Genomic DNA, 124,056 nt, shown 5'->3' with positions numbered 1-124,056 from the left:
GAGAGTTCTAGGCCAGCCGGAGCTGTATAGTGAGACCTTGTCTCAGAACAACAAAATAGATCTCTGGGTAGAAAACCTTCAATTTCAGCGACGTTTTACATGTCTTTGATTATCTTTAAGATGACCTCTTTTAACATTGGTGCTCTGGAACAGTGATGGGGCAATTAAAAGGGCTGTAATAGTGTTGTTTTTTCCCCCCATGCCCTCTTGGTTTAATTTTGCTTAAATTTGTCCACTGAGAATATATATCTATATTTACTACACCTAGTAATTAAAAATCATGCAAATTACTAATATTTGAGGGGCAAACAAATGTTTTTATTTTCCCTTTACTGGGTTCCTTATTTGGGAATTAGGGACCATGTACATATATGATTGTTGCCAGGTCTCTGGTTCAGATCTATACGGAGTGGATGATGAATTCATTGTTGTCCATAGCTTAACTTAATAACTGACAGGACTTGGAAAGATTTTATTGTATTAATAGAAACAACAAGAGCTTAAATGATATCTTTCCTTCCTACCTTTGTGATAGGAGTTGGTGTCTGGGGACAGCAACATATAAAACATGATTTCTCGTCTTGTAGTAGTAGCAATATTTAGATGATGTCATGACCTCAGTGTCATCCCCAGAGCAGCTGGAACATTTTATCTCTTTAAGAGCAGTCTGTATGTAGCACACTGACACATAAGAGATTGCTTTTCTTTTCTTTTTAGTGGCTTGGGAGTAGAAGGCATACAATTGATCAATCCCTTAGAATTTCATTGAAAATCATAGGTGCTACCTTAAATGATCATCCAAACACATACGTGTAAAAATAAAGAACAAAAGGCCATGAATTTGAATTTGAAAGGCCATGAATGAGGTGTCTGGGAGGAATTGGAAGGAGGGAAAATTGAGATTATTATATTTTAATTAACTAAAAGATACATTGTAGTTGCTGTTGGGAAGATGTTTTCGACATCAGTCTCTTGAAGGGGGGTGTGACTGACAAGCCTGAGCATCCAGTGAGGGTCACAGGGCAAGGCTGCTTTCTGTCCTTGCCATCTCTGACTTCTTTCAGACAGGTGGCTGTAAGTGGACTAAAGCTGTGTCAGGGAGCCTGAAAGTGAACAACAACAATATTTAGTATTTCCTGTGGTGTCGCTTTGGCTTCCTACAGACTGACAGCACTTGGAACTTGAAGTGAATTGAGGGAGTATGAAATAGTAAATGGGAGAAATGTGAAATAAATCCTTGAAAATTTTTTTCTGTAGGAGAATATTAGTAGTAAAAGTATTGAACTATCTTTTAAAATGAAAAATGTTCTTAGGACATTCAAGTTATTTTTCAAAATCCCATTTTTTTGGAAAATTTTAAAAGCACAGACAAAATCATTAATATGTAATTAGTGCCTTTAAGTTCAAATTTGTTTGAGATTTTTGTTCCATATATAGATACCCCTTTTTATAGTATATATTTTAATATTTTCCGTTTTGATACTTGAAGCAAAAGTTTATGTTCTGGCTGAAGATTGTTCATTAAAAATGACTTAATCGGGGCTGGAGGGAAGGCTGACAACTTGAGTTTGATCCCTCGACCTCATGGGCTGGAAGGAAAGAACTGACTCTTAGGAGTTATCTTCTGTACACACGCACAGGCCAAGTGCAGGCTTTCTCACACAGACTAACTAAAGGAATGCCTAAAAGATGAGTTAATGTTTTGATTAAATGACACACTACTAAGGATGAAAATGCAAATACTATGAAAGTTCTAAGTGAAAATTCTCCCTCTGTTCCAGCCACCTGGTTTTCATCCTTCTGGTAACAAAGAATCCTGTGTTGCCTTGTAAGCATTATATTTACATACATAATATACCACCTACTTAAAAAAATACAAGTTATATCAGTCTGTGTTTTTACTTTGAAGTGTATCTTGGAGAATGTTTTAGAGAAGCCTGTTTTTTTTTTGTTATTTGTTTGTTTGTTTGTTTGTTTTAAAAACCTTATGTTGGGAGGCAGGAGCAACCTACTCAGCCGTTGAGGTTAAGAGTGCTTACTGTGCCCAGCAGTAGTGGTGCTCACTTTTAATCCCAGCGCTCAGGAGGCAGAGACAGGCAGATCTCTGTGAGTTCCAGGCCAGCCTGGGCTGTAGAACAAGTTCTGGGACAGCCAGGGTTACACAAAGAAACCCTGTCTCGAAAAAACAAATGAAAAAGAATGCTTACTGCTCTTGCAGAGGACTCTGGTTTGGTTCCCAGCACCCACATGGTGGCTCACAACCATCCTTAACTCCATTTCCAGGGAATTCAAAGTCCTCTTGAGACCTCTGTGGGCATCAGGCTAGCACATACATACATATTTGAAGGCAAAACCCTCATACACACAATAAAAATAAATCTTTAAAATAAATAACCTTATTATATTGACTTGCTATCATTTATTAAAACAATACCATATTCCTAGTGTTATGCAAAATGGTGTGTGTTTGTGTGTGTGTGTGTGTGTGTGTGTGTGTATATATAACTATAATAACACTGCAATGGATAACCTTACATACAAGCCAGAATGTCTCTGGAATGTATTTCTGGAATTTGCTAGGTCAATAATTATGTACCTTTGAAACTTTGGTAGGTATCATGTAGTTTGTCCTTGATGGAATTTCAAACAGTGAGTTCCTGTTTCTTCATATCTTCACCATCATTATAATTAAGCTTTCTGATGTAACAGGTGAGAAATGGTGACAGTATAAGTTTATATTTCTCCTAATAGGAATGAAATTTAGTATTTATGTTTAAGAGATACACATTTTCTTTTTCTATGAGATAGCTTTTTCAATGTTTTGGGTTTTTTTTTTTTTTGACATTTTTTTCCCCCTTGAGGCTTAGTCCTACTAATTTGTAGGATCAAATCTATAGATTAGGGAAATTAACTTAAAAAATGAATTGCTGCCAACTGGCAGTGGTGCTTGCCTTTAATCCCAGCACTCGGGAGGCAGAGCAAGCTAGGGACAGGCACCCAAACTACACAGAGAAACCCTGTCTCAAAAAAAAAAAAAAAAAAAGAATTGCTGCAATTGTGTTTTTTCCCTAACTTATCATTATTGCCTTTTAGCTTGCTTGTGGTTTTCTCCAGGCATTTAAAAAAGAGATGCATCAGTCTAGATTTTTGTGTCATATAAAAGTCATTTTTTTCTCTTAGGTCTTAAACCCTTTCTTGTACATGTCAGTCTTTGACATCTTGGGAATTTCTGGCTGCGTAGAGTGTGAGATATGGGTTCAACTGTTTTTGTTGTTGGTTTTTAAACAGCCACTTGTCCAGCTGAGAAACTTGACTGGTGTCATTCTTGGATCCTGTGCATCACGTGGATCACATTTCTGTTTGCCTAGTCCAGAGATCACAGGGCAGATGCCTGCAGAGGCTCGGCAGGTTACATAAAAGGGGAAGAGCGCCAGATCGGGAGGATAGCCAAGGAAATGGGTGGCACACTTTTGTGAAGAGGACGGCCTCTCCGCTGCCTGTTTATTGTTTGCGCAGATGAGTCGGCCACGGTGTTGCCAGATCTTTGTGGAAAGATGCTGGAGGTAGACTAAAAAAAACACGTAAGCTATTGACTTTAAAATGCTAACAGCAGTCTAAATTTTTTAATACTGGCTTGGCTAAGGAAAACGCATCTACAGGCCAGATTTGGCCTGGAGGAACCTTCCAATATCCTTTGCCAAGAATAAAACTTCCCACCAATGACTTTCCTATGAGAAAATATAATCGCAGTCTGATAATTTGACAGCCTCATGTTTTATAGCTGGGGTCTGGGAACTGTAGGGAAAATTAAGGACTCTCTATAAAAGAGAGTGTATTTAGTACATGGGAATGTGGACATGGCCATTTACTAGAAGACCTTTAAAGAACTTTATTATTATTGGGCGTGTGTGTGTGTGTTTGTGTGTTTGTGTGCCTGCGTGCATGCTTGTAAGAGAGGGGGGCATGCAGGCCACATTTCAGATGTATAGAGATCAGAGAACAACCTTGTGGACTTGGTTTTTTCCTTTTAATGTGGGTTCCAGGGGTGGAACTCAGGTTAGCAGCTATGTGCAACCAGTGCGTTTACCTGACAGCCCCAGAGGACATTTTTGACATAATGATACTTAGATTAAAAACAACAACAACAAAACTCTTGTATTCCGAGTCTGCCCTTCTCTGTGGAGACAAAATGGTGTATGCAATGCTCAGCTACTGATTCTGGAACTGAAATTATGGCACAAGGTATCTTCTACAGTCTGTTCTTCCGTTCCCTTCCTCGCTGCTGCTGGTGGCTGGGTGCATGACTCTTTCCAGCCTGTTGGGAGCAATTTGTTCAGCAACTTCAGTGGGATGAAATTTGGGCTCAAGAAAAAGTTTCCAGAGTTCACGACTCTTCAACTCGGAAAAGCTTAGGGTCACAGGACTTCTTTTGGTGCTAATTAGTACGGCTGTATCCCAGGATCTAGGCTCTGTAAAACCTAAAGTGGAAAGGATTTGAAGGATGTGATCAACAGAAGAACTACATATGAAAGTTTTATGAAGATACCTCTTTTGACACACTTAGGGGAAACGCCTCAAACTGAAGTCATCTGGCCCCCAAGTTCCACGAACCCACAACGTGATTTTACGAATCAGCTCCTATCTCCTAAATATATAAAGCAGCCATGTAGAGCACAGATTAAATCAAATGTCCTTCTCTCTCTCCCCACATCCGTGTACTGCAGTCCCGGCTCGAGCGAGGCTCGCCCGGAGCCGCACCGAATCAGGACTGTCTGCAAGAACTCAGAACGCCGCGGACCGAGTGGGTCTGCAACAGCCCCGACCCCTCCCGGCGCACATTCCCGGGAGAGACCCACTACCCTCCCGGGCCCCCCGGGGCCCCGCACCCGGCGCCTCGGCCCGCTCAGCGGCGCGCATGCTCCGTGCTGGCCTTCTCCCTCCACTCGGGAGTGCGAGCGCCGGGCCGTGGGGCCGGGCCGAGCCGAGCCGAGCCGCGGCTGCTGGGACCCGGGGCTCGGCGGCGGCAGCGGCGGCGGCAGCGGCGGCGGCGGCGGCGGTCAGCGCTGTGCACGCCGGACACGCGCGCCCGCTCGGCCCCGAGGGCCCTCTCTGGAGGTGATTCGGGCGGGCCCGGGCGAGCGGCGGCGGCGGCGGCGCGGAGGGCGGGGGAGGCGATGAGGACACTGCGGGCCGCCGCTGTCCGCCCGCCGCGGCCGTAGCGGGGAGTTCGGGGCGGGGGCGAGGCCGGCGGCGGCGGGGCTCCGGGCTGCGCACCCAGACAAAGGAGGAGGAGCCGCCCGACGAGCGGGGCGGGCGCCGCGGGGAGAAGGAGGACGCCTCGGGCCGCCGCGCTTCCTCGGGGCCTCGGTGGACGGGCCCGCCCGCCCGGCCGCTCGCCCGGCCGCCCCCCTCCCCCCCACCTCCCCGCCCCCGAGCGCTCGCCCGGCCGTAGCGGCGGCCCGGGCTGGAGGCGGCGGCCCCGGGCCAGGCGAGGCGAGGCGAGGCGGCCCGCGCGCCCCGCGCGCCTGTCAGGCCACCGGCCCGGCCTCCGATGCGGAGGCGCTGCGGCCGGGGACCATGCAGCAGGCGCCGCAGCCCTACGAGTTCTTCAGCGACGAAAACAGCCCGAAATGGCGGGGACTGTTGGTCCCGGCCCTGCGGAAGGTCAGTGCTGGGGCCGAGGGAGGTGCCGCGGGCCCGGGTGCCCGGGTGGCGGGGTGGGCCGGGCCGGGCGCTCGCACAACTTGTAACGGGGAAGCACGGGTCGAGCCCGCATCGGGTCCCCCACACCCTCCCGGGCGAGCTTGCCCTGGCCGGGCGCCGGTGGCTCCTCATTGCCTGTTGCATCCCGAAGGACGTTTTTCTCAACTTTTTTTTTTTTTTTGGCCTGGTCCCGGAAGGAAGGTTTTGTTATGATCATAAAACTGGATTTCATGTTACAGTCATTTCGTCAGGCAACTTCCGCCGTTGACCAATTTGTTGTCCTCAGGCTGGATTCGGGCAAGACAAAAGTCCCGCTGGTCTCTTTTTTTTTTTTTTAAGTTTCTGGAACAAATGCAGTTTCGCACCCAGTAACTACTTTTAAGTTCTTTGCGGGGTGTTCGCCTCGGGCGGTTGGCTTTGCCAAGGTTGCCCATTCGCTTGTGAGACAGTGCTCTTGATTTTTTTTTGCTAATATGGATGTGTGTTTCACATGTGTGAAGTGTCAGTGAGTCATAGTATTCGTTTTCCAGCTCTTGAGGTGAAGCTAAAGCACCTCTGCACTTCCTGCAGAAGTCTTACCTGGATCCCACGACTGTCTCACAAAATCTGGTCAGTTTCTGCACAGCAATGAGAACTTGTAATCACCTGTAAGGGACAGTCGGGGCGCGGGGGGGGGGGGGGGGAGCTCAAGTCAGTCAGTCTTTGAAGTTTGGATGCCTTGCTAGGATGCATGTCTTGTGCTGGTTGGTGTCAGTCTTTTACGGAGTCAGGTAATTACACAATGGTTTTTGTTGCTGTCGTTAAGTTCTTCTTGTAAGTCAGACACATGGGCTCAGGGTTAGCAGTCATGCGTCCTGAACATGGGCTGCTCCTGAGACGTTTTACCTTTTCTGCTAAACAAACAAGAATTAAAACAAAACATCTAGGCCAGCGAGAGGCTCAGCAGGGGACGACGGGTGATTTGCTGTCCCAACCACACAAGCTTCATGGCTTGAGTTTCGTTCTTGGAACCCACATAAAGGTGGTAGGAGAGAACTGACTCCGTAAAGTTGTCCTGGCCTTCGTGCAGGATCCACATCACACACACACACACACACACACACACACACACACACACACACACACACGGAGTAATAATGAACTCCAGTTAGTTAAAATTCTGCGTGGTTCAGGGAATAAAAGTGCTTTTTTGACAAGCCAAAGTATCTGAATTCATGCCCAGAACCCAGGTGGAAGGAAAGAGGGAATTGACTCCCAAAACTTGTTCGCACACACACATACACACACACACACACACACACACACACACACGCACACGCACACATACACACACACCACCACCACCATCAACAACAACAGCAGCTACACTTGCAAAGTAATTCATCATCATACATTTCTAAGGAGTGGAAAGCCACTTTAAAGGTAAAAACATTTCCTTGTACTCAGAGAATTTCGAGTTTTCCATTGGCATTCTCACGAGGAGGTGTTTATTGGCTTCTTTGGCGGTGTACAGCAAGTCGAGTCATTTTAAAGAACTTGGTGGAAATGGAAAGCATGTAAAGTAGTGATAATGAACTCTGTCTTGTATTAAAAGCAAAGGGGGAGCTGCCTAGATAGTAGTTAGCCCGTCTGCCTCACAGAATGGCGAGAGCGTTTATCAGCCAGCCCGTGTTGGCAGTGTGATGCAAGTGTACACCCTTTAGTACTTTTGACAGCAAAAGGTGGCTTAGATTCTATATCACCCTTGATGCACAAGTACAAAGTTAAAATTTCAGAGTAGATCAGAAACAAAACCGCAGCGACCATCCAGCCAGTCCCTCGCTTTGGCCCTACCTGTGCTTTTATGTGTCCACTCGGTCCTCAGGTGCTCTGTAGGCGATGCATTACTTCATAGTGTGGAAAGAAACACATCTGAGAATTTGGTCTTCTGTGGTGATGGTTAAAAGCAGTTAATACTAATTTATTAACTTAACGTGGGATTGAAGTACACACTCATGGAAGACATTTAACTTTTGGAAAAATTTTGTTGATACTAATTCATATTTTATGTGGTGTGATGTATTCTAACTTTATGTATTCATTTAACATCTGTTGAACACAACTTGATACTATGCTAGATTCTAAGAATACAAAGGTGAATTATTATTATTATTATTATTATTATTATTTACTTTGGGTTTTTGAGCTAGGATTTCTTTGTGTAGCCCTGGCTGTTCTAGAACTCACTTTGTAGAACAGGCTGGCCTTGAACTTGGATCTTCTGATCTCTGCCCCCTCCACGCCCAGCTCAAAGGTGAAGTTTTAAAAGTAAAGTCATTTTCTAAAGGTATTTATTATCTAGACCAAAAATTCTGTTTTGAAGGTTTTGGATTATGTAAATGAGCAATTTTGATCATTTTTCTGTTAGGAGATCTTTCTCCGTGTGTGTGTGTGTGTGTGTGTGTGTGTGTGTGTGTGTGTGTGTGTGTAAGGGGCAGTGTTGGCTCAGTCAGATTAGTCTATTTGTACATTTTGGTGAAGTCACCAAAACATTTCAGAAAAGTAAAGTCATGATTTTAATTCAAAATGCAAATGAACACATGTCAGTGATTTAAACTTACTCATTTTTGAGAGACTGGCAAACATAGCCCAGGCTGCCCTCAAACTTGTCATGTAATGGAAGGTGACCTTGAACTTCTGATCCTCCTGTCTCCACCACTGGGGACAGAATCCAGGGCTTCCTCCACAGTTGGGTAAGCACTCTACTCATATATCCCAGCCTTCAGTTTTTCATTTAATGAAAGATCTAGAAAGATGTCAAAGTCATTCATACGACCATTTGGGTATTTATAGGATACTTAGTGAAGGAATATTGAAACTATTGGGTTCTATATACAGTTAGTTGATATTCTAATTAAGAACATAAATGAGTAAATTTTGGATATCCCTTCCATTAGGTAGAAATTATTTGCATTTTGACCAGCCAGAATTCTATAAATTCTATAAATTCATCTCATAGACTTGTTAAATAGTCAGTAGATAGTAATCAAAAGTTTAAGTACCACACTGAAAAATGCCTAGTATTGTTTTTTGTTTTTGCTTATTTTCAAGTTTTGAGTAATTTTTAAAAAATGAATACTTAGTGTGCACGTTTTTGTGCATCTTTAGCAAAATTACCAGTGTCAAACTTGAAAATGAAAGGCTTGCTCATTTCTGCAGCAGTTACACTAAAATTGAACAATACATAAAATTAGTGAATTTAATTTGATTTAATGAAAGTTGTTTTTAAAAAGTAAAAAAACAAAAAACAAAACAGTTGGTGTGGTGGCACACTTTAATCCAGTCTCTTGGGAGGCAGAGGCAGGTGGATCTCTGTGAGTTTGAAGTCAGCCTGGTCTACAGCATTCTAGTTCCCCTGCCAACAAGACCTACATAGACACTGTCTCAAACAAACAAACAAACAAACAAACAAGCAAACAAACAGTAAAAAAGGAGGGGGAGGAGGAGGTAGTGATGGTAACAGTGGTGGAGGTGGAGGGTGGTGATGGTGGTAGTGGTGGTGGTGGTGGTGTTTGGTTCCCAGCACCCACATCAGGTGACTCACATCCACCTGTAACTCCAGCTCCAGGAGATCTGATGCCCTCTTCTGGCCTCAATAGGCACCTGCACTCATGTGCACATCCCCACATACAGACACACATATACCTACCTACTTTTTTTAAAAAATGGAAAAAGTAAAACCTACTGGAATACAGAGATTAGCATGGCCCTTGTGCAAAGATGACAGAAATTTTGTGATGTAGTCTCTTGAAAGAAAATGTAAAAGTGCTGACTTTCAAAAATTGACATCAGTGGGAGGAGAAAACCAACTCCTGCAAGGTGTCCTCAGACCTCCATGGCACAAATGCACCCACATGTATATATAACTAAATAAAAGTCTAAAAAATGGACAGAATTCCCTGTTTTCCTTAATAAAAGCATCAAGTATTCTTTTTACTGTGTAAAACACAGAAATTGAAAAGTGGACTTGGAAGAAGTAATTTTAGAAGTAGAAATGAATTTTTGTTTGCTTTTTAATTAAAAAAATTTTTTTTTTGGTGCTGAGGCTTGAACCTTGTGCATGCTAAGTATATACTCTATCACTGATCAACACTCCCAGCCCTTCCTTTACCTTTAAAAAGAAAGCTTCACCCAGAGCATTTAAAAGCGTAGAGTTATAAGCAGGGTGAAATGACTACTAATGGATAATATATGGATTGTTAACATTACTGCTAAATTATGTATCATCCCTAAAAGAGCCAGGAACTTTATAAATGCCTTTGCTACTACTCTCCAGGAACAGCGATGCTATCATATTACTTGAGGGCAAAAAAGAACATGGTATACTTGTAAATGCAGTTTATTACCTTTGTGTTTAAATGCTCTGGTACTTTGTGCATGTGCTATTTAATAGTTTTTGAGATAAATCAACACTTTTTATATAAAAAAATTGTCTTAAGATCATTTGATCAGGGTTTTGAGTCTCTCACATTTCCTTTGATTGATACCTTTTCTGTATGGTTTTCTTTCTCAGGCTAGCCATGGAAAAGAAAATGTCCATTGTCTTATGATCTGTAGTTTCAAATATAGAAGGAAATAGAATTGGTTGAATTCCTGGGTCTAACTTGATTTGGGTTAAATATTGACAGTCCTACTCTGTGACAGTTTGATCTTAGTGATGTGAAAAAATGTCTGGGTTAATTAATATTGTGTGACAAGGTAGAAGAAGGTTAAGAAATGCGTTTGTAGCATCTGAGAGAGTCTCATGTTTTGCTTCCTGCCGCTGCTTCTTGGAGTTCATTTTAGAAGACTATACTAGATCTTTTCTTTCCAGAAAATCTGTAGGGTGGCTTGAGAAAGTAGAGTTGGTGTCACTGATGTATAATGGAGTCAAGAAGTCATCTTTGAGGAAGCTAAGTTCTGGAGATTGCAGGCAGCTGTATTCCTGAGTATCTCCTATGTGTCGGGAGATAGTTTTGTTATTGACGCTCTAGGAAGGGTCTTGCTGTCATAAAACTTGCATTCTAAGTGGCGGTGGTAGGCAGATCTGAGAGACAAATTAGCAAGCTGTTCTCTGAAAGATCATATGAACTAACAAAATACACAACAGAAGAAAAGATTTGCAGCAAAGGGAGAGGTAGGCAGTGGCTTGTCTTCTGAACCAGGAGAATAAGGAGATTAGATGTGGATTATATGTAGATCAAGTTAAGATTTTCACCAGAGAATAGGAAGTCCTGTAGGGTTATGTTCTTGTAGCAAAGTAGTTAGATTAACCTGGTCATAAATGGGTTTTGGAAGGATTACACCTCCAGGTGAAATGCAGAAACTGTTGTCACAGGAGGTGTGAGGTGATGTGAGGGCGAGTGAGCAAGCGACTGTAGCCCCAGCAGCTCCAGAGCCACAGCCTCAGCTGTGTGACCCTGGCCCAGGCCATCCCACCACAGCGCTGTTGATGCCCCTGAAAAGGCGGAGGGAGGAGGAGAAAGAGCCCTCATCGAGCTCTTCCTCAAGGCTGGCAGTGATGGAGAAAGCATAGGAAACGGCCCCTTTTCACAGAGGCGCTTCATGATTCTGTGGCCCAAAGGAGTTGGGTTTAATGTCACAACCATTGACCTTAAAGGAAGCCTGTGAACCTGCAGAACTTGACTCCAGGGACCCACCCACCATTTATAACTTTCAACAGTGAAGTCAAAACGGATGTAAATAAGGTGGAGGAATTTCTGGAAGAAGTCTTATCCCTGCTCCCCCACCTCACCACGTACTTAAGTCTTTCACCAAAACCCCCAGAGTCAAACACTGCTGGAGTGGACATCTTTGCCAAATTCTCTGCTTATGTCAAGAACTCCAGGCCCGCGGCTAATGGAACAGCGGAGAGAGGGTTCTTGGAAAGCACTGCAGACATTAGAAGAGTGTCCGCATCCTCCTCCCTGATGACGTTGATGAGAGCAGTGAGGAGGGCATCGAGCTTTCCACATGGAGATTTCTGGATGGCGATGAGGAGACATGAGCGGACTTCAGTACACTGCCCAAGCCCATCGTCAAGGTGGTGGCCAACAAATACCACACATTTCTAAAGGAAGGAATGAATGCCCGAGGAATGCCTACAGTGGGGATGAGTTCACCAACACCTGTCTCACTCTCACTGATAAATTCCCTCCCTTACTTACAAGTAAACGGCACTTTGAGAGAGGTGCCATCCGAGCCCCTAAGAATACGCTTTCCTAATAGACTGCTCTGCCTCCTCTAAAGTACAAGTGTATTCTGCATGAACATGCACTTACTCAAACCTTGGATTAAGGATAGACAGAGTATAGTAGTTATCTCCGATTCACTCTCCTAAGCAGTGTTATGCTAAAGTCCTCTACCTGGCCCACCTGCCCTGCCTACCAATTCGGAGGCACTCAGCCACTAGCTCCTCACTTGAGAGGTGGTTTGGAATCCCGACTGTCACAACCATTCACTGTGTGTAGATGGCAGAACTTGAGGGGCTGTGTTTAACCATTGGATAGTAGCCATGACCTCAGTAGACCGCACACTGGTGTATAATGCCTGGTACAAGGAATATTTGTGTATTGGGAGAGTTGTAGTATTGAGTAAGGAATATGGAAGGATTGCTACTGCGTTGGACATACTGTTTCAGAGTATTCAGTGTTAGTCCTGGAGTGTGCTGAAGGGAAAGATTGCCTTCTATAGAGAGACTTGCTGGGGTTTGGTAGATACTTAATTTTGCCTAAAACATGCATCCTTTTCCTATAAATTGTAACATCCGATACTATGTAGAAATTGAAAGACTGAGGGCTGGGAAGGCATTCTCAGAATTACAGGAGATGGAGAGTGTGTGTCCTCTGGTACTGGGTCTCAGAATTACAGGAGATGGAGAGTGTGTGTCCTCTGGTCCTGGGTCTCAGAAATCAGGAAGTGGTGGTGGCTTCTCTGGTCCTGGTGTGTGAGTTTCACCCAGGGGCCTTCATACATTTGCAACAATGTTGCCGCCGCCGCCTTCTTTGTAACAGACTTTTTCTTCTCTTTCCCTGCCCCCTCTCGGGATGGAAGTCCAGGCTCTGTCCCTGAGCTGCACCATGCCCCCTCTGTCAGTGTGAAAAGCTCTTTTTGCGTGTGTGTGTGTGTGTGTGTGTGTGTGTGTGTGTGTGTGTGTGTGTCCGTATATCCTCCTGCTTTGAGCAACACTATTGTAAGCGGGTGCTTAGCTACAGCAGCCCATTGACTAGTATGTAAAAACTACTACAGAAATTAACCCTGGGGATGCAGCATGACCTTATTAAAACATCAAGGACACTTTTTAAAAAGAAGGAATTCAGAAATTAATAGAGATCCTATGATTTTAAAGTTTTTATTTAATTTTTAACTTGGAGCCTGTTCTAGATTTCCTAAAGCTGCTGACTATAACAATAGAACCCACGGGAATCATTTGGAATTATTCCAAAGTGATAATGACCCAAACTGACCCAAGGGGCTCAGCCAGACTGGATGAGCATTAGGAATGCATTTTAACTTGGTGCATTTAGTTCCCTGTCAGCCATGATTTAGTAACCTTTTTCTGTTATCAGTTTAATTTTAGTATGGTGTATTTGGAGCAATAATATTCTATTAAAGTGTTTCATGCTGAGTATCCAAAGCATTACCTGTGTTACCACTTGACATAAATCAAATATATGTCTATTATATTAATCATGGCCCTTCTTTCAAGGGAACAGAAGTTTGATTATATCCTATGTTAGGCTGCATATTTGAGTAAGGGAGGAATTTTAATGGAACTAATGGATTTAGTATTATTTCATGTAGTCATGTTAAAAATTAACCAAAAATTCTTTTCATAAAAATGTGTAATAATAAGTAGAAAGCTTTTTGAAATGTATGAAGTGTTATATATTTAAAATTCACAGCTTTTTGCTTAGAAAGTGAAAATAACATTAAGGCAGTTCCAGCTGGTCCACGTCGTCTGTATTTTCTCTCCCTCCCTCTCTTCCTCCTTTCTCTTTCTCACAGACTGGGCTATATAGAAGCCTTTGGTTTCCTTTATTAAATCACTTCGTAAGTTCTACCACACCTCTTAACAAAACACTGTGCAGTTCTTTCTTAATCGATCCATTAACAGTGTTTGGCAGTTGATCTGTTTCACCTTACGAATCATTTCAAACAAGCAAACAAACAAACAAAAAAACCATTTACCTTCCAAAACTTCGAACACTCCTGGTGTGTATTCTGCCTGTCTCTTCCTTTCTCTGCCTCTCTCCTCTCTAGGTCCTTCTATCTTGATGTCTTACCTCCTTAACCTCATCACTTTGACCTTCTCAGAGCTTAGAGACACCTGTTGTGTTATACTCTCAGAGGTCCCACGCTGTCTCAGCGCTTCACACACCATCTACATACATTTGGTGATTTCCAAATTACTTGAGTTTCTTCTGGTTTCACAATTAATTTCTTCCTCCTCTTCCTCCTCTCCTCGCCTTTTTCCTTTTCCTACCTCCTTTTTTCCCCTTGGTATATCAAATCAAACCTAGGGCTTTGTATAAGCTAATATATCTTATCCCTAAATTAGTTTTTCTACTTCAAATTCCTCCTGAATCTCAGATTCCAAGTTCTTCTGTGATATTCCCACACAGATGTTGTCCAGAACTTGCTCCTTCCCGTAACAGTTGCAGGTCAGTAAATGGCTGCTCCATTCTTGTGGTCACTCAAACTAAAACTCTGGTTATTTTTGAGTTCTCTGTTTCACACTACACAACATACGCCAGCAGGCCTCTTTAGCTCTATTTCAGACTGTAACTGTTTCCAGTTATCAATTCATACTTTTCCTTGTCTTCTCATCGCCAGTCTTGTGGGGTATTGGAATAGCTCCTCAGTGGGGCTTTCCTCCTCTTTGTCCACTCAGTCTTGACTTTCTCAGTATTGTAGAGATGAGGTCATGACTCTTCTTTAGAACTACTGCTGCTTCTCAGAATGAAAGTTCCCTTCACAGAGCTCTCTAGCTCTCTAGTCTAATTCTGTGCCTACTCCCCTCCTGTCTTGTTCCTATAACATAGACGTATAGGATGTGTTGGTCTCAAGACTTTTGTAACTGCTGGGTCTTTTTTTAAAAAGTTACTTTCATGGGTTTTTTGCTTGCATGTATGTGTGTACACCATGTGTGCAGTGCTCATAGAAGCCAGAAGAGGACATTGTATGCCATGGGACTGGAGTTACAGACACTGAGCCACCAGGAGGATGTTGAGAATTGAGCTGGGTCCTCTGGAAGAGCAGCAGTGCTCTTGACCATGGAACCATTGTAGCCCGTACCTTTTCTGTGAGCACCCTTTGTTCAGATAGGCTTGGCTTATCTCTTTAAAAAATTTTTATAGTCAGACATCATTTTCTTGAAGTGGACTTACCCTGCAGCCTGCATAAAACTGCTGCATTCTCCGTTTTTGTTTTTGTTTTTTTTCTAGACAGTCTCATATAAATGGCTAGAGGTGCACAGAGTAACCCAAACCAAACTTACTTGTCTTGTCTCATAAACCTATATCTCTAGTATAAGCCATATTAAAAAAAAACAACAACCTGGTGGTGGTTCTCGCCAGTGGCTTACACCAAGCTCACATCTAATAGCTATGGAGTCATAGTCTATGACTCTTCTCCTAAATTGGGAGTTTTCTAGCTTTTTTGTTATGCATGTCCAAGAAAACTTTGAAAATTTGCATATTTTATATTGACATCTAACATGTTCATGTTAAATTCAAATAGTTACAGGGGAATAATTTTGTGTTTCCAGTACTGATGGTGTTCAAGTGAAATAGCTGAATCGTTTTTAGAAAGCTCCTAATGGACATGCCGGAGCCATGGCTCACTGATAAAAGCACCAGGTGCTCTCACAAAGGACCTGGGTCCAGCCCTCAGCACTCACATGGTGGTTCATGAGTCCAGTAACTCCCGCTCCAAGGGCTCTGCAGCTCTTCTGGTCTCCGTGGGCACCAGGCATGCATGTGGTGCACAGACACACATGGAGGCAAACCCTCACCCACATAAAATAAATAAATCTAAAAAAGTCCTTGTAAGTATCTGATGGAATCTAAATGCCAAAGTAATTTGCTATGCCCCATGGTTCTTTTAAAACGATGGCAGAGTGAGTCTTTAACAGCTGGAAATTGCATCAACCTTTTCTCTGTGAGCTTTTTATCCTACCTGTACATAATTATGTTCAAATACAGTATTTTTAGGTTGGAAAGTCTTTGATTGCTCCTTATCCTTCTTTGTAACAGTGAAAATTATATATATTGAATTAATTTTTTCACCTCTAACCATAAGGCTCTGCTATATTTATTTTGTGCTGGCATGGTGGTGCACACTTGTTTACTTACTTCTTATTTATTTAATGCGTGTTTCATCTGGTACCCATGGAGGTCAAAAGAGGGCATCAGATCCCCTGGAACTGGTGTTACAGACAGCTGTGAGCCTTCACATGGGTGCTGGGAACTGAACCCTGCTCCTTTGGAAGAGCATCCAGCGCTCTTAACTGCTGAACCGTTTCTTCAGTCCCCTGATGGTACATACTTGTAATCCCAGCACTTGGAGCCTGAAGTAGGAGGATAGCCACAAAGTCAAGGTCAGTACATAGTAAGTACAAAGCCATCAAGGGCTGCATATGAAAACCCTGCCTCCAGAAATTTACTATTCTTTTATATAGATACAAGTTTCCAAAAATATTGTTAACATGCGTGGAAGAAAATTTTAAAGAAACTAAACCCAACTTTTTAACTTCTTTCTAATTCTATGCCAAATTCTATAGTTCTTTCTAATTATTCAATGAATCTAATATCAAGTTGCTTTAATCATTATCTACTCATTTAGGTTCTCCTTAATGTCTGTTTAAAGCAAAGATCATTGTATGTGGAAAATAATTTGTTATCTGATTTTAAGAATCATTTGTTGACAGGTGCATGCACACCTTTAATCCTAGCACTTGGGAAGGAGAGGCAGGCAGATTCCTGTGAGTTCAAGGCCAGCTTGGTCAACAAATGGAGTTCCAGGACAGCCTGAGCTGTTACACAGAGAAACCCTGTCTTGAAAAACCATTTAAAAAAAAAAAGTAATTTGCCTTTTCATTTTCTAGCTTTTCCAGTCTTTACTAAATAGCTAATAACTATGATCTTATCTCTTTACTTAGAGCTTCTTTGTTTAGTGTATTCAAGAAAGAGCAAGACAATAAAAACTATTAATTTAACGCAATATTTATTGATAAAATGCATTTTATCTTACCATATTCTTTTTAAAATAGTATTTGTTTTATTGCACCCAAGCCAAATTTATATTACTGTTTTTGAGTCCTATTCCATGGTCAAATCAGTTCATAGCTAGTAACAGGTACTTTTAACAATCTATCTCTAAGTAGTAGGCTTCAGAAGCAAATTCTTCTTCCACACAGTCTAGCAATTCATGATACAATTATGAATAGTCAACTCTACCTCCTCTACCCCTTGGAGACAGGGTTTTGCTGTGTGACCAGTCACCTCCTGAGGTAGATATTAAATGTGCACTACTGTGTGGTTATCCTGAAACCAGTGTAAACACTTTATAAACACTTGGCCATTTTCTAATCAATAAAGTGTATTTGTTTCATACGAAGCAACAACTTTTAGCACAAAAAATGCTAATTTGAATAAGAAAGACAAAATGAACTGGGACAATTAAAATTTGCTTTAAAAATTTCTCTGTGGGAAACGATACCACACTTGAATTTAAGGAAAACATTTTACACTCTAGAGCTTTTATTCCCATTTGTACATCTCCTAAGTCATGGGGCACGGGTTCTGGATGACCAGGCTGGTGCCTCAGTTGAACCCAGGTGCCCTCCCTGGCTTTGCTTCTGTCCTGGTCCTTTTCCTGCATCCTTTCCTTCCGGGAAGCCGTCTTGACTCTGCGCTTACCGGCTCGCTGTGCACGGAAACTCTTGGCAGGAACCTTGCCCTTACATGCTTGTTTACAGCCGCGCCAACAGCATGCTGAGTGTATTGTAGACGCTCCCAGATTTGTCATGGCAACAGTTACGAGGCATTCCTTTGTGAACAGTCCCTAATACCTCACTCTCTGTAGTATCATTCCTGTAGGTGCACGAATGTGTGGCCAAAGAAATAACTGTTTTCTAAAAGGCTTGGAGAACGTGCATCAGTGCCTCTCCTCTTTTCCTGTTGCTCTGTCATTTTGGAGAATTCCTGGAAGATTCAGTACAGGTGGCTCTGGCTAAAGGAAGGCCTTCACTGTATTCTTAAATTCTCATTCAGCGTTCAGTCTGAGCTTTCTGTTGCTGGATAACAAATGATTACCAAAAATGTAGATTAAAGCTACATCTATTTACTTATCTGATAGTTTTGTTTTTTTTAATCAGAGGTCTAGGCATAACTTAATTTGGTTCTCTGCTTATGGTCTCAAATAGTGAAATCAGAATTTTTGGCCAGGGCTCTGGTTTCATCTGAGGTCTGTTCTTCTCTTGTAAACCCTCGTGTTTTTAGACAGGATTCATTTCCTTGTAGGTAGAGCATCGAAGCCAAGGCTTCTAAAGGCCGTGTCCCATTCCTAGGCACGTGCTGTTCATCATCATGTGTTCATTTGTTTAAGTTCAACAGGAATTCACCTTGGTGCATTCTCTGTTTTGTTTACATGTAGTGCTGGGATGGAACCCAGGCCTTGTGCATGTGAAGCAAGCACTCTGCTACTAAGCTAAACCCTAGTCCTCTTGCTAAGTCTCACATTTCTACATCCACTTTAAGTTTTTTCATCTGATGAGGTGGAGCTCACCCAGGGTAATCTCCCTTTTGATAACTCAGGGTCTGCTGGTTAGTGGTCACCTTTTTCATATTTGGTATGACTTTTTAGACATGTCTTAACTTCTGTGTATGCATGTGTGAATGTATGTCATATGAGGGCAGGAGACGGCGGAGGTTGAAAGAGGACATTGGGTCTCTGGAGCTGGAGCTACAGATGGTTGAGAACTGCCCGGGCAGGGTTCTGGGAACTGAGCCATCTCTCTGCTTACAGACATGCTATCCCATTGTATTAGCAGGGCCTGTTGCACTCAAAGGTAAGAGACCATACAGGGCATGAATACCAGAGGAGAGAGGCTTTGGGATCATCTTAGAATTCTGCTTAACCATACTCATTCATTTTATGGAAAATATTCTATATAACCTAATTAGGCCAGTGGTAATTGTCAAACCAGCCAGCCTTACCATATTATCTTTTGTCAAAGGCTGACTTAATATTTTAGTTCAGATGAATGCATTAATACTTGTCATATGCCATCCACCTCACTTCTGAGTGTAAACTATAAGACAGAAAGTTAGATAATGTGTAAAAACTGGCGTTGAATATTTTTTCCTGGATGAAGTAAGATAATATTGCCTGAAGTATTTCTTAAAGGTATTTCTTTGTTTTCCACGGCCTGTCATCTCAGGAGGATGTAATTTTACAGCCATCAAGTGAGTGGAAGTGGAAGGGAGGAAGTACTTAAAACAGTTAGAATTGTGTCTGTTTAATGGTACAGAATGTAGGTACATGTGCATGTATTGCACTTGGAGCAACATACCATACATGAGAGAGGGCCTTTGAGAAGGGCTAGCACAACTGCCTTATTTATTTCTTGTGTGCTTGTTCCTTGTTTGAGAAGTCTTATTTAAGAAAGAGTCCAAATGGTAGTTTAGGTAGTGTGTGATGGGTGTGGGTATTGGGTGTTTATTTTGATTAAATGAAACAAATCTAATAATTGTGATCTTTTCTGGTTTCACAGGGAGAAAAAAAGCGTGTGTGTGTGTGTGTGTGTGTGTGTGTGTGTGTGTGTGTGTATGTGTATGTATGTGTGTGTTGTGCAGACATGTGAGTGCGTGCACCCATGCAGAGATCAGAGATGTTCAGTACCACTCTCAGTCATGCTCACCTTATTCCTTTGAGACACAGGGTCTCTCCTGAACCTGAAGCTGTGCTGTCAGTCAGCAAGCCCGGTGAGCCGCCATCTTTCCCACACACTTAGGGTTATAGGTATATCCAGCCAGGCCTGGCTTTTTACCTGAGTTCTGGGGATTAGAACTCAGGTCTACATTATTGAACAGCAAGTGTTCTTATCCATGGAGCCATTTTCCCAACCTAACACTATTTAAAATTTTTTGTTAGATCTTTAGTGTTTGCTGTAGTTTATTTACTAGTGAGATTATGAAATTAATACATAAAAGATACAGAAGTTTTAAAGAGGAAAGAGCTTTTATTTTTTGTCTTTTTTCTGAAATACCTATAGTTTCGATTTAAGTTTTATGCTTATTTTTCCTAGCCTTGCCAACAGCAGTGAACTATAAGTGACTAAACATTTTATGTTCTTCAGAAGAACACTTAATTCATGTTCTCTGCTACCCTGTGCTTTCTTGGCTTTATAGACTAATGGCTGCCTTTATGGAAAGGTGCTTACAATTTTTATAGTATGTGGTTCTATTTAGGAAATTTTTAATAACAAAAATTTTAGATTCAATTAATAGTCTTTCTTACATATTTGATTATTTTATGGTAAGCCCTCTATTATAAAACTAAATAGAATCAGATTCCTGGTCTATACTTACCTACATTTTAAACAAACCAGTGTACTTAGGGGTGTAAAGAAGGCCCTGACTAAGAGACTGACTTTGAGAAGTGACTGTTAATAGACAGTGGAGACAGAAGAACATGAATAGGAAATCCCACCCAGCTCTTCAGGAGGCTGAGGCAGGAAGATCATAAATTTGAGGCTTGCCTGGGGTCCAAGCTAGGCTGGGTAGCTTAATGAGACACTATCTCAAAACAGAATGTACAAAAAGGGCTTCTGGGGATAGCTAGTGGTAGAGTGCTTGCTGAGCATGCATGAAGCCCTGGGTTCAGTTCCAGAAAGAAGAAAGTAAGTGATGAGATTGTTTTCCAGAGTTTTACCTTCTAGTGGCCTTAATAATTTAACTTTGCCCCTAAATGGCTCTGCACTAGCCTCTTGTGGCTTTCGTTTGCATGTCCCTATAATCATAGTGACATCGTGTATCTTTCCTGTGATTTGCTGGCTCTGAGACTTTATCTAGCATTTGCTCATATTATACCCATTTTGTTTCTCTTAGTGAATTTTGAGAACCCTGTGTTTGGATACAAGTTCTTTATCAGATATGTAGACTGCAGAGACTTTCTTCTAGTCTTTAGATATTTGCATTCTCTTAACACCAACTTTTTTTTTCCTTTTGAGTCCACACTGGTGTAGAAAAATCCAGAATTTCATGAGGCATTGTCTATTCTTTTTTAAGACTGTACCTCTATATGTCATACCTAAGAAATCATTGCCAAATTCAGACTAAAAAAATGTTCTCTGTTTTGTGGGGGGGGGGTTTCTTTCTTTCTTTCTTTCTTTCTTTCTTTCTTTCTTTCTTTCTTTCTTTCTTCTTCTTCTTCTTCTTCTTCTTCTTCTTCTTCTTCTTCTTCTTCTTTTTCTTCTTCTTCTTTTGGTTTTGGTTTTATGAGGCAATCCTACTGTGCAGTCTAGGCACACCTGGAATTTGTTATGCAGCCTCCCTGCTTCAACCTCCTAAATGCTACAATTACTGGTGTGTACTACCATGCCTGGCTTCTGTTTTTTTTCTTCTGGAAATTTTGTAGTTTTAGGGCTTACAATTTAGATTTATGATCGATTTGAATTAATTTTATAAATGACATGATAATTCTATTTATGGTGCATGTACTGCATGTGGACAGCTGGTCATCTCACCATTACTGACGGGTGGGGTGTTCTTTGCTAAAGGTCTTGACTACTTTATAAAAACGACTTGTGCATACACATGTATTGCCCTTGTTCTGGGTTGTCTGTTCTGTTCCACTGGTTTTATTGATTATTTTTAGATCAGTGCCACTCAGCTTAGATGGCTGTTTATAGACACTCTTGAAAGGAGGCCAGGCATGGTGGTGCATGCCTGTAATCCCAGCACTCTGGAAGCTGAGGCAGGGGGAGCGCTATTTTCAAGCCACCGTTACTTAATGAAACTCTTGGTTTTGTTTTTAATAGACAGCTATCTGATAATGTTTGTTCTCCTAGATTTCTTTTTATGTTAAAGTTGTTTACATTATTTGAGGGCCTCTCTTCATGTAAGAATTTTGGTACACATGAGGCAAAGGCAGGTGGATCTCTGTGAGTTCAAGGTCAGCCTAACCTACGTAGTGAGTTCTGAGTGAGCTACACAGTGAGACCCTTAAAAAAAATCCTGGAAGTTGCTGGTGTTAGGGCCTGTAATCTCAACATTCCAGAAGGAAGGCAAGGAGGTTAGGGCTCAGGGACAGCCCCAGAGCAAGTTCCAGGCCAGCCTTGTCTACATGAGACCTTGTCTTAATAAGAAAGAGAAATAAAACCAATCTTATAAGTGTTCTCATTATGAACGACTGAAACACAACTTGGAGGAACAACAAACCCTGAGGCTGGTGAGGTGGTCCAGTGGGTCAGAGTACCTGCTGTCAGGCCTGACTGCCTGCTTCCATCTCCAGGGCAAGAAAGAACCAATTCCTGGAAGTTGACCTCTGACCTCCCCGCACACACAGCAGCTCTGCACCTCCCTGCCCTGTCCTAAATGAATAAATGTAATTTTAAGGTTTTTTTTTTTTTTAAGTAAAAAATCCATTTCAAAGATCATTAAAACTTTAATAAAATATTGCTGATACATAGCAAAGACCAAGTACTCAGAAATATGGCTGAGCATAAAGTGTTTGCTGTGCAGGTGTGACGGCCTAAATTTGGGTTCCCGGATCCTGTGAAACGCTGGAGGCACCAGCAAGTGCCTGCAGTCTCAGTGCCGGGGAAGCAGAGTGGAGGGTTCCCGGAGTTTGTGGCCAGTCAGCTGACCAGAACCGAGGGACTGAAGTGGCTACTTGAGTCTTAACAGATCTTAGGGCAGCCAGCTCTAGTCCAGCTCTCCTGGAGAAGACATCCAGTGAGGTGAAGCTGAGCCTCTACCGGCGTTACCTGGTGGATTTGCTTCCTGCCTTTCCTCTGGACGGTCAGCATTTTCTGGTTCTTCAGCACGGCCTCCCATGCCTCAGCCTACACAGGGCAGAGCCAAATCGAAAGCTGTGTCTGGTATTCAGCTCAGAGTTTCCTCTTCTGAGCACTCACCACCCGGACCACCACCTTCCAGACCTCCTGTCTCACAGGGATGGCCTTGGAACTGCCTCTCCACTGGGATCCCCTTCAGCATTCCCTGACGACTTCTTCACAGACTGGTAACCTCTCTTCCAGAATGGCCCCCTCCACTCTAAAATTACTCTCAAATCTCAAAGACTGTCCCCCATCTCCCATCTTCTCCAACAAAGGACACTAACTTTAAAAATAAATAAGGTAGAAACTGGCTATACTGGCACATACCTTTAATCCCAGCACTCAGGAGGCAGAAGCAGGTGGATCTCTGTGAGTTCAAGGACAGCCTGGTCTACAGAGTGATATCCAGGTCTATATAGTGAGACCCTGTCTTGAAAAAAACAATAACAAACAAGCAAATAAATAAGGTAGAGAGCAAGTGAAGAAGATCCTCTATGCTCATCTGTAACTTCTACACATGAACACCTGCATACACACATTGACACACACACATACATATACATATATACCACACAAACACATACATGCACACACATACAAGAAAGAAAGAAATTAATGACCTAGCGATTCAGATTTTATTTTTGGATCAGAATACTCAGCAATATAAGATACCAATTTCTTTCTTTTAATTTTTATTTCTTTTTTTTTTTTTTTGGTGTTTTGCCTGCATGTATTTCTGTGTGAGAGTGTCGGATTCCCTGGAACTGGAGTTACAGACAGTTGTAAGCTGCCATGTGGGTGCTGGGAATTGAACCGGGGTCCTCTGGAAGAGCAGCCAGTGCTCTTAACAGCCGAGCCATCTTTCCAGCCCCAAGATACCAATTTCTTTCAAATGATCTATACACTGAACAAAATTCCATGTAAAATCTCAGCAGGCTTTTTTTTTTTTTTTTTTTTTTTGGTTTTTCGAGACAGGGTTTCTCTGTGTAGCTTTGCGCCTTTCCTGGAACTCACTTGGTAGCCCAGGCTGGCCTTGAACTCACAGAGATCCGCCTGGCTCTGCCTCCCGAGTGCTGGGATTAAAGGCGTGCGCCACCACCGCCTGGCCTCAGCAGGCTTTTTAACAGAAATTGATACATGGATTTTAAAATTCTTACATGAAGAGAGGCCCTCAAATAATGTAAACAACTTCGACATAAAAAGAAATCTAGGAGAACAAATATTATCAGATAGCTGTCTATTAAAAACAAAACCAAGAGTTTCATTAAGTAACGGGTGGCTTAAAAATAGCGCTCCTCCTGCCTCAGCTTCCAGAGTGCTGGGATTACAGGCATACACCACCATGCCTGGCCTCCTTTCAAGAGTGTCTATAAACAGCCATCTAAGCTGAGTGGCACTGATCTAAAGATAATCAATGAAACCAGTGGAACAGAACAGACAACCCAGAATAAGGGCATACGTGTGTATGCACAAGTCGTTTTTATAAAGTAGTCAAGACCTTTAGCAAAGAGCACACCACCCGTCAGTAATGGTGAGATGACCAGCTGTCCACATGCAGTACATGCACCATAAATAGAATTATCATGTCATTTATAAAATTAATTCAAATCGATCATAAATCTAAATTGTAAGCCCTAAAACTACAAAACTTCCAGAAGAAAAGCCACCAGGCCCCCTCCTGGTCCACACGCAGGATTTAAATGACACTAGAGCCGTTTGTACTTCTGTAGAAGTTCTTAATGAAGAATTTGAAATAGCTGTCAATCAGAAGCCAGGCTTATTGACTACTTTTTCTTGAAGTGCAATGTTAGTAGATGGAACAGATGCACTAACAAGATTCTTTTTGTTTGATTGTGAATATGGAAACCTGGAAATCATAATTAGTAAAAATATTTCTGTATTTTGTTAAATATAATATTAGAAATAGTTTTTAAATGCTTCTGTGTGTTTCTGCATGTATGTTATGATTATTCTACTTACAGTGTATGTATAAGGAAATATCTTCTGGCATTGAAAATATGGTATAACTGGAATACAGGTTTGACTTGATATTTTCCTGTTAAGAACTGAAAATTACTTTAACTGTTCTTTCTGAAAAAATTGGTAAGTTTGTTTGTCCCAATGTGGTAGTTTTTGTTTGTTGTCTCTTAGGTGTTTAAGGTAGTAAGTAAATCCTAGGAAGTATGAACATAGGTCATCACCCCTTGTCATCTTGATGTACTTTGAGAGTATTTCAGGACGATTTTAACATAGCATGCTTATTTTTATGACTTCTCTTTGAGGAGATTGAGTGTCTTCAGGGTCGTACAGCCATGGACTGTTTTCTTATCTGAAATGAAGAAGTTTGGCATGAGAAACCCAATGCTTAGTGCTAATGTTGCTTTGCAGGGTATTTACCAAAATCATAGTCACAGAAAAAAAACTACTTCAGTTAGACTTATCTTAGTTTTCATTACAGTATTTCACTGAGTAGGCTCTTTGCCTCTTAAGGAAAGATGCTCTGGAGAAGACTTACGACGTCTACTGCACTAGCCATGTGAATGTTTTCGTAGAAATAGGATTTTTATGGTCAGTGAGATGGCATGTGGTGCCAAGCCTGGTGCCTGAGTGCAAAACCTGAATCCATGTGGTAGAAGAAGACGACTTGACTTCCTCAGGTTGTCCTCTGACCTTCACATGTGCCATGGCATGTGCATGTCTGCACACATGCACATACATACATAAATAAAAGGAAAAAAAGGTTTTTATACCAAGAAGATAGTGGATGTGTACAGTGTAACTGTTACAGGGTTTTCTCTTATTAGGTGAAGGAAGTACAGAGTGTAAGAAGAAATACTTTCCCCCTTCCTGCCATGCGTACTTTCCTGCCTCCCTTCTGCGTGGTTGTATATTTATTTTGATTGGGTTAATATTCATTTTATGTTATTATGACTCATCATGCTATTTATATTAAAGCACTTGTTCTTTTTGCTTTTAGTGGTACTAATAATTACCTAGTGGCACTAGTAATTATCTTGTTTTCTTGTTTGTATAGTTTTCTGTGAACTAGTCTCAAGCTCAGATTTCTGCCGGTTGTCTCAATACTCTTCCAGAATTTTTAGTTCCATTGAGTATGCTCTTGACTTCATCTGTTGAGACAGTTCTTTGCAGGGTTTTCTGACCATGTTTTGGTCTGCACTGGTAACTCTGATGCCCAGTATGTGGCTCTTGTCACATAATTTCCTTTCATTTAATCCTGGGCATCTCTTTAGCCTTTCTTCTATATTGATTTTTTTTTCATTTTCCTGTAGCCCATCTTTTCTCATTCTTGATTTATAGTTTTGTTTTAGTGTTGTATATGTCACAGAGTCTTAATGAGAAGTGATACATATGGTATATATCCATCTTCGTTATGTCTAGGAATGCCTTTATTTACCATCATAGTTGATTGATAATTTGTTGGGTAGATAGGAAAACATTGCTGTGAGCTTCTGTATTGTATATAATTATTTTGTATACTTTTGCTTATTAGTTGTAACTTTTTTATTTTAAACAAAAAAGGGGTAATGTGGTTGATATATTGTACACCCCAATAAACTTATCTGGGGGTCAGAGAACAGAACAGCCACTATATTAAACATAGAGGTTAAGCAGTGGTAGCACACGCCTTTAATCCTAGCATTCTGGAAGCAGAGATCTGTCTGGATCTCTGTGAGTTCAAGGCCACACTGGAAACAGCCAGGCATGGTGACACACGCCTTTAATCCCAGGAAGTGATGGAAGGAAGCAGAAAGGTATATAAGGCATGAGGACCAGGAACTAGAGGCTTTTACGCTTTTAGGCTTTCAGCAGCAGTTCAGCTGAGATCCATTGGATTGGCTGAGGAATTGACGAGATGAGGTTAGCTGTGGCTTGTTCTGCTTCTCTGATCTTTCAGAATTCACCTCAATACCTGGCCCCTGAGTTTTTTTTATTTAATAAGACCTTTTATAAATTCATGTTACACTTGTGGTCTTACTGTCTGGAAGTGGTTAATGCTTGTTTCATGTATGTAGTCCACTCCTTTTCAATCTTGTAAGCTATTCTCTGTCTCCAGTATTCTATCATTTTAATTTTATCCATTGAATTGGATTCTAGGGATATTATTTAAAATTATTTTAGTGGTAATTTATCTCCTTGATTATCTCATCTCAGTTAAATGATCTCATCTTGCCAGATGATTGATTCTCTTAGCTCTTGAAACATTTATTGGTGATATTTGATATTCATATATTGGAAAACATATAAAGGATAAATACACAAATTAGAGAACATAAATATTTACCTGTCATTCAGGTAGCAGCACATTGCCATCATTTTTCTTTATAAAACACTCCAGAAGATACTGCCCTTCATTAGTCTTTCCCTTTTCCCATGTGTTCCTAAGCAGTGGCTTAATTCTGTCATTTTACTATTTAATGTAATATGTTTATTCATTGAGACAGGGTCTCACTATGTAGTCCTGTATACATAGTACATACGGAATTCCCTATGTAGACCAAACTGGCCTCAAACTCACAGATGTCCACCTGCTTCTGCTAACTGAGTGCCGGGATTACAGGCGTGTGACACTATGCCATCAATTTTGTCTGATCTTGAACCTTATCATAAGTATTCTTTTAATCTAGTGTCTCATTAATATTGTTTTGAAGATTAAACCATGTTTTATATAGGTTTCAGTATTACTGTATTTTTGCTGTACTGTTTATATGGTGTTGTGAGTGATCTATGATAACTGTTTTTGTTTTGAAGAATGAATTTATTAAGCACACAGCAGTATGATCAGTACACACAGAGTAAAAGAATAAATAGCAAATGGTAGATAGATTTCCTTAGGTTCTTTTTTAAAATTTTCTGTCTACACTTTGAAAGTCATCAATTGAATTACAAGTTCTTTTGATTGAGATTTTATTAACTTTATAGGTTAGTTTGGGAAGAATTGGTATACTTATGTCTGATAATTCACAACCCAATGTTATCATTAATTTGTTTCATCTTTTAATTTCTCTCAGTTTAGTTTTCTGAATAGGAGTCAAGTTTTTGGTAAGATTTAGTTCAAGGCACCTTATTTTAAAAATTATAAGTGCTATTATTTGCAGTTTTTATTAACAGCTTTGTTGATGGTACATAGAGTTGAAAGTTTGTTTTTTATGAATTCAAATCATTTATTTATAAAGTAGTTTTGTCCTGCATGAGTATAGTATTAGTCTGGAGTCTTAGGGAAACCAAATTCGTCACACACGTGCCTATATACACATTTTAAAAGAGATTTACTATGAAGAAATTGGCTTCTGCAGTTAGAGAAGCTGCGAGGTCTGGGGCGTGCTTTTACTTAGGTGGAGGCCCAGGAAGGTCAGAGTGCGGTTGCAGCCTGAGAACCAGGGGAGTCAGTGCTGTTGGTTTCCATGTGAGCAACAGCTCAGCTCAGACCTGGTGAGGAAAAGAGAAAAGGATTCCTTATTGCCAGAGAGAAACGGATTTTGTATTACTCAGTCTTTTATTCACATATTTAATAGATTAGATTGGAGCTGCCCACACGGGAAGGGCAGTCTACCCATTTAGACGATAACTTCATCTGACTCTCTCAGCAGGACACTCACAGATGTTTATCTGCATATATCAGCAGAAGAAACAACCAGCTCATCTGCAAATGAAGTGTTTTTCTGATTCGTTCTCTGTGTATGTGTGTGTGCATGTGTGTGCTGGCTAGAGGGGGTAGTAGGTGTCTGCCCAGTCATTCTCCATCTTCCTCCCTTAGGTCAGGGTCTCCCACTGAGCCTAGAGGTAGGCTGGTGTTCAGCCAACCCCAGTAAACCTCCGGTCTGCACTCCCCACATTGCTGGGGTTATAAGAGTTTTCTGTGTGGTGCTAGAGATTTGAACTCAGGTCCCCATGCTTGAGCAGCAAACTCTCTCAGCCACCCCTCAGACCTCCTTACAGGTTCTTAGACTTTCTTTTGTCTTCTTGTTTAAGCACCTCCTAGGACCTCTATAATATGGAGTGGAAATAATAGACAATGTCCTTACCTCTTCTCTCTTTTTCTTCTTTTCTTTTCCTCCCCCACCCCCTAGTTTTTTGAGACAAGGTCCCTCCACATAGCCCTGGCCTTCCTGGAACTCATTATGCAGACCAGACTGGCCTCCAACTCAGATAGGCTCTGCTCTGTGTCTCCAGAGTGCTGGGATTAAAGGTGTGCGCCACCATGTCTGGCCTCTCTCTCTCTCTCTCTCTCTCTCTCTCTCTCTCTCTTTTTTTTCCATTAAAATTTTTTTAAATTGAAAATAGATTTTTTTAAAAGATTTATTTATTTATGTATACAGTATTCTGCCCGCGTGTATCCCAGATAGCCAGAGAGGGCACCAGATCTCAGTATGGATGGTTGTGAGCCACCATGTGGTTGCTGGGAATTGAACTCAGGTTCTCTGGAAGAGCAACCAGTGCCCTTAACCTCTGAGCCATCTCTCCAGCCCTGAAAACAGATTTTTTTAGTATACATTATATTCTGGATTTTTCTCAGATCCTTCCCTCTCTCTCTCTCATTAGAAAACAAACAGGAATCTAAAATATAATAGTAAATAGGAGAAAATAAAAACAAGCAAAAGGAAAGGAACCAAAGAGAAATCACAAGAAAGACATATAGACACAGAGAACACATGTTCATCCACACAGAAATCCCATAAAAACACAAAACTAGATACCATAATCTATATGCAAAAGACCTACAACTTTAAAAATAAAATGTCTGACAAAGCTTCATGAGACCGTGACCCTCCAAAAATGCCTCTGAGTTTGTTTTGTGTTGGCCATCTACTGCTGTGCATGGGGCCTGCCCTTGAGAGTGGCTGTGTACCCACGGAGACTCCACTGGTAAAAACTAACGTTTTTTCTTGTTCAAGCAGTTATCAGATAGAGTCAGCTTCTGAGTTAGGGATGGGGGCACATGTCCACTTCCCGTCTGGGTGCTGGGACCCCATCTGATGCAGACCCATATAGGCCCTGTGCATGCTGCTACAGACACTGAATTCATGTTTATCAGTCCTGCTCTGTTCCTTGGTGTCCTCCATCCCTCTGGCTCTTAAACTCTTTCTGCCTCCTCTTCTTCAGGGTTCCCTGAGCCCTAAAGTGAGGGATTTGATGGAGACACCCCATTTAGAATTGAGTGTTCCAAGGTCTCGTACCCTCTGCACGCTGTCCAGTGTGGGTCTCAGTGTCAGTTCCCATCCGCTGTAGGAGGAAGTTCTTTGGTGATGGCTGAGGGAGACACCGATCTATGGGTACAGCAGAATGTCACTAGAAGTCATTGTATGCTACATCCCTTTAGCAGAACAGTAGTATTTGGTTTTCACCTAGGTCCTTGGCCTATCCACTTTTAGGTTCTTAGACACCTGAGCAGTGTCAAAGAGGGTTCCATCTCATGGAGTGCACCTTAAATTCAGTCAGATTCTAAAGAATGTTAGAAATTAGGAATTACTTTTATTATGAAAATGTATTAAAAACCTTAGTAGTTTTTATAGACAGTGTACATGATAGAAAAGATGAAAAACAATGACTAAGTAGCTATCTCAAAAAATGCAGACTACAGATAAAACAGAAATAGAAGAAATGTAAAATAGAAGATCAAGAAAGTCAGGAGATGGTCCTTGGAAAGATTAGTTGGTAGCTCCCTGAGATATTGCTCAAAGAAGAAAGAAGACACAAATATTAATGTAGGAATGAGAGAAGGGGCTTCAGCACCGATCCCACAGAGGGTAGAAGAGGGTGGAATATATTAATTTATGCTGTGGTACTTTTCAGGAGCGGGCTACTCCATGTGGAAGGGAACATTTCATGCTAAACTTTGATAATCCAATGATCTCATTCTGATTTCTCTGTGGAAAGGCTTTTCAGTTACTGAGACGGTTTTCAAAGATATTGGAGAGGGTATTGAAGATTTCTGTTACACGTGTCAGTAGTGCTGATCCCTTTAATACCGTGGCATGAAAAGTTAGAGCAGGGCCTCGTGTTTTCAACAACTATTTGCAGTATTCAGGTATAACTGTCACGTGCTGTATTTTTATATACAGTCACACTGGGTTACTAGGATAAATTACCAGGTTCTAGCTTTAGAAAAAACTGTAAGAGCTCAGCATAGCTGAGTAGTGGTGGTAAGGGGCACATGCATGCCACTGTAAAGACAGTCTCTAATAGGAGTTTTTAAAAGTAGCTCTGTCTGTTTCTGGGACTCAGGACCTAGTTTTCACAGTCTTCTAGTAGATTTTAGGTAGACTAAAGATAGCTGTGATTCCTCTAAAAGTATATATAATATTTTAGGGGAGTATGCTTTGTCATTTTGTGTGTGTGTTTGTGTGTGTGTGTGTGTGTGTGTGTGTGTGTGTGTGTATTTATTTGTGTGGGATGTTTGGGTGACTGCATGAGTATATGTGTGCATATATTTGTGTGGGTGCATGTATTGGTGTGGGTGTGTCTGGGTACATGTGTGTGCGTGTGGAGGCCAGAGCAGCCTTAGGCATCACCCCTCACCTTGCTTTTTGAGGCAGGGTTTCTCTGTGGCCAGAAACTCACCAAGTAGACTAGACCGATTGGCCAGCTCCAGTGCTCTGCAGGCTCCACCTACCCACCCAGTGCTGTGATTACAGGCATGCACCATCGTGCCAGCTTGTGCATGGGCTGTGGGGCTGGAGCTCGGGTTCTCGCAGATGCAGGACAGGCACTTTATTGATGGCTCTCTCCCCAGCCAGAACACTGTTCTAGATAGTGGGAAGTAGAGGGTCCGAGGACTTTGATAGAGTCTCAGAATTTAAAAAGGGTTTAAAAAAAGGGACGCAGACCAACAGATAGTTTTGTTTTGTTTTTTTTAGTTACAAATTTAAAAAATATTTTTATTTTGTGTGTATGGGTGTTTTGCCTGTATGTATACCTGTGTACTACATGCATGCCCAAGGAGGTCAGAAGAGGGCATATGGATTTCCTGGATCTGGAGTTACAGACAGTTTTGAGTGGCCATGTGGGTGCTGGGAACTGAATCCTTGTCTTCTGCCAGAGCAGCAAGTGGTCGCCATTGCTCAGCCCTCTCTCTAGCTACCCTTACATTTTGGCTTTAAAAATATTTATATTGGTATATAACCAATTTTAGTAAAATATTAACTACATGTAGAATTTTCATTGAATTTGCTCATTTCACATTATTTTGCCAGTGCCTTAACTGAGAATTTTTCTTTTCAAGGTTCAGGAGCAAGTACATCCCACCCTCTCAGCTAATGAAGAGTCTCTTTATTATATTGAAGAACTGATTTTTCAGCTGCTTAATAAATTATGCCTGGCTCAACCAAGGACTGTTCAAGACGTGGAGGTAAAAATCATTATATCATTTAAAAAACATGAAATTAATCTTTAGATCTGCATCTTTGTCATTCTCAATTTCTATGGAAACTAAAACCACTGAAATTACTTGTGAGATATATATATATACACACTCAGTTCATATATTCCAAGAAACCTAAAGGAAAGTTGCTATGTGCTGGATGGCACATGCCTTTAATCCCAGCACTCAGGAGGCAGAGCCAGGCAGATCTTTGTTCAAGGCCAGCCTGGTCTACAAAGTGAGTTCCAGGCCAGCCAGGGCTACACAGAGACACCTTGTCCTGAACCCCTGTCCCCCACAAACCCCCCCCAAAAAAAGAAAAAAAGAGTGGATAAATGGAGGGAAAAACCTTGCAGCTTGTCTTCTATGATAGACAAAAATTAACTCAAGAGATCATAACCTCACATATAAAACTGATATTATGAAGTTTATAGGAGAAAATGTTGAAGAATAGTATCATAATTTGGAATTAAGCAAACACTGTTTTAGAGATGAATGAAAACACAGTGACTATTAAAGATTAAAGTTAAGAAAATAAAAGGTCTCAGCACTCACAGGCTGGGAGCAGAGGATCTCTAACTTGAGGTTAGCCTGAACTTTACATACAAAATGTTACAAGTCACAGAATAGGGGGAGAAGATACCTGTCTTCAATCCCAGCACTCAGGAGGCAGAGGCAGGCAGATCTCTGTGAGTTTGAGGCCAGCCTGAGCTACAGAGTGAGTTCCAGGACAGCCAGGGCTACATAGAGAGACCCTGTTTCAAAAAACCAAACCAACCAAACAAACAAAAACCTTCCTCCCCCAGATTTGCAAAATTCTTGAATAGAAACTTAAAAAGGAAGATATGCTAATTGCCTCTAAGCACATGAAAAATTAATGAAGCTCAGAGGCCACCTGAAAAATAGAAATTCAAATCATAATGAACTTCTTTCACAGCCCCCAAAAGTGAGAATTTAAAAGGGGGCTGGTTATACTACATACAGACAAATATGTAGATGGCCTAGATCTTCATTACAAGTGGGAGTATGAATGGTATAACAACTGTGCACAGTTGTTGGAAGTTTCTATCAAAGTTACTTCTGTGTCTAACATATGGTCTAGTAGTTGTACTCTTAACTGTGGAGAATAAAAGTATATGTTCATACATGATATACACACGAACAAGCAGCTTAATTCATAATAGCTAAAAGTTACAAAAGGCTCAACTTTCTATCAGTGAGAAAGTGTGTGCACTGGTTACTTTTACACAACTGTCGTCAGAAGCCTGTGAGAGGACAGCTTCAAGGACAGGATTTATTTCAGCCCACCTTGTCAGAGTCCATAACTGCTTTGGTCCTTGTGTTGGAGCAGGTCACAGCCATGGGAACTGAGCAGGGGAAGAGAAGCCTGTTCACCTCACAGTAGACGGAGCAGAGTGTGGGCATGACTGGGGACCAGGGGTATGCTTCAACAGCACGTGTCCAGTTTTTTTTTTTTTTTTTTTTTTTTTGTTTTTCGAGACAAGGTTTCTCTGTGTATTTTGCGCCTTTTCCTGGAACTCACTTGGTAGCCCAGGCTGGCCTTGAACTCACAGAGATCCGCCTGGCTCTGCCTCCCGAGTGCTGGGATTAAAGGCGTGCGCCACCACCGCCCGGCCACATGTCCAGTTTTTGACCTACTTTTTTCAACTTGCCCTACTTCCTAAAGTTCACAGATCTCCCCAAAAAGCACCACCATGTATTAACAAGTATTTCAACACATGAGCCTATAAAGGATATTTCATGTTCAAACCATAGCTTTTCCCCTGGCCCAAAGACTCATTGCCATGTCATAGTACAAAATGCTTCTTGTCTATCCCCAGAGTTTCCAAAATTCTTAACAGTTCTAACATGGTTTATAAGCTTAAATCTAAAGTTTCCAATAAGATCAAAACAATCTTAGTTGTGATTCTCTGTAAAATCAAAAAGAAAATGACTTCCAGTATGCAGTGGCACAGGGTGAACAGGCCCATTCCAAAAGGGGAGTGGCTGCAGAGAAGCATGATAGGACCAAAGAAGACTGAAACACAGCAGGGAAAGCACAAGTACTGTAGCCTCATGGCCAGCATCCAGGGCATGTTGAGATGTAAGGCCCAACAGGCTTGGGGCAGCTCCACTCCTGTGGCCTTGCCATTTATAGCTGACATGACTTTCTCTCTGCAGCTTACCTCAGTATACATTCCACATATCTGATATCTTCAGCATCCTTGTATCTCCATTGCAACTTAGGCTTTCTTACAGCCTCACACATTGCCTTCTCAGGACCCTAACCCTGTCACAGATTGCCTACTTTGAAATCTGGGTGGAAGTCTACATGATCCTCATCACTCCTGTGTTTTGCATGCCTGCAAAACCAGTACTGTATGGCCAAGACCATGTACTGCCACAGCTTGAGCTTGTGTAAGACCACAGCAGCAGCAGCAACAGCAGTTCTGGGTATCCGAGCAACTGAAGCTGAAATGCACTTTCCCAGATGACTGGGCAGGGCACCCGGTGGCTCACAGCCAAGTCTTAAATGAGTTAAAACCTCTCTGCCTGATCCTGCAATGGTAGATTCTGGCCAATTCCCTACATGTCTTTATGCTTCCTATTACTCTGGTGCAAAGGACTTGATTTCTTTTTGTGGTGTGGGGCGGAGATAAGGCACCTGTTGAGACAGGCTGGCCTTGAACTTACTATGTGGCCTTGTTCCTGATCCCCCTGCCTCTGCCTCTCAAGTGCTAGAATTACAGGCCTGCACTGACGTACTGACTTGATGTTTTTCTTTTTTTTTTTGTTTTTACTGTCACTAATCTTTTTAAGATACCTTTTTATTTTATGTGTACAGCTATTTTGCCTGCATGTGTGTCTTTGACTCATGCCTGCTAGGTGGCCACAGAGGCCAGAAGAGGGCATCGGATCCCCTGGACCCACAGTTCCAGATGATTGTTGGCTGCCATATGGGTTCTGGGATTCAAACCCTGGTCCGCTGCTAGAGCTACTGAGCCATCTCTCCATCACATCACTGATCTTTTAAACAACCAAGTCTTCTTTGTCTGCAATTTTAAAGCATTCCTTTTTGGTCAAACTGCACGTTTCCCCAGTCTTTCTATTTGGCATTTTGCTCTGGATCCTCATTGTAAACCTGGCTAAAAGGCACCAGTAGCAGCTGCGCCACAATCTGAACACTGTGCTGTCTTAAGATTTTCTCTACTGAATTATTTTTAAATTCAGCCTCACTCCAAGTCTCAGAACACAGCCACAGAGTCTTTACAGAGTATTACCTACTTGACCTCCTAGAGTTTCAGCTCCATCTGGAACCTCAGCACTGCAGTCTGCTCCGCCCACATTCTAGGGGCAGTCCTGTCTTTGACTGCTCCCCAGAACTAAGTCCTAGCTGAAGCACCACAGGCTTTTGCTAGTCTGCGTCTGCAGACCTAACAAGCCCCTCAAAGGCTTCAGAACCACCTCAGAGATATCACCACAGCAGTGGCCCCACCTGTATGGTACCAGTTTCCTATATTCATCCAAGTTTTGTTACTGTGGTGAAGACCCAGACATGAACGCTTACAGGAGGAAGATCACTTTGACTCGGGTTCAAAGGTCCAGTCTGTGGTCATCAGCTCATGTGTCTAAGTCTGTAATGAGGCAGACTATCCTAGTAGCAGGAACATTTGGCAAAGGCTGTTCATTTCATGATGAAATGAGAGAGAGAGAGAGATACAGGAAGAGGTCACAGCAAGTAGCCTTGTCTCCGAGTAATTCTGTTATCTAACAAATTCATTAATGGACTGATGCCTTGATTAGGTCAGAGCCCTCAGGATCCAGTCACTGTGTCCAAAGCCCACCAACTGCAAACAAGCCCCAATACATGAGACTCGTGGAAGATTCCATGTCCCAATAACAATAGGTGGAAAAGCCAGGTTCTAGAGGAATAGAACATACAGGATAAATATATATTAAAGGGAGAATTATGGTATAGGTTAGAGTAGACCCATGGTTGGCTGGCTTCACACAGGAGAGGTGATAACCTAGTCATTTCTTAGTTCATGAGACTGGATCCCTCAGGCCCAGTCTGCTGCTGGATACACATAGGATTTCTGGAGAGCCACTTGAGTTCGCATTGGAAGGCCGAAGAAGCTGGCTTCCTGTTAGCAAAGGGCGAGAGCGGCAGCAACATGGTAGATGCTCTCACAAGCAAGAGGCAAAGTCAAGCAGGCAAAAAGCAAAAGCTTTCCCCCACACCTTTTGTCTAGGAAGTGGTCTTGCTGTCTGAATCTCCTCCTAGAAAATACCACATAGGCCTGCCCAGAAGCTGTCCAATTACACTGGTAACCAAGATTAACCTTCTCAATGGGCAAACAAATACAGTCAATTCATAAAGTATTAGAAATAAAGAAATGAAATATTATGTGTGATAATAGCTGCACTTCACAAAAATATAGGGTAAAAAAGGCTATGCTCAAAATAATAATGTGATATTTTATTTTATGAACTTTAGAAACTGCTAATACCAGTGGTGTTAGAAATCAGGGACCAAGATGGCTCAACATACAAGGTGCTTCCCTCCTGATGACACAGAGTGATGACATGAGTTTGCTCCCTGCAGCCCACATGAAGTTGGGTGGGGAGAAACACCAGAGTTGTCTTCTGGCCTTCACAGACATGCTGTGGCACATGCATGCACACACACATGCACACACCCAATAAGGAATGAAGGATGAAGATCAAGATTATAGAAATGTTCTATGTCTTGATTGGATGATGGTTACATAGGTGTAAGCATTTTCAAAATTCATAGAACTACATACTAAAACTGTTTGCATCTGGGCATAGTGTGGTACATGCTAATAATCTTAGCACACAGGAAAATGAGGCAGGAAGAACGTTCAAGGTCATCCTGGGTACAGGGCAAAACTCCATCTTAAAAAGAAAAAAATCTGCTCATTTTAGTACATATAAATATTACCTTTATAAAAGATAAATGTAAACCTTAAGGATATTAGTTCATTCTTCACATTTATAGAGAAACACACATACCTCTGTATGTGTGTGCTGCTGTGTAAATCTCTAAAAGTCTGCATGAATTATTAGTATTTTTTGCATTGGTTACATAGCATTTTTAGATTTTAAAAATACTTGTCAATGCAGCTTCTAGAAACTATTTTTGCATTGTACTGTTAACTTTCTTCTGAAGATTTTGTAATCAAGTTACAACTTTCCATATAAAGGAAAACTGTAATTTAAGAGTGTTTGAGGTAGTAGGACTTTCAGGCACTCTTAAAATCAAAACATTTACCTCTCTTTTCTTTTCTGTATCATTTCAGCATTAAATAAATATAACAAAACATCCTTTCAATAGCTAGTTTTCCTAAGCTTGATAATACAGCTTTCATATAGGAAACACTCCATAATTGGAGTCCGATTCTGATATGTAGTTCTTCTTACTCATGTCAACCACTGGTTAAATTTAAGATTAAATGAACAGGAGGTTTGGGCTGTTTTTATGGAGATCTGTGTCTCCATAACCATTCTGAGCACCCCAACTCCAACAATATTCTACGAGTCACATGATAGCTGTTCTTTTCAGCGCCTCTCCACATTGCTGTAGGGTTTCCTCAGGGAGAGGCTTTCTGGAAATACTAATGATGAGATGACTTCTAAGTAGATGATGTTAACCTTAAAAATCACAGTTCAAGTTACTAATACACTATTTCATGTTGATGTAGATCTCCTATGTATCGTCCCTTTTCCTAATTCATTTTTCTAAACTGTGCTAGAGCTCAGACCTGACCCTTGCACATCTTGCCCAGACAGTCTATTGAACTATGCTCCCCAGTGCTGGCTGATAAACTTAAAAGTTCATGTGACAAAATTATATGATAGAATCTTCATTGTCCTGTTGACCTTGGTTTCTCTTTATTTTGAGATAGGGTCTTACTTTGTAGCTTGGACTGGCCTCAACTCTTCATGTAGCCCAAGTTGGGTCTGAACTCAGTCTTCTTGTCTCTACATTTGCAGTACTGGGATTATAGGTGGTGTGCCGCCATGGCTGGTGACTTTTTTTAAAAACCAAAAGGTTTTTTTTTTTTTCCTGAATCAAAACATACTGTACCCCTGCTATCTTTTGTATTAAAGATACTGATCAGGTTGAGTTTTATATGAGTTTTCTATTTATAAACACTTCTGTTGATTCTGAATGGCCCCACTGTGATCCAAACAGGAACGAGTCCAAAAGACCTTTCCTCATCCTATTGATAAATGGGCAATTGCTGATGCACAGTCTGCCATCGAGAAACGTAAGCGAAGAAATCCTCTTTTACTACCTGTGGACAAAATCCATCCTTCCTTGAAGGTAATAAAAGATGAGACACTGGGGGGATTCTTCGTAGTATTAAAGTGTGTATTTATAGTAGTAATGGTCTGCTTGTATATGCATTATAATATGTGTATGAAATAAAAACAGGGAGTAAAGGTCTATGTCAGTGATACGCTTTGTGTGAGGGACACCCTGGGTTGAATCTCTAGCATGCAATCCATCCACCCCCAAAGAAAAGAATGAAATAAAAGTAAACGTACCCTAATGAAATCCCATGGCTCAAATTCTCCCTGCCCTCCCCTCCCCCCTCACAGTTAATAGTAATAACACATTGTGGCATTTTGTGGTATCTTCCAGTGACTACTACACTACTATCTCTTATCAGTTCTAATGTAGTAGACCATGATTCTCAATGTTTTGTTATTAAGAAAGTGTAATATCAAAAGGCGCTGAGTGTTTTTAAATTAACCTGTAGACTTTGGAAAAGGACACTAGAGAATAATCTATAGAATATGTTTGCTGTGTGCAGACCTTTTGGTAGAAGTCTCAGTAACTCCCTCATTCTAGTATGTTTTCTGTCCCTGTGATAAACACCACAACCAAAAATAATTTGGGGAGAAAGGGTTTATCTCAGCTTATGTCTCATAGTCCATCACTGAGGGAAACCAAGGCAGGAGCTTCAAGCAGAAACTATGGCAGAATGCTGCGTACTGGCCTGTTCTTCACAGCTTGCTCAGCTTCATATACATATGCATATGCATATACATATACATACACACACACACATATATATGTATATATATATATATATATATAAAACCTAGGACCATCTGCCCAGGAGTAGCACTACCCACAGAGGGCTGGGCCCTTCTTTGTCAATCATTAATCAAGAAAGTGCTCCACAGACCTGCCTACAGGTAGAGGCAACACCCCTCCCTCCCAGACATTCACATAGAAACTCTCTCCTGAAGGAGACTACAGTGATTAAAAGATAGTGTGGGTTCTTTTTTTTTTTTTTTCAAGACAGGGTTTCTCTGTATAGTCCTAGAACTCACTCTGTAGACCAAAGAACTCACAGACACTCACCTGCCTCTGCCTCCCTAGTGCTGGGACTAAAGGCGTGCACCATCACACCAGGCTAGATAATGATTTTAAAGCAGGGTCCTTGCAGAAAGAAGGTATTTGTCACAGGAGTTTTCAATCAGATGTTAAGAAGCTGTCAGTAAAATCAAGCCCAACATTTTTTATTTTTCTGGTCTTCTGTTTGTATGGTATGTTTTTTGATTTTGTGTTTTTATGGGTTTTCTTTGTGTGTTTCATGACTTTTTAAAATATTCTGTGTCTTATTTGTTTTGTTTTATTTGGCTGTTTGTCTTCTAAACAGAAAGAGAAGAAGGCTTGGCATTAAATGTGTGGGGAGGATCTGGGAGGAGATGCAGGAGAGGAAACAGTGATCAGAATGTGTTGTATGAAAAAAGTTTAATTTCAGTTAAAAAAAAATATAGCTCAAGATTTCCTGTTAGAATCATGTACTATCATTTGATGAAATAGTGGACTTGTTAAGTACATATTTTTTGTAAGATCAATAATACTAGGACCAACTGTTAATTTTATATCCTATGGCAGTGGTTCTCACATTCCTAATGCTGCAACTTTTTAATACAGTTCCTTATGATGGTGACCCCAATGATAAAATTATTTTGTTGATATGCATAACTGTAATTTTGCTGGTTATGAATGTGATATAAAAACCTGTGTTTTTCCAATGATCTTAGGTGACTTCCAGAGGGGCCATGATCTACAGATTGAGAACCACTGTCCTATGGCACCCATATATTGAGATATTCTGCTTTTAAAAATTTGTTTATGGGCCAGGCAGTGGTGGTGCATGCTTTATCCCAGCACTTGGGAGGTTGAGGCAGGGGTATCCCTATGAGTTCGAGGGCACCCTGGTCTACAGAGTGAGTTTCAGCACAGCCAGGGCTACACAGAGAAGCCCTGTCTTTGAAAAAAAAATTGTTTATGAGTAAAAATGGTAGATAGGAATTTTTTTCTTTCAGTACTGAAGCTTAAACTCAGGGCCTTGCTGCTAAGCCACCCCAGTTCTGAAGTAGGAGTTTTAAGTTTTTAGTTGATACTTGAAAGGGCTTTTGTTTTGAAATTGAATTATCTTTTTTTAACAGGAAGTTTTGGGGTACAAAGTGGACTACCATGTGTCCCTCTACATTGTGGCCGTATTGGAGTATATCTCAGCAGATATTTTGAAATTGGCTGGTAATTATGTTTTTAATATCCGGCATTATGAAATATCTCAGCAAGACATTAAAGTGTCAATGTGTGCAGATAAGGTAAGTGTTAGAAAGTGTTGAGTCTTAAATTGAGTCCTAATAGCTGTGTGGCCATTTGTTTTGCTCTTTTAAAAATAATTTTAATGAAGTCTCTTTTTTAAGTTTATGAAGATTTTTATATATTAAATTCACACATTTTAGGTTAACATATCAAATGTAAGCTGATACTAGAAATACTTCTTCCTGCAATACCAGTAATTAGTTTCTTTCCTAGTACTAGAGATCAGAAGGAGCGCTTTGCATGCCAGGTGCTTTGCCACTGACCTGTGCCTTCAATACCTTTATTCATTTTATTTATTTGGGATGTTATTTAAGAGTTTATTTACCTCTCCCTGTGAGTGAGTGTGTGTGTGTGTGTGTGTGTGTGTGTGTGTGTACGCTTGTGAACATGTGGAGGTTGGTGGACAGCTTCCCGGTATCCTATCTTTCTTTCTACCATGGGGCTCAGGGATTAAACTCAGGTTATCAGGCTTGGTGACACATGCCTTTACCTGCTCAGTCATTTCACTGGCCCTGCTTGTTTTGGAGACAAGATTTCATTGTGTAGCCCAGGCTGGCCTTGAACTCACTGTATAGTTCAGACCAGCTTTGAATTCATGATCTTTCTGATTAGGCTCTGAAGTGCTAGGATTATCAGCGTGCATCATGACGTACATGATGCTGTTAGGTTTTTGGTTTTTGTTTTAAAGCCATGGCCTCTCTATGTAGCCCCAGCTGGCCTGAAGCTTGCTTTGTAGACCAGGCTGACCTTGAATTCCTAGATGTTCCCTTGTCTCTGCCTCCCAAGTATTGGGTTTGAAGGGGTGTGCCTTCATACCAGGTAATATATTATTAGTAAATTTTATAATGCCTGATACTGGAAGACAGAAAATACTAGCTTATTAGGTATTTCCAGAGTTCAGCATCTGTGGCGGGGGGTGGAGGGGTGGGGGGGTGGTTGGAGGGTTGGGGGTGAATTCTCTTTTTCCATCAAGAATCTTTACATGGGACGGGGCGGTAAGGGGACAAAATCCACCCGAATCAGTTGAAGAAAAGTAGTTTATTTAGATAATGTTTATTTTATTCAGTTTTTTCCTTGCTTTATAGTGACAGGGTGTTACTGTGTAACTCAGGCTGGCCTTGGACTTGCCTAGATTGCCGTCAAACGTCAGATCCTCCTGCCTCTTGTGTGCTGGAATTCTAGGCATGAGCTACCACACACTCCTGAGATTTGAATGTTTAAAAGAGAATATACAGTGTTGTTTCTGGTCTATTAAATGTAAGTGATTATGAAGAGCATGTTTGGTATCTCGAAGCAGTTAGGGCATGGGCCGGGAAGAAACAGTTCAAGACAAGTTACTGCCTCTGGTCTGTCCTCTCTGGATCACAGGTGCCTTTCCTCCTGTTCATAGGTACTGCTTGAGGGAGACTCCAGTCTCTCGTTTCCTCGTTTCCTCCCTTCCTCTTTTTTCCTCCTTCTATTTCACCTGCTAATTCAGCATTGCTTGAAGTATATGTCTCGAACAAGGAAAGTACAGCACTGAGTAAGATAGCAATCCTGTGTCAAAAGGAACATGTGTTAGTGTGAAATGAAAATACCATAAACACATAATACAGTGCGATTTAAACATGTACCAGCAAATCCAGTGTGCGGTGGAGGACACAGTCAGCTCGCTCGCGTCAGAGCCTAGGAAGACTTAACAGAGAAGTGGGGCTGGTGCGTCTGGGTTAGTGCATGCCGCTGCTTGTCACTAGGAAGTTTTAGCGAGTGGTGGTGTTTGCAGAGGTTTAACAGGCCTGGGTTAGACTTCCAGGCCACATTATTTTTTGAAAATACTATTTTTTTAACCTGTAGTTGAGTTCTGTCATTCTATACTTTAATTTAAAAACTGATTTTCCTTGCATTTTATTTTGACTTCTAAAACCATGATTACATACTTTTTGTTTTCTGAAAGTGACGTAAGCTGATAGAAAAGCTGGAAGTGTAGTACTCTGTCGCATTCCGCATCATTTTGAGAGTGAACTACCTGCATAGGATGTTCTGCCGACAAGAACATTTCCCTGCAGCACAGTAGTCAGACCGTCAGAAGCCGGCACATGGGCACATGGGTGCGGGGTGCTGTTGTTCCGGGACCTCTTCCATAGCAAAGGGATTTAGTCCAGAATCATGCGTTATTTACTTAGTTGTCATGACTCTTTTCTCCTAGAAAAAGTCCTTTCCTCTTTAACTTTTATGACCTTTACACTGGAGAACTAGTTGTTAATGGTCCTCAGGTTAGACTTTTTCTGATGTTATGTTTTGGCTAGAATCAGGTTGTAGCCTTTAGCAGGAATTCATAGACGTACACTATGTTCTCATTGTAATTTTCACATGGCATACAGCTCACTTTCAATGTTACTCATTAGTGGTGTTGTTGTCTACCAATCTTCTCCTTGAATCAGTTTTTTCTTTTATAATTAACAAAAATTTTGTGAAATATTCCGGGACTGTCTCTTACTCTTTAGTACTCTTTAGGTTTGTTGGTTCATTTAAATATGGACTTACAGGTTCTTACTTTACTCAGTGGATTATAATTAGTTATTTAGATGTTCAAATTATCACAGATTTGATCAGGTAAGGTGGGAGCTCCAAATTTACTTATTTTTGTTATTTTTTGGAATAATTTCTTTTTGTTTATTTTTAAGTATAAACTGACAAGTTGTGGGTTTACACTTTAGGAGTTACACTGTGGCTATGATTTATAAATACAGTGTGGAATAAACTTATACTATTATATGTTAACTCAAATATGTATATTTATGGTGAGAACATTTGAAACTTACTGTCTTAGCAATTTTGAAATGTACCGTGCATTGTTGTTTAATATATTCTCATTGTTATTTAATATATGCGTTAGATATAATTTTTTTCTTCTGTCTAATTGAGACTTTCTACCTTTTGGCCCTCATCTCTCATTTCTCTCCCCTGTTTCTGAACCAACATTCTGTCCTTTGCTTCTGTAAACATGACTTTTAAATATGTAGTATTTGTCTTTTGGGAGTACTCTATTTCAGCAGTAGACAGTCTAGGTTCATCTTCTTCAACGTGGCACTTTCCAAGCTTAGAATCAGTTGTTTCTCTAAAACAACAGCAAATAATAACAACCAACACTTGAGCTCCTCTGAAGTAGAGAACGGTATTTATAAACACAAGGTGTGGGTAGAGGAGCTAGCTCATTGCTGTTGGAGGCACACTGTCTCTCTCAGGACACCCCTACCACTACCACCCTGTTTCCCAGTTCCCTAATCCGGTCAGTTAAGATTTCACTTTAGTCCTCTCTCTTCATATCAGTCAGTGAAGCCTCTGGCTCTGTTTTCTTACTATGTCTTCTTATTGAGCAGTTCTCCCGTGTGTTACCAGTCTCTCCCCTCCCACTACTGTGGTAGGCACCCTCCATTTGCCCACGCGGCCTCCCAGGATTCCGTGAGTCTGAGTGGCAATGATGTCTACTCCAGTTGGTCATGGTCTCCAACAGCAGGCTGTGCCTTCCCCGCCCACCCACCTTGTCCCTTTGGGTTTTTTCTTAAGGTTCATATGTTAATTGTATTTATGTGTACATGTGAATTTATGTGAACCAAGTGCATGTAGTATCCACAGAGGCCAGGTGGCATTGGATCCCCCGGAACTAGAGTTACAGGCAGCTGTAAACTCCCTGATGTGAGTGCTGGCTGGGAACCGAACCCAGGTCCTCTACAAGAACAGTGAGCCCCTGCAAGTGAGCCTTGTTTCCATCAAACCCCACCCCACCCCTTCTTAGAGTGCTCTAGGCTCCACATCCTGAACTGAACCACCCACAGCTTCTCACCCTCCCCTGCAGGGATTCCTACTTTACTTGTCCATCCTCTCCCTTCAGTGGCCTTAGATAGATGATGCAAGGTATTGTGACTCTAACCACTGAGCCTTCCCTCCAACCCCTACACTGATGTAAAATTAAAGACAAGCATCGAGATTTGCCTTTACCAACACTGACTATTATGAAATGGCCCTGTCCTTGACGTTTTATGCTCTTCTTTTATAGTTTCAGTATTAACCTTTTGAGTATCCATATCACCCTGTTACATTCTGAACCCCTGAGACCTTTGTGAGGTACTCTGCTGCTTTTCTTTTCTTCAACTCGTATTGTGAATTTTAACAACTATAAACTTAACTCAAATTTAACTTCAGAAAATTTCATATTGTCTTGAAGTTATCACACACCAAGATATTTAAAAAACCTAATTCTGACATTTATTTTCTATACTCTTTCCAGCTTTTGGTAGTATATATAAGTTTGAGAAGCTTTGTTTTAGTTGAAATTGCTCAATAAAAGAATCTTAAAAGAGCAATATAAGGAATAAAGTTTTAAACAGGTTGAAGACATCCTTCTCGGTTTAAGATGTACCACTTTTCTGTTACTGTTTACCTCCTGTACAGTTCAACATCAACAAATATGTAAAGAGCCAGACAAAACCTGGGCATGGTGGTATACGCCTGTAATCTTAGCACTTAGTGGTCATAGGCAGCAGGATTGTTGCAAGTTAAAGGACAGCCTGGTGTCCACAGTGAATTCTCAGCCAGTTCCAGGCTGCATATTAATACCCTGTTTCAGAACGATAAAACAACAGCAGTCCCCCGAGAACCCACAAAGCTAGATGATAACTATTGTAGTCTCTCCTGCAACTCCTCACTTTCGCCCTGGCAGCACACAAAAATAGCCGTAAGCAGATGGACTTGGGCTGGGTGCCAGTAACACTTGATGGAAATAGACAGTGGGCAGGAGTTGGCGTGTGCACCCTGGTTTGCTGATCCTTGCTTCAGACTTCCTTCACAGTCTCCTGTTTGTCACAGAGGCAGTCATGTGCTTAGCTGAGAATGCAGATGACTGTATTTGTGATTCGAGTTATGTGAGTGAGTTAGTGAGCTTGTTTGACATGGTATGAACTTTGTAAATCAAACTTGTTTCTAGTGATCACTATTTCAAGAGCTCATAAATCATGTGTTTAATAACTACCATAATTTCCTCTCATCTGACAGGACTTTCTTTCCAGAGGTGTACCTTTCTTTTTTCCCCTGAACTCTTAAAAACATAAACTTGATAAAATTGTTCAGTGTTTTATGTGCATGTGGTGTGTGTGTGTCCCCAGGGGATGCACACAGAGATCAGAGACCAGCTTGCAGGCGCTGCTTCTTTCTCTTCTTTGACCGTACAAGTTATAAGTCAGGGCTGAACTCCAGTTGTCAGGCTTGGCAGCCAGCACCCTGCTGAGCCATCTTGCTGGCTCCTTTCTCTTTTAAAAAAGTAGAATATAGATAGTTAACTTACTTATGTAGATTGATTATTTTTATGGGTGTGAGTATTTTACCTACTTATATGTAGGTGCTTGGTGCCTGCGGAGGTCAAAAGAAAGCTTCAGATTCCCTGGAACTGGAATGCATCTTGATTATTTGCACCTCCAGCTCCTCACCGGAACCCCCAACTCTTCCCTCCCATTCCTTCAGGTAGCCTCAGGGTGTCCCCCTCCCCAACTCACATCTTTCCTGAACTCCTTTTTAAAAATTATTTTTATTTATGTGTATATATATATATATATGTGTGTACCTACATCAGCTTGTATGTACCATATGTGTACAGGTACCGATACAGGTTAGAGTGCATCAGATCCATTGGAAGTGGTATTACAGGTGGTTTGAGCCGCTTGATGTTGATGTTGGTGTTGGGAATTGGACCTGGGTCTTCTGCAGGAACAGTAGTTATTCTTAACCACTGAACCATTTTCCAAGCCCTTTCCTGAACTCTTTTTTGGTTTTTCAAGACAGAGTTTCTCTGTATAGCCCTGGCTGTCCTGGAACTCATTCTGTAGACCAGAGTGAACTCAGAAATTTACCTGCCTCTGCCTCCCAAGTGCTGGGATTAAAGGTGTGCATCACTGATGCCTGGCTTCTTGAACTCTTAACAGTTTTGAATATATAATTAACTATTTAAAGGTCCAATTAAATAACAGTATTAAAGTATATAGACACCTTATTCCCATTGCTTTTGATTTATGAATAGTTCTTGCCTGTTGGCTGACACCTGCACACTGTGTACACACATGTACATACAAATATACATGCACAAAGTAATAATGACAATAAAAGTGTCATTTGTTTGGTACAGACAGAATTTTCATAAAAATCTTTCTGAGGCCAAGTTGAATGAGAGCACTGTGCTTTCTAAAATGTCACACTGTCACAGATGACCTGCCTTTATTATGACACTTCATGCTTTCCTTCAGTTCTGCCCAGGTGTGTACACAGCAAGGATGTTGGATGCCAGTCATTTGCTAGACATCACCAATCCTTCCATTAGTTGTGTTTTACATAGGAAGAATATGACTTTCATAAGAATAAATACTTATCTGTAATCACAATTGTCTAGGAATCAGAACTGTGATTTTTGTCTCAGATGGTTGTTCCCTAAAAGCACACTCCTTTTGCTATTATATACAACTATGTATATGTGTAGATACGTATATGTCATATGTACATATGCACATACATGTGTATTCCAGAAACATTAATTTTGCTATATCCAATTTAACACCATCTCCTCTGACTTTCCCCTAAATTTCCTAATAGAAACTTGTGTGTGCAACATACAGTTCTTACTGCTTAATAACGTTTTAATTGCAGTAGTTTGAATCAGTTTTACAAACAGAAGGAAAGTAACTGTACATTCCTGATTTGTGCTTTCCAGGTTCTGATGGACATGTTTGATCAGGATGATGATATAGGTTTGGTTTCTCTCTGTGAAGATGAACCTAGTTCTTCTGGTGAGCTAAACTACTATGACCTTGTCAGAACTGAAATTGCAGAAGAAAGACAGTATCTACGGGAACTGAATATGATCATCAAAGTATTCCGGGAAGCCTTTCTTTCTGACAGGAAGTTGTTCAGGCCTTCTGTAAGTGCTTCCGGGGATTGAAACTCTGTGCATGTCCCTCAAGCAAATAGCAGGTTAAAGTGAATCATTAGTATATTATTTACCACACTCGCGTGTCAGTGTTCTTTTGACATATTTCTGAGTTTAGAACCATCTGAATTGTACACAGGTGTAAGTGCAGTGACATGGAGACTCAAGGGGGGGTTGTCACAGAATGATGACGACATTGTCTGCTGCATAGTAGCAGGTTAGTCAGGTGTAACGAGATGTAGTCACTCACTGCAGTGGTGGAGGAGCGGAGGGAGGATGGAGGCGCTCTCCCTTCTGGTGGGGGCTTTAAAGCTGCAAGCTTCAACAGTGGCCGTTTTCAGTTTTGTGGTTGTGGTTTTTCTGTTTCGTTTTGGTTTTGAGACAGGTTCTCACCATGTAGTTCTGGCTGGCCTATAACTTACTATGTAATCCAGGCTGCCTTTGAGATTCACCTGCCTCTGCCTCAAAAGTGCTGGGATTAAAGGTGTGCCACCAAGCTCGACTAACTATGGGAATTTCGTTGTATTTTGATTTTAAAATTTATTTGTTTTGTATGTGAGAGTGTTTTGCCTGCATGTGTATCTGTGCGCCACATGTATGCCTGGTGACTATGGAGGAAAGAAGGGGACATTGGATCCCCTGGAACTGGAGTTATGGATGTTTATGAGCTGCCATGTGAGTGCTGGGATTGAACCTGGTCCTCTAGAAGAGCAGCTGGTACTGTTAGTCACTGAGCCGTCTGTCGGCCCAGCAGCAGGAAGTTTAACAGCCATGTCCCAGGTAAAGAATCAAAGGCAGTGGTCTCCTGTTTGCCGACAGGGCAGTGATGGCTGCAGGGCCTGGCTCAAAGTGCTCTTCTCTCTGGAGCGTCTTCGCAAGTCAGTCTCTCAGGATGTGGACCTCGATCAGGAGTGCAGGCCTACCTAGGTTACATAGTGAAACACTGTCTCAAGTAAGCAAAGGAAAACCAGACCAATTCTAGGAAATCCAGCTACAAAAATACAGGTTTCCTTCTTTTTTTCTTTCCTTACTTTAACAATGGTGTTTCTCTCTAAGTATATTTGACCTATATTTAAAAACTATTTCGTCTTAAGCTTACCTATTTTATACCTTCTAAGTTCTTCACTACAATAACTTAGAATAAACAAATAGACACAGTGCTCAGGCCAGCTGTCTTGAGTGCTTTAGAACTGATAGATTTTATTCTTTTCCAGAAGAGTGATTCAAATGATATTTCAAGGGGTTTTAATTGGCCTTGACTTGTTTCTTTTGCATACATTTTTAGTTTAATAATGTTGCTAACTTCTGCTAAAGTGTAGTTTAGGATTCAATTTTGTTTGATCCTTACACACGTGACATCTGTAGGGCAGACATCACTTTTCTACTTTCCTGCTGTAAAATAGTTGAGTTAGTTAAATTCAATACAGCACTAGGGCTTGGATTTGAGCTCTTTCTACTACATTATAAACTGGTTTTCTGTGACAGTACTAGGAATAGAGTAGCAAACGCTATTGGTTAATGCTCCCTTCTGGGCCTTTCCTGTGTCCCACCAGGGTTCACTCCTAAATTAGTTTGTCTCTTTTCACTGGATAATGCAGGCTTGATAGACTGAAGGTTAGAAGTAAGAATTCCTTTTTTCTCCCTCTCCATATCTGCTATAAACGTTTTTCCCATGTAGATGACTATATAAACTTTTGAGTTGAAGACCATCTAAGATCAGAGAATAGTTCTTGGCAAATGTTGGAAAAGTAATAAATGAGTTAAGGGCCGAGCGGTGGTGGCGCACGCCTTTAATCCCAGCACTCGGGAGGCAGAGCCAGGCGGATCTCTGTGAGTTCAAGGCCAGCCTGGGCTGCTACCAAGTGAGTTCCAGGAAAGGCGCAAAGCTACACAGAGAAACCCTGTCTCGAAAAACCAAAAATAAATAAATAAATAAATAAATAAATAAATAAATAAATAAATAAATAAATAATAAATAGATGAGTTAAGGTTGATCTCAGTTACAGGATGTGTGGCCATGGGAAAATTCTCTGACTCCTTGGTGCCTGGGTTCTCATTTGTAATACAGGGATGTTGTGGTGCCAGTCTGATAAGGGGGCATGAAGCTAGGAAGGAGTACAGGCCACTGCTAAGAACACTTCCTTGTAGTCCTTATCAGTACCAAATGAGCAAATAAATAGAGTTTAAAAGATAAAACCCATGTCAAAGGCCTATAATAATGTGTGAAACATATTAAGTGTCAGAGGTTAATTGTCATTTGTATCTTAATCCATGGCCATTCTTCTTGCATGTTTTAAAAGGAAAAACAAACTTTCTGTTCTGTACTCTCACAGGAGAGATCACTCTATGGTAGGTGTGTCTTCTCTGAGCCCCTTGCACACTAAGGAGCTCTTCAGAGGATAGCCTCAGATGAATTGTCCTGCCCATTAGTTCAGTCCTGATGTTATCCTGCTAGACATTGTGTCATGGCTGAAGGACTCAGGCCCAGCAGGCTATAGTAATTGAAGTTCCTATGACCCCTCCTTGAGTTTGGTTCATCTGCTGGGGTGGCATAGAACTCAGGGAAATATTTAAGTTGACCAGTTTGTTATGAGGGATAGGTTCTGTGGGACCCAAAGTGAACAGCAGTGAGGGAAGGATGGGACAAGGTCTGAGGGTTCTAGCTTCCATGTTCTTCCTGGGAAGCTGTGCTCCTGGCACCTCCATGTGTTCATAGCTTAGAAGCTCAGCAACTTTGTTCGAGAGTCTTTGTAGAACTTGGACTCCACTCTCCTACCCTACTCCAGAAGTCAGTGAGCCGAGGGAACATTCCATCCCTTTAATCCTCACCCTTAGTAACCTTGTTAGCATAACCTCAGGAGTGATCAGAGACACTCTGGAAATTCCCAGTGTTTTAGAAGCTCCATCAGAAGAACCAGGACAAAAGCAAACATTCCTATTATGTTACACAAGTAGTGGAGCCGGGATTCAACGTGCGGGTTGATCATGTTCCTTAGCCTATTATATTCCCGTTGCAAGATGCTAGGATAACTGTAGCCTGGCTAGTAGGTAATAGGATCTGTTTGTGTCTACTGTGTTCATGGCTTAATCTAAATATAACAGTAATTCAAGCATGGCCGTTTGAAGACATCTTTAGTGCCTTTTAAAATTTAGAACATGAGCAATAAGTGGAACAATTCAATTGTATCTAGAGTAGGAGTCATGTTCATTCCGACCCTAGGTGTCATCATCAGCTTACTCTTTAAGACCTTCATTTTTTCAGCATCTTAGCCAATTTCAAAACACACAGATGCGTTTCTTTTTTATAAAGAAGTGCTTTAATGTTTATAGAGGTATCTATGAGATTTGAGGATTATAAATTCAAGCTATCTAGAATTTATAGTTTCTAGTATACTTACTGCCTCTGATCCAAGAGATTCTTAAAATTTTCTTTGTATTCATGGTTGATTTTTACTGTCTTAGAATATACTTTGATGAAACCCGATGGAAATACATCTTTAACATTTATTGTGTGTGGTGTGCACGTGTGTCAGAGGATAACCTGTGGAACTAGGTCCTTTCCTTCACCGTGTGTGTCTTGGGAATGGATCTCAGGTGATTTTGCCCAGTGGCAATCACCAGCTGAGCCATCTTACTACCCCTTCCTTTTGAGACAAGTTCTCCCAGTGAACTGGAGCTCATTTCTTCTGCTGGGCTGGCCGGCCAGTGAGCAGCAGGGATCCCCTGACCGCCCCTCCACCCCAGGGTCACAAATGCCCACCAGCACCTGGCTTTCCTGTGGGTGCTGGGACCTGAGCTCAGGTCAACATACGCTTCACGGACTCAGCCACTCCTCAGTCCACTTCTGTTTGCTGTTAATGTGTAAGCATGATTCTCAACCTGACGTGCCTCAACCTTTCTTATTTTTCAGGAAATTGAAAAGATTTTCAGTAACATTTCAGATATACATGAATTGACTGTGAAACTTTTAGGGTTGATTGAAGACACAGTGGAAATGACAGATGAAAGTAGTCCTCACCCATTAGCTGGGAGCTGTTTCGAAGATTTAGCAGAGGTAACTGTACAAAACCACTTCAAACTGTCATTAAAGTCTTAAAAATTACATCAACAAATTTAGTAATATATGTCTTTTAATTTAGAAGGTCCTGCTGACTACTGTAAAAAATACTCAAGATTCAGTTATGTTGATTTAGTAGCACTTTGGGTTGACAGCTTTGAACTTACCACCCTGATGCCCCAGCCTCTCAGGTGGCTAGGATGCAAGAGTGTGCCTATGCCCAGCTGCTGAAACTTTCTTTATAGTGTACTAATGCTAGCATTTATGGTGAAAGCTTATATACTAATAGTTAGTATAATATTAATACTAATAATTAGTATAATACACACACACACACACACACACACACACACACACATTTACTTGCTTTATCCCTAAGTACATTTAAGGTGAAGGAAATTATTTGTTGATAATCATTTTTTTGTTTTGTTTTGTTTTGGTTTTTTCGAGACAGGGTTTCTCTGTGTAGCTTTGGAGCCTTTCCTGGAATTCACTCTGTAGACCAGGCTGGCCTCGAACTCACAGAGATCCGCCTGCCTCTGCCTTCTGAGTGCTGGGATTAAAGGCATGCGCCACCACCGCCCGGCTGATATCATTCTTTAGCTTTGTGGGGTTTAGACTTCATTTTCAAAAATCAAAAGGTTCTATTCTTTTTTTTTCAAAGTCAAATCTTATTTTATTCTTTTAAATGATTATAAAATGATATACCTTTTTGTAAAAGTATTCAAAATTAAATGTAAAGATGGCCACTATAACTTACAACATTTATCCCTTTAAAAATGATTTATTTTATGTGTATGGGTGTTTTCCCTGCATGTATGTCTGTGCACCACATGTGTGCAAGGAGGCCAGAGGAGGGCATTGGATCCCCTGGAACTGGAGTTACAGACAGTTGTGAGCCACCCTGTGGGTGCTGAAACTTGAACCCAGGTCTTCTGGAAAAGCAGCTAATGCTTTTAGCCATGAGCCATCTCTCCAGCCCTCTACATTTATCCTTATATAAATATTCTCTGTGTTGTATAAAGCTATGTGTATATTTACAAGACAACGTTCTTCCGTTTTATAATGTTTTTCATTCTGTCATATTTTCTGTTAGTAAATATACTTAGACATACTTTTTAAGTATAAAAGTATAAATATATAAGGCTGGCAAGATGGCTAAGCAGTAAGTGCTTGCTGCCAGACCTGACGAACTGTTGGATCCCTCCGACCGAGAAGGTGCGAATGAAGAACTGGCCCCTGCAAGCTGTCTTCGGACATGTTCACAGAGACATGCAGACAGATGACATCTCACACAGCACAAACGTATTGTTGTTTGTAGATCATTGTACATGAGCATATATATTGTTCTTATAGTTCCTCTTTTTAAATAAAAGCATGTTGGGTAGCTTTGCATACTCACTGGCTATCTTTAAAAGTTATCCTTTTAGATTTCATGTACAAAAGTCACACACTTTCATAATCTCTGCCTATGTCTTCTGAAAATAGGGATTACTTTTATTATGTCTATTTTATTACCAAACACTAGTTTGTCTTTGTTTCTGTTTTTGGGGATGCAGAACCCTGTGTATACCCCATACTGACCTCAGACTTTCAGCCCCTTGAGAGTGGGGTTGCAGGCCTGAGCCCCAGTACCTGGCTCAACCTTTGTTCTTCATAAAACATGTTACATTTTAATAACTAATTTATGGTCTCATTAACTTGCTATACCCTTAAAGGTACTTTGCTTCTAAAATGCTGTATTGTTTTTATTTTTAAAATTGAATATATAAGAAAGTAACATTTGACATTTTAACTACTTTTTTATTACATGTATTTGTGTGCGTGTGTGTTTCTGTGTGTATGCATGCTTGTGTGTGTATGCATGTGGAGATCAGAGGACAATTTGCAAGAGCTGGTTCTCTCCTTTCTACCCTGTGGGTCTCAGGAACCAGTTAAATCGTTAGACTTGGTGGCAAGTGCCTCTGCCTACTGAGCCATCCCACCAGCCCCATTTTAATTATTTTCAAATGTAATTTTAAATGTGTAATTTAGGAACTAGTACAGTGCTTGTAACTGAATTCTTACTATTATATGGTCCTGACCACTGTGTAGTTCCAAAACTAATTCATCATCCTTAATAGAAACTACCCAATGAGCAATAATAGCCTCCTTTCCTCCCACTCCCCACCCCTAACTCTTGATACCCACTCATCTCCTTCCATCTCTGTAAATTTGCCTATATTTTAAATAAGTGGGTTCGTATAATATTTGTTGTTTTCTGGCTGTTTATTTTATTTAGCATAATGCTATAAAGTTCATCTATGCTACTGCATGGATGAGTGATATTCTGACACATGTTCCACCTAGTTAGAACATCCTTAACCTGTGGATCCAAAGTCAGTATGTTCTGAAAGCCATCACTTTGAGCCAGTACTAATTAATTTGGGTTTTAAGGACATTTTGGATTTTTAGACTAGAGATGCTTAACCAGTAAAGTCTGTGTAAATATTCCAAAACCAAAAAAGCTGTAAAATCTGAAACACTTGTGTATTGTAAGCATTTCTGAGAAGGAATGCACAGCCTGTATGATGAGAATACTGGACCATGTGGAAAATAGGTTTTGTTTTTTGAAGAACTTTTCATGGGCTGTTTTAACATTCCTAGCAGTGAACAATTCTGCTTTCTGAGCATCTGCCTAGCTAAACATGTTGGTACTTGTTTGTTTTCCAATCCATAAAACAAAACAAAAACCCCCATTTTGTTTTGTTGTTTCCTTTCTTTAAAGAAAGTATTTATTGTGTCTGTGTGTGAGCACCTGCATGTATGGCAGTGCGTCACATGTGTGCCTGTGGAGTCCAGAAGAGGGTGCAAGACCCCTGAAACTGGAGTTACAGATGGTTGTGAGCTATCTTGTGGGTGCTAAGAACTGAACTCAGGTCATCTGGAAGAGTAGCCAGTGCTCTTCACTGCTGGACCATCCCTCCAGTTTCCTATTTTGTATTCTGAAGGTACAAAAAGGAAATAAATCTCAATTACTGATCATTCTCAGATAACTGGAATTTTTATAAATATGAAATTAGACAGTTTAGGCAGTTTCTGTGTTTACTATGTGTTTAGTCTTCTAATTTTGGAAACTCTAGAGTAGGTAAAACAAAGGTATTGATTTTGCTTTCTTTAAGAGTATCATTTAGTAAATTCATTTGAACCTAGGTAAGTTTACATTTATAGCTTTCTTTTACAAAGAAATGTACCTTAAATTTCCTAGGGATAAAACACATGTTAGTAGTTGGATACCACAAAACCAGCCATTTACTTTTAAGGCCTGTTACTGTAATCTACTGTTTAAGGTCCATGATATTTTAAAAATGTATCCCTTGTAACCATAGCTTTTGTTTTCACTGAAAAGTAGAGAATCAAAGGTAATAAGACCTAGTTGGAAACATGAACAAAATATTGTTGTTAAATAATATATATCATATTAGTATAAATATATATTTTCCGTACACCTAACACATTACGTTATTTTTAAAAATAGGAGCAAGCGTTTGATCCCTATGAAACATTGTCACAGGACGTTCTCTCGCCTGAGTTTAATGAGTACTTCAGTAAGTTGATGGCCAGACCTGCGGTTGCTCTACATTTTCAGGTAAACTTGAATTCAGTGTTGTTATTATTTTATCATGAAATAATAAAGAAATATTTCATTATCTTTCTAAAGAAAGTGGAAAAATCTCTCATTAGTCCTTCCAATCCATTTTGTGTGTGTGCATGTGTGTGATTTTCTGAGGGGCTGTCCTACCTTGTCTTGGCAAAGGTCGGCAGTCCTTTCTTTTGTTTCCTGCTTTTCCATTTTGGACAGCATACTGTCAGCAGTCAAGGCAAGGGCATTTTCTTGCCCAGGAAACTCCATATGGAGTTTCTTCAGTGCCCATCATCTTCTCTAAAGTAGATTTGTACTGCCAGGAGCAGACATGTCTCATTGTCATGAAAAAAAGAACCTATGTTATTAAAACATCTTAAATGCCATATTCTGTAGCTCTCTGAAGTGTTTGAAGATGATCTGTCTGTCTAAAATATATCTGTTTGACCTTGAAAACATACTTAACATGACTACAAGTTTGATTGTAATGACTACTAACTTGTATTTCTTTATATCCTAATTCGTTTGTAATAACTTTCAAGGACTAGAAATTTGTATTACATTGTTAAAGGAGTTGTATAGGTATAATACCTTGAACAAGAGTAGAAACATATATACAATATGTTCTAACAAAAATAATCTCAAATTTGTGTCAATATATAAAATTTATATACAATATACAAATATTCCAATCCAATATAAAATATTTAAAACTAGTAGTTGCTTTTTAAAAGAGATTCAATAATCTACCCTTTTATCCTATCTCCCAAGTGCTGGGATTAAAGGCGTGCACCACAATGACCTAGCTAAAGATCTTGGTTTAAAGGCTATAAACACCTTATAAGAAGGGCATGGATATTTCTTAGGTAGATAAACACCTTATAAGAAGGGCATGGATATTTCTTAGGTCACATGAAATAAGTAGAGGGAGATAGAATTGCAGCTTTACTCCGTCAACAGTAACAACAAAGGGTGTGCCGGCATAGATGGTGTTTGACTGCTCGTTAGCTGTGGAAACTTCTAGAATGGCTCGGTCCTCTTAGCATGTAACTGTGATCAGATCTGGATGCTCCTAAGACAAGCAGACACGTAAATAGACCTTACTTCTCTGTGGATATTCTACCTTTGGTTTTTCTCTGTGCAATCTTCTGTCTCCCTGTTATTTTCCAGTTCTTCCTGTGTCCTAACCAAGTTACAACACTAAGAACTGCCTTGGACAAAACCTGTTGCCATATCCAGAGACTATTTTGGTTAAGTAGTATTTCTTCAGTCCCTTCTTGTCCCTTGGCTCCCGTGATACTTTCTCCTCGTCCTTGTTATCTCTGGTTTCTTCTTAGTTTCCTTATTGTTGTTCTTGTCCAAGTTCTAGATCAGCTCCTGCTTCAGTGCTCCTGTGTTCTCCTGGGTGACTTCTCCCTCATGTATGTGCTGGTTATTTCCTAGTTGTGTTCCTAGGTTGTGTGTGTGTGTGTGTACCTAGAGACCAAACTCAGAGCCTCTCTACTTGGTAAATACTCTGCTAGTAATTTTCGTCTGTAGTCTTTTTTGTTTGTGTTTGAGGTAGGATATTACTACATTGTACAGCACAGGCTGGTCTCAAATTTGTGATCTTTCTGCCTTGAACTGCTGGGTAGCCGGGGTCACAGGTATCCACAACCACACCTGGCTCAACTCTGACATTTAAAACTGAATGCATTGTCTTCTCCCTACCATCTTTAATGTGAATCCCCTGCATTAACTTCTGCTGGACAGCTCTCAGAAATCTGTCAACGTGGAGTAAAAATTTCATTCAATTTCAAAAGTTTACTTCAAAGTGGGATTTTAAAAAAATGAAGTGTTATGCACCATATAAACCATAAGATGAATGCCATTAATTGGGAAGCCTGCATCTAAGAACCTGGCATAATAATTAAACACACTAAGTTCTGGTTTTTGTTGTACTAGGAAGCCTGAGCTGTGTTTGTAGTTCGGTGGTAGAGCACTTACCTGCCATAACATGGAGCTGTGTGTGTAATTCAGTGGTAGAGCACTTACCTGCCATAACATGGAAAAGCCCTGGTTTCAATCCCCAGGCCAAACAAAACAAAGAGCCAGTAAACACAAGGAATTATTTTCTGTGAGATGAGGCTCTGTAGAACCTGGGGGCGGGACGAGGGGGTGCTAAGGATCAAACCCAGTGCCTTGTACACCCTAAGGCACTTGCCACCAATCCTGACAACCCGAGTACTCTCCCCAGGACCCACAGGGTGGAAGGAGAGAGCCATCTTCCTGAAATTGTCCTCTCACCTCCACATGCATGCTGTGATAATGTGCAACACACACACACACACACACACACACACACACACACAGATATCATACGTGAGAATACATGTAAAGCACTATAATGTTTGCTGTATATTACACATTCAGTAAATGTTAGCTTGTGTTATTATCAGACATATTTTTGCTGATAATTAGCAGTCCAAAAATTTGGGGATGTGTAGCTTAGAGTTTTCCTGCCTGGCCCATGGTCAGGGCAAATCTCTCTCACCCGCCAGTCCCACAGCCACTCAGACCCAACCAAGTAAACACAGAGACTTATATTGGTTACAAACTGTATGGCCATGGCAGGCTTCTTGCTAACTGTTCTTACAGCTTAAATTAATCCATTTCTATTAATCTATACCTTGCCACATGGCTCGTGGCTTACCGGGATCTTCACATGCGGCTTGTCATGGTGGCAGCTGGCAGTGTCTCCCTCATCCAGCTTCCTGTTCTCTCAATTCTCCTCTCTGTTAGTCCCGCCTATACTTCCTGCCTGGCCACTGGCCAATCAGTGATTTATTTATTGACCAATCAGGAACACATTTGACATACAGACCATCCCACAGCAGGGATGCACTTGAGTAGCCATCCCACTGCAAATTAATACACTAGATGGTCTTTGTAGACCAGCTTTAAAGTGCTGTGTTGGTTCTAGCTAGAACTACTTAGCTGACAAAGTCAGCTCCGTATAGTAAGTAGCTTAACACTGTGCTGGTCCATCATGCGGCGGTAACAAAATGTTATCAACTGGGTAGCGGAAGAGATGAAGTTGGCTTCTCACTGTTTGGAGACTGGGGATTCCAGACTCATGATGCTGAAGATTCATGGTCTGAGGGGGTTTCTGCTTTGTTCATGGGGGGGCCCATCTCACTGTGCCATCAGATGGTGTAATGGGCCAGCCAGCACACTCCCTTAGGCCTGTCAGATTATCAGCCCCATTCTTCAGGATGTGTCGTCAGATCCTAATTGTAAAATTAATGCATAGGGTTAGGTTTCAACATGAAGCTTTAGAGAGCAGGAGCTCCCAGACCACCCAGAAAATGCTAGAAGAATTTAATCTTGTCGGTCTGACGTAGCTGTTCATTTGAAAGCAGAATTAGCTTGGTCAGGTGAGTTATATACCAAATGTGTTCCATAAATAAGCTAAGTCTGAAGTTTATTCACTGGGAATTTGTTTAGAAACATTTATAGTATACAACATCCTTAAAAATCTTTGTAATGAGCCGGGCGGTGGTGGCACACGCTTTTAATCCCAGCACTCGGGAGGCAGAGCCAGGCGGATCTCTGTGAGATTGAGGCAAGCCAGGTCTCCAAAGCAAGTTCCAGGAAAGGCGCAAAGCTACACAGAGAAACCCTGTCTCGAAAAACCAAAAACCAAACAAACAAACAAAAAAACCTTTGTAATGACTTGAACTTTTATTCCTTTTACTTATGAATTGCTGTTGTTTCTTTTTAAAGATAGGTTCTAGATCTGTAGCCCAGAATGGCCTGTTATGTTCAACCATCCTTCCTTGGCCTCCCAACAGGTGGGGTTATAAGTGTATGCCAACTTGATCAGCCCATCTTAGAGTACACAAAGAGTTTAAGTAGCCAGGAGGTGCTGGCGCACACCTTTCATCTCAGCACTTAGGCGGCAGAGGCAGTGGATCTCTGTGAGTTCGAGGCCAGCCTGGTCTACAGAGTGAATTCCAGGACAGGCAGGGCTACACTGTGAAACTCTGTCTTGAAAGAAAAGAAAAAAAATAGTTTAAATAGCTTTTAAAAATTTATTTACGGTATGTGGAAACCCAGATATTTGAAGAAAATCTGTAGACAGCATTGTCAAAGTTACCTCGCTATCTAACAGATGCAGAAATTGTATATTTCTCAGTAATGTGCAGGGGGATAGGGTGGGGAAAACTTGATTGCTAGCGCTCCAGTTTCCCTAGGATCCCCGTGACACGTCTGTGTCTTGTTTCTAAAGCTGTCTCCCGTGGGCGCAGCTGCTGTATCTCTGGTCTGAGGTATGCTGTTTCTTTTTACTTTGCAGTCCATTGCCGATGGCTTTAAGGAGGCTGTTCGTTACGTCCTTCCACGGCTTATGCTGGTGCCAGTGTATCATTGTTGGCATTACTTTGAATTATTAAAGGTAAGGCAGGAGCTTCCTGTAACAAAGTCCTTAGATTTATAAAGCCTAAGACCTAATTTTTGATCTGATTATATTATTCTTAATATCTTTTACTCATAGAAGTGCGGTGTCCTAGGGCTAGGGATAGAACTCAGTGGTAGAATGCTTACCCATCATGTAAAGCCCTGTGCTGATCCCTAGCTGTCAACAAGCACAAGGACCCAGAAGGATACATACTAACATTTCCAACTTCTGTCCAAGGATCTTGGAGAAAATCCTACGGATTTTACCCCTTGTCACAGCATTTTTATGTGTAGACAGATATAAAGAAGTTTATTTTTGTGTCAGTTTGTAATATAGACTCTTAAATTATCAACCTTAATGGAAGAGTGTTTGTTTTTTAAAATTAAGTTTTGGGGATCCACAGTAGCAATCTTTGAAAAAGTGAGTTTTAATTTTAGAATTATTACAGAATATCTTTTATTATGTATGTGACCATTTCATATGTGTGAACAACATGTCTTGATGAAATTCACACCTCCTCCCCTCCCGCTCCCCTCAGGCATTCCCAGCACTCCCTCTCCCACTTTGAGGTCCTCTCTTCTGTTTTGAACCCACAGAATACAGTTATTTTTGCCTGTTGGAATGCTGACTTACTTTATATAAGCAATTAATGATTTTATCTATAACATTGTTTAAAGTTTTCATCTAGTTTTATCTTATTAAGACAATCACTTTTTATTTTTATTTTATATGTATAAGTGCTTTTCTTGCATGTCTGTTTGTGCACCACATGTGTGCCTAGTGCCAGGGAGGCCAGAAGAGCTTCAGATCCCTGGAACTGGAGTTAGTGATGGTCATAAGCAGCATGTGGGAACTGGCTAGGAACCGAACCTAGGTCTTCTATATAACAGAAGTGCTCTTAACGTCTGAGCCATCTCTCTAGCCTGGAGAGAATCATTTTTCCAAAGTACAATATTCTTCAAATCTTAGTGTACATCAAGTACACACAGTTGTGTATCTGTGTGCATCTGAGAGAGAGGGGGAGGGAGGGAGATAAATGAAAGCATGAGTGAATGGTTTTCTTTTTTTTAGACAGGATCTCATGTAGCCCAGGCTGGCCTTGAACTCATTGTGTAGCTGAGGATATCCTTGAAGTCCTGATCTTCTTGCTTTAAAATGCATCTGTTTCAGTGATATACCAAGACTTGTGAACATAATGGAAATATTATCTGAATTTTATTTTTCAAATTTAGGTTTATGATAAAGCAAAGATGGAAAAACAACTACATAATGATGAGGTATAGCATGCCATCTATGGTTCCCTATCTTAAAACACATTGAAACTGATCACAAGCTTGTTTTGCAGAGAAAAGTTTTAGGGTTTTTTAAATTTAAATTTTGGTTTTTTTATATGAGCTCTTTTGCCTACATCTGTGTCTGTGTACCATGTGTTTGCCTCATGCCCACAGGCACCAGAAGAGGCTGTTGGATCTCCTGGAACTAGAATTAAAGACAATTGTGAGCTGCCATGTGGGTGCTGGGAATTGAATCTGAGTCCTATGGAAGAGTACCCTGTGCTCTCAATAGCTGAGCCGTCTCTCCAGCCCCAATTTTAGATACTTTTAATAATTTTTTAAAAGACTACATTTTAGCTGGGCAGTGGTGGTGCATGTCTTTAATCCCAGCACTCAGGAGGCAGAGCCAGGAGGATCTCTATGAGTTCAAGACCGGCCTGGTCTACAGAGCAAGATCCAGGACAGGAACCAAAACTACACAGAGAAATCCTGTCTCAAAAACAAAACAAACAAACAAAAGACTACATTTTATATTTTTTCATAATATATACTCAGTCTTTATGGAAAAGTTCACTTCTCAATTTATAAATAACTTTATAATTACTATAGTCAAATAAAAAATTGATGTATGTCCTTTTTAAAATTTTGGGTTTTCAAGACAGGGTTTCTCTGTGTTGTAGCAGTAATCTTAACAGTTCTTATTCATAAAAACAAACCTGGAGCCAGGTATTGGGTTGAAAGCTGGAAGATCAAAGAAGCAGAACAAGCCACAGCTACCTCACCTGGCCAATTTCTCAGCTGATCCTGTTTCCTCAGACTGGAAGCTTCAGAGTCCTTATCCAAAATGGATCTCAGCTGAACTGCTTCTCGAAAGCCTGGAGCTTAACCAGCCAAAAGCTTCTAGTTTCTGGTCCTCACGCCTTATATACCTTTCTGCTTCCTGCCATCACTCCCTGGGATTAAAGGCATGAGTCACCATGCCTAGCTGTTTCCAGTGTGGCCTTGAACTCAGAGATCTAGGCGGATCTCTGCCTCTGGAATGCTAGGATTAAAGGCATGTGCGCCATCATTTTCTAGCCTCTATATCTAGTGGCTGTTCTGTTCTCTGACCCTAGATAAGTTTATTAGGGTACACAATATTTTGAGGAACACAATATCACCACACTGTGTAGTCTTGGCTGTCCTAGAATTCACTCTGTAGACCAATCTGTCCTTAAACTCAGACATCTACCTGCTTCTGTCTGCCTCCCAAGAGTTGGGATTAAAGGTGTTCACCACCAACAACATATATGTCCTTTATTATAAAGGATATTGTCTTAGTTATGTTTCTGTGTGGTGATAAGACACTGACCAAAAGCAACTTGAGGAGGAAGGGGGTTACTTTAGTCTCCGTTTCCAAGTAGCAGTCCATCACTGAGGGAATTGGGGCAGGCACTTAAGGCAGGAATGCAAGCAGAGGCCATGGAGGAGCACTGCTTACTGACTTGCTCCCCATGGCTTGCTCAGCCTGCTTTCTTATACCATCCAGGACCACCTGCTCAGAGATGGCAACCCCACAATGAGCTGGGCCCTCCCGCATCAATCATTAATCAAGAAAATGTCCCACAAGCCCAATCTAAAGGAGCCTTTTCTCAGTTTAAGTTCCCTCTTCCTAGATAACTCATTTCAGATACAATTTTTTGCTTGTTTGTTTTTCAAGACAGGGTTTCTTTATGTAGCCTTGGCTGTCCTAGAACTATCTCTGTAGACCAGGCTGGCCTTGAACTCACAGAGATCCTCCTGCTTCTGCCTCCTGAGTGCTGGGATTAAAGGTGAGCGCCACTACTGTGTAGCTCCTTTTAGATATGATTTATTAAAAGTCAAATAACATTTTTTTTAGTCCTTGGACATTTCCTTGAAATTTATCAGTGAAATAAAAATACTCTTCATGAGGTCTATGAAGTTCAATATTAAGACATAGTATTCATTATTTAATGAGATTCATTAAGAAAGGTTAGCCGATATTAAGTTTCTTTAGGAATCATTTTTGCTTTAACTCACCTGGATTCATCACTCACCATGTGTGCTGCATTTGCTGAACTGCAGCTGTGCAGGTGGCTGTGTTCGCCTGTGAGCAGAGGAGTGGGCCGGGCTGGAGATCAGAGTGGCCTTGCTAGGCAAGCGCCCTGTCCTGAACTGTCTCCCAGGCTCCCACTGTGTTCTCACGTGGAAGGAGTTTTGTTTGCTGTTTGTTCTTTAACTTAGCACCCGATTTCGGCACAGACCCACGTTTTGTACAGTTCAGTCTGCTGTCACTGTAGAGAGACAGCATGGTGGCATGGCAGAGCATTCGTTAGCCAAATGACCTGACTTCTGTATGTGCCTCGCCTGACCCATACACATGTGTTGTGATACTGTGTGTCTCACTGAATTGTAATAAAGATTAAATAAGCAAATAAAAGCTTATGCACAGAGAACTAAAAAGTAGTCAGTTATTTGTGTATAAACACAAAAAGATTTGAGTATTACACACAATCTTGATTACTTTTGACAACTGCCTGTTGAGTATTTACCATGTTATACTAAAAATGGACAAAAAAGGTGTATCTCTATTGTTTAAGGACTTTATTATAATTTAATAAAGAATGTGGATATTGAACAAGTAATTAGAATAAATGCTTAAAAAATCCATGCATATGTTGATAAGCATAAAGAAAATGTGGTACATACATATTCACACAATGAATTTTTACTCAGCCATGATTTAGAATGAAATCATGACATTTGCAGGAAAATAGACCTGGAAATTATTCTTGAGTGAAATAGCCCAGACTCAGACAAATACATTTCCTCTCACATGTCAGTGTTAGACTTTAATATTTCTATATGTAGGGATGAGGCATGGGTGTAAGTCATAAAAGTGGCTCCTGAAGGAGAAGAAGGTCTTCATGCAGAACAGAAGGGAGGCAGATGGTGAAGAATGCAGGTGGCGGGACAGCAGAAGGCGGGTGCTGGACAGGCACAGGGGAGGGAGGCAGTGAGAAGATGGCCCGGGGACGTGGAAATACGTACCGAAACCCGTCACTTCGTGTTCTACCTTCCAAACGTGTAGCAATGGTGTAGGATAAGTGATGGAGAAGGCACCAGCTTTGCCCAGGCAAGTCAGAAAAGAATTCTTAGAGTGTTGACTAGAGAGGAACTTTCTATCTATCTGTGTCTCCATTATTTATCTGGAAGAATCATGTAAACAAATGCCAAGGAGCTCTGCAGATGAAAAGAAACAATAAATACAATTTACCACAGCACTTACTAGATCCTTCAACAGGGGAAACGTTACCTAAAAAGACGTTATCGAGACAGTTCATAAAATGGCTACATTCTAGATGAGGAGAGCCTTTTGTTGTTTGTTCATTGAGACTGAGTCCCATGTAGTCCAGGCTGGTCCTGAACTCACTGTGCAGATGAAAATGACCTTGAACTCCCAATCCTTCTACCCCCGCTTCCCGAGTGCTCGGATTACAGGTGTGTGCTACCAGGCCGAGTTTGTGCAGTGCTGGGGATTGAACTCGGGCCATTGTGCATGCTACCTAGGCAAGCACTCTACCAACTGAGCCACATCTCCAGCCTAGGATTTTAGAGCTTCATTGTTGTAAAATTTTCTGAAGTTGATCTGAACTATGCTCTGATTCCACAAAAGAATATTCTTACTCTAAGATGTACTATTGAAACATTAACAGATTAAAGAACACCACTAGAAAGTAATTTTTTCTATTTTCCCAAGATTAAATGATTATTTTAAAAATATACATGTTGTGCAGAAATAAACACTTTACCCCATCCTATAGTTCTGTGCATTTGAGACTAGAGAAGTGTCTTTGTCCTACCCCACATCTTCAAATTGACACTCTAAGGTCATAACAGTAAGTCTTCCCAAAGGGGACCTTCCAGAAAGACAGGATGTTTCCTTAGCTTATATTTCCTACTTTTGTGGCATAAACTAGTAATCTATGAGCTGTGTGTGTGTGTGTGTGTGTGTGTGTGTGTGTGTGTGTGTGTACATACGCACATAGGGAGTTAGGAGGTAGTCTACCATCAATCTCACCAGTTACTGAAAGCCATAAGATTAGCTATAAGCATAAAGGGATATGTCGATATTACTGGCAAAAAAACAAACAAACAAAAAAAAAAACAAAACCTGTGACAGTTTGCAGTAACTTTTCATTTCATTTATGTGGAGACCCCGCTATAGGTTTGACAAGGTAAGTCAGTGAGTTCTAGAGCCACAAAGAAATCATGTCATCTAGGATTGAGGAATTACACCATGGTGAAAGGAGAAAACTGATTCCACTTGGAGAGTGATTTGTGATATAAGGATGATCCAAAAATAACTTCCAAGCCATTCAGCGATGGTTTCCCCTCTTCTGTGAGGAGTGGAATGGATAGGTAACATTGCTTCAAAATAAACAATAAAAGAGGGAAGGTATTATTTGAAAAGCAACTTCAGCAATAAGAAGCATTTTGTGGTGTATTGGAGTGAGGAGGCCAAAGGCCACTATGCAGAAAGCTTATGGAGACGTGAAAGAGTTTGACCCATTTGCAGCTGATTCACCACAGTGATTTCTGTGTCAGCTTAGGAAGTGTAGAATGCATCCTTTCAAATCCCTCTAGAGAAGCAGCTTGCATAGTCGGCAAGCTGACATTTAAGTCTCCCTGCTAATTATGCATGTACCTCAGTAGTCAAGATTTACCTAGATACTCAAAGCTCTGGGTTCCATCCCCAGTGCCACAAACATTCTCTCCATTTACCATAATGCTGAAAATCAAAGAAATATTTAGCAAATTATTGAACTGAGATTATACCATGCAGCCATTTTTGTATACGTCCACTACTGAGAACTTCTAACTCTTCTGACTTTTTTTTCTGCTCAACAAACTTGTAATTACTGTATTACTGGGGAAAGCATGGCAGCATCCTCACTCAGGAAGCAGAGGACAGGACACGAGGACAGGACATGAGGGCATGCCTAGTGGGGAGCTCCACCCCTTGTGGCTCCACAGCCTTCCCCAAACTCTGCTACCTGCCGGAATTAAATGTCCAACAAATGAGCCTATGGGAGACATTGCATATTCAAATCGCTGCATTAAATACTTTAAGTTTTAAATATTTGTTGCTGCTTTAACTACAAAGAAGTTGAGAATGGAACCGAGCAATGTAATTTTGTCTTTTTCCCCCTTAGCAGTTGAAAGCATGTAGTGAAGAACAAGAAGACAGGGAGTGTTTGAATCAGGCTATCACTGCCCTCATGAATCTCCAAGGCAGCATGGACCGAATTTACAAGCAGCATTCACCTAGACGCCGACCAGGGTAATTCTAGACTTCCAAATATGAATATTGATGCTTCCTTCACTGTGTGTGATCCCCACTTTTCCCAAGTGTGGTTTCGAATGGTGCTGCATTCTTAAAAGTTATGCTTGTCCTTTTTTGGTCTGTCTTAGTCAGAAAATTACCAAATTACCATTGTTATATTGTAGGATATATTTATTAATTTAAATGTATTTAATGAAATTTTATATTTTCTGCAAGCGATGTGGGATTTTTTTTTCTATAATTTTAGTTCTTATGGCTCTAGGAATGTAGTACTTCGACAGTAGTGAACTTGAGTCATTTGGTATTCAGGGACAGGACTAGAAGAAAATAATTGTTAGGAATATAGTTTAATATTTGGTTATTTAAGCTTTCGAATGCTGGGTATTCAAACTCGGGGCATTTTACATGCTAAGCATGTTCTCAGTCATTGAACTAGATCTTTCAACTCAGCTTAATACTTTTGTTATTTGATTTTGTATTATATAACCATCATAATTGAGTGAGTCAAATTTACCTTGCCTTTTTTCCCCCCTAGGGATCCCGTTTGCCTTTTTTACAATCGTCAATTAAGAAGCAAGCACCTGGCTATCAAGAAAATGAATGAAATTCAGAAAAACATAGATGGGTGGGAAGGCAAAGATATTGGACAGTGTTGTAACGAATTCATAATGGAAGGGCCATTGACCAGAATCGGTGCTAAACATGAAAGGCATATTTTCCTCTTTGATGGCTTGATGATCAGCTGTAAACCTAATCATTGCCAGAGCCGACTTCCAGCTTATAGTAGTGCAGAATTCAGACTAAAAGAGAAGTTTGTCATGAGGAAAATTCAAATCTGCGACAAGGAGGACACGTGTGAATGCAAACATGCTTTTGAGTTAGTGTCCAAAGACGAAAACAGTGTAATCTTTGCTGCTAAGTCAGCTGAAGAGAAAAATAACTGGATGGCAGCCCTTATTTCCCTTCACTATCGAAGCACTCTAGATAGAATGCTGGACTCCGTACTGTTGAAAGAAGAAAATGAGCAGCCCCTGAGGCTACCAAGTCCAGACGTGTACCGCTTTGTGGTGAAAGACTCTGAGGAAAACATTGTGTTTGAAGACAACCTGCAAAGTAGAAGTATAATCCCCATTATTAAAGGAGGGACTGTGGTGAAATTAATTGAAAGGCTAACCTATCATATGTATGCAGGTATGTGAAACTAGCAAGTGTTTCCCTAAGGCCTGGGACCCATGCAGAAGGAACACATCGGAGTTGATGGGTGCAAATGGAGTGCACCCCAAATAAAAAAAATTATGAAAAATCACAAGGAGTAAATAATCCATTAAATGTTTCTAAGATGTGTCATTAATTTCAGTGACTAATAAGTGCTCATAAGTGCTGATTTGTAAAATTAAAATTGAAAATAGTCTTTATTCTCATTTATCAAGAAATGGTTTAGGCCAATCACTTGGGAAGTAGAGTGGAGGCAGTAAGATAAGGAATTCAGAGTCAGCCTAGGCTACCTGAGACCTTGTCTCTACAGGAAGGAAGGAAGGAAGGAAGGAAGGAAGGAAGGAAGGAAGGAAGGAAGGAAGGAAGGAAGGAAGGAAGGAAGGGAAGAAGAGAGGGAGGGAGGGAGGGAAGAAGGAAGGAAGGAAGGAAGGAGAGAAAGGAGGAGAGAGAAGGACATTCTACATCTGTCAGGAAAGGAGTTACACTGGGAGGACCCAAAGGTAAAAAGGAACGAAAGGAAAGTGTGGGACTTTGAGTCATTAAAATGGATGAATTAAGCATGAAATCTCTGCTTTGCTCGACTTTTTCAGATCCCAATTTTGTTCGTACTTTTCTTACTACGTATCGTTCATTTTGTAAACCACAGGAATTGCTAAGCTTGCTGATAGAACGGTAAGAAAGACGTGTTTCACTTATGTTAACATTTTTGTACTTTGCAAAGGTCCTAATAATACTCAGTAGTTCTGCCAGGGAGGGCTCTCTTCAGCATGCAGTAGGTTTTTATGTGGGAAACACAAAAAAAAACAAGCTTAAGTGATAAAAACTGTATTTTAGTAAAGTTTATTTTGTTTCTTAAAAATGTTTCTTTACATTTTACTTTTGCAATAAACTTGTTATGAAAAATTTCAGAATATATACAAGGATAGATGGAAGAATATACTAAGCCCTTTATCCATCATCCAACTTCAGTAATCATTGACCCAGCTCATATTTCCTACAGATTTAATCATCCTTCCCCAGGATTATTTTAAGTAGATTTTAGACCAAAGATTTTATCTAAATATTTTTATCTCTAAAAGATAGTTTTTCTTATTTTTAAAAATCATGTATTATTGAGCCTAAAAATTAACAATTTCTATATTGCTAATTTCTGAATGTTAAGATTTGAGCTAAAATTTTTACTGTATTTTTAAGTAGCATTTTAAATGCTTTATAGTTTAAAATATAAAGTGTTGACCTTTTTTTGTGCTGATCAGTGCCACCTATAAAACTTTTTAAAAAGTAAGAATAAGAATACAGGGACTAGAAAGGTGGTTGGGGGTTAAAAGAGGTAATTGCTCTTCCTGAGAACCCAAGTTTGGTTCCCAGCACCCGTGTGGCCTATAACTCCAACTCCCAACGTCTCTGGCCTCCATGGACACCTACAAACACACGTTCCCTCATTCATGCACACACACACACAGGCATGTACAAATAATAAAAATAAATTCTTAGATCAAGAATACAAAACCTTGGTATCAAATAGCCAGGCTGTTTTCTTATGTGCATGCTTTCCTAAGGAGAGTGCAACAGTGATTGTGCTTTCTACGTAATGATAAAGGATTGCTTAGCCAAAACCTTTTCCCTGATGTATCCAAAGTCTCTTTCATTTATATGTGAGCAAATGTCTCTTCTTTTGACTTTATTCTTAGGTTTGAGATTCCAGAACCAGAGCCTACTGAGGCAGACAAGTTGGCGCTAGAGAAAGGCGAGCAGCCAATCAGTGCAGATCTGAAAAGATTTCGCAAGGAATACGTCCAACCTGTGCAACTCAGGTTTGACCTGAATGTCGCAGTTCTAAAATAGTCTATTATATAGTTCGTATACAAGTTCTTAGCTCTTAATTCAGATCGTTCTCTCATTAACTTTATTTCAGCTAAATTCCCTTACTCCTTTGTAAAGATAATTTTTAAATAAGTAACCCTAATGTAGTTTAACTATTTGAATATATCACATTATTTGTATCATCTGTGTATCTCATGTGATAGATCATGTTTATTCATGGAGATACCTATTTGTTCTTTTTACTTTTTGCCTGTACTTTGGTGTGCATGCATGTATGTATGCATGTTCACATGTGTGTGGCACACACACATGCAGGTTCATGTACGTGTGAGTCCCCAGGTTACATCCAGTGTGTCTTTCCTGATGGCTCTGTGCTTTATTTATAGAGATAAGCCAACTTTCCCAGGATTCTTCAGTGTCTCCCAACAGGAAACCTGCTGGGCTTCTCGATAGCCACATGTAATCTTGCCTGCTCTAGCCTTTCCCCTCCATATCCCGCTGTGCTAACGTAGTCATTGTGAAGGCTCCCACGGCTGTAGCTCTTTTCCTCCTCAGGACAGACAGACATTTGTACTTTGAGGATGCTCGTAGTTGTGGAAGTGTGTTTAGTTACAGCAGCTGTAGGTTGCGAGGCACTCTCTGTACGTCAGCTGTTGCCCATTAGAGCTTTGTCTCTTCTCTATTACCCTCACAACACCATTCTTTGTAGGGCTAGGGATGGAACACAGTTTTATACGTACTTCATATATAAGGAAATTAGAACTGAGGAGGAATTGAAATAGTTATATAAAGGGAGTGGCCAGATAGGATTAAAACCCGTATCTGACTTCTTTAGCAACAAGTTTTCTTTTTTTCTACTAAGCATTGAGTCTGAAATTCCTTTGACTAGTCCCTGTAGCCCAAATGAGAACCAAAGTATCTACTTCTTTCCGCTGCAAACTGAGTTAGCAGATTAATTACATGTATATAATCCTTTTCTTCGAGAACACCATGTCCCTGGTTGCTGTTGATCAATAAATTGCAGCTTTGGAACTGAGTTTGTTAATTATTGATTTTCCACAGTAATTGCCACAAGTAAATGCAATCTCAGGTAACGATGGTGGTGCTGGCTGGCTGCTCCTAGCAGGGCTTCCCTTAGATAGGTTGAACTTATTTACCAATAGAAAACAGAGAAGTAATTGAAATCTCTCTAAGAGCTGTAATACATTTGTTCTACAGTCAAATGAAGTCTCCTTATATGAGGCATATATTTATGAAATTGCTATTTGGTGGAAGAAAATGATCTTAGACTCAGTCATGTTGATTTTTTTGTTTTTGCTTTTATACATATATCATATTATAAGTACAAAAATAACTGACTGCCATAATCTTATGGTACCATGATACTGATTCTACTGGTGTAAAGGGATATATGAAAGTTATGTTATTCTATTTAGAATGTTTTAGTGGTTTACAAAATACACACCTTTATATATTATAATTCCTGGAATAACAGGGCCTGGTATCACAGAAAGCTGAGTCAGGGGGATTCCAAGTTCAAGATTGGTCTGGGCTACGCAGCAAGTTTAAGACCATCCTAGGCAATGAAGTGAGACTCATCTCAAATAAAACATAAAGACATGGCTGCGAACAATATGTAGTGGTAGAATACTTGCCTAACATGCTTAAGGCCTTAGGTCCAATCTCAGTAAAATAAATAAATAAATATTCAGGAATAGTAGAGATTAGGTTAGAGTAGTTAAGGAAGACATCTTCAAATAGGTAAAATTTAAGATTATGCTGGGAGAATGTGTAGGATTTAGAGTCACAGAAAGGTGATTGTACATATTGAGGAAAATGGGAAATGGTACAGATAAAGGCAGACTGAGAATGATGTGCAGAAGAAAGCCGTGGGAATTGACAGTAGAGGGCAAAGAATGGAAGTGAGATGAAGTGTATGAGTCAAGAGGCTTGAAATACCAACCAACTTTCAGATCTGTTCTGTGAGCAATGAAGGATTTGGGTGAAATGCAAGGTGGTTTTTTCAATATCTGACTTTTTAAATAGACAGCAAATTTAGAGAATCTTATAGTGACCATCCATAAAACCATATAGATCTGCTATCCATATTTTACTGTACTTATTTATATCACATACATTTATTACTCTGTCATTCCATTACCTCATTTTTTAGATATATTTTAGGCACATATTTCTTAAATACTTTGACTTGCATATCATTAATAGTTTAATACTTACTATTTGTTTGTTCTAAACACATGCATCTTAAGTGTACTTTAAATTTAAACAGACACATACATCTTTTTTTCATATAGAGTTTCTCTATGTAGCCCTGACTGTCCTGGAACTTGCTCTGTAGACCAGGTTGCCCTCAAACTATTAGATCTGTGTAGGTGAAGTTTTCCTGTCCTGACTGCCTACTCCCAAATAACAGGCAGCCACTTCCCAAATAACTGACTTAATATAAATTATAAATGCTCAGCCCATAGCTCAGGCTTGTTACTAACTAGTTCCTACAACTTAACCCATTTCTATTAATCTATGTGTTGCCCCGAGGCTCGTGGCTTTTACCTCTACCCCATTTTGTGTGCCCAACTCATTTGCTGTCTGGCTGGTGACTCCAGACGCCACCCTTCTTCCTCCCAGCATTCTCTGTTTGTCTTTCCCACCCAACTTTATCCTGTTCAGTTTTTGGCCAGTCAGCTTGCTGATTAAACCAATCATAGTGACGTATACTCATACAGTGTACAGAAGGATTATTTCACAGTAGATCTGCTTGTCTCTGCCTCCCAAGTGCTGGAATTAAAGGTGTGTGCCACCAAGCCTGGCAAGACACATACATCTTTTTACTGCACCTCAGAAAGACCCTTTGTGCCCTTCTAATAGACTTATGTTCCATGTCCAAAGGCACTATTATGATTTCTCTCTCCATAGACTAGTTCTATCTTTTTTAGAATTATATTTAAGTGGGTCTTTATTATTTTCATTTCAGCCCTCTTTCATTTAAAATGCTTTTGAGATTGATCTATGTTGCTTATATCAGTAGTTTTAAAGCTTATGATATAGTAGTGTTTCATTGTGTAAATGTACCAATTTGTTTATTTTTCCTATGGGAAAACAAATGAGTATTTTCTTTCTTTTTTTTGTTTTTGTTTGTTTGTTTGTTTTTTCAAGACAAGGTTTCTCGGTGTAGCTTTGTGCCTTTCCTGGAACTCACTTTGGAGACCAGGCTGGCCTCGAACTCATAGAGATCTGCCTGCCTCTGCCTCCCGAGTGCTGGGATTAAAGGCGTGCGCCACCACTGCCTGGCCAAATGAGTATTTTCTAATCTTTATTATGACTAAAGCTCCTATGAACTTGATCATAAATCTTATTTTGAATTTTAATTCTGACTTAGCGTAAACTAATGGCTCAGAATGACTAGATGGAAAGTTTAGGTATATGTTCAGTTATAAAAGAAATTATCAAAATTTTTCTTAACATTGTCAGGAAGATTGTATGTGAGTTCCAGTGTCCATATCCTCATCAGTGTTGGTGGAAGTATCTGTTTTACATCTTAATTGTATTTCTAAGTATATAGTTTCCCACTGTGATTTGTTTCCCTTAGTGATTCATAATAAGAACTTTGGTTTCTTACTGATTATTCATACTTGTATAGTGCAGAATCTGTTTAGAATTTTTTGCTTGTTTTACTGAGTTGTTGAGTTCTATTTTTTACTGAGGTGTAGAGGTGAACTGAGAAGGTTGCATTTTTTCAGGGAAAAAGGTGTTTTGCAAATATTTTCTTCCACTTGGTGGCTAGCCCATTAGTTTTCTTACTGATGTTTTGATAAGATGAAACTTTTAGTTTTGATAAAAATCTGATGATGAGACTTCCTTTTTTCATATAACAACTTTAGAATTGTATTGCTGTTGGAAGAAATGGAGATACTTGAATTGATCTAAGCATAAGCTAGAAGCAGTTCTGTGATCTCTTGATGCATTCCTAAGATGCTGTGCTAACCAACCCCTCAGTAATATGAGGTTGTTTAACATAAACAGTGTGGCACACACTGAAAGTTAACTGTATTCTCTCATCCTGTTGTGGGGGGAGAATAGGACCTGACTGGAAATAGTCATTTTTTGAAGTAATGAAACAAAAAAATGCTAATGCAACTAATTTATATTACAGTATATCTATGGTAGTAAGTGGAAAATTGCATCTGAATAGATGATTAAATCTGTGTACTTATAATATCATAAGTAATCATCTTGTGATATCACAAAACAAATGCTCGTCCAAAGTAGTGTTTTTGTCTTTGGAAATAAAATACGAGATTATAGATTTATTTGTAGCTTACAAAGAAATGATAGCAGTTGAATTCAAAATCAATTACACTAAATGATAGTTTTCCATTTTATATGAAAATACATCAAAATTTATACTTCAGAAATGATTTTCAGGGGGCTGAGGAGGGTTAAGTCCATAGTGTGTTTGCTGTGCAAGTGTGAGTACGTGGTGGTTCAACCCCAGCACCCAGGTGAAATCTGAGTGTGACAGTGTGAGCCTGTGATCCAAGCCCTGGAGAGGTAGAAACAGAGGATTTTGGGAGCATGCTGGCCAGCCTGCCTAGCTTAGTTGGTGAGTTCCAGGTCCAGTGAGAGACCCTGTTTCTGATGAGGATGACGACACTTATGAGTAAAGAAAAATGTTCTTTTTCTTAACATCAATGGGTAATAAAGCACAGAAATGAGGTTTTATACCTTAAAACATCTTTAAAGTATCAGTTTAGTGCACAGTCTGAAAACAGCCCTCTTTTATGTTTTTGAAGCATGTGTAGTTTTTAGTATAGATTAGAGGTTTAGTGTTATCTTGTCTTTGCGCTTGAAATTCACTACATCAATAGAGAAGTGGAAGAAGTTTAATTGAACACTTGGTTTCACTAAATGTTTCTCTCTATTTTATCAGGATCTTAAATGTCTTTCGCCACTGGGTTGAACATCATTTTTATGACTTTGAAAGAGACCTGGAATTGCTTGAAAGACTAGAATCCTTCATGTCAAGTGTAAGAGGTATATTATTGAAAGGCTTGATTGAATCTTGTGTCATACATGAGTTTACTTTAGAAATAAACCAGTTATCACATTTAGAAAACTGAAATAATATTAGGGTAATTGCTATCTGCTCTGAAATTTCTGGTGTGCTTTTAGCATCTTCTGAGGTCCAGAAGCTCGCCTTCGCAAGCCTTTGTCTGCTGTTTTTGCTTTCTGTCAGTGTTGGAGACTGAGCACAAGGCCCTCTGAACACTAGGCAAGCTCTGCCGCTGAGCAGTCCTCGGCTACCTTTGGAAGTTTTTGAGAATACTTCTTTTAAAGAAGTCAAAGACTTTGAAAATAAACTTAAGATATTTAGGGTCTAGTTTGCTGCTGTTTCAGAGGACTTAAGCCCTGTTCCCATCAACCCCTTCATGCTGCTAAGGGTTGCCTGAAGTCCAGCCCCAGGTGTCTGATGCCTTCTTCTGGCCCCTGTGAACACCTGAACACTCATGGTGTTCTCTCTCCTCTCTCTCCTCTCTCTCCTCTCTCTCTCTCTCTCTCTCTCTCTCTCTCTCTCTCTCTCTCTCTCTCTCTCTCTCTCTCTTTCTCTCTCCCTCTCTTCCTTCCTCCCTCTCTCCCTCCCTCTCTCACTCTCTCATACTCATGAAAAAAAAATCTTAAAAATTTTAACATTTTATGTCACCTCAAGGTTCCATTCCTTCAACTAAAAAATTACGATTTTCCCCTCCTGTTCTTCTTAATCTTGTTATTTTATTTTGGATCATTGACACTGAAAAAAATAGTATTTACTTCTGGGAAAGTATTGCAGGAAATTCCTTCAGCACTGGAAAAATAAGAGTTTCCTACATAAAATTTCAGAATCACAGCATATGAAATGAAACTCCGGGACTTTATAATTAAACATATAGATGTTACCAAAATGTATATTATTAAATAAAGCACAAATTTGTTTTAACTAACAGTATACGACGTTGCCTAAAAATAATATAGCAAGCCTAGCTTTCTCCATGTCCTGCCTGCTCTTCTTTTCAAAACAAAACAGGAAACAAATATTTTCGCTCCTTCAAAGGTTTCAGTCTGTGCTTGGCTGGCTCCATCCTTCTGGGGTTGTGATTTGAAAAAATAGCAGAGCAGAGAGTGTGATAGATGAAGCTGTTCACCTCACAGCAGCCAGGAAGCTAAGAGCTTCCTTGTTCTTTAAGGGAAAGTTTATTTAAAATAGAGAATGTCCTACCTTTGAAATGTCAAAGATAATTTATTATGTACTTTTATCTTAAAATTGTTCATAATACTAAGTTTAAATTTTATTTTTATTCATTTTTAAAACTGTTATGTATATGAGTGATTTTGCCTGTATGTGTGTCTGCACCTCACTCACTTCTGGTGCCTGTGGTGGCCAGAAGAGTGCATGGGACCTCTGGAGCCAACTGCAGTCATGAGCCACCACGTTGGGGCTGAGAACCAGACCTGGGTCCTCTGCAGGAGCAGCCAGTGCTCCTAACTGCTCAGACATCTCTCTAGACCCTCATTTTAGAGTTTGAGAAAGGGTCTTGTGTATCCCAGGCTGCATTTGAACTCATTCATATAGGCAAGGGTGATTTTGGACTCTTGTTCCTCTTCCACCTTATGGGAATAAAGTGTATCAAAGCTATTGATGAAAACAGTCAATTGTACATAATCTAAGCTTTAACAATGTATATATTTTTTTAATTTATTTATTTATTTATTTATTTATTTATTTATTTATTTAGAGGTGTGTGTGTGTGTGTGTGTGTGTGTGTGTGAATGTGAATGTTCTACATTCTTCCCTGTACAAGTTATACTTCAGAATAACCAAATATTTCATGAGGGAAAATTGATTTTTTTAATAGAAGTAGTTCACCTAGTAATTGAAGAAGTAATGATATGTCACCATTCCACAGTGCTAAGAAAATAATAGCTCTAGGGGACAGAGAGCTGGCTCAGTGGCTAAGAGTGTTTATTGCTCTTGCAAAGGACCTGTCATATGGCTCATAACTGCCTCTGATTGGTTCCAGGGGAAGTCAACACCCTCTTCTGGTCTCTAAGGGCACCTGCACACCAACACACACACACACACACACACACACACACACACACACACACACAACCACACACAACTTTTTAAAAATGAATTAGGGACTTAGAATTAGTAAATATCACCAAAAAAAAGAAAAAAAAACAGACATCTTGTTAGAATTAGACTGTATCTGTATCTCTGGGGATAGATAAATCTAGCAGATGAACATGGTAAATAATGCCATAGGTATGAAATTGCAAAAATACAAACTTAGAAAAATCTACAGAACCAATAGCACAGGATAAGTAATTTAGTTTCTTCAGCAAATAAATTACAAGCATTTTGAGTGATAAAAGGGAAACCGGTATATTAAGAAAATGATATATTGACTCAATGTCATGTTTGTATCTTTTTTAAAATTTTATTTATTTATGTGCATGGATGTTTTGCCCACATGTATGTTTGTGTACCATTGGACCCCCTGGAATTGGAATTACAGACAGTTGTAGGTGCTTGGTACTGAACCTGGGCCCTCTGGAAGATCTTAACCAATGTGGCATATTGCCAGCCCCTCATGTTGTTTTAAAAACAAGTCAACTATGTGAAGACATTTGAAACTTAAATTTGAATACTAGAAAAACATTTGAAGATATTAAGATAGCACTTTGCTGCGTGTGGTGGCACATGTCTGTTACATCAGCATTTAGGAGATAGAAGCCCAAGGACTGAGAGTTTGAGGCCTGTGTTTGGACTACATAGTGGGGATCTGTCTGAAAACAATGTTTTGGGGGATCAGTTTTTATGTGTAACAATGGTATTGTGATGATTTTTGAGTTTTTGAAATCATACACTTAAATATGAATGAAATATCTTGTAGATACTGAAGCCAGGCCATATTAATCTTGCCGTTTGCAGTCATGCTTGTCAAGTGAAGGGCATTCTGTTTGTTTTTTCCCTAGGGAAAGCTATGAAGAAATGGGTAGTGTCCATTGCTAAGATCATCAAGAGGAAGAAGCAGGCGCAGGCAAATGGAGTAAGCCATAATATCACCTTTGAAAGTCCACCTCCACCCATTGAATGGCATATCAGTAGACCAGGCCAGTTTGAAACGTTTGACCTTATGACACTTCATCCAATAGAAATTGCACGCCAGTTAACACTTTTGGAGTCTGATCTCTACAGGTAGATAATGTTAACTTCTTGCTTTATTTCAAGAACTTTGGATATACTTCTTACCTGTTTTCAGAATATTTTGCTATTTATTGATGAGTGTTTAAGAGTAGCTCTGAGCCAGCACAGTGAAAGGAGAGAACTGGTCCCTCTAAATTGTCCTCTGAACTCCACACATGTGCCTGTCTGTCTGTCTCTCTCTCTCTCTCTCAATAATTGTGGAAAAAAACTTGTTTGTACTTCTGGGTGGAGTGTTTTTGTTTGGAGGCAGACTCTTCCAACGTAGCAGTGGCTAAACCTAGACTAGAGGCTAGCAGTCCCTAGAGACAAGAAGAAGATAACTAATTCCACAGAATAGCAGCTGCTTCCCAGGCAGTCCCTCCTGTCCACTCCTGATGCATCCAGGTTGCTTTAGTCTGAGATAGTGCAGTCAGTCAGTGTGGATGTGAGGCTCTTGACAGACTAATGAGTAGTGTTAAGTGATGTAAGTCTTTCTCTCTTTCTCAACCCAGGCTCAGTGACTGCTGTAGATAGACTGTAGGTAACTGCTCCCTGTTGAAAGATAAGTCCTACCATGATTCTGTCACAACCTTTGTGAATCCAGAAGCCCCTCTTTTGTATCCAGCTGGGTGTGGTGGTGTAAGTATGCCATCAAGCAGTCATGAGATAGACAGCAGGAAGATCAAGAGTTCAAGGCCAGCTTCAGCATATAGCAAGTTTAGGGCCAACCTGAGCTACATGAGGCCTTGACTGGAAAAAAAAAAAAAAACAGAGTAAACAAAGCAATACAAAATCCTGGAGAAGTTATCCTCATCAGAAGATTTTTTTATTAATTAATTTTTTGTGATATGTGGCTTGTCTGTGTGGATGTCTACATCACGTTGCATGCCTGATGCCTGCACGTATTGGATCCTCTGGGACTGGAGTTACAGACACTTGTGAGCCACTGTGTGGGTGCTGGAAATTGAACCCGGGTCCTAGGTTTGCACTGGCTATTCCATTCAGAATCTGACCTTTAACACGGCACCAAGTGTTTGTAAACATCCAATTAAGAATGCCATGCTATATTTTAAGTAATGTGGAATTTGGTTAGTCTTCAAAATGATACGCATTGTGATTTGTGACAGGCAGACCTAAAGGAACTTGTTACTTGAGGCAACAAAGTAAATAGTACTGAATAAAGTTTTCCCTCATGATTGAATGTGAAATCAGTTTAAAAAATGACATGGCTGTAATTTTTTAAAAATAGGAAGTTCCATGTAGACATGCTTTTGTGGAATAGAAATGCATTTCTTTGTTCTGTGATTTGTTTGGTAGAAGAAAAGTAACATCCTGACATTGATGCTGTGGGTAAATTTCTGGTGAAATATAGTTCTGAGTAAGAAAAGTTATTCTAGAAAAGCCAGATAATAGTGACACATGCCTGTAGTTCTAGCACTTGGCAGGCTCGAGGGAGGAAAAGCAAAAGTTCAAGGCTATGTTCTGATGTGCAGAGAATCCAAGGCCATCCTGGACTACATAAGTCCCTGTCTCAAGAAAGCAATACATACCTCCAAAAACTGTTAGTAAGGACCTGTTTGTCTTCAAGTCGACTGACCAAAAAGACGTTTTTAAATATTGAAAACTAGAGGACATTCACAGCAGTGACATTGGCCAGTTTTTAAATGATGCAATCCTGACTCAATAATGGTTTAATTTTCTCGTCTGGTTTTTATTAGTTATTTCAAGCATTCCAGAAATATAGATAATAATGAGTGTTTATGGACAATAAAAAACATTACAGATGAGACTGAAATTCTTACAATTCTCTCTGATTACACTGTTTTCCATTCCTCCCAAGAAATTAGCATTACCCAGGACTTGATGTTTATTCTTCCTGTTTGTCTTTATAATTTTGGTGTCTGTGTGCATAGCCCTAAGTAATACATAGCATCAGCGTGCATATCTTAAAGCCACATGTAATTATGATACCACTCTGTACCAAGTTTTTTTACTGGGATTGTTTTTGATATTTGTTCAGGTTGATGTCTAGTTAATTTACCTACTTTAGCCATATTTACAATATTCCATTATGACTATTCTATGGTTTCTCTAGTTTCTTGATAGTGATCTTCTAGGCTATTTGGGGTTTTTGACTTTTGTAAACAAAATGTGACTGAGCATTCTTGTAAAAGCATTCCTGTTACTGTGTAAGTTTATCCTTGGCGTGTTCATAGAGGCTGAACTGCCTTGTCAGGTAGTATGTTAGTGTGTCTTCAGTGCTGTGGGACATTGCCAAGTTGTTTGTCTTTACCTCAGCACCAGCGTTGGAGACTTCCTGCTTTCTACTTTATCTTTTTGCATTACCATCAGACTTAGGTCAGTTTGACAGGTATAAAATGGGATTTTACTGTAGGGTTAGGGGTTTTATTCCCCGAGTGATAAAGCATTTGTTTCATGTGTGTGGCTGTTTGGGTCTGTTTCTATGTGACTTAACTAGCACATATATTTCTCAGTTTCTGTTGTGGAAGTGTTTAGATAATCTGATACTAATCTTTTGTAGAACCATAGAGAACAAATCTTTTTCCCCAGTACTTCAGACCATAAAGTTACCTGGATACAGACACGGTGACTCTAGTGTTATTTCAGTAGCAGAAAACTGGAAGCTCCCTGGGTGCCCATCAGCACACAGTGATCGAATGCATTGTCCTGCCCCTGTACTGAGGACTGTTGCTCAGCTGAAGATGGACGTTGAATAGGGTCTTTGCATATTCCCCTGGAGAATGTTTGTGTTGTTTTAAGAAAGATTAGTATTGATTGGTAATGTTTTACAGGAAAGTCCAACCTTCTGAACTTGTAGGGAGTGTCTGGACCAAAGAAGATAAAGAAATTAATTCTCCAAATTTATTAAAAATGATTCGCCATACAACAAACCTCACTCTCTGGTTTGAAAAGTAAGTTTTTATTTATTCTGTCTTATTGTTCCTTAGTAGTCATAATGTTAAGTCATATTTAAGCTAAAACTCTGGCTTTATAAAGAGGTTTCTTGTTCTCCAAGTGAGTTGAAGAAGCTTTTCTAAGGCACGAATATTTTGTTGTTGTTAGATGCATTGTGGAAGCAGAAAATTTTGAAGAGCGGGTGGCAGTGCTCAGCAGGATAATAGAAGTTCTGCAAGTGTTCCAGGATTTGAATAATTTCAATGGTGTGTTGGAAATAGTCAGTGCAGTCAATTCTGTATCAGTGTACAGACTAGACCACACATTTGAGGTAAGTGTGAGCTTGAATAGTTCATCTTTTGGAAGGGCAGATAAAGTTAACATACGAGATCACTTGTACCTATTTTTAAGGAAATATTTTTAAAAATCTGTCCAGTCCCCTTAAATACAGAGGTAGAATTATTAAAGTATATACCAACATATGCTGGCAAGTGTGGACTTTTTTCAGTGGTGCGATGGTAGTCTCATAAATGACAAAGGATTTTAAGTATATACTCAAGATACAAACACTTCTTAGTTACCTTTAATGTGTAGTCAAAAAAGAGAGAACCCTTTCTGAAACCTAAAAAATTATCTTACTTTAAATTTTTAAATTACAGATTGTTTTATTTTAAATTATGAAGTAATGTTTAATTTCTGTCAGAATGTTTGAGAGATACCGACGCATACAGATATTTTGTACCTTTTAATTTAAAAATGAGCATCATATGTATGTAAATATTTATGACATGCATCCTATTTTTATACATTGTTCTGTTTATTATCTCTCAAAATAAGGTTTTTTGGTTTGTTTTTTTTTTTTTTAGTGGCTACATAGTTTTCTGTATTGTAGATGAATTATAATTTAGTCTGTCATTCTATTTGGGAACAACTAAGTTATTTCTGATTTTCATTTGGATATATAATTTATCATTTATTCATGTGTCTCTGTGAAGCCCTGATTCTTTTCCTAGAATCAGTTTCTAGAGGCGGAAGTCCTGGGTCATTTTCAGATATTTGGTACTTTTGCTAAGGAGATTGCTGTCAAGAAATGATACATGCCCTGGACATTACTATTAAATTTTTAAGGTTTCATGGGCCCAAATATTAAGGTTCTAATTTTTTATTATATTTTAAAAATTAACTAGTGATGTTAGTGTTGTTAATGTACTTAGCTGCTTTCATTTTTTTCTTTATGATTTCTTTGGTCATGGCCTCTCATTTTTCCTTGTGGGTATGGCATTTTACTTACTTATATGAACTTTTTAATATGTTGAAGACGTTAAAACAGACTGTCTATAGGCCCCCAGTTTCTGTATCAAGCAAAATCTCCTCACTGTGGGTTCTTCCCTTGTTTTTCACCTACAACAGTCTCTCCCAAGTGAGCTGCAGGTAGGGCTCAGGTGTCACAATGCCACAATGTTGCCTTTAGAAACATGGGTTGTTAGCATCGCTCTGGAAACCAGTCTAGCATTGTATGTTAAAACTAAAAACAGACACACACACTCTTAGATTAGAAACAAGGAGAACAAATCTCTTTTCCCAGTACTCCAGACCATAAACTTACCCCTGGATACAGACACGGTGACTCTAGTGTTATTTCAGTAGCAGAAAACTGGAAGCTCCCTGGGTGCCCGTCAGCACACAGTGATCGAATGCATTGTCCTGCCCCTGTACTGAGGACTGTTTCTCAGCTGAAGATGGACGTTGAATAGGGTCTTTGCGTATTCCCCTGGAGAATGTTTGTGTTGTTTTTGAGAAAGAAACATAAGAAAACTTCAGAATGACTATACTTCCACTTTAATATAGCAAATCTAAATCTAAGTAGATTCGTACAAATACTGAGAAGAATGTGGTTGTCAGGGATGTGAATGAGTAGTGGAGCATTTGCTCAGCATGTGTAAAGTCCTGGGTTCAAGCCCTAAGAGAGCAGGAGAGAAAGATGATTTCACCTTCACAGCGTCACACAATGGCCTCTCTGCTAGGCCTCGGTTCAAGACCCCCTGACACACGTCTGACCTCGGCAGCTTTTATCCCCTTACTCCTTTCTTCTGTGCTTACCTCGAAGCCAGAACCATGTGGCTGTGCTTTGTGATGTTCACTTCAGCAGATGCTGAGGCCCTCGTCTAGTGTTGTGTCTCTACTAAATCCTTACTGACCCTCAAGGCCTAAAGCAGAAGCATTGAGAGTTCAAGGCAAGCCTTTGCTGTATAATGAAACCCCATCTCCAACAAACAAAAAGATCTTTAATTTAGTTGGAAATTCGTTTTGAGTATAGAGTGACGTGAGCTCTGATTTTATTTTTGTTCTGTATGGCTGCTCAGTTGTTCTCACACCTTCATTCAAGTTCATTTTTCCCCACGTCGACCTCTTGTGCCTGCTGTATCATAAATTGACATATATATGGGTTTATTTCTGCTCCATCTGTTTTTTTTTTTACCTATTTGATTTTTCTTATGCTACTTGTCTAAAGTACCATTACCCTAGAATCAACCTAAGTTTTACATTTTAAAACATTTTGAATTTAGTAAGAGTGTGTTTAGATGTAAGTCACTGTGAAAGACTGGTGGTTTTATAGTGCTGAGCCCTCCTAACTGTGAGTGTGCTGTGTCTCTCCATCTGACCCCATTTAATACTGTTGATGGTTTCCTGACAGACACTGCCACTTTTGTTATCTATGTTGGAATCTTTCTAAAAATTATGATTTCCTTGTTGGTGAAAGTTTTTATATCTGGAAATATAGTTGAGTCTTGTTTGATTTTTATATACAGCAAGATTGCTAAATTCTCCTATTAACATTCCTATTAACATATACATTTGGGCAGTTTTCCCTGGGGGCAGTGGATTTTGACTTCTGGGAGATGATAGTATTCCCTGGTGTCTTGTTGTTCCTTGTTGGTGTTGGCTGGGACTTGTGTAGAATATTGAAAAAGAGCTATTTATTAAACAGCTACATTTGTGTTCTCCTTAATGTAAAAGAAATACACATAAAGTTTAAGTATATGTATCTCCTAAGTATATGTTACTGTGGTCGGTGTTTATGTATATGTGCTTAAACTCCTCATTGGATTATAAATTATTTTGTTTCCAATAAGAAAAATGTAGTAATAAAATAAAAACACATGCCTATGTTTACTTCATTCACTAGATTTTCTAGAAATTTTCTTACTGCTAAGATTTGCCCTCAACCTCAAAAAACCTTTCAGTCAAAGAACATTTAGTCCTGAAGGATCATAGTTCTTCTTTCTGACCCTGCAATTTATGCCTGGAAGATTAAAATGGTAACAAATAAGGTCAGGGGGAGACTTTTTTATTCCTTAATCTTCTAATTTATAGTAGAAAGAACACAAAATCTTAGTTTTTATATTTATAGATTAAAAAACAGGATTATTCATTTTAGCAATTTCCAAAAGAATAAGACTCATAATTTTTAAAACAATTTTAAGTATTTGCAAAATTTTATGAATTCTAAAGTTATATATTCTTATGGATCTTTATATGTGATTGAACTATATGCAAATATTCAACTTACATGTTTTAAAGGCATTGCAGGAGAGGAAGAGGAGAATTCTGGATGATGCTGTGGAATTAAGTCAGGATCACTTTAAAAAATACCTAGTAAAACTTAAATCAATCAATCCACCTTGTGTGCCTTTTTTTGGTAAGTTACTAAATATAAATACTATATTTTAAAGATGAATGTGTTGTAACCAAAAGAGACAGGGTCTTTCTAGATAGGTTGTTTTTATCCATATGAATTTATTATTTGTATGTATTGATAAATAAAAGGAAAAATGTCTGTTTCCTTGTCTATATATTGAAGATCAAGATAATTGCGTCTTAAAGTTGTTATAAGAATTTAAAATAGTTTTTCTGTAGTTAACACAGTCTTGTGAAGACTTTAATGAAGTGCAGCTATTATTTTTATTTATCTGTGTCACATCTGCAATGTTTATTTTTAATTATTATAAAAGGGCTTTTACAAAGTCTTTTTGTTTGTTTGTTTTGTTTTTTGTTTTTCGAGACAGGGTTTCTCCATGTAGTTTTGGTGCCTGTCCTGGAACTCACTCTGTAGACCAGGCTGGCCTCGAACTCACAGAGATCCGCCTGACCCTGCTTCCCGAGTGCTGGGATTAAAGGCGTGCACCACCACCGCCCGGCCTGTGCCATGCTTTTAATGTGTGCTTGAGACACAGTAAACACGTGACACAGCACATCGTTTTACAGTGAACTTTTATCCTTATAAGTAAAATTACACTCTGAAATAATGATAAAAGTCTAGCATAGTAATGCATAAGCCAGTAACATAGCCTTTTGTTGTGATTACCAAATATTATTCACCTGACCTAGTTATATTGCCGCATGTTTATGTGATGGGTCAGCAGCACTCTGTTCTGTTTTTGACAGTCACCAGGAACACCGAGTCATGCATTGTGCTGTAATACTACAACAACTGCAACAATTTCTTCAGCTCCCTTTTATTTGGGGTAGAGTCTGGTCTTTAAACATACACTGTACTACTGAGCTTCACCACAGCCCTTTATTGTAATCTCACAGCACCATTGTTGTATATATTGTCCATGGTTTAAACATAATTATGTGGCACATGACTGACTTCACTATTGGAATTGGATGATTTATATAAATCGAAGTTTTTTTAACCATAGCACTATTGATTGAAGTTAAGAGGAAAAAAAGGGTCGTCAATCACATTGTAGTGCATTTAGCAGCCTCTTGTTTACTAGAGAACAGTAGTACCCCAAACTTCTAATGACCAGAAATGTTTAAACAGATTTCCAACTATTCTCTGCAGGACAAAATTGCCTTTAGCTAAGAACCACTATCTTAAGTGTCATAATTATGCATAAAAAGGGATTAGAGCCGGGCGGTGGTGGCGCATGCCTTTAATCTCAGCACTCGGGAGGCAGAGCCAGGTGGATCTCTGTGAGTTCGAGGCCAGCCTGGGCTACCAAGTGAGTTCCAGGAAAGGCGCAAAGCTACACAGAGAAACCCTGTCTCGAAAAAACCAAAAAAAAAAAAAAAAAAAGGGATTAGAACCTTGTTTTACTGTCTAAGTGATGTACTCCAAGAAGCAGTTTGTCCTGCTGCTCTTAAACAAAATTGCTTAATTTGTTGATAGTCACTTAAAGATCATTGGTATTAAAAATTTTAAAATCAAATACCACAACATTGTATTAGACCAAGTTTTAGCCCACAGGGTTTGGGCATGCTTAGTATGCCATTTCTTAGAATAGCAGCCTTTGATTTTAGTGATGCATAGTCTTCGTTTTCTTTTGCTTTAAACTCTGGGTTACGCACTTCGGGCTCCGGGAGTTTTGTCTTCTTGTCTCCTCAGAAGGGGGACTGCTGAGTTCTGCAGTGTGTCTTTCAGCTGAGCCAGTCCAGTTATCTTCCCAACTGACTGATTCAATGAGACCAGTGTTAAAATAACTTTCCATATTTTTTAACCAGGAATATATTTAACAAATATTCTGAAGACTGAAGAAGGGAATAATGATTTTCTAAAGAGAAAAGGGAAAGATTTAATCAATTTCAGTAAGAGGAGGAAAGTGGCTGAAATTACTGGAGAAATTCAGCAGTATCAGAACCAGCCTTACTGCTTACGGACTGAACCAGAAATGAGGGTAAATATTTCTTTATTGTCTTTGACAGAGATGGCATTAAGTCCTGTGTAATTGCTAAGAAATGTCACCGTGATGCGCCATGCTCCTATTTGCTTTCGGAAGAAAGTGAACCTTCAGCTAGCAATGTAAATATAGGTGTCTGCATGTCAGCACTCACTAATGTCAAGTGCTTTCTCCTGGGAGTGTTGCTGCTTTGTGCATCAGTTCAAGCAGCTCTTCCAAAAAGTGACAAAGGAATAGAATAAAAACCCCGCTGCTGCTGCTGCTGCTTCTGCTGCTGCTGCTGCTGCTGAGTGACCGCCATTTTAGATATCCCACATACATGTGCCAATACAACATAGAATGATCCATCCCTTCCTAAGCTCACTGGGAAGGAGTTGGAGACTAGTAGGTATATACGCATCACAGGTGGTTGGGTTTTTTGTTTGTTTTTTACATTCTGTCAGTGTTAGATTTTGAGTAATATTTAATATGGATTATATAATACCATAAAATATGGGATGAATTCTAAATAAGAGTAAATTATAATACCATGTTTATGTAGATGAGTTTTATAGTATTGTACTTGCTTGAGGTTGAGAGCGGGTTGTACCTATCAATCACTAGTCACATTGTACCTATCAGTCGATAGCCACATTGTAACTATCGATCACTAGCCACATTGTAACTATCACTCACTAGCCACATTGTAACATTCAGTCGCTAGTCACATTGTAACTATTAGTCACTCCTCACATTGACGACTGCACCAAGCTTTAGACTGAAGCAGACAACTAAGAAAACGCAGAGCTTCTTTGGAGCCTAGATTCCAGTCTGCAATGCATTTCCCATAGAAATAATGGTGTACTGTAGTTGAGTACACTTGAAATACACGTTTCTGATTCATGGCTCAGAAACATCGGCTAGGATGTTTCTGTGATCCTCTCTAGACTTCTTAGCATAATTCAGAGCAAATCTGCCTTCCTTAGAATTGAGTCAAAGTAAATTTAAAATTTAAATTTAAATTTACTTGAGAGGTAGCAGCTGGAGGATTAGGAGTTCAGGACCATCTCCTCATAGATAGAGGCAGCCTAGGCAACATAAGTCCCTGTCTCTAAATAAATAAGTAACTTAGGCATTCACTTTTCAAGCCACAGTTAACCAATTTAAATAATACTGAAAAATAAAGCAAAGGTTGGGAAAATCAAGAGTACATCTGTTACAGCTTTATAGAGGATACAATTACTGTTGCCTGGCGGCATCTTAATTTAGCCAACTTGAATTCAAGAAGGAATATATGTTAAAGCAATAATGTTTCTGACATGTGTAGAATGCCTGAAGAACAGGAAGGATTTTATATAGAAAATTTAAGGCATTTTACCTACTGCTAAAGTTAAAACCCAGTGTTTGCTGTTATATGTGCTCCTAACCATGTAAAATTCAATAAAGCTAGCCAGCTGGGCATAGTGGCACATGCCTGTGATTCCAACACTTGGGATGCTGAGGCAGGAGGATCACAAGTTCAAAGCAGCTTGGGATTTTATTTTGAGACTCTGTCTCAAAAAAAAAAATTAAGTTAAGCTAAATCCAGTAATTAAATTCCAGTGTTTATTTTTTTGAGAGAGGAAAAATGTAGTGAAAATTTTGTGCACAAAGAGTTTATAGTTATTAGCATAACAATGAATTAGAAAATACCTGTTTGAAAGACTGTATGGAGATTAGTGAAATCAGTCCTGGAACATCAGTTAAACGATTACTGTAGTCCCACAGATGATAAAGGAAGGCCACTAGGTCCTCCAGTGCTAAACCAGAAGCAGGGAAGTCTCTGGTTAGGGAAATAACTCTTTCCTTTTTGCTGGCTTTCCCATGTGAGCTACATCCCAAGCCCAACTGTAACTCAGATCATTTCATCATTTCATAGTTGAAAAAACTAAGATGCAGAACTAAAGAGGTGACTCAGCATTTAAGAGCATGTACTGTACTTTCAGAGGACTAGAGTTCAGTCCCCAGCTCCCACATCAAGCAGCTGACATCTTCCTGCAACTCCAGCTCCAGGGGATCCACAGGCACCCACACTCATGTGCACACACGCACATATACATAGTTTTTTTTTTTTGGCATTTTACTAAATCATCTCAATTTTCTACTTAAAAACTTAAATTTAAGCTTAGAATATGTAGTTGTAGTTAATATTTTTGGATAAACACAGTGTTTTGGCCTTACAGGGTAACACAGAAAAGTTTAAAGCTGTAATTATCTTTTAATTTACTTTTGAATATACCTTAGTCCAGTTCTCTCCACATTTTTTCCTGCTTATCAACATCCTGCTGTGGTTTTCAGTCATAATCTCCATTGTGAATTCTGTTGGTAGATGAATAGTGGTAGCTTTGCTATCATAGTGAGGAGGAATGTAAGAAACAAGTGATGCTAAAGACTGAGCTGAGACTCTGTGGCTAGGATGGAACTTCCTCAGAATTGTAGTCTTGGTCGTAAGTAGAGAGCAGAATGAGCAATCTCTGTGACTATCAAGTACTGTGATGTCTTCATTTGTTTTAGTGTTAATGCTAGCAGGATCTTACTGTAGGAAAACCAAAGTATAAACACATATTTATGTGTTTAATTCTAGAGATTCTTTGAAAACCTTAACCCCATGGGGATTCTATCTGAAAAAGAGTTTACAGATTATTTGTTCAACAAATCGCTAGAAATTGAACCCCGAAACTGCAAACAACCACCTCGATTTGTAAGTTCCTTATAATTATGGGAAACTTTTCTATTTTTAAAAATATTTTTAATGTTTAACAACCTGTTCTCAAAATTGTTATGTAATCAATAGCTGGTTTGTTGTTTTACTCTACAGCACTACTCTGTTTCTAAAATTATGTATACAAGGTGGGGTGGGACTCAGACATGAGCACTTGCCTCCCACACAGGAGATCCTTTTCATAGAAACTGGATTTTTTAAAAATAGTATTGGATGTAGAAACTAGGTCCACATGCGTGCAAAGTATCCTTCATTTTAGTATCCTTTATTTGTCCATTTTTTTACCTCCTGATTTAAGAGCAAAGTTACAAGAAAGTGAGGCCCAAAAGTAGGTAGCTGAGCCAGGCAGTGGTGGTGCAAGCCTTTAATCCCAGCACTTGGGAGACAGAGCCAGGCGGATCTCTATGAGTTCGAGGCCAGCCTGGTCTACAGAGTGAGATCCAGGACAGGCACTAAAACAACACAGAGAAACCCTGTCTGGAAAAAAAGGGAAAACAAACAAACAAAAAAGTAGGTAGCTGGATGGAACAAATGAAAAGGCCAGGGAAAGTGACTAGCAGTGGTGGTCCACACCTTTAATCCCAGCACTCGGGAGGCAGAGCCAGGCAGATCTCTGAGTTTGAGGCCAGCCTGGTCTATAGGGTGAGTTCTAGTACAGCCAGGGCTACACAGAGAAACCCTGTTCAGAAAAAAAAGGAAAGAAGGAAGGAAGGAAGGCCGGCCAGGGAAGGAATAAGTGGATGTATCATGGTACCTCTAGCATGACTGTGGCTCCTGCCGTTAGAGTCCTGTGGTCACAGCGGAGCACTTTTTCTTACTAGAATCTGCTGCTGCCATTCACAGTTACTCTGGAGATCTGCAGGGGCAACAGCAAGAGTGGAAAACCAACCTTAACAAGGTGTGGAAGGAAATAAAAACAGTCAGAACAGTGGTTCTCAACCTTCCTGATGCTGGGGACCCCCAGCATCAAATTGTTCTCATTGCTACTTCATAACTGTAATTTTGCTACTGTTATGAATCATAGTGTAAACATCTATATTTTCTGATGGTCTTAGGTGACCTCTGTGAAAGGGTCGTTCGACCCCCCAAAGGGGTCATGACCTACAGGTTGAGAAAAACTGCTATAAAGCCTTGTTGGATTCCCTTAGTGTAAGAAGACCAAGTTATCTCTCCTCAGCCATGTGCCCAGAGCCTCTTTGGTTTATTGAGTCCCCAGAAGGTTCTCAGTCAAACTCAGTGACCAAGCACTGGGAAGGTGAGGCCTCTGTCCTCTGTGGATGCAGGCCTCAGCTAGGGCTCGGCTGCCTTGGAGCTCTTCAGACTTTCCTGCTCCTGTTGCAGTTTGCGACACCTGTAGTCTCCACGGGCACCTGGGCACGCACGCACGCACGCATGCACGCACGCACGCACACAATTAAATGTAATAAAGATGGATTTTTAAAAAACAGGCTCAGCAAGGTAAAATAGCCTTCTTAGGACCACATGGCTAGGTAGTTGACACAGCTGAGTTTTGACTCAGTTTTTCTGACTCAGAATTCTGTCTTTTCATTAGGTCACCGCTGTCAAGGTTTAGAGCGGAAACAATGATAGTTCATTGTTCTGAAGTTAAAGCGTCCCTACAGGGGTTGTTCATTAGCTCCTTAGGTCAGAAGGAACATGAAGCACACCAGGCCTGGGGAGATGGCTCAGTGGTTAACATCACTCTTTGCTCACGCAGAGGACCTGGGTTCAGTTCCCAGCACCCACATGGCAGCTCACAGCTGCCTATAACTTCAGTTCCAGAGGATCTGATGCCTTCTTCTGGCCTCCACGGGCACCAGGCGTGTGCATGTTACCCATACATACATGCAGGCAAAACACCCATTCACATACAATTTAAAAATGAGGCACATAGAGCATATTATGTCACATAATTATGTTCCCCAGTGAATGTTTGTAAATGAACATATAGATGGTGTTGGTGCGAAAGAGAAACTTAGGAGCAAATATTTAGAAGCAAAAAAGTTGTTTACACAGTTGTTTAAACAATTTTCAAGAATTTTATCTCTAAAATTATGTTAATAAAAGATTTACTTATGGAGCCCATGATAAACAATCTAATCAAGTCTGGAAATTACTGTAAAAATGCCCCAGGCTGCCCTTGAGGATTGTGGTTTTTATCATACCCTTTAAAGAGTGTGCTTAAAAATAAGGTAGCTGTAAGTTATAAACAAATTCCATACAAGTTAGTGCTATTCTAACCATACCTATTTACTTTTCCTAGCCTAGGAAATCAACCTTTTCCTTAAAGTCTCCTGGAATAAGGCCTAACACAGGCCGGCACGGCTCCACCTCAGGCACACTGCGAGGTCACCCCACACCTTTGGAGAGAGAGCCGTACAAGATAAGCTTTAGTAGGATTGCTGAGACTGAGCTTGAAACAACAGTGTCAGCGCCCACCTCTCCAAACACGCCGTCCACTCCCCCTGTGTCTGCCTCTTCCGACCACAGCGTGTTTCTAGATGTGGATCTCAACAGTTCCTGTGGTGAGTATCTAACACAAACCTCTTGGTAAGAAGACGACTTGGTGTCTTAAGTCAGTCGTTTCGTCTTTCCAATTGGGAGAGCTGTAGAACCCTCTCAGTATTGATGTGTGCTGGTTAGTTTTAATTGTCAACTTGACGCGATCTAGAGTCACCTGGAAAGAGGCTTCCTGAGGGAGTGTGTAGGCTAGGTTGGCCTGTGAGCAAGTCTGTGGGGATCTCTCTTTATGACATAAATTGAGGTGGCACCATTCCTGAAGCAGGGATCCTGAACTACATAAGCGTGGCTGTGAGCCATCTTGATGTACATACCTTTAGTCTAGTGCTCAGGAGGCAGAGGCAGGTGGATCTCTAAGTTTAAGGCCAGCCTGGACTACATAACAAGTTTCCAGCCTGCCAGGGCTACATTGGGCTATACTTTCTCTTAGAAAAAAAAGAAAGTGAGTTGAACACGAGCATGCATATAATCACTGCTCTATGTTCTTGATTATGGACTGGAACCTGGAACTGTGAGCTAAAATAAGCCCTTTCTCATCCAAGTGGCTTTTGTCAAGATGTTTTATCACAGCAACAGGAAACAAAACTAAGATACTGTGTTGGTATGGAAAGTGGCGTCTCAGTGTGAAAATAGAGCTTAATGTAAGGAGCAAAGCATCACTTAATGCAGTGTGTGAATGTATGTTCTAGTTTATTAGATAACAAAGGTTTTTATTACTTTTGGAGTAATGGATAATAAAACAATGACAAATTCTCTAAAAGAAATGAAAAGGGATTATGATAGAGAAGAATCCACTTAGTCTAAAAAGGAGATTCTAGGCACAATGAGCATTAAGTTCATGTTACAAACTAGCACGTCAGAAGATGGTGCTAGAGTTTTGTGGGTTTGTATAGTGCATTTCACTTTTGGGTGGAGTGGGGGTGTTGAGACAGGGTCTCTCTACATAACCCTAGCTGTTCTCACTATGTAGACCAGGCTGACATCATACTCACAGATATCCACCTGCTTCTGTCTCCCAAGTGCTGCGATTAAAGGCATGAACTAGTGCATTTTTTAAATGAAAATATCTAAAAAGAAGATCATCCATGTTAGCTTTCTGTTGAAATGAAGTTTGCTCTTTCTCCTAGGCAGCAATACCATTTTTGCTCCAGTTCTCCTGCCACAGTCAAGTAAGTGAGACATGTTGGTTACAGTGAATGACCATAAAGATCATAATCTGGTGGATTGAAGGTGTGTTTCCATACCTGGGGGAGGTAGCAACCTTTAAAGAACGAATGAAAGAAAGGTTTTTCTTTCATCCTTCCCTCTGCCCCCACCCCACAACCCCCTCGGCTCCACGGATGCCAGGCAACTACAGACCAAAGAAAATTTTATAAACGGTCTGAATTACTTACAACTTTGTGCTGTTCAATTTCATTAATTTCTGTTTTAATCATTTTTACCTGTGTAACTTAAAAATCTACTCCCCATCTTCAGCCTTTGTAGGGATCAAATTAAGTAACTACAGAGAACTCCTAGTGTATTTCTTGGCCTAAGATAGAGAGTAAGTCCATCTCAGTTGCCTGACTTCTTACCACTTCTAATTCATTTCCCCGGAGGAAAGATACATAGTCAGTTCTTCGTGTCTGTGGGTTACCCAGCTGTGTTCAGCCAACCACAGACTGACACTGTGCTTACCCAGCGGTAGCTGTCCCCGAGCTTGAACGTGCAGAGGTCCTCCACCATTGGCCTCCTTCCCTAAGCGGTGGTTTACATCAGGGTTACATTGTGGTGACTGGAGAAGTCACGACTATGATGATTTAAAGGTGTAGGCTGTGCACATACACTCTGCCATTTCATTTAAGACTCAAGCGTCGCAGATGCTTGTATCCATGTACTCCAAGGAACCAGATGCTGGACACCAAGAGACAACTGTACTACATTTTTACCAGATTCCCTAACTAGCCTTTCTTTGATCACTTATTTCTTCACATCTTATTTAATTAAAGCATTATTTTAAGTCAAAAACTAGTCTACTATTCATATTTTATAATTTATTACCTAAATGTTAATTCCCTTTTTAAAAAATTTGTGTAGTAGTCTGTGGGTACTTGTGTATGTGCACAAGTTTGAACACATGCGTGTGGAGGTCAGAGGTCAACCTCAGATGTCATTCTCTGGGAGCTGTTCACCTTGCTTTTTGAGGCAGCCCTCTCACTGGCTTGGAGCTCACTGATTAGACTGGACTTGCTGGCCAGGGAACTGCAGGCATTCACCTGTCTTCTCAGTTCTGGGGTTACACGTGCATGCTCCTATGCCAAGCTCCCTCCCCACTTTTCTCTCTCTGTTCCCTCCTCCTTTCTTTCCTCTCTATCTTTGTGTGCTGGGGAGAAGTGCAGTGTTGAAGTTCTGTGTGTAGGTGTATTGGGGTTGTGTCCATTTCGGCATGTGTTGAGATCAAGCTCCTTATCAACTGTGCATCTCCCAAGCCCTAAGTGCTGGCACCTTTCTGTATCTGTTGTTTAAACAAATCCCCTGAAAAGGGTCACGACTTTGGGAAGAATTCTCTCCATCTGGAAGAACTCTGCAGGTAGCATAGTGAAGTGTATATGATTTAGACATCTGCAAGCGCCCCTATGGGATAAGAAGAGTACGTGTAGTCCCTTAAGTGTTTTGCTCCATATATTTTTGAACATTTATCAAAATGATATATGAGAAGAGTGTCAGAGGCAGACAGTGCCACTAGACACCTAAAATGACCTTAGCAGCAGCTCCCTGCCTCGTGTCCCCCCTCTGTCCTTGTCCTCCGATGGCACGTTTGTGTTCCTAGAGGACACTTCTGTGCTGTCCTCTCTCCTGGGTCCTCACTTGTGGACGATGGGAGCAGCACGCTCTCGATGTCTGTGTGCTGTTTGCATCTCCGCTGAGTCAATGTTGGATGCTGATTACACTGCCTTCCTTTGTACCTACACTGTTTCCTGGAGCTAAGCATTGGCTCGCTCCTGCTGTGTGCCGTTCTTACACCACCATCGCTTACACCCTCCCGTGTCCTTTCCTCACGGTTTTCCATGAAGTCAGGCCACGTAGGAAACTTATCTGGATCTCTGCAGTTTTTTTCTCTTTAACCTCAAAGTGTGTTTTCGTGGTGTCCTTGGTGTCTCTGAGGCAGTATGTATTTTATAGGCTTCGTCACTAATTGAAGCTTCAGCTAGCTCCACATATTTCTTGGCTTTGTTGAACTTTGTTTAGGTTTCTTTTGCTCTATGGGAGAAATGTCCTTACTCTGTGTATTAGTTACAGACTTACACCGCTGGCCCTAGCTCTGCCATATCATTCCCAGAGCAAGCTGACTTTCCAGAGAAAAGACTCCAAGTCAAATGCACAGGGAACTTGCTGCATGTGGCAGTGAAGAAGAAAGTTTCCTTTTTTAAAGAATCGTAAAAGCCTATCTTTAGGACTAGAGATGTCCCTTTAGTATTACAGTGCTTGCCTAGCATCTGTAAAGGCCCCACAAAACAAACAGACAAAACCCAGTAAAAGCCCCATAGCTTTCTAAATTGGAGAGAAATAGCAAATACATTTCTATTGAATCTTATTCATTTTTAACTGTCCTAATGCTTTGACATTGCTACATTGGTGTTTATTCATTATGCTTTTCTAAATAATTCATCAGATGTGCACATCTGCTTACTGTGGTTGGTTGAAATAAAGTGGAGTCCATTAGTAGTATTTATATTACAAATTTTAATTTGGGATTGCTTGCTTATGCATAATGACTAGATTTGTTTTATATTGGAAATAGAGTTTCTGTTTAGAATGGTCTTCCTCTGTACATGTATACAACACACATTTTCAGGTTGTTGGTTTTTTGTTGTTGTTGTGTTTTTTTGTTTTGTTTTGTTTTGTTTTGTTTTGTTTTGTTTTTTGTCAGTTTTTCGAGACAGGATTTCTCTGTGTAACCCTGGCTGTTCTGGAGCTCCATCTGTAGACCAATCTGGTCTTGAACTCATAGAGATCCACCTGTCTGCCTCCCGAGTGCTGGGATTAAGGGCATGTACCACCACCACCTGGATTTTGTTTTGGATTTTTAAAAGGCTTTTAGAGGAGGGTTTCTGTTTTGTTTTTAAAGTGCTGACCATCAAACCTAAGGTCTCATGCGTGCTAGGCAAGCGTTCCATCACTGAGCTATATCCTCAACTTTTTTTTCTTTTATACACTTTTTATTTTGAGACAGTCACTGAGTTGCCCAGGCTGTCCTTGAACTTCGTGACCCTGCTTCCTCACCATCTCAAGTAGCTGTGATTACAGGCCTGCACCATCAAGGCCAGTTCAGAATTTCATTATCAATTTTAATAATGTACCTTCATCTAAGTATTACAGCTACCACATGCCAGTCGCCATGGTAGATGCTAGGGTCATAAACACACGCACATGGTGTCCTCTGCGCTTAGAATGTCAGTGGAGCAGATAGACGAGCCAACAAACAGCTGTGTGAGAACAGCCTGTTGACTAAATGGGAGCGGAAGGACCAGGGGTTGTAGTGCAGCTCTGTCCTGTAACTGTCCTGTGAATGTGAACCAGTCTCCTCTTCCCCCAGAGACTTTCTTCAGCTCGTGTGGAAGTTTACACAAACTGAGTGAAGAGCCACTGATCCCCCCTCCGCTTCCTCCTCGAAAAAAAGTTGATCATGATACTTCAAATTCCAAGGTAGTCATCCAGACCTGGGTTTGAGTTGTGAATCTCCAAAATCATACTTGTTTTTAGAGTATTTTTAGAGTGTGTCAATCATAATTTAACCACACCCTACAGATTTTCAACATTTAGATCGTCATATTTGAAAAATACTTTAAGTAGTTGTTTGATAGATTTTTAAAAACTTATTTAAAAAGTGGGAAAATTCAGATAATCAGAAGTACATTGTCTTTCTTGTACATATTCAGGGTGGGGAAGAGTTTGGAATTCCTATTTGAAAGGTAAGGGCATGTCAGAATCATCTGGAAAACTTTATACAAGTAGGTTGTTGAGCCCCAGGTTGTAGGGCTGCAGTTGGGCCTGGCACTTGGCTATGCTAAGCCATCCCCTAATGAGACTGATGCTGCTGGTCCTGGATCTCCCTCAGAGACCCACTGATTTAAACACCAAGGAGAAAAATGGAAGTAGATGTTCAGTGAGTAGAAGCTGGGTATTAAGTACTGTTGATACCATGTTCTTTCATTCCTGTAAAACTCTTCTTTTTATTGGCCTATTGCCATAAATAAGCTTTATAAATTTCTGCAATGTTGGAAACAAAGCAAGATTATATGGGGCTCTATGTTTTTAGATTTCAGTGAAACCATCTTATATATTCAAGTGTTAAACTGAGCCCCAAATTAAGCTAGAAGTAACTGAGTCAGGAACCTGATATTAACCACATTCATTTGATTTGGGCCTCTAGATTTAATTTGACACAGAAGAATTTTGCAGTCTTTTAAAATTAGCTTACACATTTTTCGAGAGACTAGACATGCCCCTTTTGTTTTGTTTAGGGAACTATGAAATCTGATGACGACCCTCCTGCTATTCCACCAAGACAGCCTCCTCCTCCAAAGGTAAAGCCAAGAGTTCCTGTCCCCACCGGTGCATTTGATGGGCCTGTGCACAGTCCACCTCCACCACCGCCAAGAGAGCCTCTTCCTGATACCCCCCCACCAGTTCCTCTTCGGCCTCCTGAACACTTTATAAACTGTCCATTTAATCTGCAGCCACCTCCACTGGGCCATCCTCACAGAGACCCAGACTGGTTCAGAGACGTTAGTACGTGTCCAAATTCACCAAGCACTCCTCCCAGCACACCCTCTCCACGAGTGCCACGAAGAAGCCATTTGCTCAGTTCCAGTCACAACAACCTTGTGCATCCTCCAGCTCCTCCTGTTCCACCAAGGCAGAATTCAAGCCCTCACCTACCAAAACTGCCACCAAAGACTTACAAACGGGAGCTTTCACACCCGCCCTTATACAGACTGCCTTTGCTTGAAAATGCAGAAACTCCTCAATGACCTTAGCCATGTGTAGTCATTGACACTGGAATAGTATTTGTAAAGATTTTTAATTTATTCAAAGAGGCATAGTATTTTAGTACTTTTTACAAATAATGCTCTTACAAAAATGCTACTGATCAAATAAGCTTTTAAGAATGAGAAAAATTGTCGGGCATGGGGCACACACCTTTAATCCCAGCACTCTGGAAGCAGAGGCAGATGAATTTCTGAGTTTGAGGCCAGCTTGGTCTATAGATCGAGTACCAGGGCAGCCATGGCTACACATAGAAACCCTCTCTCAAAAAAACAAAACCAAGAAAAGAATTCTAAAAATTAAAATGCAAAAGCCCTTCACCATAACCCTCAGGTGAGGAGTAGCCTTGCCTTGTCTCAGCTCCTCAGTGCTGCCCAAAGGCCAGTATAATGAGCTCCTGTTTGCACTGTAGACTCTGCTAACCTGTCTTCGGATGATACTGACTGCACTGAAAGGGTTAGTTCTCAAGGAGGCTCTCCAGGTTGAGTAATAGATGCCTTTTGAAGGCAGTGAATTTACACAGATACAGGATGTACTGTGATGTTACTGGGTTGTCAACCCTCTCTGACCCTCTTCTGGGTTTTAACTTTGGTTTTTACAGCTAGTGAATAACACCCCCTGTTCTTAAACCCTTTGATGCCATGTCTTAACTGCCAGTATTTGCTGCTGAAGACAAAAACAGAAAATAGAATGGAAATAATAGGATGCACTGTGTTTATTATTTTGTTAAAATTATAAACGATTCTATGTGACCCGATTAGAGAAGAAAAGGGGCATGTATCTCATTAAGATGCGCCTTTCGTTTTGCAGTGTATGCTGTCTTTAGCTAATGATTTGCCTCTTGTTTGGGAAAACAAAGTTAATATGCCATGTATGTACAGTTTATTTATATTGTATATATTTAAAGATAATGCTAATAACCTATATAAATTTAAGTGACTTGAGGCCTATAATACAGTCTGCTATTTTACTAATTTGTAAGTCAAGAACAATGTTTCTTATGGCGTAGGAACCAACTGCCAACCGCCTTCTCTTCAAAACCTATTAACTTTCTTTAACCTCATGTTAATTGAAATTTTTTAAAAGTTTTTCCAGATTGGTAATATTTAAACAAAATACTTAAAGCTTTATTAAAATTTTTAATCCGACAGGATAAAGCTTTTGTCATTTGGACACCCTCGTTCAAAGTGATCAGAGTGTGGTGCTGATCGTGGAGGAGCAGCAGTTGTAAAGTAGCCCAAAGCCACGGTGTTCTCTGCTGGTCTGTGGCCTTTTACTGTGCTTTGTATCAGAGTTCTAACAAGATTAATAAATCACCTCAGTCTTCATTTTTAAAAGATTTGCAATATTTTTTTTCATCACAAAGAACAAAAGGAAGCTGAGTACAGTGTTGCACGCCTGTGATCCCAGCATTTGAGAGATTAAGACTGAAGGATCTGGAGTTCAAGGCCAGACTCAGCTACATAATGAGTTTGAAGCCTACTTGGGATGCAGGAGACCATGCAAAAACAAAACAAAACACAAAAAGCTGAAAGAAGAAAATCTAGAAGACTCTATCTATCTATCTATCTATCTCTATCATCTATATTATCTGTCTATATCTATTATCTATCTATATCTATCATCTGTTTATCATCTATCTATCATCTGTCTCTTTATCACATTTGTGTGAGTATTTGTGTAGTATGCATACCACAGATCCAGTGTGAAAGTCAGGCCAAACCTGCAGGAGGCAGTTTTCTCCTTTACTAGGGGAGTCCTGGAACTCAGGCCCTTGGTCTTGCTGGCCATCTTTTGGCCCCAGGGGACGTGAAATTAGAGGATTAACTTTTCTTTACCATTGAAAGCAAGTAGCAAGTTCCCAGCCAATCTTTTTTTTATGCACTCATTGGAAAAAGTAGATGCACAGTAGGAAACTTCTTGAACATAACCATTTTTGATAGGACCTGCGAAGCTGCCTAGACCTATAGCCAACAGCTCTGTGTGAGCCATTCTCCAGCCAAGAAAAAGCTCTTTCACTTGCTTTGTTTTTCAAAGAGTAGTAGCCAGTAGCTGGCAGCCCGGCCTCCCCCAGGTAGCTTCTGCTGGCTCCTGCTGCCTTCCGGGCTTTGGGACTCCGCACGCACGCGCCGTGGGCAGCCGCTCGGCCGCTGGGAGGCGCGGGCCGTACGTGGGCGTGACGTCACCACGCGCGGCGGCCGGCGGCGGCGGCGGCGGCGGCAGCCATGGCGGCCGCCCCGGAGCCGGCGGTGGAGGACCCGCTGTGGAGCTTTGTGCGGGTTCTGGAGAAGCGGGACGGGACAGTGCTTCGGCTGCAGCAGTACGGCTCCGGAGGCGTGGGCTGCGTGGTGTGGGACGCCGCCATCGTCCTCTCCAAATACCTGGAGACGCCGGCGTTCTCCGGCGACGGGGCCCACGCTCTGAGTCGCCGCTCGGTGCTGGAGCTGGGTTCGGGCACCGGGGCCGTGGGGCTGATGGCCGCCACCCTCGGGTAAGAGCCGGCGGGAAGGCGCTGGGCGCCCCGCATCGGGTCGGCGGCGTGCCGCCGTGCGCCCGTGCCTCAATCGAGGTTGTCTTCTAGGGCAGATGTGGTAGTCACTGATCTCGAGGAGCTGCAAGACCTGCTGAAAATGAACATCAGTATGAACAAGCATCTTGTGACTGGTTCCGTTCAAGCCAAGGTACTGAAATGGTTTGTATGGCCTTTCAGCTTGTTTTAAGATAACCGCTTTCAGTTGCTTTAAGTTGCATTTTGCTCAGCGCATAGTTAATAGGAGGGAAACTTTTCTGCTCCTCGTTGCTGAAATGAATAAATTGTTAAAAGCATCGGTTAAAGACATCCGTTTGATATTTTTAAGGGGGGAAGAATTAGAAGACGTGACTTCGCCAGACTACATATTAATGGCCGACTGCATATACTATGAGGAGGTGAGTGTCCGTCCGGTGAGCTGGCTACTTCGTGTGCCCCTAAGCCCACATTCCTTCACATTGTGGCATCGCTGGGTGTGGGATATTTGTCGTTTAGATGATGAGGCAGGAAAGAGAGGACAGAGTTACCACGTATATACAATTCAGGAGAAGCATAGAGGCCTGTGAACAGTGGCTGAGAAAACTTACATGCATTCTACCGGAGGCTTTTTGTAAAATTTTAAAAGGATTTCCCCATTTGGATGTATTATGAAAAATTAAAATCAATCAGTCCCTCCCTCCCTTCTCTTCTCTCCCACCGACTGTTAACCATGACATTGAAATCTTTTTTTTTTTTTTTTTTTGGTTTTTCGAGACAGGGTTTCTCTGTGTAGCTTTGCGCCTTTCCTGGAACTCGCTTTGGAGACCAGGCTGGCCTCGAACTCACAGAGATCCGCCTGGCTCTGCCTCCCGAGTGCTGGGATTAAAGGCGTGTGCCACCACCGCCCGGCGACATTGAAATCTTAAGATGCAAGTCAGACAGGTTGGCTCACACCTGGCATCCCAGAACATGGGAGGCCCAGGCAAGATGATGGCCAGGAGTGCCAGGCCAGCATAGGCCACAGAGTGAACACCCCCCCCCAAAAAAAAATTAGTGACAAGATTTATTACACTTCTGGAATGATTTTTTTCTTTACATACCATTTTATACAGTGGTGGGCAGTATTTATTTGTAAGTTAATGACTGTTGAACCAGCTGATGTTCAAATTAAGGTCAGGAGGCCAAAGAGATGGCTCAGCAGTTAAGAGCACATACTGTTCTTCCAGAGGACCCGAGTTCGATTCCCAGCACCCACATCAGGCAGCTCTCAGTGCTCCTGTAACTCCAGCTCCAGGAGGTCAGTTCCTCTGGCTTCTGCAGGCACTAACACTTGTGCACATGCCCATACACAGAAGCACACAGCCACATAATTAAAATAATAAAAATAAATTTTACTTTTGTAGGATATATTTGTTGATTGTTTAAATACCACATTAACTTAGGCTAAATGAAATTAGACTTGAGATTTGAATCTAGCTGGGCATGGTGGTACAACTCCTGTAATCTCAGCACTTGGGAGGCTGATATGGAGGGGTCACTGCAAGTTCAGTGCTAGCCTAGTCTGTATAGTATACCCTTGTTCAAAACAAACAAACAAAGACAAAGTTAATTCCGCTTGTTTTCCTGTGAAAACAACAAGATGTAATCCTTGAGATTCTTTTTTTTTTTTTTTTTTTGGATGGGGGGGTTGGGATAGAAATCAGTATAATTATTGATCAGTCAGTGGTTGTTTACCAGTCTAGTTATAGAACATAGCTTTGTTGTGTTGATTCAGAATGGTTTGATTATAGGGCAGTTGACCTCTTTACCTCCTGACCCCCTTTGTATAACAGGAAATTCTTGAAGCAATAAACTGAAAATTGTACTTTTTTTTTTTTTAAATAGTCCTTGGAACCCTTGCTGAAAACATTAAAAGATCTCAGTGGATCTGAAACTTGTATTATATGTTGTTATGAACAGCGCACAATGGGGAAAAATCCAGAAATTGAGAAAAAGTATTTTGAGGTGAGTGTTGGGTTAGGTCCATCTTTGTGGCTGTCAGTGGCTGCTCTGGCAGGTTCATTCGGGAAAAGCTTTCTCTTCATAAGAACTCAGGAGAGGACCCTCCACAACCCTCTGCACAGAACTCACTGTTCTCTGACCTTTGCAGTCCTGAGTTTTCTTTCTGTTCTCACTAGTCCATACTGCTCGACAGAACAGGGTCAGGGACGGGTCATGACAAGCGTGTCTTTTCTGAGACCATTTTCAACACTGCTCAACACAAGACTGGCTTTGGAAGCTTATCAGTGATGTCTTATGATAGAAGTGTGAATTTTACTTCTGTGTTTCTCCATATGTTTTTATTACATGTTTTACCTAGTTAGTGATTTTTAGGGTTTTGTTGTTGTTCATTTATTTTTAAAATTGTAAAAGGAATGCCTATCTTTCCCATATCTGTCCTTCACTCTCCCCCAAGCAGTGACCTAGACCCTTTTATGGGCACAAATTCAACCCATTAAAAACTGGCTCATTTTGAAGCTATCTGTATTATCCTGAAATTTGGCCAGCTGAGAGGACTCCTTTGGCTTATGACGCCCTCAGATAACATATGCTAAAATGAGTTCCATGTTTTTCATGAATATGAGAACATGTTACTGAACTTTTGAAATTATGTATAGTTAAAATAATTTGTATTTAGTTAAAACATGTCTAATATGCCGGTCGGTGGTGGCGCACGCCTTTAATCCCAGCACTCGGGAGGCAGAGCCAGGCGGATCTCTGTGAGTTCAAGGCCAGTCTGGGCTACCAAGTGAGTTCTAGAAAGGCGCAAAGCTACACAGAGAAACCCTGTCTCAAAAAAAAAACAAAAAACAAAAACAAAAACAAAAAAACATGTCTAATGCATGAATATCAAGTTCTCAGCTCATGCATTTTCATCCAAATAACTGCTCCAACATAAAGATACAGGACATTTCAAGACTTGAGAAGGTTCCCATGTTGCCCTTCCCAGTCAGCCATTCTCCAGAAGTGACCATCATCCTGAATTCATCACCGTAAGTCTGTCCAAGTGACTGAGTGTAACATATATGTCCTTGAAATTTACAGCTCCTTCAACTAGACTTTGACTTTGAGGAAATACCCTTGGACAAACATGATGAGGAATACCGAAGTGAAGACATTCATATTATATATATCAAAAGGAAGAAATCGGTACGTGCGTTCACAGTTCTTCACACTCAGAGATCTCACCAGCTGATTCTTGTCTGTGGGCTAAGGTGCTGTCCAGTTCACCCCTACATAGTGAAATAGCAGTGGTGACTGAGTGGCCGCAGACCGTGGCACTCAAGATTTCCGTCACCTGTCGTCCCTGGGGTTCTTGGTCACAACCAGAACTCAAGAGGTGCAAGGCTATGTATGCAGTTGGAGGTCAGGCTGGGCTACATGATGGGACCCTATCTCAAAAAATGTGTTTCTGCCCTGCAGGGGAAGGGGCCCTTGCACCCGACAGGCAAGCCGTCTGCCACTGAGCTAAACCCCCAGTCCGCTGGGCCCTCTTAAAGTCCTTCTCAGCTGTAAATTAAACGGCTGTGGAACTGAGCATCCATCCGCAGTTACTTTAAGATAATGAAATCCAGAAATGTTTATCTTGACCCATTTCTGTCCTGGATTTAGTTAGCCTTATCTGTTGGGCCTGTGAGCAAGCTGCAGGTGGTGGCGAGAGCGTGACCAAAGAGACTGTTCACCTCTGGCCGAGGACGAAAAGAGAGAAGGGGGAGCAGGGTCCAAGGCTTGTCCTCAGGGGCATGCCCAGAAGACCTGGCATTATACTTCACTTCTTACTGTTTCTCCAAGGGCCTCATGCGAGGGACCAAGCCTCTGACACACAGGCCTTGGAGGGGCATTTCCCAAATGACGGCACTAGACACAGCCTCAGTCAAGCGATTGGCTCTCTGTGGCTTCCCTTTCTCTCTCTGACTGTTTAAAGGCCTGTTGTAATTGTAAACTTCAGCCTTTCTCCTGTTCCTTTACAGCGGCAATGGGTGGATGGATCTGTAAAAGAAAAGTCCCCCCAGTTAAGTGGAACTTCATATGTGTCTCCCTGTTGCGGCCTTTCTCTGCCACAACATTTATGTGGATTGCCTCCGTTGCCGGACAGGCCTGTAGAGGGGAGGATGGTGTCTCCATCTGTGTACTGGTTTGGAGCTGTGACTGCCATAGGGTAGAGACCTCAGTTGGGCTGATAAGGCTAAAATTTAGTAAGCTTCACTTCTTTCTGATGATTTTGCAATGATTGGATTTATTTACCATGTTTGCTGACGATAAGGATTCTAGCCATAGAGTTTTAGGGACCAGAAGTGGTGTTAAAATTCAGTCTAAGGAAAGAAGGGTAAGAGGACTATAATTTAGGTTGGTTGGTGTTCATGTGGAATGTGCTAAAAGGGCAAAGAAAATACACTTTGTGCCTTAAGGAATTGCAGTGTTTGCTAAAGCCGCTGTACTATTTTAAAAGATTTTTTTTTGAGGCATAATATATAATATATATATAATTATATAATTTCTGAATATAAAGGGTTGTTTTGATTTTGCAAAGACCTATTTCCTTTTCAAATTGATATAATTCTCATTTCATAAAATTTACTCTTTTCAAAGCATACATCTTGGTAACTTAGTATATTCAGAGTTGTATAAAGCACCACGTTCTAATTTTAAGTGTCCTCACCCAGAAAAGAAAGGATGCTAGTCTTCACTGCCTACTGCTCATTCTGTGTGCTGTACAGTATAATCTCACTGTGTGTCCTTTCCGGTCTCTCCTTTCATCCTGTGTGTGCTGTACAGTATAATCTCACTGTGTGTCCTTTCTGGTCTCTCCTTTCATCCTGTGTGTGCTGTACAGTATAATCTCACTGTGTGTCCTTTCCGGTCTCTCCTTTCATCCTGTGTGTGCCGTACAGTATAATCTCACTGTGTGTCCTTTCCGGTCTCTCCTTTCATTCAGCAAAGTTTTACCGGGCTTCCTCCGTGTATCCTGCTTCACCTTATACTCCTTTCTGTGTCTGATCACATCCTCGTGTATGGTTCTGGTAATCTTATCCGCTCATTCATTCATCAGCTGATATCATCATTCATCCCATTTGCCTCTTACCCATAAGGAGTAATGCCGCTCTGAACATTCTTGTGTGTGCACATTTTTCCAAGTCCTGGGTCTGTCTGAGTCTAGAGGCTGCAGAGGTATGGTGATGAGTGACCGAACTTTGCAGAGCTGCTGTACTGTTGACATCCTCACCGTTGGTGTGCCGGGCTCCCTCACGGCCATATCCTCACCAACACTGCTTCCGTCCATCTGTCCTGACTGGAGCTATTGTAGTAGATGTGGAGTAGGATCTCATTGCAGTCTTTACTTTCTTTTTCTTAGTGATTAATGATATTCAGTATCGTATATAGCACTAGAGAAATGTTTTCCCAGTTTCAAATGGAATTGCCTTTAATATTCTAAGACTCCTTTGCTTCTTGATACCAGATGTGTGACTGCAAATTTCTCCTATTCTGTGGGTGTCTGAATTTTTTGGTAGTGTAGTTTTTGCAGCACAGAGGTTTTTGGTGATATTCATATATCTGTTTTCTCCTTGATTGCTTTAGATGCTAGCTAAGAACCACCTCTAAACATTGCACACATCTAGTCACTTGAATTGCATTTAGCCACTACTGGGTGTACACATAGTATAAAATACCTAATAAATAAGTTGGTGATGTGAAATTAATGTTTAAATCCCCCCCCCCCCCTTTTCCTTATAGAAACTGCCATCATGAAAACCTTTTCCATCTTACCCACGCTCCTAACATCCTGGGTAAGGTGAAGATGTGAATGGAGCATGTGCATACAGCATGGGAAGATCGCATTTACAGTTTCTCCAGCATGTCCTTAGAGATCTGGTACATGGATGACGACCACCACGGACTGCCCACAGTGTGAAACACCTGCCTGCAGTCGACTTGCAATCCAACTTGGGTTACTTAGCTCAGCACCAAGGTCTGCTTAAAAGAAACCTTGGGATCACTCAAATAAAAATAAATTTGAGGTTAGCCTCAGTTCTAAAGTAGCATGGTTGATTCAGTACATTTTCAAGAAACTAGAGATAAGTTGATTCAATTTCTAATGATATCTATCTGTTACTGTGTAGTAATGTTTTGAGGACTGGTCATGGTGGCGCACACCTTTGATCCCAGCACTGGGGAGGCAGAAGCAGGCGTGTTTCTGAGTTCCAGACCAGCCTGGTCTACAGAACCAGTTCCAGGCATAATGAGACCCTGTCTCAAGAGAGAGAAAAAACGAAAATAGAGATAACTCGGCCCAATTAGTCATCATAGTTATCTATTACTGTACGATTATGTTTAACTTGGAAGCAGTAAATTTTAATTTGTCTTTCAGGTAATAGTGTTTTTTCTTTTTCCTGTTACCTTTAATACTTACGTGTTCTTTTAAAAGAAATCGAAAATATTACCTTGCATCTTTACTGGTCAGAGTTTTCGTTTCACAGGTAGGGAGTGATTTCGAGAGTTAGGGGTCCTCCAGTGGGTCACTAAGACAGATGCTGTCTCCAAAGGATAGCATGAGAAAAGAAAGCCAGTTACAGGTGTCTGTGCTCACATGGTCCAGCAGTTTTCTCATGAATGCCAGCCAAGAAAATCTGATTTTAAAATACCCATATTAAGACATCACATTTACACGAAACTGGTTTGTTTGGGTTTTTTTGTTTTGTTTTTTTGAGTAACTAAAAATTAGTTCAGTGCACACTTATCACATGGTTTTTACTACGTTGTCTCCAGTTTTTGTTCTAATAATCACCTGCTCACATGAACTAATCTGTCAGTGACCGGTTCCAAAAAAAGTAGTAACCAGATAGAATTCTGGGATTTACAGTCATGGTGCGAGATGGCACATTTCATGTGTTGAAATAAACATGTTTTTGAAACCTTGTGACTCTGAATGCTTCCAAAATGACTTTGAAGAGATGAACATTTGGAGCCTTCCAGGAAGCAGTAGCAGCTCCATGTAGAGACTTTGAGACCAGAGTCAGAGTTCAGACCGTGCTTTATGTGGGAGCTTTCTTTGTAGCTAGAGTTTTCCTGCCTGGCCCACAGTCAAGGCAAATCTCTCTCACCTGCCAGTCCCACAGCCACTCAGACCCGACCAAGTAAACACAGAGACTTATATTGCTTACAAACTGTATGGCCGTGGCAGGCTTCTTGCTAACTGTTCTTATAGCTTAAATTAATCCATTTCCATGAATCTATCCCTTGCCACATGGCTCGTGGCTTACCAGGATCTTCACATGCAGCTTGTCATGGTGGCGGCTGGCAGTGTCTCTCTGACTCAGCCTTCCACTTCCCAGCTTTATTCTCCTCCTTGCCCCGCCTATACTTCCTGCCTAGCCAACGGCCAATCAGTGTTTTATTGATTAATTAGCAACACATTTGCCATACATCCCACAGCATTTCTTAGGTTTTTAAAGCTTGCTCGCTGTTCCATTTTCAAAGTACTGGGTTCGTATGTGCCACCTCTTGAGGCAGTCTGCCCAGGCGGTTAGTAGAGGCTGAAGGTGTGATGCTTGGGAGGTAACAGCTTACACTTGGCAGCTTGCTCCACAGCACGGAGCTCCTAAGCGAACATTGACCTTAGAAACCCTCAGATTCCCACACCCTTCCCACCCGCTCCACTTTCTATTCCTCCCTCCTCGGAACTCTACGTATGCAGTCCAACTGGCTTAGCCCAAAGAACAACTTAGTGCCAGTTTTCTGGAAACCACACCCTGTTCGCCCGCCCTCCCTGCTAGCTAGACCCACTCCCTAACCTGTCCTCCGCAGTCACTGCCTCTGGGGACCTGACTTACGGGAGTGACTGGACTTAAGTAATTGGTAGCAGAATGAAAGGGGATCTTAAAATTCCCTGTTCTGGAATGAGGCCAACACCGAGCTCTAGTGCAGGACTTCACCGAGGGGTGCCCCTCCAGAGAACACGGGCACCAACTGCATTCCACACAGAGAAGCCTGGGGGACCCTCAATTTTGGAAGAGTTCAGTATTTGGCACATTGAGGCCTGTTAGTGGATCAGGGCCCTGTACTTGGGAACCACCAGAAGGGCGTGGGAGGTAACTGGGATTTGCTGAAGGCGAAGGGAGACCAGCATCTCTGCTCAGGCTCGTGTTGACCTGGAAGAGTGATTTGACTGTTTTAGACCAGAGCTTGGGGCCGAACTGGACTGCTGTGAGCACAAAAGCAGGGGGTAGATGGACTCTACCAGCCTGGGAAGTGATCTGTGAGTTGGGGGCTGGAAGACCTAGCAGCAATGTGTATGTCCAGAGGGAGCTGCCCAGTGCATATCTGGAACCCTAGCACTTGGAAGCTGGAGGCAGTTGGATCATAGGTTCAAGGTCATTCCGGGTCACATAGTAACAAGACCACATCTCAAAGATAAATAGCAGGTGCAACAGATGGATGAGGATGCCGATGGCTGGGCATGAGCCAGAACATCCCAACTGTCCACACCACTGCTAGTGTCTAAGGAAACTGCTAGAGATGAGTCGGGATCCTCTTGAACAAGCAGCAGGCTCGGCTGCTGCGCACAGGGGGGCCCATAAACCACTTCCAGAATGCAGGTGGAAGTCAGCTGGCAAGGGTTGCAGCCCTGCTTTGGGGCAGTGTTTCGTAAACCATCCTACACGGTGAGGTCACCTGGGAAAGTGGAAGCAAACAAAAGCCGAAGCTACGCTATGCCCAAGCTTCATCCAAGCCCAATTAAACAAGAGGCGTGATGTTATTATTGAAAGACTCCAGATAGCTTTAATGTTGATCCTGCGTGGAGAACCATGACCATAAAGAAGTGTGTGTCGACTTCCCCAGAGGGAGGGCATAGAGAAGGGAGAACATTTAGAAATGAAATGGCCTGTCCTACACACAGACCTGAATCTAAAAACCTTATGAACAACATTAGAAACTGCAATCACTGTCCAAGTGTCTGAAAATATAGAGAAATCTGAGGAGAGAGGGCATGAGAAGGAGGGATTCTACAGTTCAAAGAGGCAAATTTCAGACTTCATCACCAATGACCTGAGTCTCCTCCATGTTCTGCGGAGAACTTTAGGGGCCTTTGTGGCTGCATAACTGTGTCTTCTGCTTTATTGCTGTGTGTCTGTGGATTGTAGATGGTGAAATTAGGTTGGTTTCAGTTACTTTAAGAAGTAATAATCCAAACCGGTGGATCATTTTTATTTCTTTGTCACCCTCTCCTCGAGCTTTCTGGTTAAATGTCCGGATGAGTGAGATTTGGGGATATTAATTCTGAGGATAGGACAGAGAACTAGAGCTGTGGTTCTAAAGGCCCCCTGTAGGTGGCATTACGAGTCTTCGTCTTTAAACAGCATCTACCAAGGCGGCTGTAAAACTGCGATTTTTAATTGAAGTCACCCTCGGATTTTAAAATTGAACTAAGTTTGACTTTCAGAACAAGGCTGCCCGTCAGGAGTTCCTTGCTGAAGAGAGCATGACAGAAGCCAAATGGGATGGCTTTCCTCGGAAGTTGTATTTGGTGTAGCTTTCTGTCCATTCTGTTCAACTCTGTCACTCATGAAGCCGCACACATCGTGATTCATAAATCGTTGGTTTCTGCTGTCGATCCCGTCTGTACAAGGAAGAGAGACCTTTAAGAATCTAAATTGGTTCTCATTAGTGCAGTTCTGAAAATGAAGTTCCTTCACCTTGAACTTCATTTTCTAGCTGAAGTGCCTAGAAGTACTTAAAACTTCTAATTAGTTTTAATTGGCTCTCCAAATAGGCATTCCTTCTTCATTAGAGGAGCGGATTTCATATCAAAAGACTGGAGCTGACTGTCAGTGGCTCTCCCACAATCCTATAATCTTAGGGTGAACAAAGTTTCACTGAAAAGTAATAGGAAGGCCACACTTAGACTTTCCATAATTCTGAATGGGAGAGCAGTGAGGTCTCAGGGCCATTTGGAGGTGGATTGATGTGGGCCAGAGTGCAGAACACCCAGACACACCTGTGGTGGTGAGATACTTTCACTTTTAATAACAAGATGCCGTTTGTATATAGTAGATAGCAATATGCTAGAACAAATCCTTTGTATGATTTTCTTCATGTGCATTCCGAATAAAATAAAGTGGCATGTCAAGGGTCACGTGACCCAGATTTGATCCCAAGATCTGTCACTCGGTCTTGGTGATCTTGAGGGGAGTTCCTTAAACTCTGTGGCTTGTTGTCCTCTCAAGGATCATTTTATTACTGACCTCAGAGGTTCCCATGGGAATTAAAGTCATTTGCTGTATGCAGTGCACCTGGGTACTTGGCAGATAGTAAGTGCTCAGTAAACATCCTTACAGCAGAAATGGCGTTACAGGTAGGGACTTGGAAAACTTGCATAATGCCAGTTGATTTTATCTGTTGCATTGTGAAATCCAGACATCTTCTTGACAGTGTAGAGTGCACGTCAATGTCCCTCTCCTATCATGGAGTAACAGCAGCTGAGGCAGGAGAAGGCTGAGAACACTGGTCCACAGTGCTGTTAGTTGAATGAGTCAGCCATTTTAGAAAGATGGATAGGGTGGAGGGAAGTCATTGCTGTTCACTTAGGAAGGTGGGTATGTGTAATGTATGTACATACCTAGAGTTTTTTCAGCACTGGGCTTTGAACTTCCAGCCTCATCTATACTGGGCAAGAGCCTTACCCCTGAGCTGTGTCCCCAGCTCTCTTTGAAATCTTGAGCCCAGGTCTCATTAGGTCTCCCAGGCTGGGAATACTCACTATGTATTCTGGGCAGGCCTTAAATTTGTCATCCTCCTGCCTCAACCTCCCAAGTAGCTGGAATCACAGGTCTAGGCCTCCAGGCCTAGCTCATTTTTATAATTTTAAAGTAAGTGCCATGAATGTTAAAAGGCCGATGGGGATGGAGGGAATCCTTGTTTCTAAATATAGAAACCTAAATGTGCTGCAGGATCCGCATTCCATTGCTCTGGACCCTTACCCAAGTCTTCCTTCTGTGGTTTTTCTCTGTGTTCAACCTAGCAGCAGTCAGGTAGCTGTTCCCACGGACCAAGTCCAGGTAATTGTAACAGTTGCCGACATGGTAACTCACACTCGTAATCCCAGCACTTGGGCTGAGGCAGGAGGACTGGTGAGAATTTGAAGCCAGTGTGGGCTACAGTGAGATCCTATCTGTAATCTATCATTTCTCTAGCTCTGGAACTTAGTCCTCCTTCATACGTATTTTCAGAAGTGTAGTCATTCTCTTTAAAGCCCGTGCCTGTTCACAGACAAACGCTCTTATTTTGTTTTGGTTTTTTTTGTTTTGTTTTTCGAGACAGGGTTTCTCTGTGTAGTTTTGGTGCCTGTCCTGGAACTCACTCTGTAGACCAGGCTGGCCTTAAACTCAGAAATTCACCTGTTTCTGCCTCCCAAGTGCTGGGATTAAAGGCATGTGCCCCTGCCGCCGCCGCCGCCGCCGCCGCCGCCGCCACCACCACCACGGTCAATAAATGCTCTTTTTACTGTGTAATAATATATGCGGTGGATTGCCTGACTGTATCTGTCAGGACGTTAAGAAAACCGTGACTTTTCATTTGAGGGGAAGGGTGCTGTGCATTTGCAGAACAGAAGCTGACATCAGAAGCTCTGTCGCCCTCCATCTTACTCTTGTTTTTAAGATTTAATTTTTAGTTATGTGTATGTTCTGGTGTGAGTATGCACACACACATGCAAGTGCCTGAGGAGGCCAGAAGAGGGTCTCCGGCCGGCCCCCTGAAGCTGGAGTTACAGGCAGTTCTGAGTGCTGGAAACTGAACTCTGACCCTGTGTAACAGCAAGTGCTCTTCGGTGCAAAGCCATCTCTCTGGCCCCAGTGTGGCTCTGTGAACCTGGATCTCAATGCTGGCCAGAGTGGCCGGCCAGCAAGGGCTCTTCCCTTCCTCTCCTGCGCTGCTGGGCCTGGTTCCCTCCTACCCCTTCTGTGGGTGTCCGTCACCCAGAGACAGGTCCTCGTGTCGGGATAGCAAGTGCTAGTTTGTATTTCCCAGCCATTTCTGTTGGTCCATCAGCCAGTGTAAAGTGACACACAGACCTTAAAGATAGGTTCGTGTGTGTGTGTGTGTGTGTGTGTGTGTGTGTGTGTGCACGCGTGCGCGCATGCCAAAAGTAAACTAGGGCCTTGTGCATGTTAGGCAATCACTGTACCAAGCTACATCCTTTTCTCTGCTTGTTTGAAATAAGGTTTCCCTGTGTAGCCCACGCTGGTCTCAAACTCACTGGAAACCATCCTGCCTCTGCCTTCCCAGCGCTGGAATTAAAGGCATGAGCCACCACGCCAGTGTTTTTGAAGGACTTTTTAATGGCCTGATGAGAAGATTGTTGTCAACACTAAATAGCTCTTGATTTTTGAGATCTTTACTATTCGTGGTGTTATTTTGAGGTATGATCAGTTCACATCTTTAATATTCATAAGGTTGAAAACATTGACATTTCTTCCAGACAAAACAAGATTAATCATTTTGAGATCCAGCTGGTCTACGTGGAGATCTTGAAGACTTCACTCAGGCTGTGATGAACCACCAGTTGGAGTCTGTCAAACTACAAGCGACTCGTGGACCGCTCCGTAGTAAGTTTTAGAGAGTTACCTGTAGGTCAGCGTTCTAATCACCCGACGACCAGGCAGGATGGGTTTCAGATTGTGCGATGGCTCACCACTGCTTTGGCAGTCATCGCCAGACTTGTGTGCATTGTACCAGCAAACCTACATAGCAACCTTCCACTATGTTCTTCTAAAGAATGCCTTCCATAACACAAGTGCCAAATGGGAGCTGTTGAGCACTCTGACTAAATAAGATGTACCCACACTGTCCCAGTCAGGGCTTCCATTGCCGTGATGAAACACTATGACCATGCGCAACCTTGCTTCCTTATCACAGTCCATCATCAAAAGCAGTCAGGGCTGGAACTCAAGTGGAACATGAACCTGGAGGCAGGAGCTGATGCAGAGGAGTGCTGCTTACCGCCTTGCTCCTCATGGCTTGCTCCACCTGCTTTCTTATGGCACCCAGAACCAGCAGCCCAGGGCGGCCCCACCCACAGTGAGCTTGGACCCTCCCCCATCAATCACTAATTAAGGAAATGTCCACAGGGTTGCCTGGAGCCAGAGCTTAAGAAGACAGTTCCTCAGTCGAGGCTCCCTCCTCTCAGATGACTCCAGCTCTCTTTAAGTTGAGATAGAAGAGCCGGCAGTCCAGTGTTCGAAAGAGTCATCTCAGAGCTCAGTTTACCCAGAATGCAGGGCTGGTTTATAAAACTGAGAAACGAGAAAAGCAAGTTTGACAGCGCTCAGTAAAAAAAAAAAAAAAATTGATGCAGAGAATGCCTTTGGATGTCAATGGCACTTACAGATATAAATGCAGTGGTTTTTTTTTTTAAAAAAAAATAGCTATTTTATACCTATAATCCCAGCACTTAGGAGATGGAGGCAGGAGAATCAGAAGGTCAGGGTCATCTTCAGCTATATGTAAGACGAATTGCTAAACGGTTTTATTAATAAAAACCCGGAGCCAGATATTGGGGTAAAAACTGAGAGATCAGAAAAGCGGAAAGAAGCCAGCCACATTCTTACCACTTGGAAATCTTCAGCCAAAGAGACCTACTTCCTATATACCCATGCCTATATGCCTTTCTGTTCTGCATCTCACTTCCTCTCTCTGCCCAACTACATCACTTCCTGTCTGTCTATTCAGACCTCCAGACCTCTGTGGTTAACTAGTGTTGAAATTTAAGGCATGTGCCACCATGCCTGGTTCTGTTCCCGGTGTGGCCTTGAACTCACAGAGATCCAGACAGATTCCTGCCTTCCAAATGCTAGGATTAAAGGTGTGTGCTACCACTGCCTGACTTCTATGTTTAATATAGTGGCTGGCTTTTTCCTCTGATCCTCAGATAAGCTTTATTAGGGTGCACAATATACTGGGGGAAACAATATATCACCACCTTAGGTTTGAGGCCATCCTGGCCAATCTTGTCTCAGATACACACACACACACACACACACAGACACACACACACACACACACACACACACAGTAGCTATCTTTCTAAGCATTGCTACAAAGAGTCTTTAAAATTGTGTTGTTCATCAGGCATGGTGGTGCACAACTTAAATCCCAGCACGTGGGAGTCAGAGGCAGAAAGATCTCTGTCAGTTCAAAGCCAGCCTGGTCTACATGGCGAGTTTTAGGACAGCCAGGGCTATGTAGAGAGACCCTGTCTCAAAAAAACCAAAACAAGAATGTTGTTCAAAAGTTCTTTTCACTCTGGAAGCATGTATTAGACACTCACACCCAGTCTGCTCTCTGTGAAGAGTCTGGCTGAAAACAGAGGAGGCCTGGGACAGTAGACCTGGAATTCCCTGTGAGCTTTGAATGACAGCCCTGTTCATTTTTGCTTATTTACTTCCTTGTTTTTTGAGGCAGAGTCTCACCCTTTGGGTCAGGTTAGCCTAGAACTCGCTGTGTAGCCCAGGCTGGCTTTGAACTGGTTTTAACCCACCCCCCCCCACCCCCCCCACCCCCCACCCCCCCCGGCTCATCCTGGCAAACACTGAGCTGACAGGTATGAACCACCACCCTGGCTCCTAGGTCAGTTCTAAATCACCGCCCCATAGAACTCACACGTGAACAGTCTATTTTTCTCTTGTGGGAGAAACAGCACAAGCCTCTGGGCAGTCTTGAAGGATTGTCTAGATTGGATTGCGTGGGGAAGACCCACCCCCAAGTGTGGGTGGTGCCATTCCACGGAGTCAGGACTGAGCTGCACCATCCATGGCTCTCTCCTGTGGCTCCCCTACTGTAATGGACTGTACCCCCAAACTGAGCCTAAATAAGCCCTTCCTTAAGAGTTTTGTTTTTTGGAGTGTTTTGTCACAGCCAGGAGATAAGTAACTCATACAATGGCATTGACTACCTTATGACAGTTAGTAGGGTAAGGTCTGTGAGCAAGGGAAGGGAAGAGGCAGGCTCCCTAGCCTTCCCAGATGGCCATTCTAAGTCAGACTGAGGTAACTGACCCAAAAAGAGACAAAAAGCCACAGTGGTCAGCGTCTGAGTTTAGCGGTGTGCCTGCCATTCCCCTTTATGTCCACCCCAGCCTTCATCACCTGCTCTTGTACCCCACCTTCACCACAGGGGAGTCCGGAGTCGTGAGAAGAAGAATGGAGAGGTCGCTCCTGTTTAAAAAAAGAAGAAGAATCCTGTATGGCAAGGCGTGGGGTTAGTAGGGTGTGGTACTTTTGCAAACCAGAGAAGACCCAGAGGTCCAGTACAGCAGGCTAGAGGGGGCTGTGGAAGATGGAACTTAGCAGAGAAGTTCCTGGAGATCTGTCACAGTACTACCAACTGTAACAACCATGACCCACAATGGCCAGAATGACAGTCCTAAGGGGACAATGTGGCACTGATACCTTGGTGGCTGCCAACAGCTTCTAATTGGACTTAAGGCCTACCCACAGGAGGGAAACCATGCCTGGTGCTGGAAACCTAAACAACTGCCTGGGTTAGCAACCTTCTGCCTTCCACCGTGCTCTTCTAAAGAATGCCTTCCATAACACAAGTGCAAAATGGGAGCTGTGGACGCGCCTGTCACGGATCTTACAAGAAAACCTACTGCCACCACGTTATTAAACCCGCAGAATTCCTAACTGCGTTCTAAATAGTTATCCTTCTAATCCTCATCAAAGAAACTAATCTTTACATCAGACAGAGATCATCGCAGAAAACCACAGCTGGTCAGAAATGCAGAGGACAAGCGATCCGCGGCTCCAGTTCCAATGGACACACCTGCACATGGACTCAGGGAATCTCAGGAGAGGGTGTGGGAAGACTGTAACATCCAGGGACCAGGAGAGCTGCTGTGAGAACGTGTCTCCAGGAAACGACAGGGAAGTTAACCCCACCGTAGCTCAACAATATGGCTGCCCAAAGGAGACCTGACCGAGTACACCAATAGACGTGCTAACGTGGGGTGGGGATCTCATGGGTCCCGCACCTACGTAAAGAACTGTAGACAGCTAAGGAATGCCCAGAGGGGGAAGGGGAAGAAATGCTCTTCCCTAATTGGTTATCCAATACCAAGTCTTCAGCCCTGAGATCCTATACTCACAAGTAACACTAGATGGACTGAGCCGATTGTATTCATGCATTTAAGCATTGACAGTGTATCTGTATGTGTGTGTGTGTGTGTGTGTGTGTGTGTGTGTAACACAATAGTTAAAAAGAGGCCATAATTTCAAGAGGGAGCAAGGAGTTGCGGGGACATGGAGGGTTAGAGGGAGGAAAGGGAAGGGGGAAAATAAAGTAATTATATTTTAATTTTTTAAAATTGAAATTCTTTTTAAAACATGGATGTAAAAGGGGACAGCATCCTCAGAACGTTTCCGTTCCCTTCACCTGTTAGCCAGTGAGTCTTTGGCTTCTCGGAAACACAGGACACAACTTTTCACTGAGATTATTCATGTACTGGGCTAGGTCTCAAGAAGATACACCCTTGCTCTTGTTAGGTTTCAGGGGAAAATAACTCAGTGAAGGGGCTGTAGAGATGCTCAGCAGGTAAGAACAAGGCCTGCTCTCACACAGGACTTGAGTTGGATTCCCAGCATCTGCTTTAGGCAGCCAACAACCTCTTGGAACTCCAGCCCCAGGGGTAGCCAACGCCTCTGGCCTCTGCCCCCTCCATTAATGTACACACAGAGAGAATTTAAAAATTAAAAAAAATAAGTAAATCTTTGAAAAAATGAATTGGTGAGATGCATGCCGTACCTGGAAGCTGCCCTCTCATCCATAAGAGAGGAGCAGGCAAAGACTAATTGCAGTTCTGGGAGAAATTCAAGATACAAGTGAAAACTAGTTCCCACAGCAGAGGAACTGGGCAGTTCAACTTGAGCTGGTCAGGAAAGGGTGTGTGAGGAGATCATTGAGTGGACTTTAAAAGAGAAAAAAGGGGGGGGGCAAACATCTACTCCGTGGATTTGTATTATGGAATAAAGGGTTGGTTGTTTTTGTTTTTGTTTTCGTTTCTGTAGACAGGGTTTCTCTGTGAACAGTCCTAGCTCTCCTGGAACTCACTTTGTAGACCAGGCTGGCCTTGAACTCACAGAGATCCGCCTGCCTCTACCTCCCAAGTGCTGGGATTAAAGGCGTGAGCCACCACCACCCTGCTAAGAGTTTGGGTTTTGGTTTTTTTTTTTTTTATTCTTGAGAATTTCATAAATGAAACATGATCATATATACCCCCCACTCAGCCCCTTCAAATCACCCCAACACATCCTTTAGCCAACTAACTTCATGATTTTTTAATAACACCCCTGTGCTAGGCAGTTTATGTCAACTTGACACAAGCTAACGTCATTTTGGAAGAGGGAGTCTCAATTGAGACAATGTCCACACTATGCACTATGATGCATTCTTGACTAATGTGAGAGGGCCCATCTCACAGCGGGTGGTGCCACCCTTGGCTGGGTGGTCCCGGATGCTATAAAAAAGCAGACTGAGCAAGCTGTGGAGAGCAAACCAGTAAGCAATTCTCCTCCATGGCCTCTGCATCAGCTCCTGCCTCCAGGTCCTGCCCTGCTTGAGTTCCTGCCTGACTTCCTTCATGATGGACTGTGACGTGGAAGTGTAAGCCAAATAACCCATTCTGCCCCCAAGGTGTTCATGGTCATGGTGTGTTATGGAAACCTAACTAAGACATCACTAAGTCAGTGCTGCCCATATGTGGGTGGGTATGGGGCTGTCCCTTGGACCCTGAGTCTTACCCATGGACACACCCTCAAGAAAGAATGATTCTCTTCAGAAACTATCAGTTGCCAAAAGCTCTTCAGAAAGGGATGGGGCTTAGAGATCCTCTGCCCCATCTACAGCTGGAGAGAGACTGAGGCAGGCAAGCAGACATGGGCATGAGACAGGGTGCTTTTTACAACACAGGAAAAGCATGTGGGCAGTGGTGGCGCATGCCTTTAATCCCAGCACTCTGGAGGCCAACCTGATCTACAGAATGGGTTCTAGGACAGACTGAGCTGTTACACAGAGAAACCATGTCTTGAAAAATTAACTTAATAAATATAAAATGGGGGGAAAAACTACAATTAACTTTAAGAGTTACCTTACCAATTTATTTGGAATAACCTGAGTATCAACCAGTTGTCTTGACACTCTCCAATCTGAAGGTATGAAACAACTGCTTGAATAAATATGAAGTTAGGTTCACCTTAAACGTTTTCAGATATCCTGACGGCACTGGAACATCACATCTGGAGGTTTCTATAACATCTGCACTCCCAGCGCAGCCCTGTCTCCAGTCCAGTGCCTCTCCTGGCTTGCAGGGGAGGCAGGGAGGTGTCTCGCAAGCTGGCCTTCTCCTCTTGCCAGCACTTAAGACTGTCCCTGTCACAGCACACACCTGCGTCCTTCCAGGTCCTTGCAGAAGGTAGAGCTGGGTGTCAGGTATGAGTCCTACTCTGGCCTCTCGCTTCCTGTATCATGAGTTGGCTGTGCTCAAACTGCCAGACTCTCCCCCAAAGACAGATGACTACAGCGAATTACAACCAAGTAAATGGAGCCTCCAGTGAGGAAGTACCGTCAGCTCCGTCCCTCACTCCACTCCTCAAACCACAACTCCAACCCTTCCCCAAAACACACCCAAGTCCCTGCCCCACTCCTCAGGCACCCCACGCAGCATGGGTTAACCCATCCCGGGGCCCACTCCTCTCCTTGTTACTAAAGCCATGGCAGAAAGCATTTGACGTTTCTACCTCTATTGGTTCCTTTTCCTCTAATTTGCTTTGGTATTTCTCTGGGTCTTCCCTTGGGCCTTTTCTCCATCTATACCATGGGAGTGATTTCTAGACTTCATCTTCTGCTTCTGAGCCTAGATAGGTATGTGCCCGCTACACATACCAGCCAGCATTGCGGAGTGTTTAGGCTGGGCACCATGGCAGAGGGTGCAAGTCACATAGCAGATATCATTGCTGTTTTTGCAATTAAAAAAAATGTACATTGTAACTGTTGATTCTAAAGTCGCACAATGTGTATACATGACAATTTCCTGTTGGTAAAGCCTGTAGCTGTAGTATGTTCTGTAACTCTTCTCTGGCAGAGAAAAGGGCCCTGCTGTGTACAGGGTGCTTTGGGGGCTGCAGGGGCCTTGATTTCTTCAGCGTGCTTCTTGGACCTGTATGACCGGCTGTGTGGCTTTCAGTCAGGTGCCACAATGGCTCTCACCTCTGCGCTTCTCCTCGGCTCTGACAGCCACAGGCTAAGCTCAGACCCCCACCTCCCCTAGTCTCTGCTAAAATCTTTAAAATAACTTTTTGTTGCCTATATAATTCGGTTTATACTCCTAAATATGGCTTGCAGATGGTCCATGCTCTTCGCCCTCCTTCCTGTCCACCAGTCAGACATTTCCAACCTACACTTACGTTCCAGCGACAGTGAGACCGCGTTTGATGTAGTCGCATGTATTTGTCTACAGCACCCGACGGGATTTCCAACAAATGTTCCACCCTGCGACAAACCAACTCATGACCAACTGCAATAACCATGTCGTGTCCAGAAAGCACTTTGCAGCCCTCGCCCCATCCCCTGGCCCGTGCATTCTTTCCATTTCCTCTTCTGCCCTCTTCTCTGAACCTTGGGGGTGGGGCTTGTTTGGTACGGGTCTCTATGTGGTGTAGACGGGGTAGGAGATCTCTAGGACATGCAGATGCTCGCCTGCCTGTCTTCATGCGTGTATAGCACGGAGGGCGGAAAACAACCGTGGGGAATCAGGTCCCTCTGAGACTGTTGGCTCCTGAGGAGGCTTGACAGCGAGCACGTGACCCACTGCCCCTCAATTGTGAACTCGTTGTACCAAGGGCTTAAAGTCTGAGACCAGATTAAGGAGGAGGAAATTCTAAAAGAAAGCGGTAGCTATACCTATAATGCTAGCATGAAACAGGCTAGGGTAGGAGGAACAAGAGTTTAAGGCTAGCCTGGGCTACATGGTGAGTTAGAGACCAGTGTAGACTACATGATGAAACTGCACCCCAGCACCACCAAAATAAATAATAAATAAATAAATAAAATAAAGACTGAGTTTCAAAACTTTCCAAAAAGATCCTTGACTCTTGAAGGAGCTATCATTTCAACAACAGAAGACAGACATTCATTATTGTTCCTACCACAGAGTCCTAAGGCAATCTTAAGAGCAACATCAGTGACAGACATATGATTGGCTGTATTTGTAGGGGTATTAAATTATCAACCAATGTGCAAGCAGACTAAGTGCTGGGACTGGAGAAGGGTGGGCTTGAGACTCTCAAAAGGAATTTCGGTGTTGCCTTTTACGACTTTGCCTCATGTAGTCAGGGCCAATGCTGTGCCTGCAGATAAAGATCTCTCTCCTGTCCTCTGGTCCCCTCCCCTCCCCTCCCCTCCCCTCCCCTCCCCTCCCCTCCCCTCCCCTCCCCTCCCCTCTCCTTCTCTCTCTCTCTCTCTCTCTCTCTCTCTCTCTCTCTCTCTCCCCCCATTCCATCTCTGGCTTGTGAAGTGTGAAATGTGTGCGGAAGAGTGAAGGCCATGAGACCATTCACAAAGGATCCCTAAAAGACTAGAGGGGGTCTGTGGCTTTGCTCCTCTTTCCAGTGTCTCCAGAACAGGAGAGTAGGAGTCTGAAAAAGAGGCTCCCCCTGCTCAACCTGGCCTAGTTAGGAGCTGACCCATCACACACACCCTTCTCCTCCACCCACCCACTGCTTTGTTAAACTCTCCTACCTCAAGAGATGTCCCTAGCCTCTGCCCTTGAGTTTCCACGCCTCTTTCTAAACAGTCAGTATTGCACGTGACTGTGGCTAGAAGAGGGGCAGAGCAGATGCCCTCAGGTCAGCCTTGCCTCTTCCCATTACAGATTTGCTTCAACACTGTTTAGTGTAAGCTCCGGACAAGACAGAAGCCAGAAGTCAAGCGCTGAGCCCCTGCCCCGTCTGCTGATGCCTGGCTTTGGTTCCCGAGGAAAGTCTTTCGCCTGTGTTTTTCATCCAGAGCACAGTGTTGATGGGGCACAGGAAGAGCGTTTGTTCAGTCTGTCCACAGAGTTGTTGGGATGCTCAAACAGGAAAAAGAATAGAAGAACCAGAAAGGTGTAACTTCCCATTGCTGATACAGTGGACTAAAGGCCTAATTCCCTCGGTCCCCTTCTCAGCCGGCATATACCATTTGAGGAAAGTAAACTGAGTTAGTTCTCCAGAGGTGCCGCTGGCATCCTCTGTTCACAGCAGCTGTCTGTGGGGAGGGGGGAATCTCAGGATGAGCAGCAGGATTCCCTGAGGATGCTTTGGAGAGGGGGATGGGAGCAGATAGGGCCCTGCTTCCCCAGGCCTCACAGCCTTTTTTTCAGACCTCGGTTGACCTTGGATCAGGTCTCAGCAATCTAGGAGTGCTTTCTCTCTCTCTACCCAGAGTGACCAGAGTAAGTGGTCGACATCTCTCTTCATTTGTAAGCCTGCTGCTGGCCTTGGTAGCTGCTGGGATGCCAGCAGATAACACTGTCATGCAAAGGGGCCGGTTCCTGAACAGAGACTGTCAAACGTGGGCTGTTGGTTGAAGGTCTGGTATTCTTATTATGACTTGGGTTTCCAAAAGTATTTAGTTTCACTCCTCAGAGCAATATTTTGGTTTTGTTTTGAGACAGGGCCTTACCATGTAACCCTGGCTGGCCTGGGACTCACAGAGATCCGCCTGACTCTGCCTCCTGGATGCTGGGAATAGAAATGAATGCCACCACACCTGCCCTCAGCTCACTACTCTAATTTCATTGTCCTTGAATAAATGAGGGACCATGGGTCTACTCAGGCAGGCTAAAGATGTTCTGATTTGTGAGCGTGGGGAGCCTTGCTGAAGGGACTCAGGAAGGTGTAGTCGAACTTTCTCTATACTGCCAGCTCCCAAATAATGACATGGAGACTTATTAATTATGAAAGCTTGGCCTTAGCTTAGGCTTGTTCCCAATTAGCTCTTATAACTTAAATTAACCCATTTATATTCATCTACATTCTGTCACGTGGCTCATTACCTCTGTTCAGTACTGTGCATCCCATTTCCCCCATGTCTGGCTGGGGGACGCACCTCTGTTCTTCCAAGAGTTCCTATCTCTGCCTGGAAGTCCCACCTATCCTCTCCTGCCACGCTATTGGCTGTTCAGCTCTTTATTAAACCAATCAGAAGGTGCCTTGGCAGAGACACATCTTCACAGTGTACAAAAAGATTATCCTACAAGAGGAAAGCCTTGGGTACTGGGATTCCCAAGTGCCAAGTTCCCCACAGAGCCTGGCCTGTGGGAAGGATTCCTGCTGAGAAGCAGCCACAGAAATATATGAGTGTCCTGGGGTTGGGTCTCAGCTGCCAGCATTTCCCAGAGAATAGAAGTCCTGTGCCCCCCTGGAGGTCACAGACGAGAAGGGGCAGAGACTAGGAAATCGCCATGATTGTCCCAACACTCCTCATCTTCAGAGCGCCAGCTGAGGGCTAGACGAACTCAGGACGCACACAGGGAAAGCCAGGACTACAGCCCAGCTGTGTCACCCAGAGACTCCAGCTGCTCCTGGCTGCTCCGGGTCACCTGGCTGACCCATGTGCCCACTGGTGTCTTCCACCCTTCCTGAGCACTGACCACCTTCAGGGAAAGAGAAGCTTCTCTCAGGCATCCATCCCGCGCCACGCCCCTGATGCCGCAGCGGCTGGCGCCTGTAACTGCTTTGGTTTTGCTCTGATTTTATTCACACTCCTAAGCAGTGGGGAGACGGAAGAAGCTGTTACTCTAGTCCTGGGGGGTCTCTGCACAGCCAATCACTTTACAGGTTCCATGCTGACCGGTGTGACTGACATCATTTTGCTTCCGTCCATCTGGATAATTCTACAGCTCTGCAACATCTTCCAATCCTGCCTGATTCTTGAACTCATCTGAAAGAATATTTGGTTATCTAGCCAAATAATCAACCCATATCTTTTGTTTGTTTGTTTGTTCTTGAGTACTTACGATGTGCATACCAGGTCCTGTAGAGAATACAAAAGGAAGTCGATGTGAGTGGGAGGCGAGGCGGGAACATGGAGAAATCAAGAGTAGGAATGCGTGTCACAGGCTGCTGAGAGTGAGGTGGAGGGCGGACTGTGTGAGCTGGAGCAAAACTGCAGGAGGAAGGTATCTCATGCGTGAGGTGTGGAAGGGCCTGGAAGGAAAGAATGAGTTTCAGCACGAAGGCACGTGAGCTGGTTCTGAAATAAGAGAGCAGCCTCTTCTGTAGAGGAGAGGGGGCCAGGAGGAGGAGAAGGAGGAGCTGTGGGTGACTGTGTCATGGTGTGGAGGGAAAGGGGTTCCCTACCTGTATCACCAGTCAGCTCCCAAATCATCACACGGAGACTTATTATTAGTTATGTTCTGTAGAATATTGTTTTAAGGTATATTGCTTTTTGTTTATGTTTCATTTGTATAACCTTGTGAAGCTGTGGTATTATATTGTGCCTGTCTAAAACAACTGATAGTCTCATAAAGATCTGAATGGCCAATAGCAAGGCAGGAGAAAGAATAGGCAGGGCTGGCAGGCAGAGAGAGGATATAGAAGGAGAAATCTAGGGGGGAGGAGGAAAAAGTAGCCAGAGAAGGAGGAGGACTCCAGGGGCCAGCCACCCAGCTACACAGCGAGCCACGGAGTAAGAGTAAGATTTACAGAAGTAAGAGAATGGAAAAAGCCCAGAGGCAAAAGGCAGATGGGATAAGTTGAGGAACTCTGACAAGAAACAAGCCAA

At 41.6% G+C, this 124,056-nt stretch overlaps 2 protein-coding genes and 1 pseudogene across 5 annotated transcripts; all 3 read left to right on the top strand.

The window, feature by feature from the left end:
- The first annotated feature begins 5,517 nt into the window (after positions 1-5,517).
- Sos2 (SOS Ras/Rho guanine nucleotide exchange factor 2) lies at positions 5,518-99,031 on the top strand. Of its 3 annotated transcripts, none has more exons than XM_059279060.1 (23): positions 5,519-5,664; positions 32,028-32,153; positions 38,386-38,517; positions 40,665-40,829; positions 47,564-47,770; positions 51,690-51,833; positions 55,354-55,464; positions 59,795-59,893; positions 66,390-66,514; positions 67,053-67,708; positions 68,323-68,404; positions 69,424-69,546; positions 74,505-74,608; positions 77,591-77,813; positions 80,615-80,734; positions 80,886-81,048; positions 84,300-84,417; positions 86,229-86,401; positions 89,007-89,123; positions 91,408-91,669; positions 92,792-92,833; positions 96,241-96,350; positions 97,169-99,031. In XM_059279060.1, exons 1-23 carry the CDS (start codon positions 5,578-5,580, stop codon positions 97,676-97,678), a joined length of 3,999 nt encoding a protein of 1,332 aa, XP_059135043.1. In that variant the 5' UTR covers positions 5,519-5,577; the 3' UTR covers positions 97,679-99,031. The 3 variants fall into 3 exon arrangements, 2 of the variants coding, with proteins under 2 accessions (XP_059135043.1, XP_059135042.1); XM_059279059.1 differs by having other exon boundaries at positions 5,520-5,664; positions 66,387-66,514; XR_009382738.1 differs by lacking the exon at positions 97,169-99,031 and having other exon boundaries at positions 5,518-5,664; positions 66,387-66,514; positions 92,792-92,894; positions 96,241-96,347.
- LOC131924540 (chloride intracellular channel protein 4-like) lies at positions 6,485-11,968 on the top strand (annotated as a pseudogene).
- Positions 99,032-99,880: 849 nt separating the features above from the next.
- On the top strand, positions 99,881-112,851 carry Vcpkmt (valosin containing protein lysine methyltransferase). Of its 2 annotated transcripts, none has more exons than XM_059279235.1 (6): positions 99,881-100,185; positions 100,276-100,386; positions 100,553-100,622; positions 102,088-102,207; positions 103,288-103,392; positions 112,718-112,851. In XM_059279235.1, the coding sequence occupies exons 1-6, from the start codon at positions 99,920-99,922 to the stop codon at positions 112,730-112,732; spliced, it is 687 nt and encodes a 228-aa protein (XP_059135218.1). In that variant the 5' UTR covers positions 99,881-99,919; the 3' UTR covers positions 112,733-112,851. The 2 variants fall into 2 exon arrangements, with proteins under 2 accessions (XP_059135218.1, XP_059135217.1); XM_059279234.1 differs by lacking the exon at positions 112,718-112,851 and adding an exon at positions 105,976-106,278.
- Positions 112,852-124,056: the final 11,205 nt, after the last annotated feature.

The sequence above is a fragment of the Peromyscus eremicus genome, chromosome 14, assembly GCF_949786415.1.
Source record: "Peromyscus eremicus chromosome 14, PerEre_H2_v1, whole genome shotgun sequence".
NCBI classification, from domain to species: Eukaryota; Metazoa; Chordata; class Mammalia; order Rodentia; family Cricetidae; genus Peromyscus; species Peromyscus eremicus.
The sequence above is the reverse complement of the archived record's forward strand: the minus strand, read 5'-3'. Positions and strand labels throughout refer to the sequence as shown.

Excerpts from the sequence above, each read along its gene's own strand:
- Sos2 (XM_059279059.1), top strand. The coding sequence starts at position 5,578 with ATGCAGCAGGCGCCGCAGCCCTACGAGTTCTTCAGCGACGAAAACAGC. Across the intron at positions 38,518-40,664 it reads AAATCCATCCTTCCTTGAAG|GAAGTTTTGGGGTACAAAGT; the intron begins GTAATAAAAGAT and ends TTTTTTTAACAG. Across the intron at positions 40,830-47,563 it reads TGTCAATGTGTGCAGATAAG|GTTCTGATGGACATGTTTGA; the intron begins GTAAGTGTTAGA and ends TGTGCTTTCCAG.
- Vcpkmt (XM_059279235.1), top strand. The coding sequence starts at position 99,920 with ATGGCGGCCGCCCCGGAGCCGGCGGTGGAGGACCCGCTGTGGAGCTTT. Across the intron at positions 100,186-100,275 it reads CTGATGGCCGCCACCCTCGG|GGCAGATGTGGTAGTCACTG; the intron begins GTAAGAGCCGGC and ends GTTGTCTTCTAG. Across the intron at positions 102,208-103,287 it reads TTGAGAAAAAGTATTTTGAG|CTCCTTCAACTAGACTTTGA; the intron begins GTGAGTGTTGGG and ends TGAAATTTACAG.